The sequence below is a fragment of the Staurois parvus genome, unplaced genomic scaffold (assembly GCF_062004578.1).
Source record: "Staurois parvus isolate SC_StPar_1 unplaced genomic scaffold, SC_StPar_1.0 ptg000696l, whole genome shotgun sequence".
In the NCBI taxonomy this organism is placed as follows: Eukaryota; Metazoa; Chordata; class Amphibia; order Anura; family Ranidae; genus Staurois; species Staurois parvus.
The window spans coordinates 1,137,385-1,261,241 of NW_028318492.1; the positions used below are offsets into that span (position 1 = coordinate 1,137,385).

The 123,857-nt window shown below is 41.6% G+C and overlaps 4 protein-coding genes across 7 annotated transcripts; 2 read left to right on the plus strand and 2 right to left on the minus strand.

Moving 5' to 3' along the window:
* Positions 1-1,018: 1,018 nt before the first annotated feature.
* Positions 1,019-2,377, minus strand: TRMT10C (tRNA methyltransferase 10C, mitochondrial RNase P subunit). The gene has a single exon (XM_089652915.1). The coding sequence runs from the start codon at positions 2,355-2,357 to the stop codon at positions 1,137-1,139; it is 1,221 nt and encodes a 406-aa protein (XP_089509041.1). The 5' UTR covers positions 2,358-2,377; the 3' UTR covers positions 1,019-1,136.
* An 8,065-nt stretch (positions 2,378-10,442) lies between these two features.
* On the plus strand, positions 10,443-12,719 carry PIGBOS1 (PIGB opposite strand 1). Of its 3 annotated transcripts, none has more exons than XM_089652916.1 (2): positions 10,443-10,597; positions 12,502-12,719. In XM_089652916.1, the coding sequence occupies exon 2, from the start codon at positions 12,545-12,547 to the stop codon at positions 12,701-12,703; it is 159 nt and encodes a 52-aa protein (XP_089509042.1). In that variant the 5' UTR covers positions 10,443-10,597; positions 12,502-12,544; the 3' UTR covers positions 12,704-12,719. The 3 variants fall into 3 exon arrangements, with proteins under 3 accessions (XP_089509042.1, XP_089509043.1, XP_089509044.1); XM_089652917.1 differs by lacking the exon at positions 10,443-10,597 and adding an exon at positions 10,655-10,960; XM_089652918.1 differs by lacking the exon at positions 10,443-10,597 and adding an exon at positions 10,984-11,133.
* Positions 12,720-36,008: 23,289 nt separating this feature from the next.
* On the minus strand, positions 36,009-100,172 carry PIGB (phosphatidylinositol glycan anchor biosynthesis class B). Its single transcript, XM_089652919.1, has 12 exons — positions 100,026-100,172; positions 81,689-81,824; positions 78,764-78,881; positions 69,349-69,453; positions 62,395-62,525; positions 62,171-62,311; positions 60,213-60,264; positions 50,903-51,114; positions 44,674-44,738; positions 42,902-43,103; positions 39,767-39,947; positions 36,009-36,678 (listed from the first exon to the last, which is right to left on the minus strand). The coding sequence occupies exons 1-12, from the start codon at positions 100,150-100,152 to the stop codon at positions 36,559-36,561; spliced, it is 1,590 nt and encodes a 529-aa protein (XP_089509045.1). The 5' UTR covers positions 100,153-100,172; the 3' UTR covers positions 36,009-36,558.
* Positions 100,173-100,253: 81 nt separating this feature from the next.
* TXNL4B (thioredoxin like 4B) lies at positions 100,254-120,982 on the plus strand. Of its 2 annotated transcripts, none has more exons than XM_089652920.1 (4): positions 100,254-100,406; positions 110,224-110,389; positions 111,293-111,444; positions 120,546-120,982. In XM_089652920.1, the coding sequence occupies exons 1-4, from the start codon at positions 100,339-100,341 to the stop codon at positions 120,709-120,711; spliced, it is 552 nt and encodes a 183-aa protein (XP_089509046.1). In that variant the 5' UTR covers positions 100,254-100,338; the 3' UTR covers positions 120,712-120,982. The 2 variants fall into 2 exon arrangements, with proteins under 2 accessions (XP_089509046.1, XP_089509047.1); XM_089652921.1 differs by having other exon boundaries at positions 100,278-100,434.
* The last annotated feature ends 2,875 nt before the right edge of the window (positions 120,983-123,857 follow it).

A 123,857-nucleotide genomic window follows, 5' to 3' on the forward strand; every position in this document is an offset into this window, starting at 1 on the left:
CCGCGGAGCTAGGCTCCCGCTAGGCTCCTCTCACAGTCCGCCGTGTAGCATAAAAATCTGTCTCCTATGAGGATCTGTCCCCCTCGACGTATCTGCGCATGTGCCGGAGATCGCCGATCGGCTGCTAATGCCTGAAACTGGCACATGCGCAGATACGTCGAGGGGGACAGATCCTCATAGGAGACAGATTTTCATGCTACACCGGAACGGCACGGGAACACGGCGACAGGAGCAAAGGTAAGTGAATTGACACACGGGGGACTTGGGGACTTAATATGGGGGATGAATTACTATATGGGGGATGAATTACTATGCTTACTATGGGGGAATATTACTATACTTACTATGGATGACACATACACATCATTCATCTACTCTTGGTCCGGCCCCCGGGTCCAATATATGAACCCATTGCGGCCCTCAAGTCAAAAAGTTTGCCCACCCCTGATCTATACCATAGTTTGTAGACGCTATAATTTTCACACAAAGCAATCAATATACACCTATTGGGATTGTTATCACCAAAGACATGTAGCAGAATACATTTTGGCCTAAATTTATGACTTTTTATAAATTTTTTATAGCCGAAAGTAAAAAATAGTTTTTTTTCAAACATTTTGATCTTTTTTTGTTTATAGCGCAAAAAATGAAAAGTGCACAGGTGATCAAATACCCCCCAAAGAAAGCTCTATTTGTGTGAAAAAAAAAGGACATACATTTCATTTAGGAACAGCATTGCATGACCGCGCAATTGTCAGTTGAAATAGTGCAGCACCAGATAACAAAAAAAGGCCGTCATTAAGGGGGGTAAATCCTCAGAATGGCAAGTGGTTAATCTGCTTTCTCCCTGAGGTCCAGCACCACCCAGAATGTGTGATAAATTTTTATCAAACAATTCATTACAATTTTTCATAATATACTAGTCTGTCATTCTATGATGGCGCTTTCTAATTTCTTGTACTTTTATAGAAAAAAAAAAAAAATTATAAAAAAAATAATGTCAATATAGCACAAATCATCATGATATACCTCAGTATTTATAATTCAGGTATTTGCAATATATACACAAAGTTATGGTGATGGAAAGCCAAGTTAAAAATTAAAATTTCATGCGTTTGTTTAATTACTTCATCCCATCATTTTGACTGCTTTTTGTGGGCAGAACTGCTTCTGATTTTCATCTGTTGACCTCTTGCTCTTTTTCCCTCAGGTGATTTATCTGTTTGTGACTTTCCAAAAAAACCAGTATGTTTTCTTATTGGGACACACGAGAGCGCATTCTTCCAGTCTCCAGTGTCCTTTACAGTCAGCAGTATTTCAAGAATTTGATTTAGAGTAAGATTTTTTGCACCACAGCCCCATTTCAGGTAGTTATCTAGAGGTAGTCTTGCAGTGGCTAATTTCAGCCGCTTTGCATTTGCTAGAGAGACTCCTTTCTTTTGACTTTTATCTACAAATGCACCAACAATGTAAACCTTATCATGATCAAATTCTTTTAACACATTTGGAGAATCGGCTGTCAAGTACACAATTCGATCTCTAGGAAAGATGTCAACATGAGATTTTTCTGTGACAGTTATTAAGAGATTATTCCATGCCTCACTGTAATGCTTCACAAGTTCTTCATGTAATGGGCCACCAGGTTGCAAATTGCAGAAATGGATGTGAAATGGATCAGCAGAGCGTCTGTTAAGCCCTTCGCTCATCATAAGCTGTCTAACTGTGCTATTCATTTCTATTTTTGACATATATTGATCATATACCATATCGAATACTAATGGTTGTCCATGTATCATTGCCTGAGCAGTTTGCCACAAATGAAAGCAGTCCTCACTAGAAGTAAAAAACTTAAAAAGATAGGTGTTTATTCTTTCTTTGCGAATTTCCATTTTGCTGCTAAAATTTTGCTTTTCTAATTTCTTTTTTTCCTTGTTTTCCTTTCTACGTTCTTGAGACAGAAGATGCTTCAAGTATTTCTGTCTTGATTTTTTGGAAGGTAACTTTAGAAGTTCTTGCAACTGCTCTGTGCTAACATTTTTTGGAACATCTTTTCCTGCTAGTCTCCACAGATCAACAATCTTCTGCATACTTTCTATAGGGGATTCCTCTTGTGTGTCAGATTCTTCTTGTTCAGTGGTGCTCTGTGTTCCACTTTGAACAATCTTTTTCCAGGAGTCTATGTTTAATGTTTCAGTGGAAGTAGGCTTGTCTTGACTCCTCGGACAATGGGTCAGTGTCAGTGTTCTACATTGTAAGAGCTGGTCACATACTTGAAATGTTAACCATTTATTCACACACCTTATCGATAATGGAAATGAAGACCTAACAGTTCTTAATGCTACATTCATAAATGCCATCCTGGAAGATGAATTTGAGACTGTAAACACAAGAAAAACATGTTCACTTCTAAATTAGTATACTCATTTTAAGGCTTTGTTCATATGGGCTTCAGCTTGTATAGCAGTATATTTCAGCTCCAGTTTGGGAAAGTTCATCAAAGAACTTTAACAAGAAATCCCACCAGAAGGTGAAAAAGTTTAAACCCACAAGGAGGACCCAGGACACATTGCACCTAGTCCCATTCAAAAATGTGCAGGGGTTTGAAAATAAAAAGCCATTATTATCTGTCAATTCCGACTGTAGCTCCACCTCAGATTGAAACCCACTTTGTGGTCATTCCTGAGAGAGTGACAGCCAGCACTGAGCCACAGCCCCCCTCTTCATTCTGCAGCCCTCTAACTTCTCTGTGCTTAACAGTACACACAGAAAAGCCACACAAACCCCAACCTCTCTGAAGCTGACAGATATCTTTGTATTTGTGCCTTCTCTAAAATTATGTGAGGTGGCAAGAGAGACTGAGCCTTTTCCACCTACTGTGTAGGGCAGATAGAGTAGTTGCTGGAGGCTAATCTTGTTGTGAATAAAGGCAACTGGAGAAGAGTGCTGTCATTCACAAAAATACAAGCCTGCACTAACACACACCAACTACTACACTAGAATTTCCCTGACTAGTGCAGTTGCCTTCGTGTGTTGCTGTGGACTTTGTTTTGTGAATGACAGCACGTTTCTGCAGTCATTGTCAACAACACAAGCCACCAGTCACAACTCCACTCTCCCATGAATAGCTGATGGTGGGTCACAGCTTAGTTCCGATGTTTCGTCTGGCAAATTTTAGAGGTGGTGAGAGTAAGAATTGTGTGGCTGTGTGTATTGTCTGTACCGCTCCCTCCTCCCTGTGTGCACTGTCAGTCAGAATGCTGTCTCCTTTGTCAAGTGTGATCAGAAAACAGTGAAAGGAAGGGAGGAGTGGACCATTGCACAGAGCAGGTAAGTATGCCATGTTTGTTATTTAATAAAAAATGAAAAGCCTTCAGTAACGCTCTAATGCAGTGGTTCTTAACCTGGGTTCGATTGAACCCCAGGGGTTCGGTGAGTCAGTCTCGGGGGTTCGGCGGAGGTGACCCACACCCGACTCATATGATTTGTGATGACATGCCCCGCTTGTCCATCATTGGCTGCAGGTGGTCACGCAACATCGCTTAGCCCAGTGGTCGGCAAGCCGCGGCTCTTGTGTGCCGGGCGCCCGCTCCCCTCCCTCCTCTCGGGCGGCAGGGACTCAAATGCAATGATTGGCCAGTCTCGCTGCCACTCACATCCTGATAGCCAGTGATTGGCTGTCAGGATGTGTGTAGGCGGGGCAGCGTGACGAACGTGAGAGGAGCTAGGCTCCTCTCACAGTCCGCCCTGAAGACCGGAACGACGCGGGAATACAGCGAGAGGAACGACGCGGGAATACAGCGAGAGGACCGCGCGGAGCAAAGGTAAGTGAATTGACACAGGGGGGACTTGGGGACTTAATATGGGGAATTAATTACTATAGGGGGGATGAATTACTATATGGGGGATGAATTACTATATGGGGGATGTATTACTATATGGGGGATGTATTACTATATGGGGGATGTATTACTATATGGGGGATGAATTACTATATGGGGGATGAATTACTATATGGGGGATGAATTACTATATGGGGGATGAATTTTCATACCGTTTGTTACAACATATCTTTGCGAGCAATCCTTTTCGAGGATGCTGGACATAAAGACGAAGAAAAGGAACAGACTTTGTTGCGAAAATGACATGAGAGTGGCACTTGCCAAGGTAATGCCGCGCATTTCTGAACTGGCCTCTGAAAGACAACAGCAGAAGTCACACTGATTTGCGGTAAATATTCATTATTTTGTTTTTGTGTGAAAATCATGTTTTAATGGTTTTGTTCTTTGTTCTTAATGGTTTTGTTCATTTTGTGCACCTATGTATAAATATATACCTATGTTTTGAATTTTAAAAATCATATTTTATTTTTCAAATTAAGAAGGGTTCGGTGAATGCGCATATGAAACTGGTGGGGTTCAGTACCTCCAAAAAGGTTAAGAACCACTGCTCTAATGGTAGCGCTGTCCCTTTTAACAATATGTCAGCAAGATTAAGCAGGATGTCAACAAACTTCAGGTAGTGCTTAAACGTACAGAATCCTGCTCGCAGCCGGTTTAAAGTGATAGTCAGAACTCCTATTAAGATTCCCAAACTAGAGCTGAATGGCAGTTTAAAGGCTTTATCAAAACTTTCTGAAAGCTCTGCAAATGCTTTGTAGTGGCTTGCTGTACAAACTTCTTTTATACAAGCTGAAGCTCACACACAGTACCTAAAATTCACAGTAGGCATGCATTGATTGGGGATTATTTAAAAATGAAATGACATGCACAATTTAATCTCCCAGCTCATTATTTCTTTAGATTTCTTCATTTGTGGCATTTGAACTCCTTTAGTAATCCAACCCTCCCCCATGGAACAATTACTTAGAGATGAAGATATGGAGAAGCCCTTGTTAAATAAATATATATATATATATATATATATATATATATATAAATAAAAAGACTCTGCAACCCACTGTCTGCCATGGTCTAGAACATTTGCAGGTGTCTTGGGAGGCGGTAGTACCTGATCTGGACATCGAAGACTGGGAAGATATTTGGAAATGCCCAAATGAACCAGGATTTTCATCAGAGTGGAACAGTAGAGGGGAGCAATGAGTACAGGCTGCGGAAGACCCTACAATATTTCTGGGATGACAGTTTGAGGGATATTGTTTTCGTGTACGTGTTCTTTAAAGTGTATGTCCTTAATGGTGTCCTAGATAGTAGAAAATAACTAACGGCTTCCTGTCTTTTTCCCACTCTAAAACTCTGCAGCTGTAAAGTCAGAAACCTGGCCTAGATTACCTTGAAGTTTTTTTTTTTGCCTTCTGTGTCTGGTTAGAGATTTTTCTTTACTTCCTCTCCCAGAGATACAACAGGAAGTACAAGGTGTCTCCTCCTCTTAGATAGTACTCACCAGAACTACTTTTCTAATTGGAACCTCCTGTGATAATCTGAACATTCCCATCACATTCTGTGTTGGACACCACAGTCAATATGACCAATACTAAGGGTGCATTCCCCCACCAAGAATACAGTAATAAATACCTGACAAGTAATCTAACCCTTCCACATTCTCTCCAAGAGTTAAAAAAAAAAAAAAACAGTTTTGGCTTTACATACAGTTTAAGCCGTATTCTCTGCAATTCACTGTAACCAGAGTCCAAATTAACCTCACATGGTCATTGGAAGTATGCTTCCGAAATCCTGTGCTGTGTAATGCCCTCTCTGTTTCTTGTATCACCAGTGACATTTAAACTTTCATGTCAGGACTGAACCAATCAGTAACAGACAAATGTTTTTTACGATTTACCCAATATTTAACTGAAGCTTTCTGTATGGGAGATACAGCAAGCAGCCTGCAATGGGTATATTTTGGAATTTGTATTACAAATGGGTAGGGATGCACCGAAATTCTGATGGCTGAAACGTTTCAGCCAAAAACACCCCTTTTGGCTATCGGCCGAAATGGGAAAAAAAAAAAAAAAAGCACCGATACAGGTGCCAAAAAACACTCTGCCCATCAAAACAGCCCGCCCGCTGCTCAGTAGTTCAGTCTTACTTGAGAAACCATTGATCGGCGCTGGGCATCGAGATGCGTGAAGGAAAGATGGCCACCACACATCTCTATGCCCTTGGAGGACCGAAGCGATGTCACTTCCGGTTCCGGACATTTTTTTCGTTTTTTAAAGCACTAGATCAATGCTTTTTTTGATCTAATGCTTTACATTGCAGTGGAGAGCTCTGGCACCTTATTGACCCCATATCTCTTCAAAAAGAGGACCTGTCACTAATTATTCCTATCACAAGGGATGCATGCATTTCGTGTGATAAGAATAAAAGTGATTACAATTTTTCTTTTAAAAAGAACAGTGCAAAAAAACAAACATTAAATACATTTTTTTAAAAAAGTTTAAAGTGCCCCGTAGGCCATGCCCACATATGTAAATGGTGTTCAAACCACACACGTGAGGTATCGCTACGAACATCGGAGCAAGAGCAATATTTCTCGCACTAGACCTCCTCTGTAACTTTACACTGGTAACCAGTAGAAATTTTTAAAGCATCACCTATGGAGATTTTTAAGTACCGCAGTTTCATGCCATTCCACGAGCGTGAGCAATTTTAAAGCGTGACATGTTGGGTATCTATTTACTCGCCATAACATCCTCTTCCATATTTTACAAAACAATTGGGGTATATATTGTTTTGTTTTTTTAATCAAAGTGCAATTTGAATTTTTGTTTTCGGTTTCTGGCACCAAAATTTTCATTTCGGTGCACCACTATGATTGGGGGTTACCAGATTACTGAAAAAAATGCCATGGGTGGCACATAAAAAAGCAAACCTGTACAGGTATTCTGTGCATCTCTGTGCTTAATTTTCAGTGCTGACTGCATTTCACACTAACACATTATACAACGTAATAAAAAGTAAACCATCTCAAATTATCAGCATTTTACCATAAGGCACTTTGTACTTCAGATTTTCTTTCAGGACAGCCAACTGAAAACCTTCACTGGAAGAGGTAATCGTAAATTATGGCTCTAGAAATGTTGCTTTTTCTTTAACATGTGTAGTGCAATAAATGTTATCCTACATAGGCACCTCTGATGTGTTACATGCTTATGTACATGGGGGCAGGGCAAGCTCAAAAATATTTTTGGGAGTAATAGATGCTTGGGTGTAACTTTAATTTTTTCACTCAACTTTATTGTTATAAGATAGGGGACCAATAGCCCCCTATGTGATATATTTTTAACTTTGACAGGTTCCAATTAGGGAGACATCAGGGATTTAATAAACCATTGACATATCCTGTGCAATCCGATAAAGGTAAATAAGCACACATTGCTCTCCATTAGTGTCTTCTCTGATCAGAGCAGCCAGGGGAGGTGAGGAGCAGAAACTGCAAGTAACAAAATCATCATCACTTGTGGGTTCTTACTAGCTAGGGGGATCAGCAAATGGATGTGTAAATCTCCCCCCCAAAGCACTGATGTATGATGTGCGTCCACCTAGATCTGTCAATCCAGTTGGGTCAGTAAAAGCTGACCTGGATGCATACTTTTTCCGCTTGATGTAATGAACCTAAATTGACCTACATAGGGGTATATAGGCAAACTGGCATCCTTTCAGCCAGCCATAGATAATGCAATTTTCTTTTCTGCAACCATGAGTTGCAGGAAAGAATATCACTCAATTCCCCCATAAGCAGTGTTGATGAGGTAATCTATTGTGTTCTCTTGGCGGGGGGCGCCATCCCTGCCAGAACACAGTGATTATTACTATCAGCATGGGTTTCCTCTGGGTACTCCGCTTTCCTCCCACACTCCAAAGACATGCTAGTAGAATGATTGTATCCTGTCTAAATTGGACCTAGTATGTGTATGTATGAATGTAATTAAGGAACTTTGGATTGTACGCCCCTAGAGGATTAGGGACTGATGTGAATGTACAATATATATGTAAAGCGTTGCATAAATTGGCAGCGCTATATAAGTTCCTGTAATAAATAAATAATACTAGCTCATCCTCCTGTCTAAAAATACAGCATTATACATAAAAAAAATAGGAGAAAATTTAGCTTCAGCCTGTTGCGCCTAGGTGAGGGCAACATCACAGTTCTTCCAGAGAGAACCTGGAAGCGCTGAGGATCCCTGTTCTCATGTGCAGTACAAGGAGCAATTTTTCACAAGGTTTGGGATATTTACAATGACAAGATCTCACTAGAAGGATCATAACATTACCCTGTAGTGTGGAAACTGGGTTAGTATAGGGATACGTATATTTTCTTACTTTTCTCAACAAGTGTGCTTTAAGGCTCCATGCACACTGGCTTAAAAAAATGCTGCTCCTAGAAGAGTTTAGCGGTTTGCCTGTAGAAGCAACTAATGTTGTCCAATGTTGTCCTATGTGTCCATGCACATTAGGTAGTCTAGAGGCATTTTTTAACCACTTGCCTACTGGTCACCTTTACCCTCTTCATGCCCAGGCCAATTTTCAGCGCTCTCACACTTTGAATGATGATTGCATGGTCATGCAACATTGTACCCATATGAAATTTTTAGCATTTTTTTCACACAAATAGAGCTTTTTTGGTGGTATGTAATCACCGCTGGGTGTTTTATTTTTGTACTAACAAAACAAATAGCAAAACGTGGGGGAAAAAAAAAGTTTTTCTTTGTTTCTATTATAAAATTTTGCAAACAGGTAATTTTTCTCCTTCCCTGATGTGCGTTGATGAGGTTAAACTTACAGGTAGCTTTGATAGGCAGCACTGGTGGGCACTGATATGCAGCAATGATGGACACTGATAGCTGGCACTGATCAGTGTCCTGATGATCAGTGCAGATGTCCTCTGTAACATTTGCCAGTTATCAGCACTACTTCCCTCACGCTGTGACACTGTGAGGAAAGTGCAGCCGATAACCGGCAACTGTATTTACTCGGTGATGTGCTGTGTCATTGGACATAGCTGATCACGTGGTAAAAGGCTGCTGTGATTGGCCTTTTATCTCATCATGTAATCAACTGTGTCCGTCGGACACAGCAATCACGGACAGTTTCAGGGGTGCACTGCAGGGGAAGCACAGGAGGGCACATTCTGGGAGGCCGACATTTGGCTACAGCGCGATTGTGAGGTGGTTAAAGTGTTACTAAACCCACAAAAGTACAATCAGTCTGTATATTTATTTATTTCAGGTACTTATATAGCACCGTCAGTTTACGCAGCGCTTTACATACATATTGTACATTCACATCAGTCCCTAACCCTCAAGGGGTCTACAATCTAAGGTCCCTAACTTACATTCATACATACACATACTAGGGCCAATTTAGACAGGGTCTAATTTACCTACCAGCATGTCTTTGGAGTGTGGGAGGAAACCGGAGTACCTGGCGGAAACCCACGCAGGCACAGGGAGAACATGCAAACTCCAGGCAGGTGGTGCTGAGGGTGGGATTCGAACCAGCGACCCGAGTACTGCCAGGCGGAAGTGCTATCCATTTAGCCACTGTGCTGCCCATATATGCAGTAAAGCATACTTGTTATACTCACTGTGGAACCTTAGGGGTTAATCCTCTGCATTGTGTAAAAAGGCCGTTTGATCCCATCCTCTCTGATCCCCCCCTTCTTCCAGTGTCTCCTAAATATCTCCTGACAGAACAGAGGCTCGGGAGCGAGCTGCACTTGCTAAGTTTAGTGTGTATTGCTAGAGGTTCTTATTTCCTCGGGAGAGTGCATGTGATCAGCACAGGGCCAATCAGCACTGTCAACCCAGAGGTCAGGGGTCCTGCTGCCTCCTACAAGCTTTCACCAGTGCTCTGCTGGACACTGATAGAAGACTGATGTAACTGCTGATGAGAAAAGGTATTTAGCAGTTTACATTTACTACAATAATTGCATTTCTGTGTTCTGTGGGAGACCAGATATAGTGAAGGAAGGGTTCTGGGTTTAGTAACACTTTGAGCTCAGCGCTTAGAGGCAGAAAACCAAAGCGTTCTGTTTTGCGTTTATCTGGCAGAAAAAAAACACTAAACGCTCCTAAACACTAATACAAAATTAGCATTTTTTTGTTGTGCCAAGAGCACTAGTAATGTTTAAGCCAGTGTACATGGAGCCTTATACAGGTAGAATGCCGTGTTTGTAGATGGGGAGGCAGTGGGTAATAAGTGGACCTGCCATCTTGGTCCCCCCCCCCCACTTCCTGTTTATAAAACCTGTCACTAACCTCCACCAACACTGCCACAGGCTCACTTACCTACCATTCTTCCCTGCCCCTCTCTCCCCACAACAGAATCCTGATCCCACCACACTTTCCTTACTGTTGCTATACGGACATGACAGGCAGGAATGGACACTACAACTACGGAAGTGTTTTCACATACTCCTCTCAGGGTGGACAGCAGTGTGCTCCGCTCCCCTCCCCGAGAACCAGTCCTGTCCTTCCCTGAGAGGAAAGCTCTCACTCACCGTATACCCTTCTTAGCACATGGAGGAAGGAAGCCTAGCATTCACTTCCGCTTCCGGGGCACGTAGACGTAGTCCGACTTCGGACAACCTCCGGGAGGGGGTGGTGCTCGGTGTAAAGTGGACCCTGCCTGCTCAGGTAATACGTTTGTATACAGAATGTTGTGGATATGGGACCCCTATTCCTGTGATAGGTCCATGCCCCTTGTTAAGCTCCAGGTTCAATTACTGCAGCGTGTAACGTGGGGAATGGGACAGCTGCAGGGATACAGACTTTCATACTACACCGGACATCGCAGTACGCTGTGAGAAGAGAAGTCTGTGGAGAGCAAGACCCGAATAATGAGCTTTCACTGTATGAGATGCCTTATGTCTATAGAGGGGGCGGAGTATTGGAAGGACTGGTGAAGGTCATGTGACCCCTGGGTACACTGCAGGCAGGCTATGGAAGGACTATAAGTTCAGCATTCCTTGTTGCCCTTTTCTTCTGGTATTGACATTAGTAGGTGTCAATATGGGATTTTCTGTGTGTATGGGCAGCGCTGTGGCTAAATGGTTAGCACTTCCACCTGGTCACTAGGGAATCCCAACCACGGCACCACCTGCCTGGAGTTTGCATGTTCTCCCTGTGTGGGTTTCCTCCGGGTACTCCGGTTTCCTCCCAAAGATATGCTGGTAGGTTAATTGGATCCTGTCTAAATTGTCCCTAGTACGTGTATGTATGAATGAGAGTTAAGGACCTTAGATTGTATGCTCTGTGGGTTAGGGACTGATGTGAATGTATAATATATGTAAAATGATGGCACTCTATAAATACCTGTAATAATAATGTCATCAGAGGGGAACACAGACTGATCTCCTCTGAGGTGATTTATAAAATTGAAGGCGGAGTGCCTTTTTTTTTAATGTAGTTTATCTATAAAAGTGTGATCAGTGGTCCTGTTCGCCGGGGCAGTTTGTCAGGTCACAGACAGTCGCTGCTCCCAATCTGACATCGTGTGGGGCCACGTTCCCGAATGTACAGTTCAGGGCCGTTCACTCACACAGACAGCAAATTGGAAGCAGCGGTTGTGTCCATATAGCTGCTGTATCCCAATTAACATGAATGGGATGCATGGAGATGCACAGAGCATCTGTGTATCCCTGTGCAGGTAAACACAGCGCTCTATGGGCGTATGTTGTAGTACACTACTGTGTGAACGAGTCCTAACTCTAAATCGATGAGCTGTAGAGGTATTTAAAGCGGAACTTAACACCTTAAATGCATAAAATATAAAATTTGTGTCCAAATACAAAAAGTGATGAAGCCAAAAACAAAGAAAGTCCCCTTTAAACATGCAAATAGTGCTCCAAAATTTTTTTAGGATAAGTGTAATACAGAGAAAAGACTCCACGGATCCACACCGTCCTGTGAATACTGATGTATTCCGCACTCACCAGAGATCAGAATAAATTGCACTTTATGGATACAATATTATCCTCCAATTCCCAGGGAAAATTTCCTCTCCATAGCTTCCTCCATATACAAGAGCTTCCTTACATCCAACTTCAAAAGGGATTTCCCTTCATAACTATGTGTTATATAGGAAGACAAAGGAGAACCAATGGTGCAATATTGCAAAGACTTCTAATTGAATAAAATAGTGCTCAATCTACTCACATTATAACTCAAAATAAGTCGCCAATTGAGAAAATCCTCCAAAACAAACTTTTTAGTGTAAAACGGATTCCCGAAAGTAAACCAAACTGGCAGCACCGGATACGACGTCACACACTCAACATAGGAAACCAGAAGTACGTCTGACTGAAGCGTTTCACCCCTCCAGGGCATTATCAAAGACCAATGCAAAAAAGACTGGCAGTGAAACGGTTAAAGTGGCTTACTGATCAGTTTTATTATTGGAGATTTTTTTAGGGGGAGCGGTGTCAACACATCACATCACATAAGTCTGAACAAGCACCATTTAAAATAATAGTTTTTGCCAACTCATGCATTTTCATTTGTTATAACTTATAAATGTGAATGTCTTTTCTTCTTTCTAGGTTCACGGCCTTTCCTTCAGAAGAACACATTTCTGCTGTAGAGATGATTCGTAGACTGCCTTTCAGTCAGCTCATGATGGTGACGCTGCTTGGAGTTGGTGGCGGCGTATATATTTATAAGCCACTTTTAGAAAAGCATCTGTTTGAACAGAGACAACTAAAGATGAAGGTTGAAATTACTGATGTTAAAGAAAATAAATAACCCTGTTTAAAATGTTTCTACTGTCGTGTTTTTAAATCTGTGAATAGCATTTTTTTCTGGTATTCAGCACCGCACTATTTAAACTGACAATTAGTGTCCGGTCTTACCCGTGCAATTTGGGAATTGACATTGCACCTGATATCACATCTAATGAATGTGATAGTCAGTGTCTTAAAATTTGCGATTTGCTGCAGTGATTTCTAAAGTAGTTGCATTATATTTTCTGCAGTTTTGTTGCAATTTCACATACCGTATATACTCGAGTATAACCCGAGTTTTTCAGCACATTTTTTGTGCTGAAAAACGCCCCCCTCGGCTAATACTCGAGTCAACATCTGCAGATAGTTGGGCGCGCCCCCCAGGGGGGGCACGAGGCTCCGTCAAGGGGGGCGCGTACAGGGGTGGGCAGAGGGCTGCTGTCTCTTACCTGGCTCCGGTCCCACGATGATCCATCCAGGAAGCGCTGCTCCTTCCGTCACTCCGGCCACTCCCTCACTCCTGCCGCTCGGCTCCGCCTCCTCACCGGTGATTGGCCGCCAGAACTGTAGCTCAGGAAAGGTACACAGGCAGCCAATCACGGGCAAGGAGGTGGAGCCGAGCGGACCCGCGAAAATCGAGTGAGGGAAAAGCCGGTAAGTGTGCAGTGCAGAGGTGCTGCTGTAACCACATATGCTGGCTGCAGCAGCACCATACTGCAACAGGGGTCAGCAAGTGTCATTGGTGTCAGTGGGAGGAATAGTGCCGCATGATTGGTGTCACTGATACTAATGATGGGGCATTATTCCTCCCACTGACACCAACGATGGGGCACTATTTCTCCCACTGACACTAATGATGGGGCACTATTCCTCCCACTGATACTAATGATGGGGCACTATTCCTCCCACTGACACCAATGATGGGGCACTATTCCTCCCACTGATACTAATGATGGGGCATTATTCCTCCCACTGACACCAACGATGGGGCACTATTCCTCCCAGTGATACCAATGATGGGGCACTATTCCTCCCACTGATACTAATGATGGGGCATTATTCCTCCCACTGACACCAATGATGGGGCACTATTCCTCCCACTGACACCAATGATGGGGCACTATTCCTCCCAGTGATACCAATGATGGGGCACTATTCCTCCCACTGACACCAATTTTTTACATTGACTAGTAGGTGCCTCATTTCCCACCCTCGGCTTATACTAGAGTCAATAGTTTTTCCCAGTTTTTTGTGGTAAAATTAGGTACCTCGGCTTATATTCGGGTCGGCTTATACTCGAGTATATACGGTATATAGAATATAATGGAAATTGCACTGCAAATTGCCTTTTCAAATCTTCACAAGCAGCAATAAAGTCTTCAGAAATAGTGCTGAAATTGCACACAATGCGCACTATTTTAAGTCGCAGCGGTGTGACCAGTGACGTACCTAGTCATGCAACACTGTACCAAAATGAAATTTATATAAATTTTTTTACACAAATAGAGCTTTCTTTTGGTGGTATTTATTACCACTGGGTTTTTATTTTTTTTGCTATATAAATGAAAAAACTAAATTTTTTTAGGTAAAAATAAACTAAATCGGTGTATATTATTTAGTCTATGTGAAAGTTAGAGCCTACAAACTATGGTGTATATATATATTTGAAAAAAAATATATATATTTTGACTGCCTTTCTAATTTCTTGAGGCCTTAACCACTTGAGCTCCTGAGGATTTACCCCCCTTAATGACCAGGCCTCTTTTTGCTACTCGGCGCTGCACTAATTCAACTGATAATTGCGCGGTCATGCAATGCTGCACCCAAACGAAATCTACGTCCTTTTTTCACACAAATAGAGCTTTCTTTCGGTGTAATTTGATCACCTGTGCGCTTTTTATTTTTCACGCTATAAACAAAAAAAGGCCAAAAATTTTGAAGAAAAACAATATTTTTTACTTTCAGCTATAAAAAATATATAGTAAACTCAAAGTTGGTTATAAATTTAGGCCAAAATGTATTCTGCTACATGTTTTTGGTAAAAAAAATCCCAATAAGTGTATATTGATTGCTTTGTGTGGAAGTTATAGCGTCTACAATCTATGGTATAAATACTGCAATTTATGCCATTTTTCTGCTATACAGCGCTGCGCTAGTTTAACGGACAATTGCGCGGTCATGCAATACATAAATTAATTTTACATCCTTTTTTTCCCCACAAATTGAGCTTTCTTTCGGTGGTATTTGATCGCCTGTGCGGTTTTTATTTTTTGCGCTATTAAAAAAAAGGCTGACAATTTTGAGGGAAAAAAAACAACATTTTGGACTTTTTGCTATAAAACGTCCAGTAAAAAAAAAATGCAAAAATCAAATTTAGTCATAAATTTCTGCCAAAATGCATTCTGCGACATGTCTTTGCTAAAAAAAAACCCCAATACGTGTAAATTAATTGGTTTACGTGAAAGTTATAGCGTTTACAAATGGCGGGATAGATACTGGGATTTTTAATTTTTATTTATACTAATAATGGCGCCGATCAGCGACTTATGGCAGCAATCAGCGACTTATGGCGGGACTGCAGCGGACATTTTGACACTGGGGGGGGGAACTGACTTGGGGTCACTGACATCCCCAGTGACACCAATACAGTGATCAGTGAAAAAAAAACCCACTGAAACTGTACTAATGTCACTGGCGAGGAAGGGGTTAACATTTTTAGAATTTGCTGTGTAAGGGGAGTGTTTTACTAGGGGGCGGGGGTGTGTACTGGACGGGGGGAGGGAGGGGGGAGCTGATCGAGGGAGAGAAACTCTTCTCTCCCTCTGCAGCTTGTCGGCGAACGGTCACAGAGCAGGGCTGTGTGTAAACAATGCAGCCCTGCTCTGTGTCAGTGATCACCGCTCATCGCGGGAAAACGGCCGGTAAAAACCGTCCGTGACCTGGGGGCGGAGACCCGCTGCTGACACCCGCGGGACAGGTAGGGTGGGCGCGTGCCTCGCGCACGCCCCCTACCTGTTTTGAAGGCAGCCGTTTTAAAACGTGCTTTTGCCTACAAGCGCCGCCCTGCCGCCGTTTATATGCGGTGGCTGGGCAGCAAGTGGTTAAAATTCCAGTACAGTACGAATACCCCCAAATAACTCCTTTTTTTTTTTTTGGAAAGTAGACCGTCCAAGGTATTTAGTAAACAGGCGTGGTGAGTTTTTTTTGAAGTTGTAATTCTTTTGTCACAATTTTTTGGAAAATGAAGACCTTTTCTTTTTACATACTGTCACCAGTGCAGTACAGTCATCATAATGACTGGTGTGGCAGTGATCAGGGATACTGATATATATATATTTTTTTTTCTAAACAGTTTTTTTTTTTTTCATCCTGTCATCACACATAAGCCTGTGTTGCTGGCTGCACTAGGGGGTAATGTGGTGTGCAATTCAGCGCATTACATGGCTCCCTTCTTTTTGTTTTTAAGAAACTTTATGTGTACAAAATGTACACTGCAATATAGGGCACCCAGCTTTGCTGCCTTACATCACAGCACTATTCGGCATGATGTGCTGCGAGAAATTGCAGCATTTCTTTAATTTACTGCAACATTAAGCTTTGTTGCAGTGTGAATGGGACACACAGATAACAATTGTTTCTCTAGTCATCTTTCAGGATGGCAGACCTAAGAGATGACTAGCTCCACCTGACAGGAAACACAATTAAAAAAACTAGAGTTTAAATTGCCCGCCCTTTCCTCCACTCAGTTTTTGATTGTGTTTATCTGGCAGCGAAACAGTTGTTTGGTTTTTTTGGAGACCTGGGGCTAGGGAATGCAGGCTGTGAACCGGGGTAACTCACCCACTCCAGGGGTCCCATTATGTAGGAGCTTTCTGAGCACAGGGGAGGTGTTCCTGGGATGGGCGCCCTTCTTCCTTCATTCGTGGAGGCATGAGAAGAGGACCAGGCCACGAGGCTACTATCTCGCGGGTACCTTGGGACCGCCAGCTGGTATTGAGAAATGTGTGGTGCACGCCTGTAGAGCTGGCGGGGTGGCCGTGGTGGAGTCTGCCATTAGCTTTGCTAGACAGGAAGGCAGAGAGCCCAGGGTCCATGGGCGCAGGACCGGAAGCAAGAGCGAGGCCGCAAACAAAGCCTCGTTCTCAATTGGATTTCCGGTTAGGGCGGGATTTCCACCTTAATGGTGCTGGCGCCAGTCAGCATTCCCTTCTTCATGAGGCCGGTGGGGATCCTCCAGGAATCACCCCAGGAGTGTGGACCCAGGAGCCTGGCAAAGGTGTTGCAGTCCCGAGGGGCCCTGCTTAGGATGGAAGGCAAGTCAGTGGCTGCAGCCACTGAGAAGACCACAGGCGCTGAGTCTGACACAGCTGGTGGGGGAGAGGAGGGGGAAGAGTCTTTGCCCACTCCCCTACAGGTGTTCCTAGGGGGAAGAAATACTGTTCTAACCGGGGCCCCTTGTTTGTCTCTCCTTAGAGTCGTGTGGAAGAGCTCAGGAGGGCGCATGCAAGACACCTAAGGATAAAGCCCCCCCGCTCCAAAAGGTGTGGTTATTGCAATGACAAAGTCCCGCAAGATCATGCCAGACCATTTTGTTACAAATGTATCCACAAGTTGCCAGGGGAAGAAACCTCTCAGGTTATGAAGGATTTTTTTGTCAGTGCAAACAGAGATGTTAGCCACCTTACAATCCTTTAAGACAGCTCTGATATCAAGGGACTTGGTCGGAGAAGTAATGGGGGGGTTGGTTGGGGTTGGATCTCTCATCCTCTCAGGTGACAGAGGAGGAAGACCTAGAGGAGGCTGAGGTCTCTGACCAAATGTCAGGAAACTAGTGCAGCTAATGCTAGTTCCAAAGCTCCCTGGAAGAGGGGGAATATTTGGAAGGTGCTAGCCTGGCTAGCAAACAATCTAGACCGAGTAGACACCTTTTTGTGGTGGAAGATATGGAGGGGCTCCTAAGGGCTATTTATGCCTCAGAGGACATCCTAGAACCACCAACGCAGTTCTCAGCCCAAGAAAAGATGTATAGAGGGTTGGTGAGGCCACAGACTTTCAAAGATATTATCTTGAGAGAGTGGAAAGATCCAGAGAAAGAGGTTCTAAAATTAAAGACCTAAAGAAGGCGGTACCCCTTTGGGGAAGAGCAGGAAGAGAAATTCTTCAAGACTCCCAAGCTAGACATTGCTCTATCACAAGTGTCTAAAAAATCTGACCTGTCCGTTTGAGGATTCAGGTGACATCAGGGATCAGATGGACTGTAGGTCTGAGACGGTGTTGTGTAAGAGTCTGGGATGCCAATGCCACTACTATGGCCCCAGTCCTGGCATCCACTTGCATCGCTAGGAATACTTATGCTTGGAAGCTCAATTGATCAAGTCTCTCGGGGCACTAAGAAAAAAGGGGAAGCCCAGAAAAAAGGGGTGTTAGAATCCCTGGAGGTGGTCAGTAAGGCAGTCGCCTACTTAGACGCTGCAGTGGAGATGGTCAGGACATCAGCTAAGATTGCAGAGCTTCTCAACTCAGGCTGGAGGAGGTTGTCTTTGGAGGGCGATCAGACGTCAAGAGCCTGACTCTGCTGTCTGGCCTTTGAGGATTCCTTACTGTTTGGCTCAGGGCTGGACCAGCTGTTATCAAGGTCTGCTGAAAAGGGGAAAAAGTTCCCTGTCAAGGCCAAGATGGATTAAGGGAAGAAGTTTTTTTCGAGCCCCCCTTAATCAGGGTCAACAAAGATTTAGGAAGTACTTGCCCAAGAAATGGGCCAACAAGGGGAGACAGAAAGGGAGCTTCCTTTTTTACAGCTCCAAACCCACTATTAAGGACCCCAAATGACATAGATCACAGGGTGGGCAGAAGGCTGTTCAGGTTGCTCCAGCAATGCGGGAAGATTTTGGAGAGCCTGTACATCCTGCAATTGATAAGGGAGGGTTACTAGTTGGAATTTTCACTCCCTCCTCATACCTTTTGTGTTGACTTATCACCCCAGAGACAGGACAAAGGCAGAGGGTCTCTTGGAAGGGATCAGGGGTTTAGCAGGTTTGTCTCTGTGCCAACAGACCTGCTTTTCCAGGGATTTTATGTGGTCCCAAAGCCTTCGAGGAAATTCCACTTGATCATAAACCTAAGAAGGTTTGAACAGTTACAAAACGTTTTTACAGTGTATGGAAACATCTGCTCAAAGACGCTTTTATGGCCACTATGGACCTCAGGGATGCCTGCTTCCATGTTCCCAAAGCCCCGGAATACCAAGCCTTCTTATGGTTAGCCATTTTCACGCAACGGGGTCAGTCATTGGCAGTTCTGAGCCCTCCCTTTTGGGCTGGTGGCCAGTCTGAGAATATTCACCAAGGTCTTGGCTGAGGTAGTAGCCTATTTACACCTTCAGGGGATTTCTCTCATCCCTTACCTAGACGATCTGATGATCTACAGATTCTCAAAGCACCAAGTCCTGAGAGATCTGGAAAAAGTGATCCTCACCTTGGAATCTTTGGGGTGTATTGTCAATTGAGAGAAGTCCTCATTGACGTCCTCCCAGACCAAGGTGTTCCTGAGGTTTGTAGTGGACTCCAGAGTCCAGAGGCTCTTTTTACCCCAAGAGAAGACCGAAAAAGTAGTGTGGGCTGTCTCTGGGTTGATAGCGGTTCCAGATTGCTCCCAGGGGCACATCATAAGAGTCCTAGGACTCATGGCAGCCTGTATTCCAGCCATGGAGTGGGCACAGTTACATTCCAGGGAGCTTAAATTCTTCCTTCTATCCTCTTGGAACAGGAAAGTGGAGTCGCTGGACGAGAAGGTTCCCTCCCGCAGAATGTAAAAACCTTGCTGGGCTGGTGGCTCAGGCCCCAGAATCTGGGGGAAGGAAGACCATGGGTGCAGTGGGACACAGTTTGGGGGACCTCCAATTGCAGGGAGCTGCTGGCAGTCCTGCGAAGACAGGATTGCAAGAAAAGTCCAGATTCTGTCAGACAGTATGTCGACAGTGGCTTACCTGAATCATCAGGGGGCACCAGATCCCAGAAGCTGCTGGACCTAGCTCAGGAGGTTCTAAGATGGGCGGAGAGCAGGGTCCTTTCTGTGTCGGCGGTGCACATAAAGGGGTCGGCCAACACAAGAGCAGATTTTCTCAGCCGACAGTTAATCCACCAGGGAAAGTAAGAAATCAAACCCAAGGTCTTTTTTCAGATGAGTCAAGTTTTTGGCAGCCCGCAAATTAACCTTTTTGCCTGCAAGAAAAATACGAAGGTGAAGTGGTATTTTTCACTAGCACGAGAGCAGGGGTCCGAGGGTCTGGACACGTTAGTGCAGGAATGGGATTTCAAGCTGGCATATGCATTTCCCCCCTCTTGCATTGATCTCACGGGTACTACAGAAGCTTAGCCAGTCAAGCTGCAGACTAATCTTGCTGGCCCCATGGTGGCCAAGAAGTGCCTGGTTTGGCACCTTGAAGAGGTGGTCCATGCTTCCCCCACAGCGTCTCCCAGTCTGAAGGGATCTCCTCTTGCAGGGACCAACTGCACCCCAAATTGGAGTTTTTTTGGTTAATGGCTTGGCTCTTGAAAGGGAAATCTTTAAAAGAAGGGGGTGTTCTGTGAGGGTGATAGACACTCCTTTTTTTTTCTCTCCGTAGGGAGCCGGTCACTAGAAAAATATACGCCGAGGTGCAGGGAGTGTTTTCTAGTTGGTGTCAGGAGAAGGGGTTACCCTTCCCACAGTCCCTGTGCCCTGTTGCCACATACCTGGTTCGGGAGCCTGATGTGGAGAGAAGGCGTCCTCTTACGACTCCCGCTCGGAACCCCTGATAGTAGGAACAGAGGGCGCAGAGCTAGGAGTGGCACGAGTGTCGGGTAGATCTGGAGCTGACGGCAGGTAGCTGAAGACCCAGGGGATCCGTATGCAGGCAAGGTGCAGATGCAGGAACGTAGGTGCAGCAGCAGGCAGGTATGACGGCAATCTGGATGCAGGCTGGGTGCAGGACTGTGGGTGCAGCGGCAGGTAAGTATGGCTGTGACCAGGATGCAGGCCGGTTGCAGGACAGTGGGTGCAGCGGCAGGTAAGTATGGCTGTGACCAGGATGCAGGCCGGTTACAGGAGCGTGGGTGCAGTTGCAGATAAGTATGGCTGCCGTCAGGATGCAAGCCAGGTGCAGGTAAGTAGATGTAGCAGAGTCAGACAAGCCGGGTCAGTATTAGGCGAGCAGATCAAGTACAAAGGAGCAGGCAAGCGGATGGTCAGGGATAGCCGAGGTCGGTGCAGGCTGAGTTCTTTCCTAGTCAGGTCAGATCAGGATACAGGTAACAGAATCAGGTAATATGTGTCACAATCATGCACACAGAGATGGGCGCGGTCATCCATTCTGCTCCAAACAACTACATTTTGGTATTTCTTCTTAAACTCTCAAATCAGTCTCCCTCCGATTTCCCCCCTCCCTCAGGAATGCATTCAGTGTAGCTGCCTATATAATCCTCTTGCCAAATAAGGTATTGGCTTGTCCGTGGTAGGAAGATACCAGTTGATTTTGTGTAGAAAAAGAAGCTGTTATGTTTTGTGTGTAGTCAGAGAAGTGAGGACTTTCTGCGTGCAACATCTTGCAGAGAAAGAGAAAAGATCTCCCTGCCTTAATATCGAAACTAACAGTGGGAGGTCAAAGCATCCTTTTGGTCATGAGACTTGAAGCTACTTAAAACCAAGGCTGACTGGCAAGTACTTTAACCCTTTAAACTCCTTTCTGTTATCTGTTTGCTGTGCTGTTATGCTCTGTATATTTTTATATATATATATATATATATATATATATATATATATATATATATATATATTGATTACATCTTCTTTCTGTAAATATTTCTACTGCACCCTTTTGACCTTTTAGTACTAAATCTTACTTTCTAAAAGTGTTAAACTGTTTCTATAGCTCCTGAAGGTAACTTACGAGTCCCTGCCGCTGAAGAGCGCTACTCTGAGTATTTAACCCTCTGTATAACCGGTCTGTAGAGATAGCGGGATACTGACGGTTAACCAATCATCCTAGTGTATTTCTGAGTTTCCTCTTTCTCTGTATAAAAAGGAGGTGGTGGCAGTGTGAAGGGTTAATTGCGTAATTAACCAGACCCAGTAACAATCGCTCCCAGGCTGCTGGTACTTAGATTGTGGTCCAATTAGCTGAAAAATCGTTGTGCAGGGTGCAGCTGGGCGTGGCATTGTTACGCACGTGACAGCGCGGTTTTAGATTGGCTAGTCCTTCGGTCACGAGTTTGGTGTGAAGAGCTGGGGTCTGACGCCGCGCCTGTCACAATATGTGCAGGGACATTGTAGACCAGAAGGCAATGATTTTACTATTCTGCAGGTTTAAATAGCCCACCTAGTGGTGATGTGTACGCTACTGTGCATGTGCGAGTTTATGGGCATGCGCGCTCGCACGCTCCCGCGCTTGTGCACTTGCACCGCCATGGCCCAAGGGGATCCGTCACACGGCTGCATGGGGACAGGATCCCTGACAGTGCCCCCTCCCTAAGGGCAGCCTCCAGATGCCTAACTAGACCATCTTCTCTGGATGCCTGCGCTTGAATGCCTCGATTAACTCTTTAGCGTGGATGTTAGACTCCGGTTCCCGTGACGTGTCTTCAGGACCATAACCTTTCCATTTAATTAGATATTGGAGTTGGTTCCTCCTTTTCCTGCAGTCAGCAATGGTTTCAACCTCATATTCTTCCTCGCCGTCGATAATCACTGGTTCAGGTGGCCCCAATTCCCAACCCGGGAAGGGGTTAGAGACTGCAGTCTTGAGCAAAGATACATAGAATACAGGATGGACCTTTAGTGACTCCGGTAATGTGAGCGCATATGCTACATCGTTAATTTTCCTTTTTACTGGAAAAGGTCCCACAAATTTGGGGCCTAACTTTCTTGAGGGACAGGTTAACCTTAAATTGGCTGTCGACAACCATAGCTCTTCGCCAGGTTCCAGGATCAGGTCTCCTTTCCTTTTCCTGTCAAAGAACGTCTTATTATCCAGCTGGGCTTTTGAGATTGTTTCCTGTAGCATCTTGTTATTCTGCTGAAGGAATTCAAAGGTGTCTTGATCCGCTGGAATCACTGATTCAGGCACCAGGTTGGAAATAAATGAAGGGTGAAATCCTTAGTTAGAGAAGAAGGGAGACTGTCTTGTGGCCGAGTGTTTTGAGTTATTATAGGCAAATTCCGCTAAGGGTAAAAGTGATACCCAGTCATCTTGAGAAAAGGATGTGAAGCAACGAATGTACTGCTCCAAGGTCTGGTTGGTTCTTTCTGTTTGTCCGTTAGTTTGAGGATGATAGGTGGAAGAGAGTGAGAGTCCCACTTTCAACTTCTCACACAGAGCTTTCCAGAACTTCGAGATGAATTGCACCCCCTGATCCGAGACAATGTTCCCTGGAACACCATGGAGCCTCACCACCTCTCTTATAAAGATCTGGGCTGTTTCTGCTGCAGATGGTACTCCTTTCATGGCAATAAAATGGGCCATCTTGGAAAACCGATCCACTATAACAAAGATAGCTGAATGTCCTTTAGATGATGGCCGTTCTACAATGAAATCCATTGATATCATCCTCCAAGGACGATCAGGAACTGGTAGAGGTCTTAATAATCCCCAGGTCTTGCTTCTATCATCCTTGTTCCCTATACATGTGGGACAGGAATTTACGTACACCTTGCAATCCTTCTCCCACTGAGGCCACCAGAACAGACGCTGTACTAGGTCTAAGGCCTTGACCCCGAAATGTCCTGCCAGCAGGTGGTCATGGCACAGCCATTAAAATTGCCAGTCGGGTAGTTTCTGGTGCAAAGATTCTGTTCCCTGACCATAGTAGCCCTTCTCTAGAGGACAGAGTTATTCCTGGAGGGGATGAAGCCCCAAGAGATGCTTGCTGGATCTGCGAAAAAAGGTCTGGCTGTAAGAGACAGAAGTTTCCTGTTGAGAGCACTGCATCAAGGGTAGGAGGATCCTTTGGGTCATCAAACATCCTAGACAGGGCATCAGGTTTGATATTCTTGGAGCCTGGTCTATAGGTGATGTGGAAGCTGAATATGGAAAAGAAGAGTGCCCACCTGGCTTGTGGGGGTTTTAGACATTTTGCAGTCTTCAGGTACTCCAGATTCTTGTGATCGGTGTAGAATGGGATGTGCTGCTCCCTCCAAAAGGTACCTCCATTCCTCCAAGGCCGACTTGATGGCCAATAATTTTCAGTCTCCAACATCATAGTTTCTCTCCGCTGGGGATAATTCACGCAACAGCGTGAAGCAGAAGTTTTAGACCTTGTCGCTGCGATAGAACGGCCCCAACAGCACTTTCCGAGGCATCTACTTCTACCACAAAGGGAAGTGCTGGATCTGGATGGCTTAATATGGGCGCTGATGTAAAAAGTCTCTTTAACGATTCGAAAGCATCTTGAGCTTCTGGTGTCCAACGGAATCAGACTCCCTGTTTGGTTAGTTGAGTGATAGGAGTGATGATGGCTGAAAATCCCTTGATGAATCTTCTGTAAAAATTGGCGAATCCTATTAAGCTCTGTACTTCTTTTTTATCAGATGTGCAGGCCATTCCAGTATGGCAGAAACTTTCTGGGGGTCCATTTTGAAGCCTTCAGTGGATATAATTAGTCCCAGGAACTGAATGCTCTGACGTTCAAATTCACATTTCTAAGGTTTAGCATAAAGTCCATGTAACCGTGTTTCTGCAAAATCTTCGAGGACAGCAGGCCTGCTTCCCACCCGTATCTGGTGTTGATTAATTTGAGGACAAATACCTTTCATGCATCAAGGTGCTGGAATAATCTTGCATAACTGAGAAGTGGAGGGAAGGGCAGGGAATTTAAACTGTCTTTTTTTTTGTGTTTCCTGTCAGGTGGAGCTAGTCAGCTCTCAGGTGTGCCGTCCTGGAAGATTACCCAGAAACACCTTTACAGGTAAGTGTAACTGGTACTTTTCCTGTGTGTCCCTGCAATGATATACCTAAATAAAGGTGGGTCAATAGAGAGAGAGAGAGATCCTCTACATTCTAAGTATCTATACCCAGACCGAAAGTGGGTCCATATACTGCCATGGATAGGCACCAAAAAAGGAAAATTACAGTAAGTATTTGATAACATTTTTTGGTTTCCTGTTGCCTACATGGCAGCATACTAATGTGTGCTGTGACAATCAGCTTGCTGCCCTGCAAACAGTGTCCAAAGAGAGACTGGCATGTGCTGCACACGAAAAGGAGATGGGCCTAGTCGAAAGAGTGCTTACCACTACTGGAAACTCCCACCCAGTTGCCTTGTATGCCTTCCAGAAAGTTTTAAAAATTGAAAAACAACAAAATTCTATAAGTAGCGTCCTTTCCTTCTCTGCCTACCAGACTGCAGGTTAAATAGGCTGCCTGAAATCCTCAATGAAGCAATGGCGTGAAGATAAGTGCTTCGAGCTCTGGGGATGTAAAGCACATGAACAGACAATGCTTCTGTGTCCACTGGGAAATCTTTAAATTTGGAAGTCTGAAGATACCTTTGGGATAAAGAGCTGGAGTCATCTAAGTATGACCCTGCCCAGGAAGAATAGGATACAGTGCCTTGAAAAAGTATTCATACCCCTTGAAATTTTCTACATTTTGTCATGTTATAACCAAAAACTTGTGATAGACCAACACAAAGTGGCACATAATTGTGAAGTGGAAGGAAAATGATAAATGGTTTTCTAAATTTTTTACAAATATCTGAAAGGCGTGGCGTGCATTTATATTTAGCCCTCCCGAGTCAATACTTTGTAGAACCACCTTTTGCTGTAATTATTTTTTATTATTATTATACAGGATTTATATAGTGCCAACAGTTTGCACGGCACTTTACAAAATGATTACAGCTGCAAGTCTTTTTGGGTATGTCTCTACCAACTTTGCACATCTCGAGAGTGAAATTTTTTTTTTTAATTATATATTTTATTAAAATTTTCAGTACAAATATAAAACATCCTAATACACGCACGTCTTATAAATACATAATTCAATTTTAAAGCTCCTTTCCCACCACCCCCATCCAGTAACCCCTGTCCACACCTATTGTCTACTTTCAATTCTTCATTACACTTATCTGTCTAAATCTGTGACCTTTCCCCTTTTCACCCACTCCCCCTGTCCAATTCTCTGTCGAAATCACTCTAGGCTATCCCTCTGAGTTGTAGACCATGTCCAGGTATATTTTAGATGTTTTAAAATCTGCCAAACCACTCCACATGTTCCTAAATGTTTCCATTTTATCCACCTCCATATGATATAACTTATCCAGCCTATAAATATTTTCAACTCTGTTTATCCAATCACTTATTCTGGGTGGCTCTGGGGACCGCCAAAACTTGGGGATTAGGGCCTTAGCCGCACTGAGTAAATTATATAATATCCTGTTTTGGTACGGTTTCACTGAAAGCTCAAAATTATAAAATAAACATGTCCATGGGCATTTCTGTAAAGTAATCCCACATAATTCCTGGATATAGTGGATTATTTCTTTCCAGTAGACCTGAATTTTCAGGCAATCCCACCATATGCCATTGTACCCTTTTTCCCACATCCTCTCCAACATAAAGGTGAAATATCCCCTTGCTTATGTGCCACACTTGGTGTAACATACCATCTCGCCAAACATTTGTAATTCATTTCCACTGTGCTCATATTTATCCCCTTGTGTGCAACTTTGAATATTATATTCTTTTCTTTCTCATTTACTTCTGTTATAAGCTCCTTCTCCCATTTTCCCAAGAACGAGGGCGGATCAGTTCCTTCCAGATCCATAAGGATGTTCTATATCCTCGAGGTGGCTTGTTTTGGTGCCACCTTTGCGTTCAACAATTTTTCAAATGTATACATATCCTCCAACATCCTCAATGGTTGTGGGAGCATTGCAACAAAATGTCCTAATTGGCAATACCGCCAGTCGTCTAATGTGAAAAATAACTTTTTTTTTTCCTTTAAATCCTGAAAAGTGTGCAATTTCCTTTTATTCAAATTATACTTCAAACGTGCATTTTTATCACTAATCCATTTACCGCAAATACTCTCCACTCCTGGGGGGGGGGGGGGGGGAAATACTCCATACCAACCAGAGGGGTCAGTACTGAATTTTATTTCCATCCCTTTTGCTTATATATTATTTACCAAACTCTCAATACGTTTTGTCAGTGAACTAGTGCTTATGTCTAATCCACAAAATGTTTGTGGCATCCAGACAATCTTCCCTAACTGTAGCTTACTCAAAATCCCTTCCATATTTACCCAATCTTTCCCTTGTGAATTAAATGTGCTATCTACTAATCATGATAATATCACTGCTAAATAATAATTCCTAAAGTTAGGCAATGTTATTTTGGGATTTACAATATAAAATAACATCGTCCACGTATGCTGCCACCTTATGCTCCACTTTCCCTATCTTTATTCCAGCTATATCTACGCACTGTCTTACGCTCGCCAGCATGGGTTATGAACATAAAACAAACAACAATGGAGATAGTGGACATCCTTGCCTAGTTCCGTTGTACATTTTGAAGAATTGGGAAAGGGATCCATTTTCCTTAACCGTCCCTGACGGGCCGTTATAAAGTTGCTTCATCATTTTGGGCCATATTCCTAAGACCTCTAACATATCGAACATAAATCCCCAGTCGACCCTGTCAAAAGCTTTTTTGACATCAATCGACAGGAATATGTCACCTGATTGACCTACCTGGTAAAGTTGTATCCACTTTGGCATCAGCAGCTTCAATCTAGTCGCCAATACCTTAGCGTATACTTTTGTATTTGGCTCCATCCATCTTCCCATCAACTCTGCCCAACTTCCCTGTCCCTGCTGAATAACAGCATCCCCACATGATGCTGCCACCAGGTTTCACGGTGGGGATGGTGTGTTCAGGGTGATGTGCAGTTTTAGTTTTCTGCCACACATAGCATTTTGCTTTTAGCCCAGAAAGTAAAATTTTGGTCTCATCTGATGAGAGCACCTGCTTCCACATGTTTGCTGTGTCCCCCATATGGCTTCTTGCAAACTACAAAACAGGACATCTTATAGCATTCTTTCAACAATGGTTTTCTTGCCACTTGTGGAGTGCACAACTTATAGTTGTCCTGTGACAGATTTTCCTACCTGAGTTGTGGATCTCTGCAGCTCATCCAGAGTTACCATGGGTCTCTTTGCTGCTTCTCTGATTAATGCTCTCCTTGCCCAGCCTGTCCGTTTACGTGGGCGGCCATGTCGAGGTAGGTTTGCAGTTGTGCCATACTCTTTCTATTTTTAGATGATGGACTGAACAGTGCTCCGTGAGATGTTCAATGCTTGGGATATTTTTTATAACCTAACCCGGATGTAAACATATCAACAACTTTATCCCTGACCTGTCTTCATGATTCTATTTGTTCGCTAATGTTCTCTAATAAACCTCTGAGGGCTTCACAGAACAGGTGTATTTATACTGAGATTAATTTGCACACAGGTGGACTCTATTTACTAATTAGGTGACTTCTAAAAGCAATTAGTTCCACTAGATTTTAGCTAGGGGTATCAGAGTAAAGGGGGCTGAATACAAATGTATGCCACACTTTTCAGATATTTCTTTGTAAACACATTTTGAAAACTATAATTTTCTTTACACTTCATAATTATGTGCCACTTTATGTTGATCACATAAAATTCCAATAAAATACATTTGTGTTTTTGGTTATAACACAACAAAATGTGTAAAATTTCAAGGGGTATGAATACTTAAAGGCACTGTATATGGTTCTGCAACTCCTAGTGCCTGAAGCTTGATACCTTGTTGCCTGAAGTTATAGCCACTAAGAACACCATTTTTAAGGTAATGTCCTATAGGGAATAGCTGTCAATAGGAGCAAAGGGGTAGCTGTGGAAAGAAACTCTATGACTACTGTAAGGTCCCACTGGGGAAAAACATTCCTCTTTGGAGGACACAGTTTCAGGATTGACCTCATGAACTGCTCTACTAACTGGTCACATGCCCATCTTTATCTGTTGAAAGCCAGATTAGCTGAAACTTAAACGTTCAGGAAAATTAATCCAAGGCCCAAATCCAGACCCATCTGCAGAAAAAAAAAATAACTAGGAAAGCACTGGACTACGTCGATTGAAGTTTTGACCTGCTGTAAATGCTGTGGATCTGTCACAGATTCAGGGATAAACACTGTTAGTTGAAGGCTTCTTGGGACGAGATTGAGGAGTCCTTGGAATGTCTATCACCAGAGGCTCCTGCGCATCTGGGGAAAACATTTAAGATCTGAATGAGATATTTTTTCTTCTCCACCAAGGGAGAAACCCATTCTGAAACTTACTGAGGATCCAGTGGGTCTATAACACCATTGGGATACAAGAGGCCATCATGCCCAGTAGGCTTAAGCACTGGGAGGCTGACATTGTCAATGAAATGGCTTTCTGAAGCTTTGCTCTGATGGCTTGTATTTTCTGAAGAGAGATTGGTTATGCCTGAGTATCGAAATTGGGCCCCCAAATAAACATGTGCTATTCGTTTTGATATATTCAAATCTCTGAATAACAATAGTAACAAATTTTAAATGAATCTGAAATAAATTCTAATGAAACAAAGAAATTCATTCATTTCATTTGGATCTTTGAAGCATCCGAAATAATGAATGATCCGAGTTGATTTGTTAATAGCTGGTTATTAAGGAACTGGTGGTTGGGCGGCCGCCGTATCCATAACAACCATGACTCATCTGCTGTAAGCGGAAATTCCTCGCTGGCAGCAGAATGTAAACAAAACAAGTGGCAGTGAAAACAAAATAACAAAAAAACAGCATGGGGTCCCCTCCCAATCTAAAACATGCCCTTAGGTCTGGTATGGATGTTAAGGGGTACCCCATGCCAAAATTAAAAAAACATGTTTTGGGATCCCCCCAATAGCCATACCAGACCCTTATCTGAGCATGCATGAAAGGGGCCCCCTCCTGAACCATACCAGGTAACATGTTCTTAACATGAGGGTGGTTACTTTTGGGGAGTGGGGGCTCCCCCCCCCAAAGCACCTTGTCCCCATGTCGATGGGAATAAGGGCCTCTTCCCTACAACCATGGGCAGTGGTTGTGGGGTCTGCGGGTGGGGGGCTTATCTGAATCTGGAAATGGATACTCCAGATGTGACTATCAATTGTGGACTAGAAGCAAAATGTTGCCCAGATTATGATGAACTCTGAGCCCCTGTTCCTGCAGAGGGGCTAGGACAGAAATCAGGACCTTTGTAAAGGCCCCTGGAGAGGTCAAGAGCCTGAAGGGCAGGCATATGAATTAAAAGTGTTCTTTGCCCATGGTGAACCTGAGGTATCTCTGGAATGGTGGCAGAATGGAAATGTGTAGAAACACATCTTTCAGGTCCACTGATAACATCCAGTCCCCCAGTTGTGCTGCTTTAAGGATCATGTGCAATGACCCCGTTTTGAATCTATCCAAGTCACTGAAACAATACTGCTCTTTCAAGTCGATATCCAGCCCCCAAGCTTGGGTCTTCTTTTGAACAAGAAAGAGGCAAGTAGAACTCTGGGGGGGGGGATTTACTAAAACCGGTGCACTCAGAATTTGGTGCAGCTGTGCATGATAGCCAATCCGCTTCTAAATTCTGCTTGTTCAATTAAAGCGGTTGTAAAGGCTCAAGGTTTTATGCCTTCATGCATTCTATGCATGAAGGTAAACAAACCTGTGTGCAGTAGTGCCCCCAGCCTCCTCAATACTTACCTGAGCCTCATCGCGATCCAGCGATGTGCACAACATCCTCAGTTGTCCCGAGTCTCTGCATCCTCATTGGCTGAGACAGCAAGCGGGAGCCATTGACTCCCACTGTTGTCAACCACAGCCAGTCAGCCAATGAGGAGAGAGAGGGGATGGGGTCAAGCTGCGGCTTTGTGTGTGAATGGACACACAGAGCAGTGGGTCCCGCCCATAGCAAGCTACTTGCTATGGGGGCACTTGACAGAAAGGACAAGCCAGGAGCCCTGGCGGAGGACCCGAGGAGAGGAGGATCCAGGTTGCTCTGTGCAAAACTACTGCACACAGCAGGTAAGTATAGACGTTCATTATTTTACAAGAAAAAAAATTAACCTTTAGTATTGCTTCAAGCTTTGACAGCTGATTTGTTTCTGTGCAGAGCTGCAGCAGATTTTGCAGGCTTCAGTGTTAGTAAATAACCCCCTGTATATCTCTCTGAGTGGAACTGGTAATTTTACCTTCTAGAGCCAGTGAGTGTTGGGGTAGTGCTGGAGTATGCTCCTCTTTTGGAAGAGTTCACCACTTTGATGGTGTGAAGGAATGTGCTGATGGTCGATGTCTGAACATCCAGAAGTGGCCATCTTCTCCATGGAAATTACCCATGGATCCTGGTAAAGATCTGCTCAGACATGTGCAAAGCTGGCCTATCTTGCCATGCCCTGCTGTGTCTACTTGGGCAGGCTGCCAGCCAAAGAACTTTTTGGAAACCCAAAGGAGCCAAGAGGGTTCTGGGTATCTGTGCCTTCAAGAAGGTGACCTGAGTACTCTTCCACTCTTTTTTTTATATACAGTTGTGTTCAAAATAATAGCAGTCAGACATCACTAACCTGATCAATCACTGTTTTTGGTAGAAATTATATTTCTACATGGCAAATAATTTATTAGCAGGTGTAGTAGAGTAATAGAAATCCAACAGACCCAACAGTCATGACATACATGCTGCTGATTCTGTGTAATTGAATCACTAATTGAAAGGGGCATGTTCAAAATAATAGCAGTGTGGAGTTCTATTAGTGAGGTCATTCATTCTTTGAAAAACAGGTGGCAATTATTGCCCTTATTTAAGGAAGGAAGGCAGCAAATGTTGTACATGCTGGTTACAGTGCATTTCTCTCTGAAATTCTGAGGAAAATGTTCAGAAGAACAGCGTATCTTGATTAAAAAGTTGATTGGAGAGGGGAAAACATATAAAGAAGAGCAGAAAATGATAAGCTAAAATGATCGCAAATGCTTTAAAATGGCAACCAAAACCTGAAAGACGTGGAAGAAAGCGAAAAACTACCATTCAAATGGATAGAATAGCCAAAATGGCAAGGACTCAGCCAACAATCAGCTCCAGGAAGATCAAAGAAGGTCTAAAGTTACCTGTGAGTACTGTTACAAATAGAAGACGATATGTGAAGCCAAGTTATCTGCAAGAAGCCCCCGCAAAGTCCCACTGTTGAAAAAAAGACGCGCTGAAGAGGTTACAATTTGCCAAAGAGCACATTGACTGGCCTAAAGAGAAATGGCGCAACATTTTGTGGACTGATGAAAGTAAGATTGTTCTTTTTGGGTCTAGTGGCCGGAGACAGCTTGTCAGACGACCCCCAACACTGAATTCAAGCCACAGTACACTGTGAAGACAGTGAAGCATGGTTGCGCAAGCATCATGATATGGGGATGTTTCTCATACTACGGTGCTGGGCCTATTTATCGCATACCAGGGATCATGGATCAGTTTGAAAACATCAGAATACTTGAAGAGGTCATGCTGCCTTATGCTGAAGAGGAAATGCCCTTGAAATGGGTGTTTCAATGTTTCCAGACCAACAAGATTGACGTTATGGAGTGGCCAGCCCAATCCCCGGATCCTAATGCAATAGAAAACTTGTGGGGTGACATCAAAAATGCAGTTTCTGAGGCAAAACCAAGAAATAGAGAACTGTGGAATGTAGTCCAAACATCGTGGGCTGGAATACCTGTTCACAGGTGCCAGAAGTTGGTTGACTCCATGCAACACAGATGTACAGCAGTTCTCAGAAACAGTGCTTATACAACTAAATATTAATTAAGTGATTCAAAGGAAAGCAAACTCTTCAAACATTTTTCAGTTTATATAGTGAATTTTTGAGTTTGTAAAGAAGAATACAAACACTGCTATTTTTTTGAACAGTCTAATATTCACTTTTCTTCAATTTATGTAGAGGAAAACACAAATTTGATATATTTTTCTTCATGTTTTGATTTGGAATAGAATGTGTAATGTTCCCAATGCATTTGTGTGTATGGAAATAAAAGCTATTAGAAGGATTTTGAGCTTTATTCACTTTTTTCAACACACTGCTATTATTTTGAACACAACTGTATCTCCCCTGACAAAAAGGGCCTAGAGTCCCTAAATCTGGACTGGGCTAACCTAGGAGTTCGAATCTGCTGATAGCGATCATATAATTTGTTCTAACTTCTTGCCAAAGAGGAACTTGCAATCAAAAGGAAGCTTGCAGCAGCTGTTTTGAGGATGGGTCTGCTGCCTGGTACAATTTCTGTCAATTCTTCAAGAACACCAGGAAAAGAAGCTGAATCTTTAATATAGGATGAGCAATATTCCTAGCAAGCTACATAACTGCAACGTCCACTCCTGCAGGATTATCCAAAGAAGTGTTAGCCTCCAACGCTGGATATAACTTGTGCAGATTACTTATGGAGGGCCTCTTATTCACCTTTTGCCATGCCTCCTGGATCAATTCTTTGATCTCCTCTATAAATGGAAAAAAAAAAAAGTTGCTTCTTAAGAAAAGGAAATAATTTTTCTTTTTTTTTTGTGGGAATCTCAGGATCTTCCTACCCCAGGGTTTGTTTGACTGCCCTCGCATACGGCTAGATTAGGGCAAAAATCAAACCCCAAAGCCTCCGAATTCTCCACCAAGGAGTCCTCTGAACCTAGCGAATTGGGTTGTAAAGCCAAGGTGGACATTTGGAATGCAGGAATTCTTTGTGTAAGCAATAATAATGGCTGTGAAGTGCTTGGAATGCCCCTCTTTAAGGAAGACTGACCTTGCCTGAAACAGGGTCCATGAATATCAAATGACTGCAAAATTCAGTCTCATGCACAACCTGTTAGGAAGGACGTTACCTGCTGACTCTCAAAGTCTCAGCTTTGCTTGGTAAAGGTACTGCACTGCTGGCCCAGCTCTTCTTGCCCTTTGGTCACAGTGAGCCCTCAGGGGAATGGTGATTCCTCTGGTGTAGCATCACCTAAGGACTTAGGAGACTTGGCATCAGAGACACTGTGTTCTGTGAATTGAGAACTGAATTGTCATTAACTGCTGCACTGTCTATTCATATAACAAGATGCATGGGATTGTAGTAAAAGGTGTTCTGTGATTGACAGAGAGGGCAGAAGGGGGTGGCAAGAGATACAACTTTTTGGTGTAGTCAGGGCTGCAGTTAAGTTTTACAGTGCCAGAAACCAGCTGATTGGGATGGTATACCACAGCTGTGAGAAGGCACAGAGTTGAAGATTTCTAGCAGACGACACCTGTAAATAATAGGATACATACCATGGCACATAAAAAAAAAATTGCACTAAACTTTAGATTTAAAATTAACCCACAATGCCTAATGCAGTCAAACATGACAGAATTTATCCTCAGCCAAGAATCTTATAAGACAGCTTTGGTTTATAGCTCTACAAAAAAGTGTAAAGAAGTTTGTATTTGTGTGTAATTAAGAATTAAGGTTATTATTGCATCTGCAGCTATAACTTACAACGGTCAATTTTAGCTTTATGACCACCCACCTAATATTGAGTAGGTCCCCCTTTTGCTGCCAAAACAGTCTTCATCTGTCGAAGCATGGACGCCATGCTAGAAAAATGGGAAGTAGTCTGTCAAAAGCAATCTCTTTTGTTCCTGAAGTTTTACTGGTACAGCATCCTCACTTTTAAGACACTGAAAAATATTAAATCCCTAAAACAAACTAATAGAACGTTCAAGGTACCACACCATAAAATTAAAATTCACTTTTTTATTTGTACAACATTTAAAAGAATTAAAAGTATAAAAACACCTAACATGTAGGCACTATTTGTGAAAACTGAAGCTGCACATTTTGCCAGTACTTACACAACCATAGCCCCAGGTATTGATAAGGGGGTTGTTCTGTAGGTATTTCCGACGTGTTTCACAGGGGAAAGCCCACTTCTTCGGGGAAAACTGGCATAAGTTTCCTGTCATGTCAGTGCGTTTCATGCACAGATGTCAATGCAAGTCGCACCAGAAATTGGCAAAAGTAGTGCAGGAACTATGAATGTCCGATGAAGTTAGTCACATTGATTAGAATGGTTCCATTGCCAATCATAGGGTGCAACTTGTCATGCGATTTGACACTGTCAAATCGCATGACAAGTTGCATCGGCATGAACCAGGGCTTACTGCTTCATGTGTCACCTGTTTGCTTATTAGACAAAGTTTAGACATGATTGCTGGTCTTTCTGTCCAGTTAGTAGGCTGGCCATACATGTAATCCAATTGCACAATAGATTTTAGATTTACCAAAACTGTGTAGTGTGAGGGCCTACTAAAATAGGTCATTCAATTTGTATCTAGAGTGGCTCTTGCAGTACAGTTATTGGTAGACCTACAGGAAATTGATTGTACCGTCAAATTGTCCCCTGTATTGTCCTCCCAACTAAATTTTTATCTCAGCCCATCTCAGACACTGCACTGTCTCTCCTTGTGCTTTTTTTTCTAAATGACACTCACTATCCTGTTAAATTGGCTGTAAGTGGCTGGTGTTCTCTGTTGTGAAATCTGTTTACGCTTTGGTAAGATTTTAATTTAGTAACAAACAGATTACTTTTGGTTGCTTGCATGATTCTGTCATCTATGATCCCTGAATCACAACAAGTAAATATCTGATGTGTTGTCATGTTAGTAGGAGGAGGTGGTTTAGTGTCAACTTGAGTGGAAGAGGTCTGAAGGATTCTGCAGGACCAGGCATTGCAACTAATGTATACAGAAATTGTTCTTATACGCTTGCTGGCCACTTTGTTGGTCAAGTTAATCTGGTTCTCATTTTGGCCATACACACAATTGGCGTTGCAAGATTTGGTTACCAGCTGGACTGTCACATCAGATTGGTGTTTTGGGACTTTTTTCAATTCACTTTATTTTTAATTCACTTTTTTCCAATTCACGGTTTCAATTATATGATATTTATTCATTTTTGCATGTTATATCATATGGTATTCTTTTATATGAATTATTATCCCAATTTGGTTAGTGCCTACTTTTATTCACTTCACATTTATGATAGGTGTTATTGCACTTAAAGAGGCAGCTGCCTAGATATGTACTGATATTACGAAATACGATATATTCCGATTTGGTTTCGCACTCTTTTATTTTTCAGTTAGATGCTAATAGATGTGCAGTGTTCAGTTTCTTTTCCGATTAACAAAATTTTTTGTTAACCATTTGTAATGTTCTTTCCTATTTAATTTTTAGTACAGTAAAAAAATGGTTCTCAGTATTTGAAAGAAAAATAAGACACTGAATAAAAAAAATATAAGAGAACTTTATTTAAAATCATCTTTTGTTTTCTTTGTCAGCAATTTATACATATGTACATAGAGGTATTCCTTGTGCTTCTGATTTGTGGATCTTGCTTGGTTAGGCATTGCCCTCAACAAGGCAAACTATCTGAAATGTAGTTCTTCACCTCAAAGAAAAGACCAAACATTTGCAGCTGGTATTCCATTATGTAGCTCTCACAATATAGAACTCTCTGCTATCTATTGTCCAGTAAGCACCTTCTCTGGATGTTTTTAAAAACAGACTCAAGCCCCTTCTAGCAACATATGACAAATCCATCTCTTCAAAGATTCCAAAACCAATTTAATAAGTGCTTTGAGTCCCCAGTGGCAAAGTCTCATAGAAATATTATTATTGTTGTATCACAGTGATCAAGTGAATTGAGGTAAGTTTGTAGGAATGAAATGGTCACTTCAGTATGACTATGGCACCTTTATATCCTATTTAGTTAGCCTACACAGGACCTTATCCCCTTATGATGACATACAGCGTGACCCAAAAAGTCGGTCTCCTTCATTTCAGGTCTCGTTCATACAAGTATATGCGGCTTCCAATTCGACCCTCTGGAACATGAGTGTGGAATATGGATACTTTCCTCACATAACTGTTTGTAGTCAAAAATTTACTTATTTCCTATACAAAAGAGAAAGAAACGTTTGTCATTAATCAGAGCCTCAAACTAAGTATGGCTAAACTATGTTATTCTGTTCAGAAGCAGATTTGTACTGAACAACCCTAGTTTCTATTTCAACTAATGGCATTTTAGATATTACAAAAAGCAGTGCTGGACCTAACTTTATGTCATCACAAAGAATGAGGAACAAAAATCCATTGTATAGGAGATTTGATAAGTAAAAACAATAAAAGTGTGTTTTTTGCAATCTTAATCCAGCCTTCCTTTTAAGCTGTTTTTTTTAATGTGAAATGAAGGAGTTACAGTCCAAACCCTGAGTCCTCCCATTAATTCATTTTACACCTGCTCTGATAAGTGAAGGATCAGGACCGGGTATGAGTACAGTGGGAGAACATTTGCTGTAACAAAGAATACTTTTATGTGCCAAAAATCACTCAACACTGAATATTCATGTTAAGAGAAATTCCCCACATTCCTTTGTATGCTTTAGTTCGGGGGTCAGCACCCGTAGATCGTGGGCAGGTAAATGGTAGATCATCAAACAGTACAATGCAGAGGGACTACTTGTAAAGTTGGAGCTGTAGTAGGTAGATGATGCCTCCTGTCCCGTGCGGAATGATACCAACTGCACTCCACCTCTTATCCCGGCTAGCGGTCTCCAGGCTGGTGCCAGGTCTTCAGGTCAGTGTGAAGCAATACACTGGGCATACCAGTATAGGGCTGCTTCCACACTGATGCGCTGTGGTTTACCCACACAGCTGCTGCAGTGTACCTGTAGCTTTCCTGCGGGTTAGCTGCGCTTAGCCATAGACTTCTATTATATCCTGTGGGTTTAGTGCACTTTCTGAAAGCGCACCAAAACTCCTGAATGCAGGAGTTTTGGTGCGCTTTCAGAAAGTGAACCGTACCTGCAGGGTATTATAGAACTCTATAGCAAAGCGCAGCAGCTAACCCAGGAAAGTCACAGATGCACTGCGCTGCACCCATGATGCAGGTAAACTGCAGCATATCAGTGTGAATGCAGCCTTATAGGGGACTCAGAACAATAAAGGTTCATTTACATTTGCATTTGGGGGGGGGGGGGGGGGTAAAACCACCATAGTTAAGACGTGTTTTTACCACCCCTGCCCCAACCACACCACCCTTTAGCTACAGTGGCAAGGGGTGTACACATGTCACAGCTGCAGCAGGAGTTATACACCCTGTCATGGTTGGTGGGTGTAGCACCTGCCAAGCGTAACCCAATTGCGTGGTCATGCAACATTGTACCCATATGAAATTTGTACCATTTTTTTCAAACAAATAGAGCTTTCTTTGTTTGAAAAATAAAATTTTGTCATAAATTTAAGCCAAAATGTATTCTGCTACATGACTTTGCTAAATAATAATAATAAAAAAAAAATCCCAATACGTGTAAATTAATTGGTTTACATGAAAGTTATATTATTTACAAAGGGCGGTATATATACAGGGTTATTCTTTTTTTTTTTTTTTTTAATTTTTACTAGTAATGGTGGCGATCAGCGACTTATAGCGGAACTGCGGTGGGCATTCTGACACTGGGGGGAATTGACTTGGTGTCACTGACATCCCCAGTGTCACCAATACAGTGATCAGTGCTAATAAAATAAAAACACTGACACTGTATTAATGGCACTAGGCAGGAAGGGGTTAACATCTGGGGCGATCAAAGGTTTAACTGTGCGCCGTTTTACATAGTGTGCTTTGTGTGTGCTTAACTCTAAGCACACTGCTTTGTATGGCTATGCTATGCACAGCCATGCAAAGTAGTGTGCAGGAGCTGACAGGGGAGAGAACTGTATTGTTTACAAACAGTTCTTTCCCCCAACCCCCCTGTCGGAAATGCTCAGCAATCACTGGGCGCCAGCTAGTAATTACTGGCCAGGACCCGGTGATTGACAGCCGAGACCGCGAATGGTGGCGCGGGTAGGGCGTGCACGCGCCCCCTACCCAGAACTGCAAAACCACCAATATATACACATGATTTTGCGCACCCGTGCCGCCCTGTAGCAGTACTTCTGCTATAGGGAGGACGGGAAGCAGTTAAACTATCAAATAGTGTCAAATTATAAAAAATAATACTGATAATACAAATCACTGCTGCCACCTTATACAAAACAAAAATATTGAATGTGAAAAAACACCTTTCACAGTGACGTGTGAACAACAAACCAAAAACGTGCACATAAAATATAATCCCACAACGTCCTAAGATTGGAGCACTTAATGTGGCACTTACTTGATGTGACTTATGGACTTATGTTAATAAGAACATTTTTGATCAGTCATATTTTATGTGCACGTTTTTTGTTATAACATGTTACGATCAGACCGGTCCCTGTTCCCTCTTGATCTCCGCTTTGACAGCTAGCGGGAATCTTCTCCTCCCTCGCGGTCAAATTTTTGAAAAACGTGGCCATGTAGGGCTCTGCCCACACAGCTGCGTCACTCATCCACAGGCATCTGTGAATAAGAGACTGCAAGTCCTGACACAGCCTTAGTGGCTGTCAGCTTATAGTCCTCAATGAACTACCACGGCGCTGTGAAGCATTGTGGTAGTTCATTCTTCCTGTCAGTATTATTTGCTTGCTTGTACATCCCATACGAGCAAGCAGATATAGTGACAGATCTGCAGGAGACCTGCAAGGCACCAGCGATCTGCTGATCGCTGGTGCAATGGATTACCTGCAAAAAAAAAAAAAAAAAGTGCATTTATTATTTTTTTCTAAAAAGTGAACTTATCCTTTAAACCTTTCTATTGGGACAGATCACACTGAACTTGCTCAGAAATGCTTGCTATCGGCCGTGGCACTTTCTCCTAAGAAACATCTAAAAAGGTAAGAAACATTTTTTTTTTTAGATATGCTTTGTGAATGGGAACATACAGCAAACATATAGTTGGATTTTCTCAAAACAGATGGCAAAAGTGGAAATAGTCTTTATTCCAATAAATGTAACTGCACTAAAAATTGAAATGCACTTTAACACTGGCACAAAGCTGCATTTGATTACTATTACAGCCAATCATTTCACTACTGATCAATCAAGCGACTTTACTATGCTCACCTTTTCTAGAACACTGAACATTACCAAATGTGTTGGCAGCCTGCTGGTATCATAAAATTCTGCATTAAGCCAGGCTGTGGGGCTCACGTAAAAGAGCTCAGCTTCATCCACATACATGTCAGGGTCTCCAATATCTGGGGGACACTCAAGAAAATTCATCTTTAGAGGGCAGTGAACATGACTAGAAAGAAAAATGATAAGGGAGTAAACTTACAGCTAGAGTGAAATTGAAAATAAAATGTACATACATATCTTCAACTAAACAAATCAGCTGAAAATATCTGCCCCTCTTTCCATGCATATTGGATGGTATATTAAAAGCTATACTTTTAAAGTGGAATTAAACCTAATATCTTCTATTTGTCATAGGTGCTTCTGCCTGCTTGTTAGCGCACATGCGCAGCACAAAGTACATTGTGCCATAATGATGTGAGTCCCATGCGTATGCACAGAAGTCATAGCATTGTGCCTATCAAATGGTCGAACATTCTGCACCCAGAAGAATGACTAAGAGAAGATGAAAGTGTCTGCGACTAGGGGAAGCAGTGATAGCGCAGTGCTGGAGGGGATCGTCTGACAGGTAGGTCTGCCATAATATGCTAATATGTGCAGTATATATTAAAACATTTCCAGACTTTAAGGCCACTTTAGGGGATTGTTCCGGAGTGTGTGACACATGCAGTGCCCAAATAAACCTAATGCATAGTCAGTTTACTGTGGATTTACTAATGAACACTAAGACCTATTCACAAATAACTAAATAGGGCTCAAGAAATACTGATCATTTAGTATAAAATAAATCATATTAAAGCTAGTGAAGCAAAGTTTGATTCACATACCCAATCAGATGCATGAGAATTTAGAAGAGAGGAGTTTCTCCTTACCTCGCCTGAGATAACTGCCTGACCTCAAATGCTAATATTGTGTATCTGCAGGAGGTCAGGCAATCGACAGAACAAACCTTTGGTGACCTCTTGCCTTTGACTTTCATCCTTCATAGGTTAGCAGGTAAAATACACTTGGCAATAAAGAATAAGTTCACGTTTCTGAACATGTTACACCTGTATCCAGGGTTTAACATACAACATGTTACTCAATAAGAAGCCAGATGCGATTTCTCCTGTGCTCTAGGACCCAGGCCGGTGGCGAATAGATGGAACCAAAACCAGAAAAAGGCGACCACCAGTGTATTAACCTCCCTAGTGGTATGATTTCTTCCGATTTTTGGTGCTGAAAGCGGTACCATTATTTTGCATGGAAATATGTAGTTTTTTTTATTGTAGGCTGTAATTTTTAGGAATAACTCACTGAAATCTGTCCGAACAAGAGTCTAGTAAACATCCCGGGTATGATAAAACTTGAAACACGAAATCATAAATTATAATTTAATAAATAATCATAAAAAATAATAATATAATAATAATAAATTTAATTCAATAATATAATCAAACCAAAAACACTGAAATAGAGCACCAAGTTCGCACATCGCTGAGCAAAGTCGCAAAATCATTTTCAGTGTTTGATGACGAATTTCCCCACAAATCATTATCACTCAATTCTGCAAGTGGTTCTGATTTACTATCGCTGTTCTCTAGCTGGTCTAAAACCACTTTTGACCTAAAGGGACGCTTTTTGGACTCCATGGACTTTTCTCAGTTTCCAGGCAGAAAGAACAGACAAAATGCAGGCAGGGCACAGGACAAAGCAGTAGGGACAAAATGTATGTGAAATGGGTTGAAACAGCAATGTTTTACTATGTAAAATTTGTTTGGAAAAAAATTACATTTTTTAAAATATTAAAATTTCCCGCCGCCAGCGGCGCCCGTACGTCCTGACGTCACAGGGACCAGAACACAGAAGCCGGATGCCGGCATCGGCCGGAGGAGATGGCCGGGGATGCTGCAGGGGACACATCGCGGGAGCGCAGGACAAGGTAAACTCTGCAGGGAATCCCTATGCAGCGCCGCATGGTAAGCCCGAGTGTAGCTCGAGGTTACCGCTTTTGGTACAGACATTTTACCCCAAGCTACACTCGGGAATACCGCCAGGGAGGTTAAAGGCTGTGCAGCTCCAAACAGGGCTGGGGAAGCTCGACCAATACTGCAAAGTGAAACAAAAACGAGAAGCGCACCAACCTTGCGCATTACCTCAGTAACCAAATTTATTAATTAAAGAATGGTACTCACAAACAGCGAATAAAATCAGGCATGTAGTCCTCAAAGGGACTTCAGAGATAGAAAACCAGCGCAAATCTCATCATGGGGGTAGACACTCAGTACAACTGACGCGTTTTGAAGGGCATGCCTTCTTCCTCAGAGCTCTGAGGAAGATGGCATGGCCTTCGAAACGCGTCAGCTGTACTTTTATTCGCTGTTTGTGAGTATCATTCTTTAATTTTAAATTTGGTTACTGAGGTAATGCGCAAGCTTGGTGCGCTTCTCGTTTTTGTTTCACTCAATTGTGACAGTGGGTCTGGGATCTTATCCCCACACTTGCTGTCAAATTTGGAAAAAAAAAAAAAAAAACACGCCACGGCTATGCAGGGCTTCGCCCACGTCATGCATTCACAGAGCTCTGTGAAAGAGAACTACAACTACTATCAGCCATTCGGTAATTTGCCTACCTGTACGAGCTACAGGCAAACGGCTAAACCTACAGTCTGCAGGAGCCTTGCATTGCACCTGCGGTCTGCTGATCACTGGTGCAATGCTTTACAGGTGCCTAATAAAAAATATAAATAAATCAAGACTTTTTTTTACCTGCAATTGGATGAGCATTTATTTTTTTTAAAAAGGTGAACTTATCCTTTAAATAAATACAAGGAAGTCACTGCTCAATTGCTTAGGGAAATACTAGGACTGTTGTGCTAATCTACCAGTTTAAATACTTTCAGGATCAAAAACATGGAGCAAACATGCAGGAAAATCAGAAATCCTCATCTACTGTACATGCTTGGGCTGGATCAGCAGGTAAGATGGGGTCAGCCAAGTGGTATTTGCAGAAAGGTCAGCAATGGTAGCATCCATGTTTCTACCCTTGGCATTCCTTGGATTCCTCTAAGACTGATTAACGTGTTTGTGTAAGTACAGTTATTACTGGTCCCCTTTAATTATTCTTATTGCCATGGGTGCTCACCTGTAGTAGGGAATGGAGTGACAAGGCATTAGAACCAAGAGGGAGGAATTCTCCTCTTTACACAGCTGTTGAATGTTAGACATTATATCAAGAGCTCCTCTTTGATGAACTAAGCCAGTGTAAAGGGCAGGAAGGATGTTTGACACCACCAAAACACCAACAGCTGTCTTTTTCCAACGTTTAAAATGAGAAAAGGAGAAACCTGTTGTATTTAAAAAAAAAAATTATTTATACATATTATATATATGTTCCATCTTTAGTTTCAAATATATTACTGCCCATGAAACATTGATTATGGCCTTGCTCAGTTTTTAGAATATAACCATACTCTTCATATTTGTCTATGTATGTCATATGACTAGGAGATACATATATTGCTTATTCCCACTGTACTAGATACCACTGATCATATGTAAAATTTAGTTTTACTCCCAGAGTGTAGGTGTTGGGAACAGTGGTTAACGTATCCACCTGGCAGCACCAGGGTCGCCGGTTCGAATGCTAACCATGCAACACCTGCCTGAAGTTTGCATGTTCTCACCGTGCCTGCGTGGGTTTCCTCCCACACTCCAAAGATATGCTGGGAGGTTAACTGGCACCTTTCTAATTTTTCCCTAATATGTATGAATGTGAGTTAGAGACCTTAGATTACAAACTCTTTGAATGAGCAGGGACTGATGTGAATGCACAATATATATGTAAAGCAATATAAAGTACCTGCAATAAAAGATAAAATCCCTGAGTGCTGGTTCACATATATGGGGATTGGATGCGGTCTGAACCGCATACAATCCACATGACATGCGGATTGAAAAATTGTGCTGTCTGATTTCTGAGCTGTGAAGTCCAGCTCAGGTGTGGATTACAGGCTATTGACTTCTATGGGAACAGTTTCTAAACCGCACATGTGTGAACAGGATAAAATCCTGACCTGAACCGCTGAACAACTACTGTGACAATCAGCTGTGAAACCTGAGCTTCAATCCGGACCGCACATGTGTGAGTCGGCTCTAAAAGAAACCTTTCATGAAGTTTTCCTTACATCTCACATAATACAGCAGAACAAAAATGGCTCCATTCTTCCAGAAAGAAAAGCTGATGATGGCATTGCCAATAGGCATACTGTAATCTCTGTGAGAGGTCATAAATACCTGGAAGAGTTACATTAACACTTAGCATGGATGCATTTGGCATGAACAAAATTATATTTCATACTTGTAATGCATTATAAAAAATGTGTGCCAGCTGTGAGACCAAAACATATTTTGTGTTTATTATACAGGATATTTCCTTTGGGAATTTGGTACTATGTGGGTGATTAAAGAGTAGGGATGAGTATGGGTTTGATCCAGCCATGGCCATATTAGGGAATGCCCTGGCTACGACTAATTGTGCGCTGATTTGACGGGAGTGACAGCTTGATTCTAGGTTTGGTCTGAACAAAAGTATGGACCACACCTGTGCTCACCCCTACTGAAGAAAAGTACAGAACTCCCATCACCATCCACATCCATTAAGTCCATAAGAACTGACGTAGTACACGCTTTGATTTCTCCCACAAGCAGAAATGACAGAAATCCCTGGCATTTGTGGGAACAATGAATTAAGTCACCATAGCTAAAAAGAGGTCCTTTGGGCTAGAGAGAAATCTGAAAATGTACATATGATGCAATAGCATTGGAGAAGATGCTGCCAAGGAAAAGATGAAGCAATCCCAGAGTTCAGCATTAAATAATCTTAAGAAACTAAAGTGTCTTATATCTTCATCTTACCACAGAAGATCATGCAGAACGGCAACACCGGATAGATGAAACGAAACTCTTTATGACTTAAAAAGCTTAAAAAAAAAGAAAAGATTACCATTAATACAATAATAAAATATATAAGTCATTGTAAACCAATACAATAACATGGAGACCCTAAACAGAGTAGCCAGGTATGGACAGAATGGATTGTTGTCATATTTTGTTCCACAATCAGATTGCATGTAGTTTTTAAATCCTTGTACAGGTACAGTATATCAATATTCATAAAACTAAATTTACTGATTTATGTATAACCTTTTTTTTATAGATACAAGAAGGAAATTTACTTTAGAAGTTTACATAGAAATAACATCTGGTTACCTTGGGCAGAGACCCTGTTACCAACTTACAAAATTGCAGGGAAAAGCACATAAAAATTGAGTCTCAAAGTTCCAATCCAGGCATGATCTTTACTGTATACTTACATTGGTCCAGCTTGGAGCAATGTAAATATACATATATCATACCTTAGGGATAGCGGACAATCACTGTAGTTCATGCTACTATAGTGATAGTCACCATATTCCGGATCCTATGGCAAGCAGCACTGACCACAGGGGTGTCACTTTTGCTTGCCCCGGCCACCATTTAAAGAATGCCTTACATTTTTTCAAGGAACACAAGGCATTCTGTGTGTGACAGACCCAACCAGGACAGGGACATTTGGAGAGGTCTATGGGCTAGCCCTCTGCCCACTGATTATGGCCCATGGAGGAGACCGAGGATTTCGGCTGCTTCTCCCACTCAGAGCATGGAGGAGAGCTGGGTCCAGAAACCTTTGACTGTCCAGGAGTATCTACTGGGATTGAGGCCAGGAAGTCCCCAGGAACAGTGGTACATCTGCGGAAATATTGTGTCTGACAAATTGTTCAGACGCACCTTCATCAGCTGGAGATATGGAACTCTTCTTGGGTACATTTCTTATCTTGCCCCGGCTAGTCCTCAAGAGTTGCATAATGCAACATTTGCCCATTTTGCCCTGGCTACTATCAACTTTATATTATTAACTTTTCATACTATTTCTGTTGAAGATGTGACACTTGGTAACCTAGATCCGAGCTGAATATGGGGTGGTACATTTAGTGACGAGTGGCGTGATGTACTTTATGTATCTGGGGCTGTGGAACTGTTTCTGGGCATCCTGGTGGGCACGCCCTGGCTAACCAAGACTCATTTTGGTTATGTTTTCCAGCACAAAGACAAGGGATGCAGGGTGGGGAATTCCTGAGACTACTAGCCATACTGATAAGACTTAGCCTAGCTGTTAATTAGATTAATGTTTTAAAGGTTGAATTGTCATGCTTTTTGTGATTGTACATCTTATCCTATCTATGCCAATATCCCCAAGCGGGGAATGTCCTCCTGGGGGTATAAAGTATGTGTCTTGGTTTTAATAAACAGTCATTCCTTTGGTTTTGCCTCAACATCTTGTCTGTGTATGATGCTTAGGGTAGAGGACTGGTATTAGCCTTCGGTCTGCTGGAAGGCAGGAGGCACAGTTAGGGTGGCAGGCGATCTATCACACTCTAATTTGATGAGGTGACAAGGGGTGGTGAAGTCAGGATCTCCACTTTGTCCAAAGCAGCTCGCCATAGGATTGGAAGATCACGACTATCACTGTTGCAGCATGAGACTATCACAGCTTTCACAGATTGTCAGCTTTCTCAGGGATCACTCAGGTATGAAATATGTGTACTCACATTGGTGCAAGCTGGACCATACTACTACATTGGTGAATGCAGTCTTTCAGGTATTGTGACAAGCGGCTTTGGACGAAGTGGATGGGGACGGTGATGTCAGAATCCCCACCGCAACCAATTAGAATGTGTCCTGTATATAGCAGCAGTGCAAAGTAAGTGACCCCCTGTGGTCAGTGTGCATAGCGGAAGCTGCTCATCACAGAACTCAACTAATCACTGTAGTAGGATGAATTACTACAGTGATTGTCAGCTTTCCCTCAGGTAAGAAATATGCATACTTACTACAGTATTGAACATACTGGATCAGTGTCATTATGTAATAAAGATCATATCCGGAGTTCAGCTTTAAACACCTCCCACCCGCCATATAAGAAAATGATGGGCGCAAAGCAGTTCTCTCATTCTGGGAGGATGTCATATGACGTCCTTCCACTCTAACCGCGTGTGCAGCGTGGCGATCGGTGGTGTACTGTGTCCCTGGGACACAGCGGATCACCGATCAAAGGAAAGAGCCGATGACTTTGGCTCTGTCATGTGATCAGCTGTGTCCAATCTCAGCTGATCGCATGTAAATAAGGAAATGCATATAAACGCATGTAAATAACAGTGCCAGTCAGTGCTGCCTATCAGTGCCATATATGAGTACTGCCTTTCAGTGCCCATCAGTGATGTCTGTGAATGCCCACCAGTGATGCCTGTCAATGCTCATCAGTGCCACCTACCAGTGCCTCTTCATCAGTGCCGCCTATCAGTGCTCATCACTGCAGTTTCATTAGTGCACATCAGTGAAGGATAAAAATTACTCATTTACAAAATTTTATAACAGAAACTAAGGAAAAAAAACTTTTTTTTTCAAAATTTTCAGCTGTTTTTTGTTTATCAAAAAATAAATAAGCCCAGAGGTGATTAAATACCACCAAAAAAAAAGCTCTATCCGGCTCAAAAAAATTATGAAAATGTCATATGGGTACAGTGTTGCATGACCGCACAATTGTCATTCAAAGTGTGACAGCGCTGAAAGCTGAAAATTGGCCTGGACAGGAAGGGGGTTAAAGTGCCCGGTAGGCAAGTGGTTAAATACTTACTTGAAACATTTTACCTTTTCATAAATTATTTTTTATTCACACCTTTTTACTTGCTAGGAAATTAGACCACTCCAGGAAGAGTCTATATTATTCTCCTCTTGGCTGTGCCAGGAAACAGACTTCCTGGAATGGTCCAATTCCTTAGAAAGTTCAAAGGTGTGAATTAAAAATCATTTATGCAAGTAAGCATTTAAAGCTGAACTCCAGGTATTATCTTTACTGCATATTTACATTGGCCCAGTTTAAACCAATGTAAGTGGGCATACTTCTTACCTGAGGGGCCATCTTAAATGTGGTGTCAGCAGACTTAGAGCTGTCTCCTAAGTGACAATCTATAGCAGGGGTAGGCAACCTTTCAGAGGTTGAGATCTACCTGGACAAGAAGGACGAAATCAAAAGATATTTGGAGGGGTGGATAATAATAACAACTATCAAGCCCCCAATATAAACACATAAGGGTCTATTTACTAAAGCTGTAGAGTGCAAAATCAGGCTCACTCCTGCATAGAAACTAATCAGCTTCCAGGTTTTATTGCCAAAGTTTAATTGAACAAGCTGAGATTAGAAGCACATTGTATTCTATGCAGATGTGACCCTGATTTTGCACTCTCCAGCTTTAGTAAATAAGTCCCATATTGTCCTGTGCCCCACCCACAGTAGTGTCCTCTGCCCCCCCCCATACTAGAAGTGGTCCTGCCCCCTTCACATCATCCTCCCACTGTAGTGTCCTCTGCTCCCCCCCCCCCTCACAGCAGTGTCTTCTGCCCCCTTCACATCACACCTCCCCCTACCAAAAATATTGTCCCCTGCCCCCCACAGCAGCATCCTCTGCCCCCCTTTACATTACTCTCACTGTGGTGTCCACATAACAGTGTCTTCTGCCCCCTTTCAATTCACCCCCAATGTTGTGTCCTCTGTCCCCCTTCACATCCCCCCAACTGTACTGTCCTCTGCTCCCTAGAGCACCGTCCTTCGTCCCCTTCACATCACCCCCACCCCAGTGTAGTGTCCACTGCACCCCCACAGCAGTGTCCTCTACCCCCAACCCCCCCCATAGCAGTGTCCTGTGCCCCACCAAAGCAGTGTCCTCTGCCCCCAGCCCCCACCATAACCCCTACACACCAGTTCTAGGACCGACCGACAACCAATCACCAGCTGGTTAACGTGAAAAGTTAACTCTGGCAGCTCTCACCCTCCATCCAAGACTGTGATACCTCCCGCCCTGAAGAAGAGAGTGACAAAGGCTGGGACAGAAGGACCAGCAATATAGGGGCATGTTCTTGATCTACCTGTCGGCTGCCCGCGATCGACGGGTAGATCACAATCAATAGTTTGCCGACCCCTGCTCTATAGTATTCCTTCTTTGGCAGTGCCAGGGAATAGGGAGTCACGTGAGTGACAGCTCTGAATCTCCTGACATCATACTCAAAATGGCAGAACCCAGAAGTCACAAGTCTTTTGGATGTCTACACAAAGAAGGCTTTAACAAGTAAATAACATGCAAAAAATACATTAAATACACATATAAACTTATGAGAAGATTGTTGTTGAAATTAATGTTCTGGCAACAGGGTTTCTTTACGGAAAAAGGGTCTTATGAGGATATGTTCATTTTCCAATTTACATATTGTAATGATATTTAGTAGTATATTTATAAAGCAGTGAATATCACATTCACTGCAGTTAAAAGCACATGCACCAGAAGGATTTATTTGCAATGAATTTTCGGTAATTGTCAAATTCACTGCTTTGCAAATACAGTTAGGTCCATATATATTTGGACACAATATTCATTCTTTTGGCTCTGTATGCCACCAGAATAAATTAAAATGAAACAATCCAAATGAATTTGAAGTGCAGACTTTCAGCTTTAATCCAAGGGGTTGAACATAAAGATCAAGTACAAATTTTAGGAACTGCAACCATTTTTATACACAGTCCCATTTTCAGGGGCTCAAATGTAATTGGACAAATGAATATAAGCATAAATAAAATGTTCATTTTTAATATTTTGTTGAGAATCCTTTACTGGCAATGACTGCCTGAAGTCTGGAACCCATGGACATTAGCAAAGACTGGGTTTCCTCCTTTCTGATGCTTTGCCAGGCACTAACTGCATCTGTCTTCAGTTGTTCTTTGTGGGTCTTTCTGCCTTTAGTTTTGCCTTCAGCAAGTGAAATGCATGCTCAATTGGGTTGAGATTGGGTGATTGACTCGGCCACTGCAGAATATTCCACTTCTTTTCCGTCAAAAGCTCCTGGGTTGCTTTTGCAGTGTGTTTTGGATTATTGTTCATCTGTACTGTGAAGCGCCATCCAATCAACTTTACTGCATTTGGCTGAATCTGGGCTGACAGTATATCTCTAAACACTGCAGAATTCATCCAGCTGCTTCTGTCACATCATCAATAAACACCAATGATCCAGTGCCACTGGAAGCCATGCATGCCCATGCCATCACACTGCCTCCATCATGTTTTACAGATGACGTTGTGTGCTCTGGATCATGAGCTGTTCCAAGCCCTCTTCACACTTTTTTCTTCCCTTCATTCTGGTACAGATTAATCTTAGTTTCATCCGTCCAAATAAGGTTTTTCCAGAACTGGTCTGGCTTTTTTAGATGTTTTTTTGGCAAAGTCTAATCTGGCTTTTCTATTCTTCAGGTTTATGAATGGTTTGCACCTTGCGGTGAACCCTCTGTATTTGCTCTCGGGAAGTCTTCTCTTGATTGTAGAGTTTGACAATGATACGCTCACCTCCTGGAGAGTGTCCTTCACTTGTCTGGATGTTGTGAATGAGTTTTTCTTTACCATTGAGAGGATCCTGCGATCATACACCACTGTTGTCTTCCGTGGACGTCCATGCCCTTTTATGTTGCTGAGCTCACCAGTGCGTTCTTTCCTCAGAATGTACCAAACTGTTGATTTGGCCACTCCTAATGTTTCTGCTATCTCTCTGATGGATGTTTTGTTTTTGAAGCCTTACAATGGCCTGTTTCACTTGCATGGACAGCTCCTTTGAACGCATGATGTAGGTTCACAGTAATAGATTCCAAATGCAAATACCACACATAGAATCAACTCCAGACCTTTTATCTGCTTAATTGATGAAGAAATAACAATGGTGTAACCCACACCTGGCCATGAAACAGATTTTGATTCAATTGTCCAATTACTTTTGGTCCCTTGAAAAAGTGGGGTGTGGCTACTCTTAAGCGCTGTAATTCCTAAACCCTTCCTCCAATTTGGATGTACATATCCTCAAATTAAACATAAGAGTGTGCACTTTCATCCCATATCCATTATATAACTACAGCCTGAATATGTTTTTGTAAATACCTGAAAAACCTAAAATTGTGCCTGTGTCCAAATATATATGGACCTAACTGTATGTCTCACAGTGTTTTGCTTACCTGTATATTAGCAAAGTCCAAGCTATAGCTACCAACAGAATTATGTATCGTCTGGGTGCCACCACAACGCCATGTAAAAAGAATGGTAGGTGTGTGCCAATGATGACTGGAAATCCTTGGCTAGCGTACCAGTGCCATGGATGAGACCCATAGAATGCCCCGATATTTTGTAGAACATTAAACTTCAGAAAATTCCACTGAACAAATGTCCACTAGAAAGAAAAGCAGATGAATGATCTGATTAGGGACACTGGAAACATAATAAAAACTCATGTACCATAAGTGTATCAGTCAAAATTTAAATTTCAAAAGCCATCAAAATAAAATCACTTAATTCTGTACATTAAAGTCCAGTCCTGGGAAAATGTTTTTTTTTCATGGGGCTCCAGCCAGTGTGTAAAATAAAAAAGCAGTTGTCTGCAATACCCACCTCCTCTCCAGCGCTGTTCCCCTGCAATAATTTATTTTCGCTACAAGATGTCCCCCAGTTTTCTGGGCTAAAGTTGTTCTGAAGTAAAAATGTTTTTTTTTTTACCTTAATGCATTAAGGTAAAAAAAAAAAAAGCTTCCTTCTTCCTCCCACCCCCCAAAATCCCTAAACACTTATCTGGCGCCTCGCTTTTTTTTTTTATATTATATCTTTTATTAAATTTTTTGTTACAAAACTCAACAATATATCATATTAAAAAACAAATAAACAAACATTTCATCTGAAATATCCATCCCCATCCCCTGTCCACCTTTGACTTACCCTAGTCCATATAGCTCTTCTCTTAATATCATTCCTATCATTGTCCATATCCCTTTTGTTCGATCACCTCTTCCTACACATCCTCTTTTTTCCCTCTCTTCCTTCTCTCCATCCTTTCTTTTCCCTGTTCCTATTTCTGCTACAGCCCTCCGGACGTTCCATTCAGTTCTACTATCTCAGACCGACTAGGGCTCCCACTACTTCCATATATTTTTTTGATGTCTTGAAGTCATACCATCTACCCCATTCTTTTCTAAATTTTTCCATTTTATCTTCATCTATAGGGTATAACTCCTCCAGTTCCTATCTATCCAGTCCCTTATTGTTGGAGGCTCATGTACCTGCCAGAATTTGGGGATAGGTCCCTTAGCCGCGCTAATTAGATAATAATACACTATTTTTATATTGCTTCACTGATATCTCTGACCTATAAAATAAACACACCCATGGATCCTTCTTTATGGTGGTCCCCAGGATCTCTTGTATAAATTGGATTATATTTTGCCAGAACCCTTGTATTTTTGGGCAATCCCACCATATGTATGCCATTGTTCCCTTAAATCCACATCCCCTCCAACACAATGGTGAGACTTCTGCTCAATGTCTATGTGCAACACTCGGTGTAAAATACCACCTAGTTAAACATTTATAATTAATTTCAACTGTGTTCATATTCATCAACCCATGTGTTAATTTAAACATTTTATTTTTCTGTTGTTCACGCATTTTTGTTCCCAGTTCCCTTTCCCATTTCTCGAAGAATAACAGAGGACCTGCCCCCGTCAATTCAATAAGAATCTTATACTTCCTAGATCCGTGTTTTGGAGCTATATTAGAACTCATTTTTCCAAATGTCCTCCAGCATCATCAGTGGTTGAGGCAACTTTGAAACAAAATGTCGTAATTGGTAATATCTCAATTCGTCGAATGCAACAAATAACTCTTTTTTTATTCTTTAAATCTTGAAAAGTGCACAACTTTCCCTTAACTACTATATCCCTTAACCGTCTTTAAACCACTTCCCTGAAATATTGTCTTTCCCTGGTGGGAAAAACCCAGTGTCTATGAGGGGAATCAATAGTGAATTATACTTCCAACCCATTTGCTTGTGCATCCTGTCCCATATTTTAAACACCTCCTGTGTCAATGTGCTACTAGTCTCATCCATAATGCGAAACTTTTGTGGTATCCAAATAATCTTCTCTAATCGTGTGTTACTTAAAATACCTTCTATTTTAACCCAACTCTTCCCCTGTGAATTGTATGCCCAATCAACAACTCGTGACAGTATCACCGCAGTATAATAATTCCTAATATTGGGCAGATTTATTCCCCCTTTCTCTTTATTATTACATAAAACTTAATACCTAATTTTTGGTTTCTTATTGGCCTATATATACTTAAGTATTGATTTTTGTATTATCCCAAAAAAAAAGTATCCTGGAATATGGACTGGGAGCATGCAAAACTTATAAAAGATTTTTGGGACTACCACCATCTTAACCAAGTTCATATGCCCTATCCAGAAGACCCTCCCCCTTGAGAATCTTCTCAACTCATCTTTTAATGTATTTATTAATGGAATATAGTTTACCTGGTATATGTTCTTTATTGAAAGGGTTAGCTTTATTCTTAGATAACCTAGTTCCTTCTCCCTCCATGTAAATGGAAAGTCTTTTTTCTAGGGTCTGTCTCTTTCTTTGAAACATTAACATTCAGAATCTCTGATCTTGAGGGGTTTATTTTCAGATTTGAAAGCTCCCCATACTGTTTTAGTAAACCCATTAGATTAGGTAACCTTAATCCAGGGTTCACAATATAAAACAGCATATCATCTGCATTTGCCGCTACCTCTCCTATCTTAATTCCTCTAATATCTATAATCCTTCTTACCATGGCCAACGGAAGTTCCAGGGATATAACAAATAATGGAGATAATGAACATCTCTGTCTAGTACCATTATTAATTTTGAAAAACCCTGAGAGGGACCCATTAACCTTGACTGCTGCTGACGGACTATTATAAAGCTCCTTTATCCACCTTAACATCCTGGTCCCTATTCCTAAGTCCTCTAAAGTATTTATCATAAACCCCCAGTCTGCCCTGTCAAAAGCTTTTTTGGCATCAATCGACAATATAATTGTCAGTAATTTTTCTTTCTTTGCATTTGTAGCAGGAGCAGTGTTCTTAGACCATTACCCCTCCCTTCCCTACCTGGGACAAAACCCACTTTACCTAGATGTATCCATTCCAGCATCAGTTCTTTCAACCTGGTGGCTAGCACTTTTGCAAACAGTTTTGTGTCTGTATTTAATAAAGATATGGGTTTATAACTAGGGCATTGTGAACTATCCTTCCCTTCTTTTAGAATAATTGTTATATGCGCCTGCAGCGATTCTTCTCTTATTCCCATTCTCTCCCTAAAGCGTTCATATATGTAGAGAGTTTAGGGACCAATAATTCTTTAAATTTCTTATAATATCCCACTGTATACCCATCGGGTCCTGGGCTCTTTCCTCCTACTGTATTCTTCAGGACCATATTAATTTCGTCTTTAGAGATCACTTGTTCTAGAGACACTAATTTTTCTTCTGGTATTTTTGGCAAGTCTGCTACCTTTAGATATTCCTGCTTTTTCTCTCTCTTTTCTTCCCCTGTAACTTTCTGATTCTTAGAATTCACATAATACAGCCTACTACAGTATTTTTGGAACATTTTGGCGATATCAGTGGTGGAATAAACCAGTTCTCCTTTTTCATCTTTAATTTTCTCAATATAGTTCTTTGAATTCTTTTCCTTCAGTCTCTTCATCAGGAATTTTCCTGGCTTATTCCCCCACTCAGATCTTTCCTTCGAAGCCCTATTAAAAATCTTCCTTGATACCTGTTCCAACAGTTCATTTAGCTCTTCTAAGTATAACCTTCAAATGTATCCTGTCTCTTTTTATGTGCCTGTTCTAGTTTATATAGTTCCTCCATCACCTCCTTTATTTTTCTCTCATAGTCTTTTTTTGGTCCCCATGGCAATCAGAATTCCCCTGATATAGGTCTTATGTGCCTCCCAAATAGTAGCTACCGAAACTTCCTCGGTTTCATTTAACAGAAAAAAATTGCTTAATTTCCTCCTTTAACATTTTCTCTATTTCAGGATATTGTAAAGGAGTTTCATTTAATCTCCACATAGCCCTTTTATTCCCTTGCCCTTCTATTTTTAGTCTCACTGTGACAGGAGCATGAGATAGACATAACCCCTATATTAGATTTAACAAATGAGGCCAATTGTCTATGCTCGATCATTATATAATCTAAACGTGAATACGATCTATGCGCTAGAAAGAAGGTATAATCTTTTCCTCTGGGATGTTTCACCTTCCATGTATCTATTAGCTGACTTTTATGTAACATCTTTTTCAACATCTTTGGTTTTCTACCACCTCCTCTCTGCGCATTCAAAGATGTATCCATCCATGGGTCCAAACAAAAAATAATATCTTCCTGCTAAGATAAGACTACCCCTTTTGAAATCCATAATTTTTCCCAACACTCCATGTAGAAATACTTTTGGGTTTTGATTCGGGCCCCCACATTTTCCCTCTAAAGCATAGAAACCGTCCCTCTGGATCCACCAATTTCCCCTCCAAATCAAAGCCCACACTTTTTCAGATCCCAATCACCACTCCTTTTGCTCTCTTTGTTGGTGAGTCCGCATAATACCAAGTTGGATAGTGCCTCGAATATAATTTAATATTAGTTTCATATGATAAATGTGTCTTTTGTAAAAACACTACATCTGTTGAAAGTTGGTGAACTTCCCTGAGTATCTTGTGTCTTTTAGTGGAGGAATTTAAACCTTTCACGTTACATGTCGGAAGGTTAATTAGGCTCATAGCTATCTAATATTTCTCTTCTCCTCCACAATTCTGTTCAAAGGAAAAGAGATATATACTACTCAAATCATGGACCTTCCCCCATCCTACCCCTCCCATACCCCCTTCATCCAACTACTCCCCCTCCCCCAACCCAACCTCCACCCACCCCATAAACAAACAAAAAAAAAAAAAACCCTTGGCCTAAAAATTGCCCTGGACTCTGTCGTGGGTCCTTCTAACTATCGATTCCCAAGTTGGGGTGTGGCTCTGGACACACACGCCTACTCTGCACCCTCTCCCACGGCATAGGGGATCTAGAGTTTAGACACAAGTTTGATCTCCAGACTTCCCAACATTACCTGATGATCTTCCTTGTAGGTCCTGCTGCCTGACTCTCCTGCTTTACCCAATTAGGAAAACATGCCACCAGTGGGGAAAAAGAGGAAGGAGGAGAAAAAAAAGGGAGAGAAAAAGAAAGAGTGGAGGGCCACAAAAAAAAGGAAGAGGGGACAGAGAGAGAGAGAAAAAAAAAGGGGGGGTTACATGTGTAGCTAATCCCCCTCCCTCCCGTACCAGTTCATGTTCTCCTTTTACAAACCCTCTGCCATTTTTCTCTTCCAAGCCCTGAGCACTCTTTAAAACCCCCTATCCAACCCTCAATATCCAATTCCTGTAAATCTAGTTTTTCACAAAAGTCACTTAGTTCTTCTGGGGATCTCAGTCTTGCCGATTTCCCATCTTTCCACGCTATCAGACATGCTGGGAAACCCCAGTTATATCGAACTTTCTTCTCCCTCATTTGTTCCAACACCGGTTTCAGGGATCTTCTCCTGGCTATTGTCTCAAATGAAATGTTGGCAAAAATTTGCAGTTTTATTTCTCTACATTTTACTTCAGTGGTCTTGTACAGTTTTTTTCATAATCTTTCTCTATCTTCGTAGTGACGGAAACGAACAATCACATCTCTGGGGGACTCTACCGCTACTCCTTGCGGTTGCCTATTCTTGTGTATTCTCTCCATTTTCAAAGGATCAGTTACTGATCTACCCAACAATGGATAAAGCACTCTCTTTATTTTCTCCCGCAAGTCCTCCCCTTGGGGCTCTTCTGATAGACCGCGGATCCGTAGATTATTTCTTCTCTATATTCTTGATCGTCCAGTTTGAAGGAGAGGTTTCTCTGTTCTCTTTGCATTTCTAATTTAGTGATTACTTGTGCATATGTCTCCATTTTCCCCTCTACTTCTTTCACTCTTGTCAACATTTGTCCCAAATAATTTCGGACTGCCGCCATGTCATTTTTCATGGACATCTCCAGTTTTGCAAACATTTCTGCCATTTCGAACTTTGTAGGTATTTGTGACATAGCTCCTTGATGTTCCATAGCACTTTGGTCAATTATAGTGTCTGCATTTAATGATTCATTAGTCTGGTTCACTTCTCGTGTCCCACATGACATTCTAGATTGGTCACCAGAACTTTTTCTAAATCTCTCCTGATGTTTATCGGGGGTTGAGTTTTCGGGGCTTTTCTCCTGCAGTGGTAGATATTTCCTTATTGTACTAGTATTTGCGTTTGATTGGGTGGTTTTTGCTCCCCCCTTTAACAGCTTTACTCCTCATCTCTTTAGGCTTTGTCACTGGGTTGTCTATTAATACACAGATGCTATATTATCGTCCCCACTAAAAGTCCCTTTATCTTTTCCTTCTGTTTGACTTTGCGGTCCCTACTGTACTACTTTAGGAGCAGGAGTGAATTGAACGGTTCCTCCAACTACTTAGTACCCCAGCAATACAGTCCTCTGTCCCCGTCACTATTCAGATATACTTTATACTACAGACACAAACATTGTGCATAACAGAGATTCGAATGTCCTGCCGTTACCCAAGGCAACTCGCCACCACCCTCCAGCACATTAGGCTTGTTCAGTCCCAGTTCACACTTTTGGATCCAAGCCATGGACTTCGAACCGAATCTCTGTAGTATTATCGGGGGGGGGGGGTCTCTTAGCCTCAGATGTCCAGGGGTATCTCAGAGTCACTTGCGGATGGGGTGGGGGGGCTCACCTCAGGTGTCCTGCCTCCTCTTCATCCGCAGAGCCACCGATTCCCCGGACCTTTGAGACTTCCTCCTTCCCAGTCACATGGGCAGTCACCTGGGCTCTCCCATTGTCCCCCTCTCTTCCGATGCTGCCGCCTTCTGCTCCCTCGCTCTCCTACACCACTGGGCTCCCGTCACCCCGGTGCACTTCACTGGCCACCGCCAACCATCCACCCGCATCAGGACTCCAGTGGTGACCCCACAGCGCCACCGGCCCACTACTCAGGACATCCACACACAGGAGTCCCATGACTTCCACCGCCACACCAACCCAGGCCGCAGGTACTTCCACAAATCTCAGATCAGGGACATCTCCTCATGTGGGCGTCTGGAGCTCCTGCTCCTCACGGCGCCATGTTTAGGCCACTCCCCCTTCAGCTATTCCCAAGAGCTGCAGTTTTGGAGTTGCTCTGCTCTGCTCCAGCGCCCCTCTTGATCCAGCACTGTTCCTTCCGCAGCACCACTGCTCTCTTCCTACTCTCACAGAAGACTGAGAGCGGCAGAAGCCATAGACTCCCACTGCTGTCAATCAAATCCTGAAAGGAGGGAGTGGGGGCATGTGGTCGAGCTGTGCTGTGTGTGTCTGTGGATGCACTCAGCCTGGCTCGAGAGCATACTCAGAAGAGTGCCCCCTCAGCACGTCTTGCTGAGGGGGCACTCGCAAGAACAGAAAAAGTGGACAGCATTGGTCCCCCACTCCAGGGGGACTTGCACAGAAAAGGCAAGTATAACCTCTTTTCTATTTTAAGAAAGTTTGCCTTTACAATCACTTGAAATGGTTCCCAGTGTCATTCAACCTGGAAATACTTTTAGTGTAGGGCAGCACTGACCACCCCTGAAGAGCTTTTACCACGGAGCCTTGTGCTCACAGCATAATAATGCAGAGAGGGGCGCTGATGTCACTATCATTGCAACTCACTGCACCATTGAGAATTGCTCAATACTGTAAGAAGATCTGAAGAGGAAGAGGACAAGTTTAAAAAAAAAAAAAATCACATACAGGTGAAAGGGGTGGCAGCACAGAGTTGGGCATTTATGCTTCAAATGTGAACTCATACCTGTACCTAAGTCATAAATAATCATACATATAGATTACATAGTATCTCACATGCAATGCTGATGCTATTAGTAATAATGTAGTAATATGTTAACAGATTAATAAAATTACAGCTTACAGGCATCAGACCGTAATAGAAATTTGTATAGAAATAAGTGATTTAAAGTGTAATCTTAGTAGTTTAGTTCCTCTCTCACAGTTTGTGTTACATGATACAGTGCAGCCTCCAAATAAAAAATAAATAAATTCAATCTGTGGGAGTGCACTAAAAGCAGGCAAACAGTGGTTTCCTGATTACTTGTCCCAGTGGCCCTTAAATCTAACCAGTCATTAAGGGGTGAATTGTTCTTTGTTCATCAGAACCATTAAAGCGGAGTTGCCCCCCCCCCCCCAAAAAAAGAATTAAAAGTCAGCAGCTACAAATACTCTAGCTGCTGACTTTTAATATTGGGGCACTTACTTGTCTAGGGATCCAGCGGTGTCCTCACCCCGAGCTGATTCTTCAATCGGCTGTCGGGTGCAGGTGCCACCATCTTGACTAAGGGAAACCGGCAGTGGAACCTTGAGGCTTCACAGCCTTGCTTCTATTGCGCATTCGCGTGAAGCGCACTGCGCTTTGTGAATAGGCTGCAGTCCTCTGGGACTGTGAAGTGTCCCAGAAGGCTGTGGGGGGCCAGGTACCCCCCTCCACCCCAAAAGGTGCCAAATGTGGCAGCAGAGGGGGAGGGGGGGGGGGGAGGAGGCAGAAAAGCAGAGCTTCCACTTTTGGGTGGAACTCAGCTTTAACAACAGAGATCAACACTCGTGGAAGTGTCAGTTTCCAGCTGACTTCGGGGGACCATTTCTCATGGACCGAGAGGTGTTCTGCAGATGGTAGGCAGTTATTTATGTACACTCTTCTTTTATTGAGTTAGCAAGCCTGTAGTGTATCAAAATGGTGCTTTTCAGCTGCAGTGCGGTAATGTGCATGTTACTGGAGTAGATGTTCACATGCTGGGTTCAATGTTTCAATTTATCTTGAATGACACCTTAACCCACTAAGGCAAAGCAGCTCTAATTCACATGTTATAGCGCACCACAACATAGCTGCAGTTTGTCGTCATGTGCTGTGTTGCCAAAAAAGGTGCATGTCCTTTTTTGTAGGATGTTTTGGTGCATTGCCAGCCTATTCATTGGAATAGCCTGCCCTAATGCAATCCACGAAAACACATGCATCAATACACGTGTTAACACAACACATCAGGATACCAAGGTCTAAATGGGCCCTAAGTGCTTTTCAAATTCACATGCGTAGAACACTGTACTTCTAGTGGAGCATTCAGCTGACATCACCCCCTTTATAATGAATTATTTATTTTTTACAGACTGTAAAATTCTGGATAGTTGGCAACCCTGATTATGATGTATCTATAGCGAATATGCAGTCATTATGTTTTTTTATGTAGAATAGATAATACAGTCAAATTATACAAAGGGTTAAGAAACTGAAGCTTTATAACATACCAGTGTTACTGTAGTCTCCACTGAAACATACCTTACCAAAAAATACTCTGTCACTTATCAGTGAGGCCCCAAAAGTAAAGAGTCTGTAAAACACACATGTAAAGAATATTCTAGACATAGTCAATGAAAAAGTTAATACAGTTAGTGAAAGGCACATGCATTTCTAGCATACTTTAGAACTGTGGCCCTTCGTTTGCCTTTATCCGGTCCTTGGGATACTATTCCTCCCAGTCACACCAAAGATGAGGAAATATTCCTTCCAATGAAACAAACAGTGGGACATTACACCTCCAACTGACACCAACGATGGAGCATATATCCTTCCACTGACATCAACCATGGGGCACTATTACTCCTACTGACACCAACAATGGGACACTATTCCTTCCACTAATACGAACGATGGAGCACTATTCCTCCTATGGATATAAATGATTAGGCACTATTTCTTCCACTGACACAAACAATGAGGCACTTTTCTTCCCGCTAACACAAACAGTGGGGCACTTTTCTTCCCACTGACACCAACTTTTAAGCATATTTCCTCCTACTGACACCAGTGAGGGGACACTATTCCTCCCACTAATACCAACGATGGAGCACTATTCCTCCCATGATTGAAATATAAATGATTGAGCACTATTTCTCCACTGACACAACAATAAGGTACTATTCCTCTAATACCGATGGAGCACTTTTCCTCCCATGGATATAAGCAATTGAGCACTGTTCCTCCCACTAACACCAATGATGGGACACTATTCCTTTTCCTACACACCACAGTTGCTATGTAATATTTTTACTCCCAAAGACCATCACGTGTGAGGTATTGTCACTGACACTGGGGCATTTTCTACTCCAGCTGGCCACAGTCCGACCCCTCTATAGTATGAAGGGCAATAAACCGGCCCGTTGTTTAGAAATTTTTGAGACCCCTGATTTAGAATGTCTTTCAAAACAATTTTACAGTTTTTGTGTACAGGCCTAACTTTCCCATTTCCTTTCTTTAAGGATAAAATTATAAACACAACTATTTCTCTCCACTTGGAAATGAACAATGACTAATATGGATTTCTCATTCAATCTATGGTTCCACCCTACATTGATTTTAAGGGAATGAGATTCAACACTCAACTCCAACAAACCTAGTTTCTGAAATGGCAAAAATCTGTACTGTAAACACAGTACAAAATTTCCACTTGTCCTGTGTATTGGTAAAAGCAAAATGATAGTCTGAACGAAAGAAAAAAAAAACGTTTTTTTTTTCTCTTGGCCTTTGTGTTTTTCCTCATCTTAAACATTAAGGGTGTATTTTTAGAATATTTGCATAGCTGTATGTCCATCCACGAAAAGGTACAGAGGAGCATATCTATTTGCTATGATAGTCAGTGCCATCTAGTAGCCATACTACATTAGATGAGGAACATGAATTTTATATGTAATGTTAGCCAGTGTAATCGCATTGATTTTCAAATATTGAACCCCTGCTAGCAAGTTAGAGGATGGATCCAAGTCAGTACAAGCCAGGTAAGCCAGTCATACATGGATCGAGATTTGGCCGGTTCAGTAGGGACCACCTGAATTGCGATCCATAGTCTAGCTAGTTGTGCACAAGTCAATCTATAGACTGCCTTGTGTACAAGCAGCCTGCCAAGTTTTTCCTGAATGGTCAGTGCCACCAGCTAAAGACGGCAACACTGATCGCTGGATTCTGCCAGCAGGGAGGGCTTCCCGCCAGCAGAATATAGTAGCGCTTGCGGGAGTGATTCCCCTTTCCACCACGAATGTGTGGACTGGGCAATTGGATCTTTTTTATTTTGTTCAACCCACTGGTTGAATAAAAAAAATCTCTTTTTATGAGTATGGCTACAGCCTATAAAATGTTTGCGTCCACGTTATATGAGTAATGTGTACTAATCTACAGTATTTGTAGAACTTGCACAAGATTGTCCACTATGTTATTTACTTGAATTCAATGTAAAGACTTACCCAACAGGTAAACATTGTTGTAGCACCAAATCTATTTTTTTTGTCTCTTTAAAGAAGTGATAGATGAGCAATGGAATCCAAAGAATGATGGCAGTTGGTCGGATAAGAAAAGCCAAAGCCACAAACAGCAAGTATTTAGTACTAGAAAACAAGAACACAGATTTAAAATGACAATCCACAGCAAAGTCTCATGGGGAAGAAGTTGTTTGTTTAGTTTCTTTCACCTGCTCTTTGTAGGTGAACCCTCCAGTGGGAACGAATACAGAGCCAATGTGCCAAGTACAGTTTCCATGGTGTTTGTGAGCGTTCTTGTGCAACAATACCATGTGAACCAAGAACACAGCTGACAAAAGTACTGAAAAGAAGGTAACAGTGTTAACAGTTATTAAAAAAAAAAAAAAAACACATTCACACAAAACCAAAGAAAAAAAAGAAAGACAAAACCAAAGTGCACTTGAGATAAAAGCATAAAACAGTTAGTGCTGCTGTTGCCTTTGTATTTCCCATTAGGGAAATGACAGCTGGGATTAGATTGGCTGATATGGGTAATCGGGTTTAACCAACTTTTTTTCTCTTCTTAGGCAGAGCTTTGGAGAGAGTTTAAGCTGTCTTTTTTATATTATTAAAAAAGTTGGAATAGGTGTCCCCAAAGTTAATTTTTAGTTGACATCAGCTTCAAGTCCCCTGGCTTGTTGAGTTTTACGTGTGTTTTTTCACGTTAACACATTTATAATGGCTGCTAAACAACAGCAACAAGAGTGGACCAGAACATGTGTTTCTATTTACCCCCACAGTGCACCACAATGTATGATATGCGAGTTGCGGTGTGCTGCAGTGCGGGTGGACCAACACCTATTGTATTGTGCTCAATGTGGTGCCATTCTAGTAGAACTGCATCACACAGCAGTACAACACACTGAACAGTGCTATGCATTATTGTGTGTTTTGGTACTGCATGGTAAACTGCATGTTTTACTGCACTGCATGGGTGTGAAGTCAGCCTAAAGCAGAACTGTAGGATCATAGAGTTAACTTACTTAAAGTGGTTGTAAACCCTTATATACAGTGAGGAAAATTATTATTTGGTCCCCTGCAGATTTTGTAAGTTTGCCTTCTTACAAAGAAATGAAGGGTCTATAAATTTTAACCACTTCAAGTCCAGGCACTTTTACCCCCTTCCTGTCCAGGCCAATTTTCAGCTTTCAGCGCTATCACACTTTGAATGACAATTGCGCAGCCATGCAACACTGTACCCATATGAATTTTTTAGCATGCTTATTTTTGCTATATAAATGAAAGTCTAAAAAGGTTGAAAAAAAAAGTGTTTTTCTTATAAAATGTTGCAAATAAATAATCTTTCTTCATACAGTTGTGACCAAAATTATTCAACCCCCACTGAAATTGAGTGTTTTGGCCAGTTTGACATTGCTTTTGATCATTCAGTCATCTTGCTTACATTTACATTAAAGAGGCACTTGTAGGTCAGACAAATATAACATAACAGTTATAATGAAATAACCACAAATGTCTTTTCTGTGCTCACAGCATTATCAGTTTTATTCAACCCCCAAGTGACATTCAATCTTAGTACTTAGTACAGCATCCTTTTACAGTTATAACAGCTTTTAAACGTGAAGCATAGCTTGACACAAGTGTCTTGCAGCGATCTACGGGTATCTTCGCCCATTCTTCATGGGCAAAGGCCTCCAGTTCAGTCACATTCTTAGGCTTGCGCACTGCAACTGCTTTCTTTAAGTCCCACCAGAGGTTCTCAATCGGATTTAAGTCTGGTGACTGCGATGGCCACTCCAAAATGTTCCAGCCTTTCCTCTGCAACCATGCTCTAGTGGACTTGGAGGTATGCTTGGGATCATTGTCCTGTTGAAAGGTCCAACGTCTCCCAAGCCTCAGGTGTGTGACGGACTGCATCACGTTTCCATCCAATATCTCCTGGTACTGAAGAGAATTCATGGTACCTTGCACACGCTGAAGCTTCCCTGTACCTGCAGAAGCAAAACAGCCCCAAAGCATGATTGACCCTCCACCATGCTTCACAGTAGGCAAGGTGTTCTTTTCATCATAGGCCTTGTTCTTCCTCCTCCAAACATAGCGTTGATCCATGGGCCCAAACAGTTCTAATTTTGTTTCATCAGTCCACAGAACACTATCCCACAACTTTTGTGGTTTGTCCACATGGCTTTTGGCATACTGCAGTCGACTCTTCTTATTCTTTGGAGACAGCAAGGGGGTACGCCTGGGAGTTCTGGCACGGAGGCCTTCATTACGCAGTGTGCGTCTTATTGTCTGGGCTGAAACTTCTGTACCCACATCTGACAAATCTTTTCTCAGTTCCTCAGCAGTCACACGGGGACTTCTCTCCACTCTACGCTTCAGGTAGCGCACAGCAGTCGAAGTCAGCATCTTCTTTCTGCCACGACCAGGTAGCGTTTCAACAGTGCCCTTTGCCTTGAATTTGCGAATGATGCTTCCTAAGGTGTCTCTTGGTATGTTTAACATCTTTGCAATCTTCTTATAGCCATTGCCCTTCCTGTGAAGAGAAATCACCTCTTCTCTTGTCTTCCTGGACCATTCTCTTGCCTTCACCATGTTTGTAACCACACCAGTAAATGTCTAGAAGGAGCTGAGTATCACAGTCATTTTAAAGCTGCCTAATTGGTGCTTATTATGCTTGATTGCTGCTCGGTGACATCCACAGGTGTTTTCAATACCTGATGGAAAGCACCTGTATGAACCTCTGTTCTTCAGAGTGGTAGTCTTTAAGGGGTTGAATAATTGTGGCAATGAAGAAACCACATAAGAACCATTTACTACTGTATTACATAAACAATTGATGTCATTTTAGTTGCATTTGGGTAGTTACAACGTCCTTGTAGGATTTGATTCTGAATACAATTCCAAATGTACACTATAGTCCCTAAACCCCTTTACAGCATTGGGGGTTGAATAATTTTGGTCACAACTGTAAATCTTGGCCAAAATGTATTCATCTATCTTTTTAGTAAAACAAAATAACCCAAATTAGTTTATAACCAAAAATTTTAATTTTTAAACATTTTTTCTATTTTTTTTTTATATTATCATGTTTATTTTTTACTGTCATCCTAGCAGTACAGTGTACCATAGTGACACTGTACTACTTATGGGGGGTGATGATTTTTTTTTTCTTTACACCGATTGCTTTTACACCCGTAAAGGCTGTAAAAACAATCCATTTCTCTTTCTCTCTGGCTGCATTCTTGCAGCCATTGAGAAATACTGTGAGAGCTGTGACTGTGATCATTCACAGATTTCACTAGTAGTAAGTAATGATGTCAGAAGTGACATCTTGCTTACTACTATTCATTGATCACATTATTGGGAACTCACACAGAGGATGTGGACAGAGAGGGCACCGGATCATGGTGCCGCGCGCTCAGGCTAAAATGGCAGGCGCCATTTATGAACGGCAACCTGCCCCTGCACTGCTCCTGTCTGGCCGTTTATATACATGGGCCAGACGGGAAGTGGTTAAATGACAGAGACAGAATATCAACCAAAAATCCAGAAAAAAAACACAACACAAATGTTATAAATTGAGTTGCAGGTCGGTAGGTAAAATAAGTATTTGATCCCCAAGCAAAACATGACTTAGCACTTGATGGAGAAACCCTTTTTGGCAAACAGAGGTAAGATGTTTCTTGTAGTTGGTTACCAGGTTAGCACACATCTCAGGAGGAATTTTGGCTGCCGCTTGGCAACTCAAAGTTTCAGCGCCCTCCATAAATTTTCTATAGGATTAAGGTCAACAGACTGGCTAGGCCACTCCATGCCCTAATGTCCTTCTTCTTGAGCCACTTCTTTGTTGCCCCGGGGGTATGTTTTGGGTCATTGTCATGGTGGAAGACCTATCCACGACCCATCTTCAGTGTTCTGGGTGATCTCATCCAAGATTTTACAATACATGGCCCCGTCCATTGGCCCCTCAATTTGACAAGGTCGGCCTGTACCTTTAGCAGAGAAACAGCCCCAAAGCATAATGTTTCCACCTCTCTGCTTGACTGTAGGGATGGTGTTCTTAGGGTCATAGTCAACATTTTCTTCCTCTAAACAAGGAGAGTCAAGTTAATGCCAAAGAACTAAATTGTGGTCTCATCTGACCACAGTACTTTCTCCCAATCCTTCTCTGTGGTCCCAAACTGCCTTGAAATAATTCACAAGCTCTTCCCGTATAGTTTTGGGCTGATCCCTCACTTTTTTCATGATCATCCTTACCACGAGGCGAAATCTTGAATGTTGAATGGAGCTCCAGGCCGAGGGCGATTGATAGTTATTTTGTATTTCTTCCATTTGAGAATAACCGCTCCAACAGTTGTTTCCTTCGCACCAAGCTTTTCGCTGATGGTCTTGTAGTCCAATCCAACCCAACCTTGTGCAGGTCTACAATCTTGTCCCTGACATCCTTTGACAGCACTTTGGTCTTGCCCATGGTGGTGAGGTTTGAATGTAAGAAAGATTCTGTGGACAGGTGTCTTTTATACACATAACAAGTTGCTGTTAGGAGCACCTTCTTAAATTGACAGAACTAATCTGTGTACCTCATGAGCACATAGTCAGTCTGTGGGAGCCAGAATTATTGTTGGTTGGTAGGGGATCAAATACTTATTTTGCTCACTGAACTGCAACTCAATTTATAACATTTGTATCGTGGTTTTTTTCTGGATTTGTGGTGTATATTCTGTCTCTATCATTTAAAATACACCTATGATAAAAAATTATAGACCCTTAACTTCTTTGTAAGTGGGCAAACTTACAAAATCTGTAGGGAATCAAATAATTATTTTCCTCACTGTATACCCAGTGAAGTGACTGGCCTCAGAAGATACACAGAGATGAAACAAATTCTCCTTCATACGTTGTACATGTTTATCTACAGTCTTCTTCTACATATGTTCAAAGTGCTGAATTTATAAAGCTGTCTGAGAGTTAAGAAAAAAAGGGGCAGAGAACTGAAAAAACAAAAGCAGCAGACATAACTGACACTTATTGCTCTTAAACTGAGACAAGTACACACTGTAGAGGGATAGCCTTTCTTCATATTTCATGTCTGAGGTTTACAACCACTTTGAACTGGTGACACAAGAAACTACACTGCTCAAAAAAATTAAAGGAACACTTTGAAAACACATCAGATCTCAATGGAGGAAAATATCATGCTGGTTATCTATATGGATATGGACTGGGTAATGTGTTAGGTACGCAAGGTTGCCCCATCGTTTGATGGAAATGAAAATTATCAACCTACAGAGGACTGATTTCAAAGACACCCCGAAGATCAAAGTGAAAAAATGATACAGCAGGCTAGTCCACTTTGCTGAAATGTCTTTGGTGTCCTGGGGTATTTTCTCCCAGATCTGGACCAGGGCATCACTGAGCTCCTGGACAGTCTGAGGTGCAACCTGGTGGCATCGGATGGACAGAAACATGATAATCCAGAGGTATTTTTTTTGGATTTAGGTCAGGCGAGTGTGGAGGTCATTCATTGGTATCAATTCTTTCATCCTCCAGGAACTGCCTGCATACTCTCACCACATGAGACTGGGCATTGTCATGCACCAGGAGCAACCCAGGACTCACTGCACCAGCATAGGGTCTGACAATGGGTCCAAGTATTTCATCCTGATACCTAATGGCAGTCAGGGTGCCAATGTCTAACTTGTAGAGGTCTGTGTGTCCCTCCACGGATATGCCTCTCCAGACCATCACTGACCCACCACCAAAACGGTCTTGCTGAACAATGTTACAAACAGCATAACATTCTCCACAGCTTCTCCAGACCCTTTCACGTCTGTCACATGTTCTCAGGGTAAAGCTGCTCTCATCTGTGAAAAGCACAGGGCCAGTGGCAGACCTGCCAATTCTGGTGTTCAATGGCAAATGCCAATTGAGCTCTATGGTGCAGGGCAGTGAGCACAGGGCCCGCTAGTGGTTGTTGGGCCCTCAGGCCACCCTCATGAAGTCTTTTGCTGATTGTTTGGTCAGAGACATTCACACCAGTGGCCTGTTGGAACTCATTTTGTAGTGCTCTGGCAGTGCTCATCATGTTCCTCCTAGCACAAAGGAGCAGCTACCGCTCCTGCTGATGGGTTGAGGACCTTCTATGGCCCTGTCCAGCTCTGCTAGAGTAACTGCCTGGGTCCAGGTATCACCTCATGCTACCAGTAGTGACACTTTCACTAGTTTTGCATTTGGCTAGGGTCAAACAATCAGAAAAGATGAGTAGGGAAAAAAACCTGTAAAACCATTCCTGCTTTAGGGGTTGTCTCATTGTTGTCCATCTAGTGCACCTGTTGTTAATTTCATTAACACCAAAGCAGCTAAAACTGATTAACAACCCCCTCTGCTACTTAACTGACCAGATCAATATCCCTGGAGTTTAACTGACTCGATGCTATACTCTGATTAAAAAGTGTTCCTTTAATTTTTGCGGGCAGTGTATAAAGGAAAGGTTGAATAATGGCTGTTTTAGAGATGGAATAAAAGGAGCAGCAAGTGCTTGGCAGCGAATCAGCTCCTGTCACATTCTATGAATAATGTGAAATGTAAAATATTGTTTTGGGTGGAGCTGTGTTTTGGCAGAGTTTGGTCTCTTACATTTAATTTGAGACTTTTCAAATATTTTCAAGTATCTAGTTGTGTGCTATTAATGTGTATCTAAAGACAAAACTATTTCTTTACATAAGGATGGAGTAGGGAGATGTTAGAACCTATGTCTTGTTTTTAAATGCTGTGTCCCTGCTAGGGGGATTCTCTTTTTTTGCTGGTCATGGTGGTTACTGTCAACAAGAAAAAAAGTGACGGGAAATCCAAAATCTTGAACTGGTACTGGAAGAGTAACAGAGGGCAAAGCTTCCATAGGAGGCACTTGTCCCAGTGGCAGATGTTTAAGAGGGCATTTTCCTTATTTTGAAGAGATACTTTCTCTACACTTCCTGTTGTATCTACATGCCAGAAAGTGAAGGGTTATAGATGCAACGGAGCATAGATGGCAAAAAAAAAAAAAAAAAAAAGACAGGAGTTTTCACATTTACCTACTCTATCCAATACTGTACTTTCAACTCCTGCTGTGCTTATGATTATTTGCCCTAAAAGACATTCAATAATCCGTTTTATTTACGTACCACCCATTTTGCCACGTTTGCATTTTCCAGACGCTTCATTAGACTGTACAGTCTTACATCTGCAAGGCCAGAAAATACAGCCTGTATCAATCTTGGAATCCAGACCTATAAAAAGAATATTACAGTTCAAGCTGAACATATAATGTATGTTTTATAATGGTCAAAATGGGTTTTGTATGAATATTCAGCACAGGAAGTCCTGCAAACAGAAAAGTCCCTCCCTCCCATTGCAGCACTGCCACATCTAAAAAAAAAGAAATCCTTATTCTTAATTCCCCACATGTGTTTGGACTAAACCGGTCATGTCATGGGTCTTCTATACCCCTCCACGATGATGTGGCCGCATCCTCTGCAGCATTTTCCTTTGAGTTTGAAGTGGTGGCAGAGCTTCATGTTCTGGGTTCACAAGAAGCAGGCTGAATGACTCTGGGTGTCGTTGAGCTTGGAAGATGCACTGAATTTGTGTACAGATGAGTTTATAGGGGAACAGCAACAAAGAGGAGGCGAGTAAAGAAGCTGGAGCTCCATTTTATTTTTTTGTACACTTAATTAAAGACTAAGGAGTGACAATTTTCATTCTTTGCTGAAGTTGGGCTTTGAAGTGGTTCTAAAGCCTGGGTTTTTTTTTTTACCGTAATGCATTTCCTGCATTAGTGCTGGTTCACATATTTGCGGATTGGATGTGGTGAAAAAACATTGTTTTCCATGGTGCCTGTGCTGTATATATATCTTCATATACTGTACGCAATCTACTAAGTGCATCAAAAAACATATAAATTAAACACTTGTGAATGTAATAATGACCACGACGTATAATTCTTCATATGTGATATTATCCATGCATATGTATAAAAAAAAAAAAACCAAAACTTTGTGCCAGACAGGTGCTTCTTTTTCCTTGTGTCCACATATATTCTTAGATGTGCTCCTCCACCAGAGACATTCAGTTATACCTTCACCTCCTTCTATGATCCAAATTGCATAGGTCAAATAGCCCTTTTCCCTTTAACCCAGGTAGGTATAATGTATTGCTAGCTCCACTCTCCTCTTCACTCTGCTGCAGATGATCTCGCCTCCTTTATGTCCTGCTGCAACACCACAGTAAAATATTAAATCCAATGCATTCAAGGAAATTACAAGATGGCGGCTCGTAAAAACTTCTGGTTTTGCAGCTTGACGTCATCGGCCCACCCTATGCGCTATGTGACTTCCTCAGGTGATGGCTATTGGACGTACTGCCACCTATATATACACTATGTTGTTCATTGATTAATTAGAAAGCATCTGCTAGCGGGTGACATTTTTTTGTAGCCTGACTGTCCATCCTATCACTACAGCGGCCATTTTCCTTTGGTCTGGTTACAACCAAATTACTGCCCAATTCCCTGATTGTAATATGCCTTAACGGATGCCATTTTTTTTTTTTGAAGTTGCAGACAATACAATGGCCATATTTCTTTAGTTTAGTTCCAACTACATAAATATTTGCGGTGTTTACAAACCATACATCCTGATAAGGATACCACTCATTTAACATAAACCCCTATAAATGAAGAATACCCCACAGTATATCATATGTCTTCTCTCTAACTACTTGTTGTCTATTAGGCTCAATAAAGCCTCACTTTGTATGGTATATTCATGTAAAACGTATCAACACATAGCTTAAACCCCAGTATAATAGATATAATAAGAACCGTTGCCTCATCCTAGCTCTTGTGTATGGGAAAAAACATAAATATCTAATGGTGATGTTAACCGACCACTGATCTAGCAATAAATAAGAAATAATATACTCCATATTGATACTCATATATGCGTCCAGCTCTATACAATATGTTATATAGCTCATAGACTATAAATGATACTTAATAACCACTTACCTATACTATAGACTAAAAATTTTCTGTAAAGCAATCAATGTCAAAATCGACATTTAACCCTTGCGGTGTCAAGGTTTGTAACTGAAAAATCCACTTGAATTCTTTCCAACTGAGGGTCCGGATTTTGTTACTACCCCTCCAGTGTGCTTTATATTTTTCAATACCCCAACATTTTAATCCTGATGGATCGCTGTTGTGATGTAATAAAAAATGTTTGGGAAGATTGTGATTAATTTTACCTCTTTTGTTTGATGTTCCTAATGTGTTCTTGTATCCTTATTAAACATCAGATTGTTGCCCGATTCAGCCAAAAAAAAAAAGAAAGAAAAAAAAACCAGGAGACTGCCAATAAAAGTCATTCTAAAATCGCCAACATGGCAGCACACGTGATATATCTCCGCCCCTATATCCACCCACAGGACCTTTGTGTATCTATAAAATTCTGCCTGAGAGCAACCTCCCCCATTCTCCTTTTTGTCCTCAAGACCTACACCTGCAAGACCGTGATGTTGTGAGAAGTCCCTACCTGCCGACTGAGTCGAAGTCCACCTGGGTTCAGCCTCTCTTAGGCACAGTCCTGCATTTTAGGTTTCTAAATGCACCAACAAGGTGGGGAGCCCCTTCTGGTTGTCTTTTGGGGCTGAGGAGTTCTCTAACCAGAGATATCAGAACCTCATGTGCTGCACCTGAGCTGGTGTTTGTTTGCTGCAGTCCAAGCTACATGTGTTTCTCTGCACACCTGAGCAGAATCATGGTGCTGGAGTTAGTTCTGCCTTTTTCTTATCTCCCACAGATTAGAGCTATCCCTTTTTGTCTTCCTCCTTTGCCTCTACTGTTATTAGATTTTGTCATTTTTCCTTTGTCAGCAGTTTTTCTTTCACTTGTTGCCTGCGTGTGTACATAATCCGGTCCGGCGTTTTTGGCTGTTTGCAGTCTCATGGCTGGCTATGGAATCCACTCATACACTGTGCAGAGGGCCTCTTGTGGCAACCATCTTTGTTAAGGCATGTCCAGGCTCACACAGGTGCAAGGTGGATTTGCAAAAGCCATGGTCCGCAGAGAGCTTTCAAAGCATCAGAGGGATCTCATTGTTAAAAGGTATCAGTCAGGAGAAGGGTACAAAAGAATTTCCAAGGCATTAGATATAGCATGGAACACAGTGAAGACAGTCATCATCAAGTGTAGAGAATATGGCACAACAGTGCCTGGACGTCCCTCAAAAACTGATGAAAAGATGAGAAGAAAACTGGTCTAGGAGGCTGCCAAAAGGCCTACAGCAACATTTAAGGAGCTGCAAGAATATCTGGCAAGTACTGGCTGTATGGTACATGTGACAACAATCTCCCGTATTCTTCATATGTCTGGGCTATGGGGTAGAGTGGCAAGACGGAAACCTTTTCTTATGAAGAAAAATATCCGAGCCCGGCTAAATTTTGCAAAAACACATCTGAAGTCTCCCAAAAGCATGTGGGAAAAATGTGTTATGGTCTGATGAAACCAAGGTTGCACTTTTTGGCCATAATTCCAAAAGATCTGTTTTGCGCAAAAACAACATTGCACATCATCAAAAGAACACCATACCCTCAGTGAAGCAGGGTGGTGGCAGCATCATGCTTTGGGGCTGTTTTTCTCCAGCTGTAACTGGGACCTTACTCAAGATAGAGGGAATTATGAACAGTTCCAAACAGCAGTCAATATTGGCACAAAACCTTCAGGCTTCTGCTAGAAAGCTGAACATGAAGAGGAACTTCATCTTTCAGCATGACAATGACCGTAAGCATACATCCAAATGAACAAAGGAATGGCTTTCACAGAAGATTAAAGTTTTGGAATGACCCAGACAGAGCCCAGACCTGAATCCGATCATACCCAAAAAGACTGAGTGCTGGAATCACATCAAAAGGGGCTTCAAGAAAGGATTAGTTTAAGGGTGAGCACACTTATGCAACCATTACTTTAGATTTTTATTTTTACTTCTCTCCACCTAAAAGATTTTAGTGTGTTGTTCAACTGAGTTGCAGTTTATAGGTCACATTAAAGGTGGAAAAAGTTCTGAAATTATTTATCTTTGTCCCATTTTTTTACATCACAGAAACCTGACATTTTAACAGGGGTGTGTAGACTTTTTTTTATCCACTGTACTTCACGTTTTCAAGGCACAGCCTTCCACTCTCCCTAATTAATGGAAGGGTGAAGTGGTTGTTTCAAGAGGAGTGGCAATAGTGGTATGAAGTTTTTCATTAGTAAGCAGCTGCAAAATGATACCCTACCCAGGAGGAAAACGCCACCCCTGTGTTGAAGATAATGACACGGCCACATGCTAACGCACTTAACATGCATTGCAGTAACACACATTACAGCACTGCACTCCACTGCAAAGAGATGGACAATACTAAACTAAATGTTAAATGCCCTATGAAAAGCGACTACGTAGGATCACTTTTCAGAAGAGCGGCTATGTTATCTGCACATGCAATCAAGCAAATGCTCATGATTGACAGGCAGCTCTGTATACCATTCAGCATCCCTATGCTAAGCACTATTTCAAGAGCTGTCAATGGTTAGTTTGGCCTTCCTCTTCTTAGGAGGTCAAGGCTCAGGTGAGTTCTCTAGGCTAATTTCACCCACTTTACATTTCAAGACTCAAGACTATTTCGCCAGAATGAGAAACTTCAAGAGCTGGTGGAAGAGTGTGCAAAGGCACCTTTTTGAAGAAAGAACAGCCATGGTCAATTATTGAGAGGACCCCCCCCCCCCCCCAGGCTAGTGTAGCTGATTCGGCGCACAGATGGTAAAGCCCATTTTTGGGATCCGTGAATGCCTTCTATGGTGGAATTCGGTAACTTTTGGTGGTTCAGACATCACACTCTAGAATTATTCTTCATCCAGACCAGAGTAACATTTTCTGCTCAAGAAGTGGATGTCCTCTTTCAGTACATAAATAATATGACTGCAAAGGGCATGGATTCTAAGTCCTCCCTCGCAGACTTTATTCTCTTCTGTCTGTACGAAGAAGACAGAATATTCAACTGGTGTTAAGTTTAAAGAAACTGAGTCTCAGTGGGGGATTGACAATTCCAGTTTATATACCTTACTTCATGGCTCTCCACCTCACAGATTACCTTTGCGAAGGTCCTAATCTCTGTGTAGTCCCTCTGAGGAAATGGGGTGCTTTGCATCCATCATTACTTGGATGGTATTCTACTGTTGGCCCAGAGCCCAGATCACCTACTACCGTGTTTCCCCGAAAATAAGCCATACCCCGAATATAAGACATAGTGATGGACGGGCAGACCTTCTCATCTCCCCCATTATGACAGCTGCTATCTCGGAGGTGAACGGAGAGGTTACGGGCAGCCCCATCAACAAGGTCGGCTCCCGGTCATTCTGTGCATGCTGCAAGCTGATTCCTAGAGGGAGACAGTGAAGACATAGAAAGTGAAAGTCTCCTCAGTGAAGTGAGGAGCAGGACGCTCTGCTTTAGGTACCGTATTGTGTGTCCTCAGGGGGAAGAAGTAAAGCTGTGCCTGCTGTTTTACTCAGCACTGTGGGTCTCTCTCCCCCAGCACCAACCAGCAACAGTCTGTGGGTCTCTCTCAACCCCCACAAACACCAGTAAAGCTGCTGCTCCCCAGCACTGACCAGCAACAGTCTGTGGGTCTCTCTCATCCCCCACAAACACCAGTAAAGCTGCTGCTCCCCATACTTACCATACGTGCCATACTTAATAAAAATAAGACATCCCCTGAAAATAAGCCATAGTGTGCCTTCTTGAGGAAAAATAAATATAAGACTGTGTCTTATTTTCAGGGAAACACGGTAGTTCAAAAGGGAATTTCATCTGGCCAGCCTGAGAAGTTTTGGCTGGATTGGAGGTGTCAAAACAGTGGGAGCAGACCCCTCTAGTCATCAATACAGAAGCCCAGTTCAATGCTCGAGTAAGTACTTTTCTGCTCCTTCTCAGAATAGGCCAAGGAGCAGGGAACCTCTTCAGAAGTGGTATCTCTGGCAGTTTTGTCAAGCTTCCAAATTCTGGGGTTTCCTGGAATTGATGATGTCTTGCATCCCTATGCTACCCTGGTCACACTGGATTCTCTGCACATTCCAAATAATTTCCTTTTTGCAATACAGAAGTCGGCACTTGAGCTGATTCAAAGTGCTTCTCCTCAGATGTGCAGGAGTCTTTGGTTATGGGTGTGACAGGGGATCACTAGATCCTGTATAGTAGTTTCATTATCTGGGACTATTGTCACCTTTGATGCCTGTGCTACAGGGCGGATCGCCACCTTACTATGTGCACTGTCACCTTGCATTCAGGCTTGACTGGTTATTCCGCATGATGTTAACACAGCAGCAGTGTCATGCATTTAGAAATGAAGGAAACTCAACAGCAGGTTCCAATGGAAGTGGAGCTATCATGTCCATGACCAAATGTAATCTTCAGAGGCTGCGGGTTGCCAGGATGCCAAAAGGGGCTGTGGCGCCAGTTGTTTTTGGTTCCCAATAAATAGGTCTTTAATCGAAAAGAACTTGCCCATGTCATTCAAGTATGGGGCCTCTCTCGGTTGATCCTGTTTGCATCACCATCCTTTCACAAGGTGCTTCTCATGCTACCCTCACCCGTTGGTGGAGGAAGTGGACGCTTACTAAGCCAAGGAATAGTTGCCTAGCAAATGGCTTTTCTCTACTGTCTTTGGTATTGAAGTTTCAGGAGGGACTGTTGTCTGAGAGTCTCACTGTGGTAACACACATGCCCGATTAGCCTGCAGGTCTGGGTCATACCCTAGCCATGGAACTGGAGTCTGGACCAAGCATTTCAGCTACCAGTGTTTCCACAATACCTGGTCCTGGATGGATTGGAAATTGAGAGGGAAGGATTGAAGGATTAGGGCCATCCTCTTTCAGTGGTAAATCCTGCAGGGTTTCAGGAAGTATGCAAACAAATGCCATTTACTCCGAAGCCTGGAACAAGTTCACAGTCTTTTCAGCTGAGCAGGATTTTGATCCTAGCAACCCAGTGGTTGCCCAGTTGCTATAATTTCCTCACACCGATCTGGATTTGGGGTTCAGCCTAGTTCTGTAAGGGCTCAAATTTCAGCCATTTCAGCTTCATCAGGGAATATGAGCGTGTGAGCTGCCAGGGGAGCGTTTCAGGAGGTTGGTCCTGAGACTTTGCCCTGAGGAGGAAAAACATTTCCCCTGTGAGATTTTATTCTGGCACTGGATTTCCTTGCCAGGTCTCTGTATGCACCAATAAAAAGGAGTCTTCAGTAGGATATCACTCTAAGCAGTGTCCCCCGATAACTTCAGGGGGCAGAGTTTTGGAACAGCAAGTGCTTCAAGCTACAGAGTCCTACATTTTCTTTCTTCTGAACAAGTTGGAGCCTGTGCCCCTCGAGCACGTTTGTCCCCAGGTGGCTTCAGTTTTCACCTTACAAATTGGAGATCCCATCCTTTCTGGCACAGATGGTACCTAACCTACACAAGCTGAATGTACCAGGTATCTAAGATGCCTACCTTCACGTTACTCCCTAGTTTAAATCCTCTGAGAGGCTGTTCGTGTTTCCATCAGGCAAATTCAGAGGAGGAAGCTGCAGTAAACCTTGTCATCTTGGAGTGTCAAGATCATCCTGAAAACATAGTGCAACCAGGCAAGAGCCTCCAGAAGTGGTAGAGGCTTATTCAGCCAGGTCTATCTCTACATCCGGGGCAAAGTGTCTATGAAGATTTTTGCAAAGCAGCAGGCTAGTTACCACAGTGCACCTGCCTCAGGTGCTACAAGGAAGATCCGGGGGTTTATATGTCAATGACAGAATGGTAGTGTAGGCTTCCATGTTCATTATAATGCAGTTTGATTATACAGTTTAGCCCTCCCTGTTTAGCTAGTTATTTATCACATGTATGCTGCCATGTTGGCATCAGGAAATCGGAAAATTGTATCATACTTACCATAATTTAATACTCACCTGTTCAACCAACAATACATTCAGTCTTTGCATTTCTGAAGAGCAATGCTGTATGAAAAATTTTTAGAATACCACACATTTCCAGAAGAGTCAGTTACCCAGTTCCCTCTGTTGTTCCACCTGCCTGCCGCTATGACAGTACACTACTGGTAATCATTGGCTCTCTTCACAGGGTATTTTTTTTTTTTTTTCAGTTTTCAAACACCTTTAGTCTCTTCCTGTAAACTGACTAAATATCTGCCTTCAAAGACGTTAAAGTACAAATACTGTTATATAATGCCACCTCTTAGAGCAAAACATTTCTCTCCTAGTCGTTCTTGCTGTGCAGTGGATTTTATGATGTTAATATAGATCTGAAACCAATTTACTAGAAGCAATTAATGTTTTTAATAAATGAATAACTTGACAAAATTAGTTTTTATAGAGTTGCCTGGATTTACAATTTAAACAGGTGACGTATTTTCTCATGAAGTACACCCCATTTTTCTTTAAAAACAAAATAAATCTAAGTTTAGATTTAGATTAATGCAAGCAACAGATATTCACCAAGAAATATCTAAGTGAAGCTGGACATACATGGATAGATTTCTTGGTTTAGCCACCACTGCAGATGGACAAATACCCCCAGCCATGCTTTTGCTCATTGACAGCCAGCACCACCAGCTGTTAAAATACCCGAACAGCGGCTGCATTTATTTTGATGTAGGCACTGTTTGGCTGACAATTTTCTTAAAGGATCCTTAGAGGATAACAAACGTCAACTGAACAATCAATTTTTGCTGAATGGAGTGGTGCCTGCAGGGTCTTACGCTACTCAAATGTAGACCTAGCTAGCAGGAAAAAGTCAAACAGTTTATAGCCAGTTTAAGAAAAAACTAATGAGCTCATTGTTAAGGTACCTAAACATAACATATGCCCTGCACTCTATAAAACCACCTGCACTTGGATAGTAACATAACCATATTTTGGTTATTAATTCAACTCCTGGAGCATGTTACACGTTACACCCATATTTAGGGTGTTCCAGATCTGCAAACCCCCCTTAATACCACCCCAGCTCTGTCACATTTTGAAAACAGAAGTCATGTCACTCATTCACAGGAATTTTTGCATGAGAAAACTAGACCTGTCTGCACAGCAGCAAGTGCCTTGTAGTTTTCAATGGACCACAAGTGTGCCGATAGTCCATACACACTGCCTACAGCTCTATAACAGAAAGCCTGTACAGAGGTACAGGCAACAGAGCTGCAGGCAGGAGGTTGACACTGCACCCATGATCCAATGATCTCGGGTGCAATGCTCTTCAGGCTCCTGTGAATGAATATAATAAATGCATATTTTTACCTGCATAAATATGGGCATTTTGTTTTTCCAAAAAGGTGAACTTAGCCTTTAACAATCACAAAAGATATCCTTTGAACACAAGGGTGAAGTCAATGAGTTGCCAGCTTGAAATTATTCTGCAGATTCCCCATTGGGATTCCCTAAACTACAAACCATTTAATTTACAAGGTACCAAATCAGATACTTATCAATCTGAACTGTAAGAGAACTAAATATACATACCAGAAAGAAGACATCATCCTTGCCAATCCAGTCCAAAACTTTATACACAGAGGCAAACAGCAGTGGGTATGTAAAACCCCTCAGACCTTCATTCCATTCCCATGTTAAATAGCCATAATTACTATTGTTAAAGTGAAATAATAATATTCATTGTGATTATTATGATGTAAAGAAAAATGCAATACACTGAATATTTATTTACTACAGGTGTTAATAAAGTGCGGACAATTTACCAAGCTATATATTACATTGAATGTGTACAGAAACAAAGAAAACTGACTTTTGAGTTACCCACAGATTTTGTATAACAAAATATACATTTTTAATAATATAAATTTAAAAATATGGTAAAAAAATTATTTTACAGTTACTGAATTGCCTCTTCATACAGGTATCTCTGCGCTTGTGCATGGCCATTTTTTTTTTTAAATATCCATTGACCTCAAAAGTCCATGTTCTTTGTTTCTGCACATATTCTTCTATAATTATAGGATGTGGTACTTTTTATTCTGAGCCCACGTTGACACACAGTACCTTAGTTCATTAGATATTAAACATTCACATAAGTCACAGAGCCACTTGACCTAACAGCGTGTCTCTGGAGGACATAGGAATATCTGAACGAATCCCATGCAACCACAAAAACAACATGCAAACTCAGTGCATCGACACTTGTGCTGCACATTGCATTGAGAGTGTTCATTCATTATTAGTGGACCCTCTATGCCCCTCCCTGTCATAATTCTGCATTGTGTTGTTATCCATTACCTGATCTTATCTGTGACTAATGATCCCGGAAGAGAAAATGTTTTAATCACTTCCAGATTTAGAGCTGTCATTCCCTTGCTGATACAGCCAAGGAAGCAGCTACCCAAGTGCAATCTGTGCTTGATTATCTGCATTGGAGAGCAGGGAAGACAAAGGATGCACGCTGCTCAATTGACCCCAGGAGTCCAATGTTAAGGAATGGCCTCTGCTGCCATTCTGGCTGTGCCTTCTGATACATTTTACTCCACCCACTGGGGCTTGGTCACAATGCAGTATCTATCCCTTCACTTGTATTGGCTAACCATTCCAAAACTGTCACACAGGGGCTTGTTGGTAAATGGCTGCACAAATATCATGTGACAAAAAATATTGTAACAACCACCATTTTATTCTTCAGGGCCTCAGTTTTGGAAAAATATATAATGTTTGGGGAGTTTAAGCATTTTTATAGCAGAAAATGTTTAACATGTGTGAAAGATTAAAAATTTGCCCCGGACAGCAAGTAGTTAAATAAATTCTATCAGGTCTCCAAAGAAATCAAAACGACACTCACTGGCAGTAAAAGAGCTATTAGTCCTCATGCACACTGGGCATTTTAAAAACGCCAGTAGTGTTAGCTGTATAAAGTCATGTTAAAAATGCGAGTTCTTCCACATTTTTTAGCATGTTTGCATAAGTGTTTAGCAGCGTTTTTCCACGCTCACATTTTTTTAGCATTTTTTCACACACAAAAAAAATTTTTGCTCAAAAATGTCCAAAAATGCTGGTTTGCTGTGTTTTACTGCATTTTTCTGTGTTTACCACAGCAGCTATAAAAACACCCAGTGTGCATGAGGACTAATAGTCACCTCTCTGGCAGATCCTTCCTTTTACCTCTGTTTGTGTCTAGCACGCAGCACCCATCAAACTCTTCTGTCAGATGCCTGTATATTCCCCCCAACTTGTGACATGGTTCCATCCTCCAATCTTAATGTCACTACTGAGTCCTGCAATGACAGAGGGGTTGGAGAAAAAAAAAAATTTGGGTGGGGACACAGGCATCTGACACTCTCAGACGCATCAGATGTCAAATAGTTTGAGAGAGACTTCAGTGCTCTGTTCTACCAAAAGACTCTAACTGCAAGCATTTTCTTCTTAAATACAAAGTTCTGTTACAATTAAACCTTGCCAAAACCGAGCTCCTAGTTTTCCCACCAGCCCGCCCCCCCCGACCTCTCCACAACGCCACCATCAGCCCCACCACGCAAGCCAGAGTACTAGGTGTCATTCTAGACTCCAATCTGTCTTTCCAGCCCCAGATCCAATCACTGACAAATTCATGCAGACTCCACCTTCGAAACATCTCCACAATACGCACGTTCCTAACTCCAGAAACTATAAAGCAACTCGTTCACTCCTTTATCATCTTCCGACTTGACTACTGTAACTTCCTCCTTGCCAGCCTACCCCAACACAAGCTATCCCCGCTTCAGTCTATCCGGAATTCTGCAACCAGACTCATCCATCTTACCAACCGCTCCGTATCCGCCACCCCCCCTGCCAATCTTTCCACTGGCTTCCGATTGCCCAACACATAAAATTCAAAATATTAAAATTAACGTACAAAGCTGTTCATGACACTGCCCCAAACTACATCACTGACCTGATATCCATCTACCACCCAAAACGCACTCTCCGCTCCTCACAAGACCTCCTTCTCTCCAGTTCCCTGGTCTCCTCCTCCCATGCCCGTCTCCAGGGCTTCCCCTATCCTCTGGAACTCACTACGCCAATCCATCAGACTGTCACCTTCCCTCCTCACCTTCAGGTGCACCCTGAAAACCCATCTCTTCAGAGAAGCCTACCCCGCCCTCACCTAATTTGCTGATCTCCTCCGCTCTTCCCACCACTCCATCCCCCACAGCTATTTCCTCCTGTACCACTCTTTCCTCCCTCCTAGATTGTAAGCTCCAAGGAGCAGGGCCCTCGAACCCCTCGTGTATTGTATTGTTACTGTACTGTCTTCCATTATAATGTACAGCGCTGAGCAAACCGTTGGCGCCATATAAATACTGTATAATAATAATAATAATAATACAGTAAAATGCATTCATTGCTGGTAAAAAAAACCTGACTTTAGCCATTGATAAAGCACACGGTTAGTACAATAAAGGATATTTAAAAGTCATATTATGAGCAACTTCCAGGGATTGCCAGTATTCATCCGGAACAAAGCTGGTCTGCACCATGAAGCAGTTAAACACTCGAAAGGCAAAAGTCAGCAAGACAAAGATGGTATTTTCTCCAAATAGACCTAAAGGGGGAAGACATCAGTAAAAATTAAATTAATATGATCTATTGCAGGGGTGAGGAATTATTATCTAAAGGTGCCACACACGAAACTGGGACAGTTGTGGAGGGCCGAACTTCGTTCTTCTCAAAATTCATTTTGTACCTGCGAAGGTCTGCAAGTACATACACTTACAGAAAACAGATCTAATGCTAGGAATAATAGGTACAACTGCTCATGAAAAAGGCAAGTTTCAGGCAGGGGGGTTGTAAAAACAGGTGGCAGTCCACCCGAACGGGGCTGTTCAGATGCTGTGCTCATGATGCTTTGCATCCGCTGCATTTATAACTCAGGGTACATAGTTTAACAAGCAGCACCTCTTGTCAAACTCACACATTACCCCATGTTCACACTGATGCGGTGCGGCACATCGCATGTAATTCGCATAGGAACCGCACCGCATTCCTGTGAAAATCACATGCGATTTCTGTGCAGTGCAATTTGAGCCATACATTTTGTATGGCTCAGATCACACCGCATCCGCACCAAAATAGTGCAGGACCCTTTTTTTTGTCCGCACTTAACAAGAAGAAGGGGATAGAAGCATCCGCGGGGAACCCGAGAAGAAGAGGATCAGGGCTGCTCTGTGCAAAACCATCAAACAGCACAGGCAAGAATATGTTTGTTATTTTTTTCAATTGCCTTTAATATTGAAAGAAAAATGTGTTCTAATTAGTGGTGCACCGAAATGAAAATTCTGGTTCCGAAACCGAAAATACAGGATGCACTTGGCCAAAAAACTGAACCCGAAATGGACAGTTTGTAAAAATTAATATATTTTTCAAATACAATTTTTTGGGAAAAAAATACACTTTAATGATTAAAAACAAACAAACAAAACACAATATATACCCAAATTTATGGTAAAATATGAAAGATGATGTTACACTGAGTAAATAGATGTCATGCTTTAAAATTGCGCACGCTCGGTACTTAAAAATCTCCATGGGTGAGGATTTAAAAATTTCAACAGGTTACCAGTGTAATGTTACAGAGGAGTTCTAGGGCTACAATTATTGCTCTTGCTCTGACGTTCGTGGCGATACCTCACATGTGTGGTTTTAACACCGTTTACATATGTAGGCCACTCCCACATATGTGTTCACTACTACGTGCAAGCACAGTGGGACAGGGGCACGTAAAATTTTTACAATTTATTTATTTTTTTACACTGTGCCTTTAAAAAAATTTTTTTTAAATGAATCATGCATCCCTTGGGATAGAAATAATTAGTGACAGGTCCTCTTTATGGAGAGATATGGGGTCAATAAGACCTCACATCTCTCCTCTACAATGTAAAGCATTAGATGAAAAAAAGCATTGATCTAGTGCTTTAACCACCGCCCTCCAGAGGATTTACCCCCCTTCCTGACCAGGCCATTTTTTGCTGTTCGGCACTGCGCTATTTCAACTGGTAATTGAGCATGCAATGCTGCACCCAAACAAAATTTATGTCTGTTTTTCACACAAATAGAGCTTTCTCTTGGTGGTATTTGATCACCTCTGCGTTTTTTACTTTTTGCGCTATAAACAAAAAAAAAACCCGAAAAGTTTGAAAAATAATAAAAAAAATTTGATATGTTTCACTTTTGGTTAAAACAAATATCCAATAAACTCAGTCGTAAATTTAGGATCAAATGTATTCTGCTACATGTCTTTGGTAAAAAAAAATCTGAATACATGTACTTTCTGACTGCCTATCACATTTTTTGAGGTGCTAAAATGCTAGAGAAGTACAACCCCCCCAAATGGCCCCTCCTTGGAAAGTAGATACCCCAAGGATTTTGAGGCAAGAGGCATGTTGAGTCCATGTAACATTTCATCTCTTGCCACAAAGTTGTCATTTTATATTCAACTTGTTTTTATTGAATTTTACAAGTTACATAACAAGAGAGAAATAGGTTCACAGTTGTACAGGTATATAAGGCATTAGATATTAGATCTATACTGTTCTGGTCTGATAAAGAGGGCAGGTAGAAGGGGGGAGTTTGGTGTTCACTGTCTCATGTACACTGGGAACCATAAAAAGTAGGGGTGGGAAGGAAGGTGGGGAAAGGGGAAAGAAGCAAGGGTCAGAGAAATTAACAAAATGAACTAGAACCAGTCATGGAAACTTCAAATTTTTACTCCAAGTGTTGAAAACTATCAAACTTGCACTGTACATCTAGAATTGTGTGACCATAAAGCCCAGGAGCTACAAAATCTTGGGTTAGAGAAGTGCCTTAGTGAAAATCTCTTCCATTTCACATTAGGTATTCAGATCATGGATCACTCTGGAAATAGATGGTGATACAATCAATTTCCATAGTCTGGTAATATTATTCTTTGCTGCATAGAGAATGTGGATGATAATGGTACGTGCTTCCAGAGGGAACCTGTTCAGACCGATATGAAATAAGGCTAATGCTGGTTCCGTTCTCACTATATTGCCGGTTATTTCAGAAATCAGTTTAAATACACTATTCCAAAATGATGTAATTAATTTACAAGACCAAATTATGTGGATGAGAGAACCTATCTCTCTGCAGTGCCTCCAGCACTGTGAAGAGCAGGTCGGGTACAATTTGGATAGATGAACTGGGGTCAGATACCATTGATGCAATAATTTAAGATACGATTCCCAGTGGGAAGCTTTGTAGGTCGTTTTAAAGGCCTTACTCCCACATCTGCTCTGAGATTGGTAGAGGCAGGAAGAATTCCCAATTTTTCAGAGATGACATCTTGAAATTGAATATTGACTCTATAAGGAGAGAGTAAAATAATGATATCCCTTTGCCTGGGTATTTGGCTTTGTCGAGGAAAAGAAACACTTGTAATGGTACTGTTATGTTGCTGGTGATTTTTTCACTTTTTAGACAATGTGTAATTCTGAGGTAGTTAAATCTCTCATTTGAGGGTAATGAGAATTTGTTTTGGAGATGTTGAAAGGAAGCCAACCTTTGTTCTATATATAGGTCAGATAAGGAATGAATATCTGTGGTTTCCCAGTTAATTAAATTGATGTCAGGAATTAGATTATGGAGGACACAAGGGGAGTGGATATAGATTTGGAAGTTGGGAAGAGGGTTGACCAGGTTTCTAGGGAGGCTTTAATACAGGTGTGTGTGTGGGGAGCAGCTAGCATTGATAGAACACAAAAGAAGAAGAGTGTGCAGTGTGGTAGGGTGGAACAGTTGAAGTTCCATGTTAGTCCAAGTTTTTTCCCTGGTTGAGTGCCACCAGTAATAGATCTGATCAAGTAGTGCGGCTACATAGTAAGTGAGTAGATGTGGGAGGCTAGCTCCTCCTGTGGTAAGGGCGAATTAGTAAATTATTGGCGCATCTAGGTCGTTTTGATTCCCAAATGAACAGTGAGAGTTGTCTTTGTGCTGTTTGAAATAATTGCATGGGAACGGTTAAGGGAAGAGTCCTGAAGATATAACGCAGTTTGGGTAAAATTAACATTTTTAAAGCGGCTATACGCCCCAATTTAGATAATCCATGTTCGAAAAGAGTGGAGTTCTTGAGGGAGAGAGTGTAGAAATACTTTTTGTGATTCAGGTCATAAAGCTATGATGTTGAGGCAGAGAGATTGATTCCTAGATAAGGAATGGAGTGTTCAGCCCATATAAAAGGGAATTGTTTGGAAAGAAGATGTTGGGTTCTGTATACAAGTTTAGGATTAAGGACTTGTTTTCGTTGAGTTTATAGTAAGATATTTCAGTGTATGAGATTTCTCTAATCCTATGTAAAGAATGGGTAGGGTTAGTAATCATTAGAATAATATCATCAGCAAACAGACTAATTTTATGTTCAGTACCATGATATTTGATGCCCATGGAGAGTGGGTCTTCTTGGATTTTCGCGGCCAGGGGTTCAATAAGGCAAATATTATTGGGGATAATGGACATCCCTATCGGGTACCATTTGTAATGTCAGTCTTGGGAGTATACCATCTGTGAGTACTCTAGCCGAGGGAGAGAAATAGAACGACATAATGGCCGTTTGTATCCAACCTACAATACCAAGTTTTTTTTAGTACAGCTCGCATAAATCCCCAATGGATTCGATCGAACACCTTCTCTGCGTCGAACGATAACAACAGAGAAGGCGTTCGGTGGTCTTGTAAATCATGAATTAAGGAGACTAAGCGCCTTGTGGCGTCAGGGGCCTGACAGCCTGGCACAAACCCCACCTGATCTGGGTGTATTAGGAATGGGATGAGAGGAAGCAATCTGCAAGCTAATATTTTAGCATATAGTTTCATGTCAGTATTATTGAGAGATATAGGTCTGTAATTTTGTACTATTTGAGGGTTCTTACCTGGTTTCGGAATAGTCGTGATAGTAGATTGCAACATTTCTTTTGGCATATGACCAGAGGAGGCAGCAGAATTGAAGAGGTTAGCTAAATATGTGGCGATAATATTGGAAAATTGTTTATAGTATTTATTTGTGTAGCCATCACCACCTGGGGATTTGTTAACGGGGTAAGGTACGGATTACCGATTCAATTTCTGTAGTATGAAATGGTTCTGAGATATTCTGTAATTGAGTTGGAGAAAGGACTGGGAGTTTAATCGAAAGAAAGGAGTTTAAGAAAGCTTGTATACCTTCGTGGGATGGTTGTGGGGTCTCCTGATCATCTTTGAGGTTATAAAGGGACTGGTAGAAATCTGCAAAAGCATTAGCTATATCTAGTGGATTAGAGACCGCAGAGTTGGATTTTGGTGATCGAATCGTCTGAATTTTGGTCTTAAGGCGTTGTTGCTTAATCGATCTAGCTAACAGGGATCCTGCCTTATTAATTAGAGAGTAGAACTTGGCCTTCATTTTTTTTTTTTAAGTTAAGGTCATATTGGTATAGTAAAAGAGAGCGATGTTTCTCTCTTTCATCCAGTAAAGAGGAAGAGTTGGACTTGTTTAGATCCTCTTTGATTTTAATAGAGGCTAGTACCTACTCTATCTGATGCCTCCTGCGGGTATTTATTTGAGCATTTAACTTAATAATAATACCTCTCATGAATGCTTTGTATGTAGCTCATAAGACTTGTATCGAGATGTCTGGCGTGTCGTTGGTGTAAAAAAAAAAGGTTGTGTGCATCCCTGATGACTTTCTTATGGGCAGGGTCTGATAGTATGGAGGAGTTATGTCTCCAGGGTTTGGGATTCGACGGTCTGTTAGAAGGGCCCATGGAGATGATAATTGGTGCGTGGTCTGACCACATTATAGTCCTGATTGCTGAGTAAGAGATGCATTGTAGCATCCATTTGTCTTTAAGTAAAAAGTCTATTCTTGAGTACGAACGTTGTGATGGGGAGAAGAGTAATCCCTTTCTGAGCCGTGTTTACATCTCCAGATGTCTTAAAGGTCGTTAGTATGAAGAAATTGGTTTAGGCTATGGTTCTGGGGTCTTTTGCCAGAGGATAAATCTAGTTGTATGTTTCCCACTATACTGAAGTCCCCACCTATAATCAGGTAGCCTTTTCTGACAGGACTGGTTTTGGTGAGCAGGTGTTTGCAAAACTAGATTTGATTAGAGTTCGGACCGTATACATTGAGAAGTGCATAGGGAATGTCGTTAATAAGGCATACTAAGATGTGGAAATGGCCTTGAGGGTCCACATATTCATAGGTAAAGTGGAAGTTAATTGAGTCTTTGATTGCGGTCATGACTCCGTTGTTTTTTTTATGGTGAGAAGCCAAGTATCTTGTAGTAAAGTTCTTGATTTGGAAGATAGGCGTCTTAGAAGGGCAACGTGAGTCTCTTGGATAACGATAATATCTGCGTGGAGAGAATGGATTTCTTAGGTTAGGGATGATCTTTTATAGGGGGAGTTCAGGCCCCTTACATTGAGAGATATTATGTTAAGCATATGTTAAGTACATAAAGGTGCGGAAGGTGGCACTGGATGAACTGTTGAATTGGAATCGTACGTTTTGTCATACTTATGAGATGGTGTGATTCAAAAAGTTGGGCAAGCAGCAAATAGCATCTGGCATATCGGTAGGAAGCATTGTAGAGTAGGTTATTCACAGGCAGGTGATGCAGAAAAACTTGCCAAGGGTGTAGCTTAAGTGTGGAGTATGGGTGACTGGTAGAAGCAAACTATAACTTTGGGGAAAAAAGTGTGTATAAAAATCTTGCAAAAAATGCAAGGAACATGGGTAGCCAACGTGACTACTGTCATCCAGGGGCAATGTAGCAACCATGAGGACATTAGCATGTCGTAACATAACAAATGAGACAAACAAAGAGACATCAAAAGTGAAGCAAGGCCTTACAGCAACATGTGTGATATAGTAATGGTCAGGGGACCATCTATTAATATTTCTTACTTAGGTCCAATCACCCTCCATTTGGTGGTGTTGTTATGAGCTTTGTTGGTGGTCTTCAGCAGGTAGTATGTTCCACTCTTTAAGGAGATCAATGCCTTCCTCCAGGTTCTGGACTATGAAGGATTTGCCCCGATTCTTTATGAGAACTTTGGTGGGGAAACCCCATTGGTACTATGGTTCCGTAAGGATTTAGTAATAGTAGCTTTTTTCTATTGAGAAGTGTCGCCTTGGATAAGTCCGCATATAATTTGACACCTGCATGAGAGGCGGGAAAGGTTGACGGATTTCTTGCCGCTGTCATTAGCTTTTCTTTCATGTGGTAAAAATGGACCCTGACGAGCACATCTCTGGGGATTGAAACTGGTAAAAAGGAAGGTTTAGGGATTCTGTGTGCCCTGTCGAGTGCTGCTTCTAATGGGCCCAGTGATAGTATGAGATGCTTCATTAATTGTTGTAAGTAAGTAGTGATCATCTCTGGAATGCCACAAAATTGAATGTCATTTCTTCTAGAGCGGTCTTCTAGATCAGCTATTTTGTTTTTTAGTTGTAGGATTTAATCCCCTTGGTCTGCGTGAGCGTCTACCACAGTATTTGCACCATAAACATGTCAGTCGTTTTGCACTCTATATGCTGTAGACATTTGGTATGGTCAAAAATAGCGTTTGATATTGGAGTGATCACGTTTGTAATATCGTTCTGCAGAGTCTGCCTTAATGAAAGAAGCATATTTTTCATGGCCAATTTAGAGACAGGTTAGTCAGAAGCAGGCAATGGTGGATTGTAATAATAGTGTAGGAGTATAAGAGGTATCTGGAAAATGTGTGGTGGCATTAACAGGGCCCTCAATCCTGAGCCTCGAATTTGCTGGACTGCGGGAAGTGGGTGAGAGAGGTGGAAATGACTCGCCCGGATCCTTGTCGTATAGTGGAACCAGGAGCCTGGGATCTGGTGTGTATGCTGATTGATTTGCTGCAGGGATGGATCTCCCACGATATGGCGCTGGCGTCAACTTGGATTCTAGGGTCCCAGGCCGGGTAGAAGTCTGTAAGTCTCTGCGGCTGTGCTGGAGACTTACGACGCTGAGGCATGTTTCCGGAGGGTGAGGGGGTTTGTATCCCCCGGTTCAGGATGTTAGTGTTCCGCTTGTCGCGATGGAAAGTTGCGGTGTTATGGAGGTGGCCTTGGAGCTCTGTCATCTTAGGAGCCGGCCGCGCATGTGCTCCCCCAAAGTTATCACTTTAATGATATATTGCTCCTGCATGCCATGGGTATATGTGAAAACACCCCATAACACATTCTTCTACTTCTCCTGAGTAAGGGGATACCACATGTGAGAGACATTTTTGGCAGCCTAGCTACATACAGGCCCCCCCAATCCAATGACCACCTCCAGGCTTTCAAAAGGCATATTTCGTCATATCACTTCCCCACTACCTATCACAGTTTCGGAGGCTCTAAAATGCCAGGACAGGATAGTACAAACATCATGCCCCCCAATTGACCCCTTTTTGGAAAGTAGACACCCCAAGGAATTTGATAAGGGGCATGGTGAATATTTTACAGATATCATTTTTGTCACAGGGTTTTGAAAAAGGAAAAATGTTAAGAAAAAAAAAAATGTTTGTTTTCTTTCTTCTTTTTCCAAAAACATGTGGCAACAAATGAGATCTGCAAAATACTCTCCATGCCTCTTAGCAAATACCTTGGAGTGTCTACTTTCCAAAAAGGGGTCATTTGGAGGGGTCACTTCTACTATACTGGCATTTCAGGGTCAACATTAGCTTATGCCACACATCACCCACTCTTGAAGACCAAGCCTTTTCTGACACTTTTTGTTTGCTAGAAAGTTACTTTGAACCCCCAAACATTATATATTTTTTTAAAGCAGAGGCCCTAGAGAATAAAACGATGGGTGTTGAAATTTTTTATTAATGGGATATAGTTTACCCTATATATATTATTTATAGAAGGAGTCAACCTTACGCCTAGGTAACCTAATTCCTTCTCCCTCCATGAAAATGGGAAGTCTTTTTGTAAAGTCTGCATCACATTCTTTGAAACATTGATGTTCAAGATCTCTGACTTTGAGGGGTTCATTTTCAAGTTTGAGAGCTCTCCGTACTCTTTTAGTAGTCCCATTAGGTTAGGCAAAGTTAACCTGAGATTCACAATGTAAAACAACATATCATCAGCATATGCCGCTACCTTATGCTCTGTCTCACCTATCTTAACCTCCCTGGCGGTATTCCCGAGTGTAGCTCGGGGTAAAATGTCAGTACCAAAAGCGGTAACCCCAAGCTACACTTGGGCTTACCATGCGGCGCTGCATAGGGAGTCCCTGCAGAGCTTACCTTGTCCTTGGCTCTCGCGATGTGTCCCCTGCAGCGTCCCCGGCCATCTCCTCCGGCCGATACCGGCATCCGGCTTCTGTGTTCCGGTCCCTGTGACATCGGGACGTACGGGCGCCGGCGGGAAATTTGCAAATTTAAAAAAATTTCATTTTTTTCAAAACAAATTTTTCATAGTAAAACATTGCTGTTTCAACCCATTTCACATACATATTGTCCCTAGTGGTTTGTCCTGTCCCCTGTCTGCATTTTGTCTGTTCTTTCTGCCTGGAAACTGAGAAACGTCCATGGCGTCCAAAAAGTGTCCCTTTAGGTCAAAAGCGGGTTTAGATCAGCTAGAGAACAGCGATAGTAAATCACTTGCAGAATTGAGTGATAATGATTAGTGGGGAAATTCGTCATCAGACACTGAAAACGATTTCGCGACTTTGCTCAGCAATGTATGAACTTGGCGCTCTATTTCAAATTTCAGTGTTTTCGGTTTGATTATATTATTGAATTAAATGTATTATTATTATATTATTATTTTTTATGATTATTTATTAAATTATAATTTATGATTTTGTGTTTCAAATTTTATCATACCCGGGATGTTTAATAGACTCTTATTCGGACAGATTTCAGTGAGTTATTCCTAAAAATTACAGCCTACAATAAAAAAACTACATATTTCCATGCAAAATAATGGTGCCGCTTTCAGCACCAAAAATCTGAAATAATCATACCGCTAGGGAGGTTAATGCCTCTTATATCTACACTCTTCCTTACCATCACCAACAAAGGTTCCAGGGATATTACAAATAGTAACGGGGATAAGGGGCATCCCTGCCTTGTGCCATTGTACATCTTAAAAGACATTGAGAGGAACCCATTTACCTTCACTTCCGCAGATGAACCATTATAGAGCTCACACAAAGTGCCACCAAATGTGAAATACCCAAATATGGATATAAAAATATAATGAATATATAAATAAATCCAATTGCAATATATAATCAATATAAATAAATAAGAATAAAAAATTATATATAAATTAAATTCAAATTTAAATTTTTCCCTGTGGCGAAACGCGTTGGGGAGGGGCAGTGATGTCACCACGCATCTGACCATCAATACGGCGAGTACTGACGGTGTGTGTCAACATACCCACGAGGCTGATCCTCACCGCATGCAGCGGTTTATTGTTATCACAAGCGCATTTTTATCAGAATAATGTGAGTGCAATATGGGAGCACATTAAAGGCTGTTTTTATACCTCTTGGATAAGGCACCATATTTTCATTTCCTTTATTTCATGGGTCATACGAGGATTTATAGAGAATTGGAGTAAGGAGTTGTTCAAGGAGGGAGAAACCCTTATATTTATACAGGCTCATAGAGAAGCTGCAGGATCCCAGCTACATAACCACAAGCTACTTGGAAGGAGAGTATATTGCTTATCTTATTTTCTGTTGGACCTTATTCACAATTTTTGCACTGCTGCACATTGGACTTTATGAATTTAATTCATATATAATTTTTTATTCTTATTTATTTATATACTGCAATTGGATTTATTTATATATTCATTATATTTTTGTATACATATATGGGTATTTCACATTTGGTGGCACTTTGTATGATCACAATTTAAGGTGATGCAATTCATGAGTAGCTAGAACCTTTATACAACACAGTATTGAATTTGCACATGTACTATGCACTTTTTATTGGTATGATAATATTAGAGCGCGGTAACCATTTATTATTTTCCATTTAGCGCACATTATATGAGGGTGGGCAAGGAAACCAGCGACCTAATACACTTATTTATATATTGACTCCAGTGGCTCACAAGTTAATTTACTAAATAACATTATAGAGCTCCTTTATTCAACTTATCATCTTGGTCTCTATTCCCAAGGCCTCTAGAGTATTTATCATAAACCCCCAGTCTACCCTGTCAAAAGCTTTCTAGGGATCGATCGACAATAGAATTGTTGGTAACTTTTCTCTCTTTGCTTTCTGTAAAAGAAGCAATGTTCTCAGGCCATTGTCCCCCCCTTCCCGGGACAAAACCCCCCTGATCCAAATGTATCCATTCCAGCATCAGCTCTTTTAACCTCGTGGCTAGAACCTTTGCACTCAGTTTTGTATCTGTGTTTAGTAATGATATAGGTCTATAGCTAGCGCATTGTGAACTATCCTTTCCTTCTTTTAGGATATTCGTTATAAACGCTTTCAGCAATTCTGCTCCAAATGTCTTTTTATATCCAACTGTATACCCATCAGGTCCTGGTCTTTTCACTCCTGTTATACAGTGAAGGAAATAAGCATTTGATCCCCTGCTGATTTTGAATGTTTGCCCATTCACAAAGAAATGATCAGTCTAAAAATGGAATTGTAGGTGTATTGTAACACAGACAGAATAGCAACAAAAAATTCAAAAGAAATGCATGTCTAACAAATTATGCATTGATTTGCATGTTCATGAGGGAAATAAGTATTTGATCCCCTATCATTCAGCAGGATTTATGGCTACCAGGTGTCTGTCATACAGGTAACAAGCTGAGATTAGAAGCAGTCTCTTAAAGGGAGTGCTGCTAATCTCATTTTGTTACCTGTATAAAAGACACCTGTCCACAGGAGCAAGCAAACAATCAGATTCCAAGCTCTCCACCATGGCAAAGACCAAAGAGCTGTCCAAGGATGTCAGGGACAAGATTGTAGACCTACACAAGGCTGTACTGGGCTACTAAACTATCGCCAAGCAGTATGGTGAGAAGGTGACAACAGTTAGTGCAATCATTTACAAATGGAAGAAATGCAAAACAACTGGCAGTCTCCCTAGGTGTGGTGCACCATGCAAGATCTCACCTCATAGAGTGTCAATGTTCATGAAAACAATGAGGAATCATCCTAGAACTACACGTGAGGATCTTGGCAATGATCTCCAGGCAGCTGGGACCACAGTCACCAAGAAAACAATTGTTAACACACTACGCCGACAAGGATTGAAATCCTGCAGTGGCCGCAAGGTCCCTCTGCTCAAGAAAGCACATGTCCAGGCCCGTCTGAACTTTGCCACTGAACATTTGAATGATGCAGAGGAGGACTGGTTGAAAGTGTTGTGATCAGATAAGACCAAAATCAAGCTATTTGGCATCAACTCAACTCGCAGTGTTTGGAGGAGGAGGAATGCTGCCTATCACCCCAAGAACACCATCCCAACTGTCAAACATGGTGGTGGAAACATTCTGCTTTGGGGGTGTTCTTCTGCTAAGGGGACAGGACAACTGTACCACATCAAAGGGACGATGGATGGGGCAATGTACCGTCAAATCTTGGGTGAGAACCTTCTTCCCTCAGCCAGGGCATTGAAAATGAGTCGTGGATGGGTGTTCCAGCATGATAATGACCCAAAACACACGGCCAAGGCAACAAAGTTGTGGCTCAAGAAGAAGCACATTAAGGTCCTGGAGTGGCCTAGCCAGTCACCAGACCTTAATCCGATTGAAAATCTGTGGAGGAAGCTGAAAGTTTGAGTTGCCAAAGGTCAGCCATCAAACCTTAAAGACTTGGAGAGGATCTGCCAAGAGGAGTGGGCCAAAATCCCTCCTGAGATGTGTGCAAACCTGGTGGCCAACTACAGGAAACGTCTGACCTCTGTGATTGCCAACAAGGGATTTGCCACCAAGTACTAACTCATGTTTAGTGAAGGGGATCAAATACTTATTTCCCTCATGAACATGCAAATCAGTTCATCATTTGTTAGACATGCATTTCTTTTGAATTTTTTGTTGCTACTCTGTCTCTCAGTGTTACAATACACCTAACATTACATTTGTAGACTGATCATTTCTTTGTGAGTGGGCATTCAAAATCAGCAGGGGATCAAATACTTATTTCCTTCACTGTATTCTTCAGCGCCGTTTTAATTTCCTCCTGGGAGATCGCTTGTTCTAATGCTATTAGTTTTTTTTTTGGTATTTTTGGCAGGTCTGCTGCCTTTAAAAATTCCTGCCGTTTCCCATTTTTTTCTTCCTCTGGAGCTTTTGGGTTCCTAGGTTTTTCATCATACAACCTACTATAAAATTTTTGCAATGTTTCAGCGATATCAGTGGTGGAGTATACCAGTTCTTTTTCATCTTTAATTTTTTCAATATAATTTTTTTATTTCTCCTCGTTAAGCCTTTTCATCAAATATTTTTCAGCCTTATTTCCCCACTGATATCTTTCCTTTGAGACTATTAAAGATCTTCCTCGATTCCTATTCCAGTAGGTCTTTTAACGCTTCTCTTTTAAGATCTTCGAATGGACCTCTGTATCCTGTCTCTTTTTGTGTGCCTGTTCTAAACTATATAACACCTCCGTCACCTCCTTTATTTTTCCCTCTCGATCTTTCTTTTTGTACTTCCTGCGGCTATCAAAATTCCCCTCAGATATACCTTGTGTGCTTCCCAAATGGTGGCCGCCGAGACTTCCTCAGTGTCATTCAACAGAAAAAAATGCTCTATTTCCTCTCTCAACCTCCTCTCTACTTCAGAGTCTTGTATAAACATCTAATTTAGTCTCCATGTTGCCCTTTTATCCCCTGCTCATCCTACCTTTAATCTAGCCGTGACAGGAGCATGATCTGAGATAGACATGACTTCTATATTAGATTTAATCAATGAATCCAATTGTCTATGCTCGATCATAATATAGTCCAACCGTGAGTACGATCTATGCACCAGGGAGAAGAAGGTATAGTCTCTTTCTCTGGGGTGTTTCACCCTCCATACATCCATTAGCTGACATTGATGTAACCTCTTTTTCAACTATCTTAATTTTTTACCTCCTCCTCTCTGAGCAATCGAAGACATATCCATCCATGGATCAAGACAAAAAGTTAAATCTCCTGCCAGGAACAGAGTCCCCCTCTCAAACTCCGTAATTTTCCCCAACACTCCATACAGAAATACTTCTGGATTTTGATTTGGGCAACAGATATTAACCAATGTATAACTTTGCCCCATTTTCCCTCTTAAACATAGAAACCGTCCCTCTGGGTCCACCAATCTCTCCTCCACATCAAAACGTACGTTTTTTTGAGAACTCGATCGCTACTCCTTTAGCCCTCCTTATTGGTGAGTCCACATAATACCAAGTTGGGTTGTATCTTGAGTATAATTTAACATTAGTATCAAATGATAAATGTGTCTTTTGTAAGAACACTACGACTGCGGAGAGATGATGAGCTTCCCTGAGTATCTTATGTCTTTTAGTGGGAGAATTTAAACCTTTTACATTGTATGTCATTACGTTAATCAGGCCCATAGCTGTCTAATATTTCTGCTCTCTTTCTTATTTAAAGGGAACACGGTATAGACTACCCACCTCATGGACCTTCCTCCCAGCCAAACTCTCCCACGTTCCCTCCCTCCCGTATTTGACACCGAGTGTTGTACATAAACAATGAGCAGAAGTTCCAACATTATGTTGGAGGGGATGTGGATCTAAGGGAACAATGGCACATATGTGGCGGGAATATCCAAAAATACAAGGGTTTTGGCAAGATGTAATCCAGTTCACACAAAAGATATTGGGGAGAACTATACAGAAGGACTTGTAGGTGTGTTTGTTTTACAGGACAGAAGAATCAGTATAAAAACAGTTTATTATACCATCTAATTAGTGCAGCCAAGGGGCTTATTCCTATGTTCTGGCAAGTACAGGAGCCTCCAACAATGAGGGACTGGTTAGACAGTGTGGAATATATAAATAAGATGAAGGAGTTATATCATATAGATGAAAGTTGTATGGGTACATTTAGAAAGGAATGGGGAAGATGGTCTGATTTTAAGGCATCTGGAAAATGTAAGGAAGCAGTGGGAGGCCCAGGGACTGGACTTATAGTAGGAGAATAAAAGTAATGCTTTGTAAGGCAGTAGCAGAAATAGGAGAAGGGAAAAGAAAGGTTGGAAGGAAAGAAAGAATAGTGACGAAAGGGAAAAGAAGGGGAAAGAAAAAAAAGGAAGTAAAAAAAAAAGGGAGAAAGAAGGATCGAGGAGAAAGATCATAGTTATAGAAAGGAAAGTTGTAAAGAGAAGGGAAGAAAGGGGTAAATTGGAAGGGGGTTCGGAGGAGATGGGAGTGGGGGTGGGGGGAGTTGGATCGCATAACTTATGGATGTAACTTATACTTTGTTGTGTTTTTGTAATAGAAAAGAAAAAGTTCAATAAAAGATTTAAATAAAAAAAAGTAATTTTTTTACGTCACACAGTATTTGCGCAGTAATTTTTCAAATGCTAATCTTTTGGAAAAAATACACTTTTTAGAGTTTTAATGCACAAAAACACAATGTATTACCCAATTGTTTGATAAAATATAAAAGAGGATGTTACACCAAGTAAATAGATACCAAACATGACATGCTTTAAAATTGCGCATGCCAGTGCAATGGCAACAAGCCTTCACAGGTCATTAATTTATATTTACACAGGAGGTCTAGTGCTAGAATTACTGCCCTTGATCTGACATTCGCGGAAATACCTCACATGCATGGTGCAACCGCTGTTTACATACCGGCACAGGGTCAACGCTTGCGCACACAGGTGCGTGCGCTGGGGGGGGGGGGCAACAGTGTTTTTTTTTTCTTTTTAGTCATTTTGATTTTTTTAATTATCCTTACACTGTCCCTTTTTTTTTTTAAATCACTTTTATTGCTATCACAGGGAATGTAAATATCCCCTCTGACTGGGTCTAATAGACTCTAGATATCCCTTGCATCATCTGATCTCAGCATTTACAAATAGAACTGTTTATATCCTGTGACACTGAAGTGATGAAATGCTCGTAGCTTTCGATTTCTTAGGCTATAGAGATGATCAGAGCCATTCTGGTCTCTGATCAGCCCTATGGTCAGCCAGCAGATCTGCTGGCTGCATTCTTGGATATTCCTGTGGGACAGGAGAGCCCAAGAAAATTGTGGAGGGTGGGGGGGGGGTGAATGTCCCTTCCTGCTGCTTGTAAAAACAATTCAGTGGCTAATTGGCCAGTAGGATTGCTTTTACATGAAAGCCGACTGCCAGCTGAAAAAAACTATACCAGGATGATGCCTGCAGCTGCATCATCCTGGTATAACCACTAAAGTCCAGCGACTTACCAGTACATTGCTGCTCCCAGGTGGGCATATATGTAACAGCGCAGAACACAGGCATACGATAAATCGGTTCTGTGGACCAATATGATGGCAATTCATTCTTTTTTTGTAATGCCCATGTTGAGGGTTAGGCCCAAACAAGATTTAAGTTCAGAAACCGTGATAGATTTCCATGCAAATTGTCTGGCAAGATCTGAAATTGGGTGGGCGGCGATGCATTGTGCGTATAAATTGTTTTGGCCCACAATCAATTGGTACAAAGGGGCTAAACGCTACTGCTGGCAGCGAACAGGGCCGATCCTGCTAACACTGCATTTTTGGGGACACTATATTAAACAGGAACTAGTATATTTCTGTTTATGATCATTATATTGATCTGTACAAACACTATACTAGTAATGGGGGTAATCAGTGACCTATAGTCGCTTTGCTGAGAACCTCTGCTCACCCGCAAAATGCTGGTAAGCGGTTGGCAAGTAGTTAAAAAAAAAAAATTTAAATTCTCAATATGGTATTTATTTTATTTAACATTTTATTTATTTCTTAAAAATACTTTTATCAGAATAGTACAATCTTACCATAGTAACATTGTACTGCTGTGGGGGGGGGGGGGGGGGGGTGATCAGGGTTTTTTTTTTACACTTTGCTTTGCAAGAGAAATAAAGATCATTTCTCCTGCAATGCAAAGCTTGCTGTCATGAACATAACTCTTTCATGAACTGTCATCAATGAGTTAGGTTTTTGTAGGTTTTTGACAGCTCAAAATAGTGATCTGTGATTGGATGGAGCTGGTCACATGGTACAGGGTGCTGTGATCAGCCCCATGTAAGGGGCAGGGTTATTTTCGGCACCTGTATCGGTGCTTATTTCAATTTCGGCCAGAGGCCAATAGGGGTGTTTTCGGCCACTGAAATTTCAGTGCATCCCTAGTTCTAATTAAAGTGTTACTAAACCCAGGACCCTGCATTCACTATATCTGGTCTCCCACTGTACACACAACATGCAAATGCAATTATTTTAGTAAATATAAACTGCTAAATACCTTTTCTCATCAGCCATATATAGCAGTCTTGTGACTTCTATCAGTGTCCAGCAAAGCACTGGTTAAAGATTGTAGGAGGAGTTTACTTTTTGCTCTAGGAGGACACAGAACCCCTGACCTCTGTCTGGACAGTGCTGATCACATGCACTCTCCCAAGAAAATAAACCTCTCTAGCAATACACACCAAACTGAGCATGTTGAGAGCGACTCCTAGAGCTCTGTTCTATCAGCAGATGGATTGTGGACAGTAGAAGGGGAGGATCAGAGAAGGCAGGATCAAACTGCATTTTTACACAATGCGGATTAACCCCTTAGGTTCCACAGTGAGTATAAGAAGCATGCTTTACTGCATATACAGGCTGATTTTACTGCTGTGGGTGCATGCAATGCAATGTTCTCCCGCCAAATCCGAGCCTCCCCACCATATTGATTAGCTTCTCTGGCTCTTTCCTTCAGTTCTTGCAGTTCTCAACATGGAAATATCATGCAAGATAAAACAAACTGGACTTGAGACGGATCAGAATGGTGCTCTGCTTCAGCACTGACCAATCAGAGTCGCTCTGATCTGTCCCAGAAGCCCTAAAGAAGGAAGGGGGAGAAAAGCGGCGATTTCAGATCCATGGACCACTGACTGCTCATCTGACATGGGGGGTAGGTGTATGGTGTTAGTTCACCTTTTCAGAAAAAAAAGGTGAACACTTCAGGCCTCATGTACCCTGGACATTTGGCCCTCTCTCCTAGACGGTGGTGTTTTGGCAGCAAAACAAAAAAAATATTGGCTCTTGTAAACGCGTGTAACATGTTTAGGTACAAATTTCAGAATAATAGCGAAGGGGGGTAATGTGTTAATGTGGGGAAAAGGGGGGACATTGGTGCTAACTGGGGACACTGCAACTCAGTGAGGTGGGACAGTCTGGTGCTAAGTGTAGGGACACAAGGGACCTACAGGGGAGCAGAGCTCTGCACAGAAACTTGTACTGATTGGAGGGGGCTTAGTGTCCCTGGACCGCTAGCCAATAGGAAGTCAGGGATGTGTGTCTACATACAGGAGCGAAGTGAAGATCCTAGCACTGACTCTGCACTGCCAAAGGTGGCAGCAGAGCGCAGGGCTGGGGTAGGCTGGAAGAGTACAGTAGTCAGTGTAGTGGCTCAGAACGGCAGTAGACCGCCCTCTCCTCTGCTGTCATGCGCAGAGCTGCGAGAATGCTGGAAGTTGCCCATCTCCGTTTATAAGTGACAGTATAAAACAGAGGCGGCTGAATGGCGTTCGCCAAAGTTCCGCCCTGCTATCCACGATTATGAGATCCCATTCATTCATCGGTGTCTCCAGTTACCTCCCCCGGTATTAGTCCCCCGGGAGTCCTTGCTGTACAGTTTGGATCTCCTCTTCCTCAGCTGCACGGAACGAGGATTACTAGACCTCCTGAAGACAGACAACGCTCGACTCCTGATCGCCTCCATGCCGCCCCGCCCCTCTGTCACTTTCCCGGCTGACTGCAACTATAGAGGCCAAGTTCATCTTCCTCTGTGCCACACGGACGCGGCCATGTTGTTGTAGACCAAAGTCTCTGACTTCTAAGTCGGACCTTCACAAAATGGTTCCTATTGTGGAGACAAGCAGTATTTTTAACAGGCTCCACTCCATTTATGAGAGGTTTTTCGTACTGTGTGAGCCCCCAAAACAAGGTTTATGTGTTTACAGCACAGCAGACAAGGCAAGTAGCGTGAAAGGCTTGTGTACAGGTATGGCATCCCCAACAATGCATCTAGACTACAGCTGTACCTGTAATGGGGGGGGGGGTCTGCAAATCTGCTTGCACTGACACATATAGGTAGTATACTTAGGCACATGAATACATATACACTCAGTACTCATAAAAATCCATTAACGGTTTGTTTTTAGTCCTCTGAAATAATTTTGAACTGCTTGCCCTCCTGAGGATTTAATCCCCTTAATGACCAGGCCTCTCTTTGCTACTCGTCACTGCACTAATTCAACTAATTGCACGGTCATGCAATGCTGCACCCGAACAAAATTTACCTCCTTTTTTCACACAAATAGAGCTTTCTTTCGGTGGTATTTGATCACCTGTGTGCTTTTTATTTTTCACGCTATAAACAAAAAAATTACTGAAAATTTTGAAGAAAAACTATATTTTTTTCCTTTCAGATATAAAAAATATATAGTAAACTCAAAGTTAGTTATAAATTTAGGCCAAAATGTATTCTGCTACATGTTTTTGGTAAAGAAAATTACAATAAGTGTATATTGATTGCTTTGTGTGAAAGTTATAGCGTTTACAAACTATGGTATAGATACTGCAATTAAGACATTTTTTTGCCATACAGCGCTGCGCTAGTTTAATGGACAATTGTGCAGTCATGCAATTTGCTACTCGGCGCTGCACTAATTCAACTGATAATTGCACGGTCATGCAATGCTGCACCCAAACGAAATTTACGTCCTTTTATTCACATAAATAAAGCTTTCTTTTGGTGGTATTTGATCACCTGTGTGCTTTTTATTTTTGGCGCTATAAACAAAACTTTTTAAAGAAACTTTTTTTTTAAAAAAAAAACAATATTTTCTCATTTTGGTCATAAAAAAATATCCAATCTAAAATTTCGTCATACGTTTAGGCTAAAATGTATTCTGCTACATGTTTTTGGTTACAAAAATCCCAGTAAGTGTATATTGATTGCTTTGTGTGAAAGTTGTAGCGTCTACAAACTATGGTGTAGATAATGGAATTTACACAGCTTTTACTTTCTGACTGCTCATCACATTTCTTGAGGTGCTAAAATACCAGGACAGTACAAACACCCCCAAATGAGCCCTTTTTGGAAAGTAGACACCCTAAGCTATCTGCTGAGAGGCATATTGAGTCCATAAAAGATTTATTTTTTTCCACAAGGTGTTTTTTTTGTTTTACACAATTGTCATTTAAATTTATTTCTCGCACAAGCCATGGGTATATGTGGAATTACACCCCAAAATACATTTTGCTACTTCTACTGAGTATGGGGATACCACATGTGTGAGACTTTTTGGGAGCCTAGCCACATACAGGAGCCTGAAATCCAATGACCACTTTGAAAGCCTGAAGGTGCGTAACTTCCTCATTTCAGGTAGTCTGGAAGTGTAATCCTCCTAGATTGTAAGCTCGAAAGAGCAGGGCCCTCGAACCCCTCGTGTAGTGTATTGTTACTGTCTTGTCTCATGTTCTGTCCCCCTTGCTACTGTACAGCGCTGAGCATACCCTTTGGCGCTATATAAATACTGTATAATAATAATGAGGAAATAAAGTCCTTTTAAAAGCCTGAAGGTGCTTATTGAATTGCCAAAACGTCTCTCACATGTGGTATTCCCATACTCAGGAGAAGTAGCAGAATGTATTTTGGGGAGTAATTCCACATCTACCCATGGCATGTGTGAGCAGTAAATCATTTTAAGTGACAATTTTGTGTGTAAAAAAAAAAAAAAAAAAAAAAAGTCATTTTTCTAAAAACTTGTGGTAAAAAAATAAATTCTTCTATTGATTTAACATGCCTCTCAGCAAGTAGTTTGGGGTGCCTACTTTCCAAAAAGGGGTCGTTTTGAGGGCTGGGGGCATTTTATGCCCAGCATTAGAAGTTTATGCCACACATCACTCACTCTTCTAACCACCAGAAGATCAAGCCTTTTCTGACACTTTTTGTTCACATGAAAAAAAAAATCAGTATTTTTTGCTAGGAAATTAATTTAAACCCCCAAACATTATATATTTTTTTAAAGCAGACACCCGAGTGAATAAAATCGTGGCACTACAATTTTTTATGGCACATAGTACTCGCGCAGCAATTTTTCAAAAGCAATTAAAAAAAAAAAAAAATACAGTTTTTTTTACTTTAAAAGCAAGAAAACACAATATATTGGCCAATTATTTGGTAAGATATAAAAGATGATGGTATGGCGAGTAAATGGATACCAAACATGACATGCTTTAAAACTGCGCATGCCCCGTGCAATGGCGACAAACTGCATACATTTTTAATATTTATAGGCAACACTTTAAAAGCCTTTAAAAGCTACCATTTTAGATTTACAGAGGAGGTCTAGTGTTAGAATTACTGCCCTTGATCTGACGTTCACGGCGATCCCTCACATGTATGGTGCAACCGTTGTTTACATACCGGCACAGGGTCAAAGCTTGTGCACACAGGTGTGCGTGCATGGGAGGGGCGAGTGGTTTTTTTTTTTAAGTTATTTTGATTTTTTTTTAAATTATTTTTACATTGTACCTTTTCATTTTTTTTTTTTTTTCATCACTTTTAATGCTATCACAGGGAATGCAAATATCCCCTATAACTTCAATGGGCATTGTCATATATTCTTTTTTGAGAAATCTGGGGTCTATCAGACTGTAGATATCTCCTCTGCCCTTACATTATCTTATGAAACCAAAATTGGTGTGATCAGATGCTTTCCCAATTTACAAATGGCTCTGTTTATATCCTGCGAAACTGAAGTGATGAAATGCTCGTAGCTACCGTATTCTTAGACTATAGAGATGATTGGCATCATTCTGGTCTCCAATCAGCTCTATGGTCAGCTGGCAGAAACACCGGCTGCATTCTCAGGTTCCCTGGATGGCAAGGACTACCCGAGAAGGCCGTGGAAGGCAGCGAGGGAGTGGGGGCATCATATCCCACTGCTTGTAAAAGCAATCCTGCAGCTAAATAGCCACTAGGATTGCTTTTACATGAAAGCCGATCGCTGGCTGAAGAAAACGATACTAGGATGATGCCTGCAGCTGTAGGTATCATCTTGGTTTAACCATTCAAAGTCCAGTAATGTACCAGTACATCGCTGGTCCTTGTTGGGTGTAAATGCTATGTTCTTTTTCTTTTGTATGCAGCCTGTGGACTGAATAGAAAAAGAAAAAAAATCTCTGCCAGAAAAAGTTTGTGGTATGCCCACCATTAGAATATACTGCCCTGTATCCACGCACTTTTAATGGTGGGCACACATTAGGTCACACTGTGCCACATGCGCAAGATCCAAGATTGAACAAATGTCTAAATAGTGGCACGCTTGAATAGAAATTGTCCATGTATAAGTGGTACCCTATATGCAGAAAGGATGACACCAAGTCCCAAACTATCTTGCCACTACTCCCCATGTAGTCTGGGTATCTGGGGGGTTCTACATGACTATGTTTTCCCTCATAAATCCGAAACTTATATGTATAGCCTGTTGTCCTCTCACAGGTCTTCTACATCTTGACCCCATATCTGGCACACTTGCAGGTGAGAAAAATGAATCAGGGACTCATCAACGCAGATTTTTTGCTGGGGAGTATAGACATCTGCAAATTTTTGATTAAGGTGATTTACGAGGGGCTGAATTTTGTGGAGCCGGTCAAATTCAGGGTCACCCCGAGGATGATAGAGTGTATTGTTGTTGAAATGCATAAAACACATTATACTCATATCTATGCCTGGCCATGGCAGCAGAGAACACGGTATATGATGAATCAGGTCTGCGGACCAATACAACCGCAATTCATTTCTTTTAGTAATGCCCATGTTGAGGGTTAGGCCCAAAAAAAATTTAAATTCGGAAACCATAATGAGTTTCCAAGCGACTTGTCTGGCAAGGTTTGAATTTGTGTTGGCGGCGATAAATTATGCATATAAATTGCTTTGATCCACAATCAACGCATACAGATGTTCCATGAAAAACTGCCCCAAAAATCAAGGAGGTATGTGAAAGACCAAGATGTACTAGACCGCTGGTACTCGCCAGTTCACCAAAAGGTAGCACGGCACTAGTGCTGGCACTCTGCTGCATATGAGAGTCATCAAAATTTACCGGCAAGTGCTAACAGAGATCAGGCCTGATTCTGCGAACACTGCGGTTTTGTGTGCAATGTATCAAGTGACTGTGACCTATTCACACTGCACTTGCTGGGGAAGAGGGGGGGTAAGCGTAGGGGTTAACGCAGGTGCCGGGGCTGATCCTGCTAATGCTGCGTTTTTGGGGATGCTATACTAATGTTAACGGTGGTATAGTGCTGATCTGATCAAAGATATTGATCCGTTCAGACACTATACTAGCAATGGAGGTTTATTGTGCATGAGTGCGCTCCTGGCAATCAAGGGGTTAAATGTGATGACTGGTGTACTGACGGGCAATCTGACGCTATCTGGGAGGGGCGTGAAAACCACGGGAGCGCAATTCATGTATATGATTTTGCGCACCCTGTGACGATCGCGGCGTCAGACCCCTGACCTCACCAAACTCGTGACCGAAGGGCTAGCCAATCTAAAACCGCCATGTCACATGCGTAACAATGCCACACCCAGCTGCACCCTGCACAACGATTTTCCAGCTCATGGACCACCAATCGATGTACCGGCAGCCTGAATGCGCTTGTTACTGGGTCAGGTTAATTACGCAATTAACCCTTCACACTGCTATCACCTCCTTTTTGTACAGAGAAAGAGGAAACTCGGCAATACCAGCAATAACACTATGATGGTTGAGATAATCGTCTGTATAGCACTGTCACCACAGACAGGTTATACAGAGGGTTAAACAAACACAGTAGCGCTCTTTTAGAGGCAGGAATTCGTAAGTTGCAATAAAGAGTTATAGAAACAGTTCAACACTTTCAGAAGGAAAGATTTATTACTAAAAGGTCAAAAGGGTGCAATAAAAATATTTACAGAAAAAAGATGTAACCTATATATATATATATATATATATATATATACAGAGAACAGTACAAAGAGATAACAGAGAGAAGTTAGAGGGTTAAAGTACTTGCCAAAGTCATGGGTTAGCAGATCAAGTTTCAGAGCGAAAGGGCACGGTCTCCCAAGTTAGTTCTGATGTTAAAAGGGAGAATTCTTCAACTTTACTCTTAGGCCTGACAGCCTATTTTGTAGTCCCCCAGCAGGGGGTGTCTCTAAAGCCAAGGACCAATGCCTAATTTAGGGAGTGATGGTCTAGGCGGATACCTAAAGTAGAGCCAAAATCTCTCATAGTTCATATTTTGGCTCATAACTTTTCCTATGCACAAGTGACATTCCACCCGTGGCTAGATTACTATGCAAACACATCTGAGGAACGGGTAGATATGAAACATGTAATACATACTCAAAGGGTTCCAGAGATGTAATTTTCTGCTTTCCTATGTATGCCAGTCAGGGAGGGTGACCTATCAAACTGTTTGTCTTCTTGTGGCCAATCTGACGATATACCTGGTTTTTATGTAAGTCTCTCATATTCCAAGATATGAGACATAGGGGAAAAATGGATTTTAAAAGTGTTGTCTAGTCTCTACTCCTCTGTAATGTGTTTGAACTCAGGGGAAGGCTTGGGTTATCTTTTTTATGAGGTGCCAGTTTACTCAGTTTCCCAGCCCGCCCGGCACCCACCTCAAAATTTTTTATAGCTCCCTGCTGTGCCCTGGCCGACCTGTGACACTTCCAACACACACACACAACCAGATATCACTGTGACTCTCACAGGGAGAATGAGGGGGAATATGTTTGTAGAAGATGGTTGACCCTTTGCCAAGATGGAGGTTGGAGCCAAAATGGTTGAACCGCGTCCATCTCTGGGTGTACGCTTGCTACACACCCATGCTGCCCTGTAGCAGTATTTCTGCTATAGGGCGGTCAGGAAGCAGTTACAGAAGCTGTTTGTGTTGCGTCGATGCGTTACTTTAACTGACAAATGCGGGGTCATGCAACACTGCATCCAAATTAAATTTACATCCTTTTTTTTCCCCACAAATTGAGCTTTCTTTCGGTGGTATTTGATCGCCTGTGCGTTTTTTATTTTTTGCGCTGTAAAAAAAAAAAAGGCTGACAATTTTGAGAAAAAAAAACAATATTTTGGACTTTTTGCTATAAAACATGTCCAGTAAAAAAATATGAAAATCAAATTTCGTCATAAATTTTGGTCAAAATGTATTCTGTGACATGTCTTTGCTAGAGAAAATCCCGATACATGTAAATTAATTGGTTTACGTGAAAGTTATAGCGTCTACAAATGGCGGGAATTTTTTTTATTATACTAATAATGGCAGCGATCAGCGCAGTGGACACCTGCGGCCACGATTGGCGGCATGGGCAGGGCGGTCGTGAGCCTCAGGCGCGCCCCCTACCTGTTTGCAATATCACGTTTTAAAATGTGATTTTGCCCAGCGGTGCCACCTTGTGGACGTTTTTCTACAGTGGCTGGATGGCAAGCAGTTAAGTACATGTGATACAATAACAAGAGATGCATGTACTAAGGAAGCCATGTAATTTCCAGCAAGAATCTGTGGAATCTTGGATCTGGAATGACAGGAGTGTGTGAATAGCTGCGGCTGATCAGCCCATACTATACAATAACCCAGTCATTGCTATGGTCTTAGCCAGTGTTTCTCAACCTTTTTTCACTCAAGGTGCCCTTTAAAATTATGGACAGTCCCGAGGCACTCTTTAAAATTATGGACAGTCTGAAGACACCCCGTTCTAAAGTGGGGTGCCTCCAGACTGCATAATTTTAAAAGGGCATCCCCATTCTAAATTGTGAAAAACTATTCTAATAGTTTTATATAACGCAGCAACATCCACACATATAGTACACTGAACATTAGAGGTGATTTATTCTTCCAAAGCAAATACACTTTTGCACTTTGGTACTGACTAGTATTCCAATGTTTCTCTTCTCCCTCAGTTTTTCTCCATGACTGAGCTAATGTGACCCCAGCACTGATGGGGAGGGGAAGGGGAGGGTCAAACTAGGATGCTGTGCAGGCAGTTGACATCCTCCTTATCAAACTGATGTCATGGTTGTCAGGACATTGGCGCCTAGAAGGTTGTGATGGTGTACGATGAAAACCTGTGGCTTTGTGTAACTAAAAGCAGGCTTGTTCCACCTGCTGACCTGTATACACGTTTTTAAGCAATTTTAGACATTTTGCCAATGCAATCCTGAAGAAACCTTAAGGCACCCTGGTTGTGGAGGCTGGTTAAGAAACCAGAAGCTGCAGTGTTTCATTGCTTTTGGTTTTGCCAGTTTGTAATAAACCATTACTGGTTTGATATTGCTGGATGTGACATTTGAGCGGTTTAGTCCATTTTATATTCAAATATATGTCAAAGGAAAAGACTGGCAATAAAGGGAAAACACACACACACTCGCCACCCCCCTTAACATGTAAACATTTCAATACTTCCTACTTCTGACTTACTCTACCACACAATAGAATAAATATATCAAAGATTAATTATATTGCATATACAACCATGATAAAGGTGGTGGTGAGTCCTCATGGGTCTGCTTGGTTGATGGTCTTCTTCAAGCAAGGCAAGGGTGTAACCTCGTTGTAAAATATGTTGGCATAAAGCATCTGCTTCCATTTGAAATGTCCTCTCATTAAAGCAGTTCCAAAGTAACCATAAATATTGGCTGTGCGCAATATTGCTTACCAGGGAATGAGGAAGTGCACTCCTGGTGTGCAGTATGGCATTGCCTGCAGTAGGCTTGCAGAACAGGGAAGTGCCTATATGGCTATCATCTTGGATAGTCAATTGAGTGTCCAAGAAAGGTATAGTCTGATGGATATAGGTAAAGGTAAATTTTAAATTCTATCTATTACAATTGGTGATGTCAATAAACTTGCAAAGCTCATCAGTACTGCCCATCCAAAGCATCAACACATCATCTATATACCTATACCAGCACAAAATGCTGAAAAAGTACATTGTAAGTGTCTCATCTGAAAACTTTACTGGTTTGAAAAAAGCATCAGATCATACTGGTCTTTGATCCAAGCTTTTAAGGGCAGAGGAGAGATCTGGAGTCTAATAACCCCAGATATCTCAGTAAAGAGGACCTGTCATAGCCCATTGCTATTACAAGGGATGTTTACATTCTATGTGATAACAATAAAAGTGATGAATAAAAATTAAAGGTACAATGTAAAAAAAACAAAAAAAAAGGTCCCCCATGGCGAACAGATGCATTGGTCCTGTGTCAGTATGTAAAAAGATGTGAACATCAGATCAAGAGCAATAATTCCAGCACAAGACCTCCTGTGTAAATATAAAGTAGTAACCTGTAAAGGCTTTTAACCACTTGCCCTCCAGAGGATTTACCCGCCTTCCTGACCAGGCCATTTTTTTTCTGAAGTTCAGATTATTTTGTTTCATTGCACCCTCTAAGCCTCTTTTCCTAGTTTGCTTGCAGTTGGTCACTAGACATCCCTCCACCTTCTGTAGTTATTCCATATTGACACATGGGCACTTTTCAGTAAGTTTCTAAGGCACCTGTTGTACATTTTGGGACTCGTGGAATTCTACAGTGCTGGCTTTTGCCAATAGCTATAGTTTATATGGGGTTATTTTCTTGTGGGATCTACTTGTCTTTCCTGATCAGTCATAGAAGAAACTTTCCTCCTGTTTACTTATAGGTTGTAATGAGATCATGCGGTATACATGTACAGTGAATATGTGTGTCAGAAGAAAGTTTACTTTCATGAGAATTTGATTATGTTTCCTAATGATCAGAGTCCCATGTCTAGTTCCAGCTTTTATTCTTTAGTCTAGGTTCACTCCTAAGCATTTTGCGATGTGTTTTGCATTTTGCAGAAACACACTACAGTCCATTTAACATGATTCCTATAGGACAGGTTCAGATCTCTGCGTTTTTGGAAAGGGTCTGCCTGGGTTCACACTGATGCGGTACCGCATTCCCGTGCATATCACATGCGATTTCTGTGCGGTGCAATTTGAGCATACATTTTGTATGGCTTAGACTGCACCGCACCACCCGCAGAATAGTGGAGGACCCTTTTTCTTTTTTTTTTCTTTTTTTGGCCACACCTGAATCGGATCGCATGGGTATTCACACCCATGTAATCTGATTCTGCACATCACATCACGTTTTGCGAACCGATTTCAGGGTGTTGTTAACTTAACACACACACCTGCAGCGGTTCACATGAACGGGATGCGAATATGATGCGGTGCAGAAATCGCATAGAAGCCGGTGCAAATTTCGCACCTCATTAGTGTGAACCCAGGCTGAGGGACTTTTTTAAACGCAAAACATTGCATTTTGGTTCAATAGACTTCAATGGAGATGCTGCAGAAATGCATTTAGTGCATTCTTTATGCGTTTTGCATTTTAATCTGCCCAGATAACAAATTGGAAAAAAAAAAGCAAAAAACAACAAAAACACATGCAAAAAAGCACTGCGCAAACGGATCAAACGCAAACTGCATAGGTGTGAACCTAGCCTTATTTGGTTTAATCTGCTGTACTAGCTAGCCCATGCTTGTGTGGCAACTATGTCTCTGCAGGGAAACCAAGGAGCTGAGACTACTCACTCATTTCCCAGTTTCATGCTTCAGGGTCTTAGTTTTTTTAAACTTAACATGTCTACTCACAAGAAAATGGAAAGGTTTTACTTTTTGAGGGAAATTTGAGAAGAATCTATAGGAATCATGCTAAGAAATTGTTATTTAACGTGTTCTTTTCCTTTCTAGGCATTGGATTTTGGATATCAATAACATTGGTACCATGAGTTTTCTCCTACCAAAACTGAGCACGAAGAAAGATGTGGATCAGGCAATTAAAACCACAGCAGAGTTGGTCTTGGTTCTCCGATTTGGAAAAGATGATGATTTTGTTTGCTTACAGCTTGATGACATAGTAGGTTTCCTTGGCTTTTACTAGAATATTAGTGATAACCACATTTTATATTGCTTTTGTACTTTCGTTCTGAATGCTTGCTGGGTTATATGAATGATTGCTGTTACACATGATGTTATATTCTAGTGCTATTAAACCAAAATCTAACATTGCAGATTACTGATCATTAGATGTGTTAGCTGCAGCTGCATTAGTTTTCTTTTTTAGGCTCTTTTTTCCTTGTTTTCACCTGGTGATTTTGCCAGTAACGCACCTCCCAGTATTAGATGCCCTCTCTGGATTGAGGATCCAGGGGGCACAAAAAAAGCCTAAAAAATAGAACAAATACAGCCATCCCATCTGCAAATTGGTAAGCTGCAAAATAATAAATGTTTGCTTTTGGGTTTAATACTGCTTTAAAACCTTGTTGTCCTCTTTAAACTATGAAGCAGAAAATACGCAACTAAACACTTGAAAAGAACCCTAGAAAGCACTCATGTCGCACTTTTCTAGGTGTTTCCATTAATGTCTATGGAGCCAAGAAACTCTCAATTCTGCCTGAAAAAGTAGCTCATGTACTTTTCTGAGAGGCATTTTGCTACAAGCAACAGGATGTGAACAAGGGCTGTTGAAAACAATAAGTTTTTGCTTGTTGAGCATTTTGTAGCTTGTAGCTCGAAGCTCAAAATCACTGTGTGAATGGGGCCGCAGTCATTCTTGTGATACTTAAATGATGGCAATTCTGAGTCCTCTCTAACTCTGGTCCCTGCAGAAGCAGCAATTCAACAACACCACCAGCACACAGATCCATCCTTGCGCTGTAGCTCATGGATAAATTTAGCATTATATTAGAGCAGACATGGAAGGTTGAAAATTAGTGTGTATATGGTGTGTAATAAACTCTCCCTATATTTGTCTTATTAGCTATCAAAGACATCACATGACCTAAGTAAAATGGCAACTATTTACCTTGTTGATGTGGATAAAGTGCCTGTCTACCGCCAGTATTTTGATATCAGTTATATCCCGTCTACTGTATTTTTCTTTAATGGACAACACATGAAAGTGGACTATGGGTAAGATTTTATTTTATTTGCTGTTTATTAATTTAATCAAGACTTAGCCCTTGCTCATTGATTCTTGTAAAGCACTGTCTTGATATAAAGTGAAGGGTGACAGGTGGCTTTAGATATGTTAAGTGTTTTTAAGGGCAAACTTTTTTTTTTTTTTTTAAAGGTTTGGATAGAACAGGTAAGAGTTATGGGCAGCACAGTGGTTTAGTGGTTAGCACTTCTGGATTGCAGCACTGGGGACAGGACACTGTCTGCATGGAGTTTGCTTTCTCTCCCTGTGCTTACGTGCTTGGGTTTCCTTTAGGTGCACCAGTTTCCTCCCATATTTAAAGCATGGTAGGTAACTTGACTTCTGTATAAATTGGCTCTAATGTGTGTGTATGTATATTTCTGTGTGTGTTTGTATGTGTGTGTATATATATATGTGTGTGTGTGTGTGTGTGTGTGTGTGTGTGTGTGTATATATGTGTATATATATGTATATATGTGTATATATATATATATATATATGTATATGTATATATATATATATATATATATATATATATATATATATGTATATATATATATAAGGAAATAAGTATTTGATCCCCTGCTGATTTTGAATGTTTGCCCACGTACAAAGGAATGCTCAGTCTGAAAAGCGAATGGTAGGTGTATTGTAACACTGAGAGCCAGAATAGCGAAACAAAATTCAAAAGAAATGCATGTCTAACAATTATGCACTGATTTGCATGTTCATAAGGGAAATAAGTATTTGATCCCCTATCATTCAACAGGATTTATGGCTACCGGGTATCTTTCATACAGGTATCAAGCTGAGATTAGAAGCAGTCTCTTAAAGGGAGTGCTGCTAATCTCATTTTGTTACCTGTATAATCAAACAATCAGATTCCAAACTCTCCACCACAGCAAAGACCAAAGAGCTGTCCAAGGATGTCAGGGACAAGATTGTAGACCTACAGAAGGCTGGACTGGGCTACTAAACTATAGCCAAGCTATCTTTGTGAGTGGGCAAACATTCAAAGTCAGCAGGGGATCAAATACTTATTTCCTTCACTATCTATCGATATATATATATATATATATATATATATATATTACACACACATATATGGGGGCATTGCTCGAGTGTAGTGCTTTTCCAGTAAGTCCAAGACAGTCAGGAAGTACGCTAGGTGGCCCACTTTTATTTAAAACTAAAGAAAAGTTCAATAGATAAACTGTTGCCATTGCAGGGGTTTCCATCATCTGTTCAAACCTGAAAATAAATGATAATCGGCCTCCTGGCTTGCACTTGTAGCACCGCAGCTCAGTCTTCAACCTCAGACCTTTTTGGTTGGTCCCTCAGACTGGTTCACTGTACCTACTGTACTCACAGTCCATGTACCTCTGCATTTCACTTGCAGCACACTCCCTGATCTGTCTCCTGGATAGAACCCTGAACTATGCTCGGGCTCTTTATTAAACACACACACACACCTCACAGGATCAGAGGCTTCTTCCCTCCCAAAGCTCTTTGAAGCCTCTGAACTCCCGACCTCGATTTAGAAATGACAAAATCCCAAGAAAACTGTGAAACCAACTTTCCCACTCAGCACAGACACTCTAAAACCCCTCACTCTGCATTCCTGAGAACCCTGTGTCATTTTAATTTGTTTTTACACAGTGGCAGGGCCTTTCACTGTGACATAACCCCCTCCCTTCCCTTACTTTCAATCTGGAGGGTGTAACACACATGCCTTTCGCTTTGGCCCATTTCTGCCTCTCCCCACACTCTCCCTTGCCTCTAAAGGGGAAATCCTATTCTGTGGGCTCTAATACCACATCCCCAATATTTTTTGCAGGTATGCTTCCACAAGCATTTCTTCCCGAACCTTATTAGGGAGCCACTGGTCTCTATCTAGTCTTCTCCCTCTTTTCTTTTGGGTATCCAAGCTCTCCTAACACCTCTCCCAAAACTACTGTCCTGAGGGTGTAGGGAGCCTACTCCAAACACTGAGCCTGATAAGGAATTGCCCTTATCACTTTTATCAGCTTCAATCACCACAATCTGTCTTTCAGGGTTACCAACTGCTTCATGGTTCCTCTTGGCAATCACATCTCATTATCGTCCTTGTGATTAACAGTGTCTCCAGTGTTTGTTAGGGCAGTGTCTGTGAGAACCCTGTGTCATTTTTACATGGTGGCAATGCCTTGCACTGTCACAATATATGTGTGATAGGATTTTATATTGCAAGCGCCTTGAAGGCAGGCATTGATGGGAATGTACAATATCTAAAGCAATGTGTAAATTGTCTGTGTTAAATAAATGCCTGGAATAAGTAAGTAAATATGTGTACTGGTTACCAATGTCCTAGAGACAGTAAGGGAAATCCAACATTTTAGAGTTGTCATCTGGACAGGAGGTGATGGTGTTTTTTCCAATGCGGATACCTGTACTGGTAACAACTGCCTAACAGGGGAATTCCCCACACTTTAGGCGCTTTCCTCTAACTTACTGTTTGTTTCCAGGACAGGAAGTGAAGAGATATCTCCCACATGGTACACAGACGACAAAAAATAAATTGGGAGTTTTAACGTTCCTCAAATCTTTCCAAAACTAAAAGAAGGTTTTTGTTATACAGGAATATACACTTTAACAACATGCCTACAGGGCAATTATACCCCCTTCGTGCCCAGGCCAATTTTCAGCTTTCAGCGCTGTCACACTTTGAATGACAATTGCGTGGTCATGCAATACTGCACCCATATGAAATTTTTATCATATTTTTCACACAAATAGAGCTTTCTTTTGGTGGTATTTAATCACCGATGGGTGTTTTTTATTTTTTGCACTATAAACTAAAAAAAGAGCAAAAAATTTAAAAATTATAAAATTTTGCAAACAAGTAATTTTTTTCTCCTTTGCTGATGTGTGTTGATGAGGCTGCACTGATCGGCAAAGCAAGGAAAGTGCAACTGATAACCTGCATTTATCACGTGGTAAAAGGCTGCTGTGATTGGCATTTTACCACATCACATGATCAGCTGTGTCCATAGGACACAGTGATCATGGAGATCACCAGGTGCGTGGGACGGGCGTTCTGGGAGGACGTCATATGGCGCCCTCCCAGAACTGGACAACCGCGCTGTAGCTGTTATTCTGCTATAGTGCGGTGGACATGTGGTTAAAGCAAATGTGACTTTCACCAAACACTCACTAGTGGTAAATCAGTTACTATTTTTTAACATATGTACCTAGAAGCTTTACCTCAGTGTATGTTAGATTTACTGCTTTGAAAAACTGCTCATTTATGTTAAAGTATAACTAGATCCTTTCATGATGTGATATTCGCACAGTCTGTACCACACAAGACACAGACCTTGTTATCTGGTAATGTTTTACTGTACTGTAATCTTTTCATGTAAAAAAAATAAATAAATAAAAAACAGCATCTTTAAAAAAAATTATAACTAAATCCAGAACTTTCATTTCTAGTTGTGGATGGAGTGGGGAATTGTTGAAACCCCTATCAAGTTTTTCTGTTTCTGCCTGTTTCTCTGAAGGAGAGATTCTCCTTCTCTATTTATCCTAGTGTCCATTGTTAGTGGGAAAGAAAATGCTGGGAAATCCAGAAGTTGATACTAGAACAGGAATGAAGGGGGCAGATCTTCAAAAGAGGACACTTGTTATAGTTCCAACTGTTTGGGAGGGAATTTCCTTCACTTCCTGTTGTGTCTCCAGGTCAGAAAGCACATCTGAACACATATAAACATAGTTGCTAATATAGATAAATAAACCGGTATAGATCCCTATGAGCCAGGATGATGTGACAGGTGCTCGGAATATCGATTTTAATACACTCTTGGATCATCTATGTGGGGTGTGTATTTGTATTGTACACCCAGACCTTGGAGAATGGATTTGGGTGTGTGATGATACACTTGCAGGTATGTGGAAAGACCAAGAAGATGCATGAGATCAGGGTGGAGTAAATGGATGGATCATAGCAGTGTGTGGAGTGGAGCAAGGAGGCTGGGAAGCACGCCAGCATGAGAGGAGGAGGGGGGGGGGTTAGTCTTTAGGGAGGTGTGTCTCAGGATGGTTCCCATGAGGAGAGAGGGAAAGGTCCAGCCCACCTGGGTTTGTAATATTATGATTGGTGCCCTGGAGGTGATGTGGGCAGGACCGCCTAGGCCGCCGGAGGATGGCTGGCGGGAGATGGCTGACATCTGCTGACGTCACTCCGGTCCGCTTTGCGCTCCATAGGCACTGGAAGGGGAAACAGTGGTGATGGAGACACAGATTGTGCCATGCGCGATCGCGGGAGGAGGCAGGTAAGGGGTGAGCCGCCGTCCTCCACCACACATGCCCAGGCTGGAGGGGAAGGACGGGTCTGGAATGCCAGAGTCGTCCAACACTGGAGGGAATGAGTAGAATGAGTAGGGTGGCTTGGGAGAGAAGGACACAGGCACTAAAGATGTGTGTGTATACAACACATGTAAAGGGGAATGGTAAGTTAATGTATAGATGGTGGGATTCCAAACCGTAATGATACAGTATATATTGAAAAAAAGGGGTTATTTTAATAAATCATCAGTACAATATATATATACTTAAACAACACTGAGATCCTATGATAGAGAAAACATACAAATGTACGACCATGTAGGCTCAATGGGCATGGAAAGGAATGTATGATACACAATGTGTCTGTGGGAACGACAACTGTGTGTACAGTGGTGTAGCTATATATATATATATATATATATATATATATATATATATATATATATACTGTATATATAGTGGGGATCGAAAGTTTGGGCACCCCAGCTAAAAATTTGTATTAATGTGCATAAAGAAGCCAAGGAAAGATGGAAAAATCTCCAAAAGGCATCAAATTACAGATTCGACATTCTTATAATATGTCAACAAAAGTTAGTTTGATTTTATTTCCATCATTTACACTTTCAAAATAACAGAAAACAAAAAAATGGCGTCTGCAGAATTTATAGCATGCACTGCCCCCTTTGCAAAGCTGAGACCTGCCAGTGTCATGGATTGTTCTCAATCATCATCTGGGCAGACCAGGTGATGTCAATCTCAAAGGTTTTAAATGCCCAGACTCATCTGACCTTGCCCCAACAATCGGCACCATGGGTTCTTCTAAGCAGTTGTCTAGAAAACTGAAACTGAAAATAGTTGACGCTCACAAAGCTGGAGAAGGCTATAAGAAGATAGCAAAGCGTTTTCAGATGTCAATATCCTCTGTTCGGAATGTAATTAAGAAATGGCAGTCATCAGGAACAGTGGAAGTTAAAGCAAGATCTGGAAGACCAAGAAAAATATCAGACAGAACAGCTCACAGGATTGTGAGAAAAACAATTCAAAACCCACATTTGACTGCACGATCCCTCCAGAAAGATCTGGCAGACACTGGAGTTGTGGTACACTATTCCACTATAAAGAGATACTTGTACAAATATGGTCTTCATGGAAGAGTCATCAGAAGAAAACCTCTTCTACGTCCTCACCACAAAAATCATCATTTGAACTTTGCAAATTAATATATAGACAAGCCTGATGCATTTTGGAAACAAGTTCTGTGGACCGATGAGGTTAAAATGGAACTTTTTGGCCGGAATGAGCAAAGGTACGTTTGGAGAAGAAGGGGCACAGAATTTAATGAAAAGAACCTCTGTCCAACTGTTAAGCATGGGGTTGGATCAATCATGCTTTGGGGTTGTGTTGCAGCCAGTGGCACAGGGAACATCTCACAAGTAGAAGGAAAAATGGATTCAATAAAATTTCAGCAAATTTTGGATGGTAACTTGATGCCATCTGTGAAAAAGCTGAAGTTAAAGAGAGGATGGCTTCTACAAATGGATAATGATCCTAAACACACCTCGAAATCCACGGGGGATTACATCAAGAGGCGTAAACTGAAGGTTTTGCCATGGCCTCCACAATCTCCTGACCTCAACATAATTGAAAATCTATGGATAGACCTTAAAAGAGCAGTGCGTGACAGACAGCCCAGAAATCTCAAAGAACTGGAAGACTTTTGTAAGGAAGAATGGGCAAAGATACCTCAAACAAGAATTGAAAGACTCTTGGCTGGCTACAAAAAGTGTTTACAAGCTGTGATACTTGCCAAAGGGGGCAGTACAAGATATTAACTCTGCAGGGTGCCCAAACTTTTGCAGACGCCATTTTTTTGTTTTCTGCTTTTTGAAAGTGTAAATGATTGAAATAAAATCTAACTTTTGTTGACATATTATAAGAATGTCTAATCTGTAATTTGATGCCTTTTGGAGATTTTTCCATCTTTCCTTGGCTTCTTTATGCACATTGATACAAATTTTTAGCTGGGGTGCCCAAACTTTCGATCCCCACTGTATATATAGTAGCTCCAGGCAAGTAGGCCAGTGGTATTTGTATTTATATTAGTATTTAGCTGTGGCACTAGAGCCTGAAGACTTGATGGTTTTTTTAGGGGAAATATGAGCTAGTGTGTAAATATGCATTAAAAGAAGAAATGATGGCAAAGAGGTGGCCTAATAAAATGAAATAAAAAAATTAACATGGGGTAACTGTAACATGGGACATATGTTTATCAACATTTGTATAAAATCATGTCACAGGTTACTCCTCTAAAAAAAGAGCTATGTCATGTAGTCTTATAAAATAATATATATACAGAGTAAGATCAATGAAAGTATGAAGAAATGGCACATATTAACATGGCCGTAAGTGTGGAAGTGGCTCCAAGTGTTCTAAAAAAAAAAATATATATATATATATATATATGTGTGTGTGTGTGTATATATATAAAGAGAGATGGTAATACCCAGATGAATGGAAGGGACAGAACTCCCGAAGGAGCTATATATAGGAGGAAAGATGGATATGGTAGCATTTCAGATATGGGTGGATGAACTCATCTGAATGGGGACTATATATATATATATATATATATATATATATATATATATATATATATATATATATATATATATATATATATGGAAACTAAGAATGGATGACTTAGTGGATTTCTAGATCCTCATTTAGGCCACCGGGGGCAAGACATCCTAGTATGTTTTTCTGTTACATAGTCTCTGGAATCTTCTGCCGCTGTCTGAGTTGCCTCTTATGGATTCTATACTGAACAGTCTCAAACCTGGCAGATTGTTAGTGTTTTTCTTGAAAATGTCGGGGAACAGAATAGTTTGTCTTGTGTGGTTTTTAGAGGTCTTTACCATGGATGATGTTTCGCTTGTGTTCTCCAAATCTGACCCTCAATGGGCATGTAGTGCGTCCAACATATAGAAGGCCACATGGGCAGATAAGACCGTATACGACATGGGAGGTGCCACAGTTGATAAATTGCTGGATACTATATACACGACCATCTAGGCTAGCCACCTCTTTTTTGCGGTGCCACATGTAGAGGCATACACTGCAATTGGTGACTCCACATTTGTAGTTGCCCTTTTTGATCAAATAGGGTCGAGCATGGGCCAAAGGTGTCTTTCGCAGTGGGACCTACTTTTTTAATCCTACTGGGGGCTATATAGCTCCTTAGGTCTCTGGGCTTCCTAAAGATGATGGATGGTCTGGGGGCAAAGCTTTGGCCTAGAACAGGATCTTGTCTGAGAATGTTCCAGTTTATTTCAATAATCCGTTGTATGGCAAGGGCTTTTGTATTGTACCTAGTACAAAATCTGGTTTGGTCGATGGTTTTGAAGGCTGTTTTCTTGGTCTTTTTCTTATCCTTATAAATGGCACCAGATGGTGCTTGCCAGTGGAGGTTTCTCAGAGGCGTGATCATCATACAGAACCCAGTATTTAAGGAAATCCTCCTCCACATGGGCCTCACTATATCCTTTTTTCAGGAACTTTATTCTCAGAATTGCTCCTTTCTTTTCATAATCAGACCTAGTTGCGCAAGTTCTTTTAAGTCTGCAATATTGCCCAAAAGGTGTGTTATGTATCCATTTTGGGTAGTGGTTGCTGATGGCATGTAGATAGGAGTTGCCAGCGCTTGGTTTAAAATGTGTTCGAGAATATATATGGCAGTTGGGATCAACTCTTAATTCCAAATCCAGAATAATGAAGCATGTATCATCTACTGTATGTGTAAAGCTGACGCCACAGGGGTTTTTGTTGCAATAGGTTAGAAAACTGTCTAGCTCGATGTCCGAGCCTTGCCATATGATTAGGATATCATCGATGTATCTGGTGTAAAGTGCTAGATTGTCTCGATCAGGGTTATCATTCCAAATGCTGAGTTCTTCCCAATTCCCCATGAATAAATTGACTAAAGCCGTGTAAGCTGAAACACATCAACTGTCCATTACTGTAACCTTTACACTGTTGTTTACTGAATAAATATACAGTTTTTAGAGCTTAGTCAGTTTTGCAGATCAGGTTTATGGACACTTATTCACAGCTGGGTGACTGGAGATTGGGCACCTGCTGGCTCTGTTAATGAAGGTCTGTATGAGTACTAGCATCATCCTCTCTTTTCTTCAACTTTATACATTGTCCCTGTCACTGCAGCATTAAGGTGTATATGTGTCCCCGGTTTTTGTCTGTTGGCAAAATTTAGAATACAGGGGTTACATAGTTTGCTGTCGATCTCCAGGGACTGTTAAGTCTTGGAGGTTTACAAGCTTTAGAAATGTGAACTAATGGCAGAAAAAGTGATCCAATGGGGTTTATTTACTAAAGCTGAAGAGTGCAAAATCAGGCTCACTTCTTTCTGCATAGAAACCAGCTTTCTGGTTTTATTGACAAAGCGAGCAAGCTGAGGTTAGAAGCTGTTTGGTTTCTATGAAGAAGTGAGCCTGATTTTGTACTCTCTAGCTTTAGTAAATAAATCCCAATGAGTCTGGCCCCTTTTTCTTTTTTTTGGGGGATAGATCTACAGTATATTTATTTCAAGTATGTTTACATTTACTCACTGTTGATGGACTCACTATATCTGCTGGAAGACTGTTCCAAGCATTAACCACACTTTCAGTATAATAATTATTTCTAATGTTACTGTTGAACTTTGCTAGTTTTAGGTCATGTCTCTGTTTTCTTGATTTCCATTTTATTGTATTTGCAGATCTCCAGACCATACGAAGTTTGTGGGAAGTTTCAAGACCAAGCAGGACTTTATTGACCTTATTGAAGTGATCTACAGGGGAGCAATGCGTGGAAAGCTGATTGTGCGAAGTCCTATTGACCCCAAGAACATTCCAAAATATGATCTTCTCTATCAAGGAGTTTAAAGTATTTCACAGTTTTAGAAAATGTGTTTTCCTTTGCCACCAGTTAATTACAAATATGTTCTAAAGAGAGGATCCCTGCTATAAACCTCTGCTAACAAAAATGATTTCCAGTAGTTTAAAAATAATTCTTTGGTCAGGATTTTTTTTTCCACTTTTCACAAGTACATATCAATTCAACAGCTTGCTAATCTAAAGCACCGTTTATTGGTTGTAAATACAACGTTTCCAAATGATATATTTATGAAAATAAAGTATTTCTTTTCTAAATTAACCCTAAGATTTTTCTTATCTTAAATGAACAAATTTACTTTGACATGAAAGAGAATGTAATCTGTATTTTTATATAATGGAATGCTGTGTGCTGAGGGATGTTATTCTACCTTTTCAGCTATTAGCTTTTGTCAGATGACAGCTCTGGCCCCTGATAACAATCTGTAACTAATCAGTGAGGTTCCTGATCATGTGATCACTAAGACAGCCATGACAGTAATTTAAATCCAAGCTGTAAGTTTTGTTTGCAAGCAAACTTTACAGCATGTAGAAGCCACACCTACATGAAGATGTTGGTGCACGGTTATCTTTTTTTACATTCTATTTCCATTTATCCACCTATAATAATAAAAAAAAGGTGTTTATCAAAACTTCCACAAAACATTTTGGAAAGATTTCAGCGGCTTTACTGCTTGAGGTGATTGTAGCCGTATTAGTGCATTTGCGACAGAAACAATTGAGTACTGTCCATGATACTTTTTTTATTTGCACTAACATACAATTTTGAGGACAAGCTTTTGGGATATGTCCCCTTCTTCAAAGTCCAAGCAGTACTATTACACAAGGGATCCCTTGTGTAAATGTTGACCTGACTGAAAATGTGGATATAACAGAGGAACTTGGAATCATCAACTTGTCAAATCATAAACTTTCCGAACCAGAATTAACCATCCTCTCCAAAGGTCTCACATTCTGCCCAACCACCAAATTGGATCATTTACAATTATTGTCAGATATGGAGGATTTCTTCAGGAGACTAAGGCTCAAAGAATATTTCCACAATAATGAGAGGAATCCTAGGACAATGGAGTGCTACACAAAGAAAAAGAACAGCTGCTTCACACCTCCACAAGGACGCAACCCCAAACTGGACACCTATATTGATAACTTCTGATTGCGAGCTACATCCCTGATATCCACCCAGCAAAAGAAAATTCTGTACAATCTTTCACCACTAGAGCGAAGTGCTATACACGATTTGCGTAATAATCAGGCCATCCCCATCAAACCAGCGGATAAAGGGGGAGCAGTTGTTGTGATGGATACAAACAAATACATACAAGAAGGCCAGAGGCGGCTGGAAAATGCTACTTACTGGATTATGATCCGACCCAAGACTTTACAAAGCAATTAAAAGGTCTCATTAAAACACTTCCAGCCCACCTACATTCAGAACTTATAAATGCGATTCCGGATCATCCAGAAATCGGGGACTTCTACACGCTGCCCAAAGTCCACAATCCAGGAAATCCAGGCAGACCCATCATAACAGGTATGAATACACTCACCGAACAAATCTCAGGCTTTGTAGAAAAAATTTTAAAACCGTTAGTCATGAATACTGCTAGTTTCCTGCAAGACACAACTGACTTTCTGAACAAGATCAACCACATACAGCAATTACCATCTAACACACTTCTAGTGACTATGGATGTAGTATCCCTGTATAGTAATATCCCTCACAAGGATGGATTAGCTGCATGTCACAGATCTTTATCATCCTCACCAAACAACAAATGCACTGCTGAGGATGTTACACAACTCATTGAATTCATACTTACACACAACTACTTTGCTTTCAATAAAGACATCTATCTTCAATGTATGGGCACTGCGATGGGAAGTAAAATGGCACCCCAATATGCTAATTTATTTATGGCTGACCTGGAGGAAAAAATTCCTGAACAGCATGGAACAAAAATCATACAGATACTATCGCTATATTGATGATATTTTCATCATATGGAAAGAAGGTGAAGAATACCTAAAACAATTTCTCACTGATGAACACTTTTCATCCATCAATCAAACTAAAAATGGAATACTCAAACACACAGGTCAACTTCCTAGACACCACAGTAGACATCAGGGATGATACGCTTCACACCTCAATATACAGGAAACCCACTGACAGATGCAACTACCTCCACAGTTCCAGCTTCCACCCCCAACACACAAAACGTGCCATTAGATACCACCGAATATGTTCTGACCCAAGAGACAGAGATAAACATCTCTGGACACTAGCAGATTCCTTCCATAAGAAAGGTTACAAGGACAAAACTATCAACACCAGCATAAACACAGCCTTGAGAACTCAAAGAGAAAATCTACTTCAGTACAAAGAGAAAAAAACAAACAACCGTGTACCTCTAGTAACCACATACAACCCGGCACTAGAAGGAATAAGAAAAATAATCAAAGATTTACAACCCATCATAACAGAGGATGGAACTCTGAAAGAAATATTCCAGCAACCCCCAATACTGGCCTTCAGACAACCCCCCAACCTCAGAAATAAACTAATCAGTAGGAAACTTCCTTCTGATTATGATGTCACAAATAATGGAAGCGAACCCTGCAATAAGAAACGCTGCAAACTGTGCAACCAAATCAATCCATCAAAAAGTGTCAGACACTCAAAAGGGATCTTCAGTATCTCCGGATCATACAGCTGCACCTCCAGTAATGTTGTGTACCTTATCCAGTGCAGAAAATGCAGCAAAGGATCTTATGTTGGCGAAACAGGACAGAAGTTGCAAACAAGGATGAATTTGCACAGACATACCATCAAGGAACATAAAGAAGATGACCTCTGCACACCTGTGGGACACCATTTCACACAACCAGGCCACACAATGGGAGACCTCAATGTTTTAGTTCTGAAATGAAAATTCAAATCCATTCAGGAAAGAAAAACTTTTGAACTAAGAATGATAATTCTATTTGACACAAGAGATAACGGGCTGAATTTGGACATGTGATTCCTCACTCATTATCCAACAGTTTTATGACTATTAGCTAGCTTGACCCCCTCTGTGTGAGTGTGGTATCCCCCCCTCCTTTTGCTGTATCTTATCTGTAGCCTTTTTTTT

Coding starts and splice junctions, on each gene's coding strand:
- TXNL4B (XM_089652920.1), top strand. CDS start 100,339: ATGAGAGGTTTTTCGTACTGTGTGAGCCCCCAAAACAAGGTTTATGTG. Junction 110,390..111,292: donor GCTTACAGCTTGATGACATA/GTAGGTTTCCTT, acceptor TTGTCTTATTAG/CTATCAAAGACATCACATGA. Junction 111,445..120,545: donor CACATGAAAGTGGACTATGG/GTAAGATTTTAT, acceptor TTGTATTTGCAG/ATCTCCAGACCATACGAAGT.
- PIGBOS1 (XM_089652916.1), top strand. CDS start 12,545: ATGATTCGTAGACTGCCTTTCAGTCAGCTCATGATGGTGACGCTGCTT.
- PIGB (XM_089652919.1), bottom strand. CDS start 100,152: ATGGAGGCGATCAGGAGTCGAGCGTTGTCTGTCTTCAGGAGGTCTAGT. Junction 78,882..81,688: donor GCTCATAATATGACTTTTAA/ATATCCTTTATT, acceptor TAACAATAGTAA/TTATGGCTATTTAACATGGG. Junction 60,265..62,170: donor CAACAATGTTTACCTGTTGG/GTAAGTCTTTAC, acceptor TGTGTTTTACAG/ACTCTTTACTTTTGGGGCCT.
- TRMT10C (XM_089652915.1), bottom strand. CDS start 2,357: ATGGCATTTATGAATGTAGCATTAAGAACTGTTAGGTCTTCATTTCCA.